This window comes from Microtus pennsylvanicus, chromosome 6 (genome assembly GCF_037038515.1).
Source record: "Microtus pennsylvanicus isolate mMicPen1 chromosome 6, mMicPen1.hap1, whole genome shotgun sequence".
Taxonomy (NCBI): Eukaryota; Metazoa; Chordata; class Mammalia; order Rodentia; family Cricetidae; genus Microtus; species Microtus pennsylvanicus.
In genome coordinates this window covers 10,806,281-10,929,774 of record NC_134584.1, presented here as the reverse complement: position 1 = coordinate 10,929,774, position 123,494 = coordinate 10,806,281, and the positions used below count along the sequence as shown (strand labels likewise).

The 123,494-nt window shown below is 45.8% G+C and overlaps 3 protein-coding genes across 13 annotated transcripts; 2 read left to right on the top strand and 1 right to left on the bottom strand.

The window, feature by feature from the left end:
* The first annotated feature begins 5,704 nt into the window (after window positions 1-5,704).
* Window positions 5,705-22,041, top strand: Cmbl (carboxymethylenebutenolidase homolog). 3 transcript variants are annotated; one of them, XM_075975779.1, is made up of 7 exons: window positions 5,718-5,814; window positions 7,656-7,750; window positions 13,764-13,996; window positions 16,314-16,421; window positions 17,582-17,724; window positions 20,301-20,392; window positions 21,234-22,041. In XM_075975779.1, exons 3-7 carry the CDS (start codon window positions 13,782-13,784, stop codon window positions 21,411-21,413), a joined length of 738 nt encoding a protein of 245 aa, XP_075831894.1. In that variant the 5' UTR covers window positions 5,718-5,814; window positions 7,656-7,750; window positions 13,764-13,781; the 3' UTR covers window positions 21,414-22,041. The 3 variants fall into 3 exon arrangements, with proteins under 3 accessions (XP_075831897.1, XP_075831894.1, XP_075831896.1); XM_075975782.1 differs by lacking the exon at window positions 7,656-7,750 and having other exon boundaries at window positions 5,705-5,814; XM_075975781.1 differs by lacking the exons at window positions 5,718-5,814; window positions 7,656-7,750 and adding an exon at window positions 13,190-13,243.
* Window positions 22,042-22,848: 807 nt separating this feature from the next.
* Cct5 (chaperonin containing TCP1 subunit 5) lies at window positions 22,849-34,428 on the bottom strand. Its single transcript, XM_075975778.1, has 11 exons — window positions 34,239-34,428; window positions 30,690-30,750; window positions 30,069-30,233; window positions 28,572-28,770; window positions 27,041-27,233; window positions 26,817-26,966; window positions 26,216-26,335; window positions 25,491-25,676; window positions 25,258-25,395; window positions 24,881-25,061; window positions 22,849-23,087 (listed from the first exon to the last, which is right to left on the bottom strand). The coding sequence occupies exons 1-11, from the start codon at window positions 34,341-34,343 to the stop codon at window positions 22,960-22,962; spliced, it is 1,626 nt and encodes a 541-aa protein (XP_075831893.1). The 5' UTR covers window positions 34,344-34,428; the 3' UTR covers window positions 22,849-22,959.
* A 296-nt stretch (window positions 34,429-34,724) lies between these two features.
* Atpsckmt (ATP synthase c subunit lysine N-methyltransferase) lies at window positions 34,725-56,715 on the top strand. Of its 9 annotated transcripts, none has more exons than XR_012910868.1 (7): window positions 34,803-35,722; window positions 36,116-36,265; window positions 41,171-41,451; window positions 44,049-44,186; window positions 47,092-47,142; window positions 49,499-49,698; window positions 56,293-56,715. XR_012910868.1 is itself a non-coding variant. In XM_075975785.1 (7 exons), exons 4-7 carry the CDS (start codon window positions 41,173-41,175, stop codon window positions 56,461-56,463), a joined length of 639 nt encoding a protein of 212 aa, XP_075831900.1. In that variant the 5' UTR covers window positions 34,808-35,722; window positions 36,116-36,265; window positions 38,691-38,814; window positions 41,171-41,172; the 3' UTR covers window positions 56,464-56,715. The 9 variants fall into 9 exon arrangements, 7 of the variants coding, with proteins under 7 accessions (XP_075831898.1, XP_075831900.1, XP_075831901.1 ...); XM_075975785.1 differs by lacking the exon at window positions 49,499-49,698 and adding an exon at window positions 38,691-38,814 and having other exon boundaries at window positions 34,808-35,722; XR_012910867.1 differs by lacking the exons at window positions 34,803-35,722; window positions 36,116-36,265 and adding an exon at window positions 34,725-34,792.
* The last annotated feature ends 66,779 nt before the right edge of the window (window positions 56,716-123,494 follow it).

Genomic DNA, 123,494 nt, shown 5'->3' with positions numbered 1-123,494 from the left:
GCTTCTGGGAGAGGGAGGCCTGGCTGTGTGACACGGCCTCTGCGTCTCACAGGTGTGAGCAGGAGTTGCAATCAGACCCATGCTATGTCATATAAGTCCACAGGGCCACACCAAGAAAGCATGGCAGCTATTTCCCTAAAATAGAAATGTGACAAGTGAGGGAGGGAGGGAGGGAGGGAGGGAGGGAGGGAGGGAGGGAGGGAGGGAGCGAGGGAGGAGGAGGGAGGGATGGAGAGAGAGAGAGAGAGAGAGAGAGAGAGAGAGAGAGAGAGAGAGAGAGAGAGAGAGAAATAAGCAACCCCCCATGCCTGTCCTGCACGTGGGGGTGGCACTTCCTACTCGCCTCTCTTCAGCTGCAGCCTGTAAGTGGGAACAGATGAGGTGGGGGTGCTCTCCTCAGGTACTTTCCCCAGATACCCTGAAGGTGTTTCCAATTTGTTTCCGTTTTCTTTGGAGGGTGGTTCAGAAGGAATTCTTTTTCTAACCTTGTGATCAAGGGCAGCGATCTTCGTGGGGGCTGGTGCAGTCAGCAGTTTTGTTTAACTTTGCCCTTGTTTCTTTGTTAACTCAGCTTGGACTCATCGGTCCCTGGAATTTGGTTCCTTATTTTCTAATGAAAAACCAAAACAACATTGCAAGAGTAACTTGCAGCAACTGCGGAGTTGGACCCTGAAGCTTGGTGCTCACTCAGCTGGGAGAACTCATCCGGGAACCCGCACTGACTTTAATTAACTATTCGCTGTGGGATGGGTTTCCAGTGGAGCTTGACAGGAAGCAGCTGATGCCAGAAAGCCGCCACTTCCGGTGTTACTGCCCCTACCTGGAACCCCAGCTGGCCCCAGAAAAAAATTCATGACTATGACCGGTCCTCAATTCATTCTAGGTGGTAACACCTTGGTGGCTTCTTTTCGTTATTCAGCTGTTTAAAAGTAAGACATTGGGTTTGGAGAGATGGCCAGTGGTTAAAAGCATTCGCCCCTCCTCTTCTGGAGGACTTGTGTTCTATTCCCAGGACCCACTCTGGTGATTCCCGACTGCCTGTAAGTCCACCTCCCGGAAATCCAATGCTCTTCTCTGTGGGCATCCACACATACATGACACACACGCACACAAACACTCAGATACGTAAATAAAAATAAATCTTTTGCCTGGCGGTGGTGGTGCACACCTTTAATCCCAGCATTCGGGAGGCAGAGGCAGGCGGATCTCTGTGAGTTCGAGGCCAGCTTCGTCTACAAAGTGAGTTCCAGGCCAACCAGGGCTACCGAGTGAGACCCTGTCTCAAAAACACAAAGAAAACAAACAAAACAAAACGAGCAACAAAAAATAGCAACAAACAAAACAAACCCTAAAATATACCTATTGTCTATTTCAGTCAAGTCTCAAGGCAGTATGTAATTCCACTACAGACACATCAGACTAGCACATGAAGGGTTCTGTTTGCAGGTGAACCAGCTGTATGGGAGAGCATTGGGCATGCCGGATCTGTCTCCAGGCATAGAGTCAGACAGTTAGAACAAAACCGTTCTAAATAGAGTGAGTTACACAACAGACATCCCTCAGGCAGCCGTGAGCCTGAGATAAAGTAGTATAGTAGGGATATCACCACCTTATTTCTGGTTCTGTACTCTGGTTCCTTCTTCTGGGCACTAACATTATTCTGAGCTCCTTCCGGAGGCCCCCTAATCCCCCACCGGGAGAGTTAGAATCAGCATCTGAACGCGACATGTAGAGGTCCGCTAAGGCATCCACCATGGTGCGGCGGTCCTAGAATCCCTTTGCTGTGTTCCCAGGTTGGGTGAGATGGGAGGAATGTGCTCTCTAGAGTGGTGGAGCGAGGAAGGCTGAAGCCTTTCTGTAGCGCTCCCTGTGGCACTGCTCTGCCGCCTGACGCGCGGCAGCAGGACCAACAATCTAGCTTTCGCCTAGTGTGCCGCCTCTCTGCCCAACTGTATGGGTTAAGTTTCACGAAGAACAGCTCTCCGTTTTTGCAAGGCCCCCTCATCATCCCAGCAAGAAGCAGGCAGGACGAGCACCGGCTCTTGTTCATTGGGTGTCGCTGACTCACGATCTTTTCTTACCATCTCTCCGCCTTACGTGTCACCTTTGGCCTTTAACATTAGATACGGTTACCTAGCAACACTTCACAGCCAACTTGTGTAAATAAGCCGAACCCTTGCAAGGACTGAGTGAGGTGTGAGCTTCTGTGTCAGGCTCGAGGGGCTCAGTGTCTGAGGTTCATCTGGACCCCCGGATGGGAAGCTCTGTGGTCAGAGTTTAGCCTTTCAGTGTAGCCAGCCGCCCCTGGAAAGAGTAGAAAGGCCAAACCCAGTGTGATCCCCTGACTTTGCAGTTAAAGGGGCAAATGCAAAGAGCAGAGGCGATTCTTTGGGTCATTGGTGGTGGTGGTGGTGGTGGGGAGAACTGTTAGTGACGACTTATTGCATGAATAATACAAACCCAGAGGCAGACGTTGGGGTTCAAGCTGAAGATCAGAAAAGCAAAGCAGCCAACCACTAGAGACCTTTCACCTCTGCCAAATCTTCAGACCGAAAAGGGCAAGATCCTGTTTCCACGAATCCTCAGACTCCTCACTCCAGTGAGTTCCTGTCTCTTCCCCTTTACGTTCCGTTCTCTGTTCAGCCATATTGCTCCTGTCTCCACCTCCCTAGTGCTGGGATTAAAAGTGTGTGACTCCCAAACACTAGGATTAAAGATGTGCGCTACTACCACCTGGATTTGTTTCTAGCTGGATCCTGTGTAGTCCAGGGTAACCTTGAACTCTGTCTCCTAAATCCTGGGATTAAAGGTTTGTTACACCATTCCATGGCCTCTAGTGGTTTAGCTTTGCATTCTGATCTTCAAGCAGACTTTATTTACTAAAATACAAACAAAGTATCACTAGAATGACTCTTGTGAAGAGCAGGCTTTCCTCGACCTGAAGATGGTCTTTGAGGCACAGGATCCAGCTTCTCTCCATCACCATGTTCTTCCAGCCCCTCACGCCGGGCTCTTCACAGGCTGGCAAACTGTGGAAAGGCAGAGTCCTTAGAATATAAAATCCCATCTATTAATAACAGTGTTATTAAGTTAGAGACTAGAACTGATGCTGGGGGAGCTAAATTTAGCAAACAGAGAAAAATGATATGTAATTAGTCATATCTATTATTTCAAAGACGTGAAACGATACTTGAAAACGGTTTTGGTTGTTTGTTTTAATGCTCCAGTATCTCCTGGAGCCCAGGCTGTCCTCAAATCCGCCATGTAGCCAAGGAAGACTTGGAATTTTTTTTTGACCTCCACCCCTGAGTGCGAGGATCAAGGCAATATACCAATGCTCCTGATTTTATTATGTAGTGCTAGGAAATCCAAGCCAGGCTGTGTCTGTCAGGCAAATGCTCGGCCAACTGAGCTGAGCTACAGTCCCAGCCCTTGAAAACACTCTTACAGTTTTTTAGTTCATTATGGTCCACAAATACTAGTCCACTCCCATTTGTAGGAGTGCTTTCCTCTTTTTTTTGTATTTATTTACTTACTTACTTGGAGACAGGGACACACTATATAGCTATGTTGCTCTAGCTGACCTAGAACTTACTATGTAGACCAGGCTGGCCTCGAATTTACAGAGATCCACCTGCCTCTGCCTCCCAAATGCTGGCATTAAAGACCTGCGCCTCCACATCTGGCCTGCTTTCCTCTTCTTCACATACTGTCTCTACTTCTCTTTCTTAAGAAAGAAAAGCGAAGAGCCAGAAGGCGGCTCAGTAGGTATATGCTGCTCTTCCGGAGGACCCAGGTTTGGCTCCCCACACCCAGAGTAGCTCACAGCTCGAGTCTAAGTGCAGTTCTAGGGATCCATGTCCTCTTTGAGGCTTGAAGGCTATCAGGCAACCACATGGTGCACATGCATACACATACATACATACATACATACATGTACATGTGTCAGGTCCCCAAGAAACTAGGGACAAATGGCCAACTGTGGTACCTATTAGCATATCAAAGCCCACACAGGCCTCCAGGCTCACTCAGTACCCATGATGCCTCTCAGCTTTTCTTTTTATCATGCCCAGGGACTTGACTTTCTCTGCCTTCTCATCCCCTCCTCTTCCATCCCCTCTCCTCCCCTTCCCTCCCATCTCCTCCCTTTCCCTCCCTTGTCTAACTTCTCTTTCCTATAGAACCCTCCCATTTCAGCAACATTCTCTCTCTGGATTCTGTTGGTTCTTTCCTTTCTTGGCCCCTTCTCCTTTGCTCCTCCTCTCTTCTCTCCATTCTTATGTCACCACCCTTCTTTCTCCTCTCATGGCCCGGTCTGTTCTGCTCACTGTATCCAATCTGGACTTTTCCAAGAGCCTCCGGATGTACTCTCCCTCTTATCTGCAATAAAAACCTTCTCAACCATACCACGGAGTGGTCGTGTCCTTATTTCATTCATCATGCAGGCAACACACACACACACACACACACACACACACACACACAGAGAGAGAGAGAGAGAGAGAGAGAGAGAGAGAGAGAGAGAGAGAGAGAGAGATTTTAAAGAAAAGAGAAGAGGGAAAAGTCATATAGTTTGTGTGGTAACACACACACCACGGTCCAGCACTTGGGAGGCCTCCACAGGAATATCAAGAGTTCAAGGCCAGAAAAGGCTACAGGGCAAATTCAAGGCCAACCTGGGAGACTGTCTCAGAAACAAAAAAACAGAGGCTGGAAAGGTGGCTCAGCAGTCAAGAGCCCTTGTGGTTCTCCCAGAGAACACAGGCTTGGTTCTGAGCACTCACACAGGGCTCCCAACTGTCTGTTACTCCAGTCCCGGTGGTCCACTGCACTCTTCTGGCCTCTAGGGGCACCAGGCACACAGACACACGTGCAGGCAAAATATCCACACACAAAGTTAGAAAATGAAAACAAAACAAACAAACCCAAGTAAATCTCCCTCTCATACACACACACACTTTCTGAGGAGAAAAAAATTTGATTTAGTGGAAAACTGAGGAAGGGCACCCTTCCCTCCATTGTGCTGGCTTTTGACAGTTCATAACAGAGGAACAATCCTGTCCCACCTGAGGTGTTGAACGGAGCTCAGGGGTCTCTGCTGAGTCATCTCTCTTAGCACAGACACACCTGCTCTCGGGGCTCTTTTTGTTGGTCTAGCTTGTCTTAAAGACGGGGCTGCCCAGAGCAAGGTCACGAATCTGCGGGCCGCCTCACCACCGCACAGGAAAATTAACATAGTTTCATTGCCTTTGCTTGGGGATGTTGAGGGAAGGTTGGGGCAACAGGAAGCCGCTACCCACGCCATCTTCTTTTCTCGGGGTTTTCTTTCACTACTTTCCTTCCTCCTTAGACAGTGACCCGAGTCACATGAAGAGAACGTGGACGTGGGGGTTAAGTACACAAATATAGTAGCTTATTCCTTGACATAGCCTGATTGTGATTGACAACCGAGAAGCACAGGTCCCAGCAGACAGGCACCGGGCAGCATCCCAGGCTCCCCTCCCTGTCTCCTCAGGCCCTTGCTTTCCTCCTATCACCTCTTTTCCCACCCCGCCCTCTTGCCTCCATCCCAGAGCAAGCCCCTTTCGCGGTCCCTGCAGACCCCCCGATTTCAGGTCTCCTCTTCCTCTTCCTCCTCCCCATCTCCCTTGGCTCGGACTTTCCCCCGGAATACAGGTCACCGGGCCGCCCGTCACCGCGTCCACTTCCCGTGCTGGACGAGGCTCCTCCCTCCCTCTGCATGTCCCTCCCCTCGCAATTAGCTCCAGAGTGTCTGTCTCCCGCTGCCTGCCTCTTTCTTCACCACCAGACAAGGTAGGTGCAGGTCGCTGGGGACCAACAAGCCTGCTGGACCTTGTGCGTGGGTATGCATTAAAGCAAAGGGCTTTTGCTGGTGTAGAGGTGAGGCACTTTCCAAGTCCGCTTTCCAAAGTGAACTCTCATGACAGTATATTTGTCCTTGCAAAAAGGCAGGGACCACACCCTGATTCAGACCTAGGCAGCCACTCTTTACTTCTGAGTATACTTTCATGTAGGTGTTCAGATGTTAGCTTTTAAAACAGCTGAGAGCCTGTAGACCAACTTGTGTTCCCAAGGAAACTTTCTCCCTCCCCTTAAATACTATTTTTAGGCTGGGTCTTTTGATTGTATGGTTTTTGTGAATATGGAACCATGAACAAACAGCACCTTTGCATCAAAATCAGTACCCACGTCTGGAAGATCTTCTGTGCTGCAAAGAGGTGCTGTCATATGAGAATCCGACATCCTAGATGGCGGGTCAGTCTTGCCAGGACAGACAGTGCGGTTTACACTGCATGGCCACTGGGTCTGGCCCAGGCTGCAGAGACTGGCTGATGCAGTTTATATCCACTTGTTGATAGAAAAGGCCACCTGTTGTTTTCAGAGCCCATTTAAAACAGGAGAGTCAGAAAGGAGCCCCGTGCACACGTCCACGCTCCGGACAGCCTGCTGGGCCTGCAGCAGTCAGAGAACAGGCCAAAGGCAGGGCTGTGATTGGCATGTTTAAAGAGGTTGCTACGTGCCTCTTACCTTAGCTTTCTATCTACTGCCATCCAAACAGTAGACCTTTTGCAAACCTCTGGCACGGTCAGGAAAGCTAAGTACTTGGAGGAGGGACAGCGGAATCACCTAAGGTTAAGAGTTGGCTCTGCCTTCCCTAGGGCAGGACTCAAAATCAAGATCAGTGGAGTTTCTACATTTGACCTGGCAAACTGCCAAGGCCTCCTTGTTAAACAGCAACTTTCTACAAAATCAAATGCATTCTGAGCCCGGTCTTGTCGACATTGCTTTTGCAATCCTGTTTGTGCCTTCAGTTTGCTGAACTTTTTTTTTTCCATTTCTTTTGGACAACTTCGTTGTGTGATCTGACTTCGGATCTACACACATCCTTAAATATTATGAAGTCAGGAAGCTCACATTCTGACATGGTTTACTGACCTGTCTGACTCCAGGGGGGACGTGATCCTGAGTTCGGCTGCTAAAAGACTGTTTCCCACAAAAGGTTTCTCCAGGCAGGTGTAGAAATAAACATGTTTTGTGTTTGTCATGACAGAGGAGACAGATGTCCTAGTTGGCTCAACAAAGTCAGAACGTGCAGACGTAATCTAGTAAAGGAAGACCCCAGAGAGGGGCCTGTGAGAAACGAGACATGGGAAGCCCTTGGAGGGGCTGATGGAGCTCTTGGAGGAATGAGGGAGCCCTTGGAGGGATGAGGGAGCCCTTGGAGGGATGAGGGATTTAGGGATGAGCTCTTGGGTGGGCTGAAGAAGCCCTTGAAATTTGCATATCACACCTACAAAAAACAGAGAGTTTTTTTCCTCTCTCTCTCTCTCTCTCTCTCTCTCTCTCTCTCTCTCTCTCTCTCACACACACACACACACACACACACACACTTTTCAAGACAGAGTTTCTCTGTATAGCCCTGGCTGTCCTGTAACTCACTCTGTAGAGTAGGCTGGCCTCAGACTCACAGAGATCTGCCTGCCCCTGCCTCCAGAATGCTGGTATTAAAGGTGTGTGCCACAACTGCCCAGCTAAACGAGTAGCCCAGGCTGGCCTCAAACTCCTGTCTTTGCCTCCTTCAGCAAATCCCACTGGCATTCGAAATCACAAGTGACTTGTTTTTATTTTTAAAGACAGGGTCACTAGCCTAGGCTGGCCTCAAGTTCCCGAAGTAGCAAAGGACAACCCCGAACTTCTCGCTCTCCATCCCGAAGTGCTCAGATTACAGGTTTGTGCCACCATACTATATTTTGGGAGATCTGGGGATTGGAGCCAGGGCTCTGTGCTTGCCAGACAAGCACCCCACCAGCTGAGCGATACACCCAGCCCACCTTGTCTTTTGGCTGGTAATTTACAGAGGAATTTGCCTGTGAGAGGCAGGCTTGCAGGGGCAACAAATGTCCTGCTGCAAGAGATTTATATGATTGCAGTGCCTTCCGTGAATGTTTACGGGGAAGCCAGCACTTTGTGCTGCTAGCCACTGTAGCTATAGCTAGAGAATGTCCTCCATAAGGAATGTCCTAATATTTTCTGGTGTCACCAAGAGCTCCCTGAGTTCTGGAGGCTCTGCCAGTGGCAACTACGGGCCTGATCTAAGGGTGTGTCCTCAAACACACAGTCAGTGAGCCTATCCCTATACGGGGGGTACAGGAACCCTCCCGCTCCCGTGCAGAAGAGGCCTTGCTTCAGTGCAAAATGTCCTTCCTCTTTGGCTCACTCTCTGGCTCTTTGGAGTCCAGCCCTATTCTGTGTATCTGAGTCATTTTGCAATTCTAGGTCATGGGTAACTGGTAGACTGATAAATTTCTAACTTACGTCCTGCTTGTTACACAATTAATCTCCTTCCTCCCTTCCTTGGGAAGAAAGCTTGTATCCATGTGAGCTTCATCCCACCTTCATGGGGGGCATGCATTCCAGACAGTTAGAGCATCCCCCACTTTCCCGTCACCCCAGGTGAGAACTTACTGTGTACTATGGATGGGGCAGAGTGCAGAATGTTCTTCACACACGGTGGCCTTCTAGAAAAAAGAAGTGAATGTAGCCGAAAGCAAGGACGTGAAGGAATGCCCTGGCACTCCACAGTATCTCTGTGGTAAAGGCAAAGGTGTGGGGGGAATATTCCTGGCTCTTTTCACCACAGGACCACAGGTGATAAGGTGTAGCGCCCGGTGCATTATCTTGCTTAAGCTGACTGTAAAGGTCACCTTGTGTTTTTCTCACTTTAGTAATAAAACTGAGAAGTATGTCGGGCTGCCCTTGAGCTCAGAAGCCTGGAGTCCTGTGGTTTGTCCCCACGCAAATCCTTTGATTCTTGAGACTAGCAAGTCTCACTGGCCCTGAGTGAGTCTAGTTTTTATGTCTGTATGGGATTGAGGCCTTTACTTTATCCTGAACTCGGTCTTTTAGAAAATGTGTCATCGGATAAAGCAAAACTCCTGCAGACAGACCCAGAAAACATGGGCTGCCGAGGGTCAGGCACACCTTCCCGATTCTTAGCCTGGACCCCAACAGGCCAGACCGGGTAGAAGCTGCCTGCTCTGTCCAGAGTACTCTTGGCTCCTGCCTCACAGGCTGGGCTCGGGAGCTGAGACCATGTGAAAGAGGCGGGCAGGACTCCAGCCTTCCACACATGGCATTCTTGGGCCTATGTTGGCTCTACCGCATTCTGTGGGGAAAAAAAAAAAACTTGGCACTCCTGGATGTAAAAATTCCTTTTGTAATTGGAGCTCAAGTCAAAAGAGCCCGTTACCAGTGGCCTTGGAGAGGCTAGACTCTCCTGGGTCCTCACAGCCGAGCACAGGTCAGAAAGCAGCTTCTGGAACCAGTTCCTTCCTTCCTTCTTTTTCTTCTTTTGTTTTGAGATAGGGTCTCTCACCCAGGCTGGCTTGCTTGCTTACTTCTGTCTTGTTTGGAAGATTCCTCCTCTGCCCAGAGCAGTGTATAGGGTGGTCCTTTCCTGACTCATTAGGATGGTTGAGAACCACAGATATAGGCCAGTATTACCTCCCCACAACTCTATTATGCATCTGTGTTTTTTGAAACAGGGTCTCATTATGTAGCTCTGCTTGTCCTAGAACTCAGCATGTAGACCAGGCTGGCCTCGAACTCACTGAGATCTGCCCTATGAGTTCAAGGCCAGCCTAGTCTACAAAGCAAGTTCCCAGGACAGCCAGAGCTTTTACACAGAGAAACCCTGTCTGAAAAATCAACAACAACGAAAACAATGTTGCTTCTTCACTAATGTGTGGTAGGTAGTGTGTGCACACTCCCTGTGACTTTCTCTAGGACACAGGACACACATCTAGTCTATGTTGTTTCATGTCCTTGTATGAAATATCTGGCTTTTTATGGAGTCTTTTAATAGTTTTTTTGTTGTTTTCGAGACAGGGTTTCTCTGTGTAACAGCCCCAGCTGTCCTGGAACTAGTAACTAGTTCTTGTAGACCAGGCTAGCCTTGAACTCACAGAGATCCGCTTGCCTCTACCTCCTGAGTATTGGGATTAAAGGTGTGCACCACCACTGCTCAGCACCTTTACATATATATATATATGTGTGTGTGTGTGTGTGTGTGTGTGTGTGTGTGCATGTGTGTGTGTGTATATGGCCTCATGCTCAAGAGCACTGATCATTTGTATCTCCTGAGTGCTGGGATTAAAGGTATGCATCACCACACCCTTTGCCTTTTAATCTTGTCATTCATCCTAATTAATTCTTAGTAACTTTATTGTCTTCTCTATAGTGAACATTTGGAAACTTGTACTATCTAAGTAGAGAGACTAGGGCAACCTTGAACTCACAACTCACTGAAGATTCTGATGAAACAGAGGCCATTTCCCCTCCTAACCCACCCCACAGGGAAACAAGTCCCAGGTAGCTTCATCTGTCTCTGAAAGATAGGATCTTGCCCTGCTGCCACAGTACCCTCCCTCACCCAGCATAGCCCCAGTCATTCACATCTTTACATATCTACTTAATGTTCAGTTTTCTGTAGTTTTATTTATTTTTTTATTTTTGTTTTGTTGTTTTGTTTTTGAGATGTTTCTCTATATGTAGCCCTGACTGGGAACTCACTCTATAGACCAGGCTGGCCTCAGATTAACAGAGATCTGTCTGCCTCTGCCTTCCAAGTGCTGGGGTTAAGTGTCCCTGGCTTGGTTTTATTCCTTAAAAAATGATTCACTATCTCTGTGTGTGTGTGCCTGCGTAAGTTTATGTGCACTGTGTGAATATTGATGTCCCGAGGGTCAGAGGGCCTCAGATCTCCTGGAATTGGAGTTCCAGGTCACCTAACCTGAATCCTAGGAACTGAACGCAGGTCCTCTGCAAGAACAGTCAGGGCTTTTAGGCACTGAATCATCTCTACAGTCTGTTGACCAAGGTTTCTGTCCCATAAGGCCCCATAGCTATTTAGTACCAAAATAAACACACAGAGGTCTACATTAATTATAAACTGATTGGCCCAGTAGCTCGGGGTTCTTATTAACTCTTATAACTTATATTAGCCCATAACACTTGTCTGTGTTAGCCACATGGCTTGGTACCTTTTTCAGTGAGGCAGTCACATCTTGCTTGCTCTGTGTCTGGGTGATGACTGCAGACTGAAACTTCCCTCTTTAAGAATTCTCATTGCCCCACCTCTACTTCCTAACTGGTTGGCCCGCCTTTACTTCCTGCCTGACTACTGGCCAATCAGTGTTTATTTAAAATACAAGTGACAGGGTACAGACCATTGTACAGCACCAGTCCCACTTTTTTTTAAAAATCCTTAGCAGTTAGTTAAAGTAAACTGAAATTTGCTAATCTTTTTCCTTGATGATAGTATGATTTTGAGGTCTCATTTAAGAAATCAGGCCTTAGTCCAATGTTAGGAAAGATGTCCCCTGCATGTGCATGGGAGAGGCTAATTCTGCATCCTCTGCCTGGATTCCGAGTCTTGGGATGTGCTCTGTGCTGTGCAGTGAGGGGTCCCTGTGACTTGTTTTCTCAGCTGTGTCTTGTTGGCCTCTGGGTTGACCCTACAGAACCCCACTGTGCATTTCTGTGCACCTGACACCTTAGTGGACAACCAAGGCTTGGGGTGTCTAGAATAGTCCTGTTGTCCTCCCCACCCTGTTCTCACCTCTCTGTAGTTCTGTGAGCAAATGAAGCAACTCTGCTCTCCCACAGTTGACCTTGGGACACAGTCCCCTCCTGTGTGTTTTACCCCTCCTTGGTTCCCTGGAATATCACCACTAATTCCAGATGGTTTATGTTTTATTTCTTTGTGCATGTGTGTGTGTTTGGATGTACAGGTGTATATGAGTATACATGCATGGAGAGCCCCAAGACAACCTTGGGAACATTCTTCAGGTGTGAACACCTTTTACATTGTATTTTTTAGATTTGTTTTGGACTTCCTTTCCACTGCTCCTCTGAGCATCACCCATGCTTCCGTCCATGCTTATTCCTCTGTCTCCCTCTTTCCCCTTCTCTCTCTCTTCCTCTCCCCCTCTCTCTTTTTCTATCACTCACATCTTGGCTGTGTATGAGCCTGGTTTAGAACTTTTTAAAGATTCAGGATTTAATGTTCTCAGTTTTTTCTGTTGTTTATCTCTTAGAAAAATTTGTTAGATCTGAATGTACGTGTGCTTCCAAAGTAACTACACAGAAATGTAATCCTGAAGACGGCTTTATCAGGAGGTGGAGCCTGTGGGAGAGGAGAAGGTCACAGGGGCCCAGCTCCTCTTAGGATTTTATGAGCACTCTCGTAAGAGACTCCAGAGAACTGTTTGTCCGCTCCTACCATGTGAGGACACAGGAGGGAACTGATGTCTGTGGTCAGAAAGAGTGCCTGCTACAGACAACAGAGTGACTGTCACTTTTACCATGGGCTTCTCGTCCCTCAGTCTTCAGGACCATGCCATTGCTTTTTTTTTTTTTTTGAATTTTTCGAGACAGGGTTTCTCCGTAGCTTTTTGGTTCCTGTCCTGGAACTAGCTCTTGTAGTCCAGGCTGGCCGCGAACTCACAGAGATCCTCCTGCCTCTGCCTCCCGAGTGCTGGGATTAAAGGTGTGCGCCACTACCGCCCGGCATGCCATTGGTTTTGAACTGTTGTATTTTGTGACAGCAGCCTAAGGGGCCTCATTTCGTGTGTCTCATTGGGGCCGAACTCATTTTCACTCTGTCCCCCTGAATACTTGCAGTGCGGACTGGACAGTTCTCTACAGTGCAGTGGACTGACTTACTGGCCTAAGTATGTACGGCTTCCATTGTAGCTGATTTCTAAACCCTTTGAGTTTTTATTATGCTCTTGTTATATTTAGCGAATTAGCTTTGAGACATGGTCTCTCTCGCATGGTCTGCCATGTAGCTGAGGATAACCTTAAGCTTCTCATCCTTCCGCCACTACCTCCTAAATGCTGGTCCAGTTACCAGCCAGGGTAACTGCTCAGGGTCTGGACCAGGCATGTTCAGGCTGTCTGTCCTAAGTGGTTATTCCCCGTGCTTGCCTGACTTTGCTGGTTTCCAGGTGTGCACCTGGTTTATGATAGGGATCTAACTGTGGGTTCCATGCACTCTAGATGGTGCTATAGGAAATCCTACAGCCAGTAGCCTTTAAGTTACCTGCCCACTTGGGCGTGGCCTCTTATGCTATTTATGCCAATGTAAAGTGCATCTGGGCTCTTTTTCCGGCTGCGGGATTCAGTTGCTGTTTTCCGTTCCAGCAGAGGATATTGATTTGTGAGTCTACCCCTAAATAAATAACCCTCTATTATTGTCAGTTCTGAGTTAGTGTGGGATTTCTTCTAAGCTTCCTTCTTCAGCTGAGTGCTTTAGCAAGTGAGTTATGTTTCCAGTTTTGTCTTTCATCACACTTGTAACATTTACATCAAATATTTGTGGAGATTTATACCAAAGTTATTATAGGGGAAGTTTGTTCATATCTGTTTGAAAAGACTGTCCTGGCCAATGCTTCATGAAGGCATCACCTGTGTATGTCCTGATACAAAGCCATCAAGGGACCAATCTGTCCTAATACCATGATCTAATTGTCTCTGGAGATAGCAGGTTCACTAAACCCCTAGGTGTCTCTTAATCCAGTCAAATTCACAGTCAACATCAGCCAACACACCACCAAGTTATTTCAGAATAATGTCACACAGGATGTTTTCCTAGTAATTTTGATGATAATTTATCTAGCACAGATTATCTTTAGATCTGTACCAGTCAGCATGTGATGCATATTTTGTTTCCTCTGTAGCCTGACATCAAGACCCCAATGGCTAACGAAGCTAACCCCTGTCCGTGTGACATTGGTCACAAGCTAGAGTATGGTGGCATGGGCCAGGAAGTTCAGGTCGAGCACATCAAGGCATACATCACCAAGTCCCCCGAGGATACAGGAAAAGCTGTGATTGTTGTCCAGGATATATATGGCTGGCAGCTGCCCAACACCCGGTATATGGCCGACATGATTGCTGGAAATGGATACACGTACGTATGAAGTTCTGTTCTTTGCTTCAATTCATGTAAATCTCTGTGGTCTGCTTTGTTCCCTTCAGAAAGACAAACCCAAAAGCCAAACACAGCCTGAGCTGTATTCTCATTTACATTATCTGTTTCCTTATCTCAGTCATGGGAACTGGGAACTATCCTTTGAAATTTAACACTGACCTGATGGAGCCAAGTCTTCTGAACAGAATCCCTGGGCATCAGGTCCTCAGTGGTACCTGACCCTACAGACATGCTGTACGGAGGGTTCCCACAAAGGGTTCCACCCACCCAGGCACAGGCCAGCACACCTGTGCACACTCAAGCACCTCAGCCTCAGGGTGGGTTTCACAGGTCTCCTTGGAAGGTGACTCAGAACAAAAGAAAGTCACAGGTCAAGGCACTTCTAAAGTACACGTGTGGAAATATCAGGTAGGTGAGTTCTAGCAAAGCCTGCTCCTGTGGTGTTACGTGATAGCTGAGGATGCGCTTAGCTCTTGTGTTGGTGGATGCTACTGCCCTGTGACACATTCCAAGGTGGTTTAGCTGACAGTCACAGGGGTGTTAGGTCCGACCAGGATGGTGATGAGTAGGTGAGGAGGGCTGAAGACACCCAGGGGTCCTGGACTCTGGACCTGCAGCACCCCAGTTTCCTCACAGTGGCGAAGCTCCAGTCAGTTTACTACTTTAGCACCTCCTTTTGCACAGGTGAGGTGGCTTCTTTTCTGGGAACTTGAGTTCATAGTCCCCAGAAAGTTGGAAGTCCAGGGTGAGCCGGTCTTCTTACCCCCACTAAGCTTCGATACAAACCAACCTAGGGATGAAGAGACGACCTTGAGGAGAGTGGGCAGCTTCCAGGGGGAAGCCTCTAAATAAACCTCCAAAGCCCACGTGGACAGGGACCCTAACCCTTGCAGCCGTCCTGGGTAGGAGGGAGGGATAGCACCTTCCCCATCTTGCAGACTGGGAAGTCCAGTCACGAAGACAGAGGCTCTTAGTTGCTCTGGGTGAATTGTAAGCAGCTGATTGAATGGGATTAGGGTTTACAAAGTCCTGACCCTCTTACTTACTCACCCTCAAGCAATCTGGGGCTGGGCAGTGCTCATTTCTGTCTGTTTGGTCAAGAATGTGAGGCTAGGGACTGGAGAGATGGCTCAGTGGTTAAAAGTCCTTGATGACTTGATAGAAAACTCAGGTTTGGTTCTGAGGACACACACGGCAGCTCACAAGTGTCTGTAACTATCACAGGGGATCTGACACCTTCTTCTGGCCTCTGCGGGCAGCAGGCATGTACATAACACACACAAAGAAGCATTCCTGCACACACAAATAAATCATAAAGAATGTGAGGGCAGAAAGTGGTCAGTGATTTGCCAAGGTCTCACTATAGGACAGGCGGTACTGAGCTGGGAACCTGACCTTTCTGGCCCAGGCCCTGGTGCTCTGCCCACCTGTGCAGCAGAGGGGCTGGTCCCTTGAATCACAGCCACAGCTAACTCTTTACTTTGGGAGACTGTGGCCCCGGCTCCACCCATCCTGAGTTGGCTTCTAGGAGAATGGCTCAGACTCCAATGTGCAATCCCAATATCCCTGGTTTCCAAACTGTGCCCGTTACGTGCCGAGTCCTTAGTCATTTGATCCTCTCTGTGATTTGTGCATGTGTACGATGAATATATGTGTATACGAGTGAGCTTTGTGCTTATCACAGCGCGTAGATAGAGGGCAGAGGGCAACCTCTGTTAGTCTTCCCTTTGCTTGTTTACTTATTCTCTGGCCTGTTCTAGAACCTGCTGTGGACCTTATTCTTGGGGCAGGAAACTGGTAGCCTGTGCCAAGGCCGGGGTGGGGGTGGGGCACATTACTTGATCATGGTGACTAGTCCTATTTCTCAGGGATGACCTTTGGCCCAAGCCAGTGTTCAAGGCCAGGACAGTCCTGGGCTGTCTGAGAAGAACAGCTAACTACATGGAGGAAGGAAGGCTGTCTGAGGGTACATACCCTTGCCCACCAGTCCAGGTCTCCTTCTGTACCCGAATACCTCTTGAGAAGTGTCCCCGATGGTGGCTGGCTCACTTGCTAGGGCAGGATCACACCCAAGCTGCTGGAAGCCTGAGTACCTGCGGCTGTGGAGTCTGAGGCAACCTGACCTGGCTCCAGATGACCTTTGATGTACTTAAGGGCGGCCTTCATGGCCGAGGTCTTTTCTTCCCTCTGCCTGGGATTGGCAGCCTACCAGGGCACTAATTAAGGCTACCTTAATAAGCCTGGACAAACATTGAGTCGACGTGATCAAAGGCTTATTCATGTCTGTATTTTACAGAACCATTGTCCCAGACTTCTTTGTGGGGCGAGAACCATGGGACCCAGCTGCTGACTGGTCCACCTTCCCTGAGTGGATAAAATCAAGAAATGCCAGAGAAGTCAATCGGTATGTTATCAACAGGCTTGAGGAGGAGCTGGGCTTCACCAGACTTCCTCCCTCCCTCCCTGTGGGATAGGTCGTCTTTGGCCCTTGACAAGTCCTTCCAACAGCACAACAAAAGAGTTGGGCTCCGGGACTCAATGAGCTGTGGATGGAGGCTGATACGCACTCCCGGCCCCACTGCCCCAGCAAGCATAGCTGCTCACCAACCTTACAAGGGATGAGTTCAAAGTTGGGCGTCCACATGGGTGCTTGTTTGCAGATATCAGGACACTCATCCCAAGTGGATCAGCAGCTCAAGAACGATTGTTTATAGAAAACCAAGGAAATCAGCTCGGGGCTAAAGTAGCAATTGGCCCATAGCTTAAAGGTATCTTCCCTGGCTGTTCAGCCTCACTTCCTGTGTGCTGGCTTCACCCTTAAGGTCTCACCTCAGAGGCAGCCCAGTCTTCCATAGCCTCTCTCCCAGCAACCCAGAGAGCACCACGTCCTGTCCCATCCCCGCCCCCCTCCCCCCAGGTCATGACTGGTTCTGCATCCTGCAAACCCATCATCCGGACCAGGAGACTGCTCTTCTCTGGTTGGTCAAGTATAAGCCACAGACTACTTGCAACCAGAGATTTGGTTTACTCCAATTTTCATTTTACTAAGGAAGCAGCGACATTAAGGTTTTATAGTAACAGAACAAATTTAAGTTCTAAATCAAGACACTTTCCAAATACATTGGTGGAAATAAAGACATCTCAGCTGTAGGACCCAGATGCCATCTTACAGTACTCTTAGCTCTTTGATTGGTGGAGAACAGGGTTTTATTGAGTTGATACATTCCAAAGGTTTTTTAATCTGTTTATCAGTATGCTAGGCTCAGCTTTATCTGCTAATTACAGGCCTTAGAGCCAGCAGAGGTGGGCAAGAAATCAGGACAGGTTGTAATTAGGCTCTAGGCCTGTGACCTTCCACTCTCCACAGCTGCTTCCGCTCTTATTTTAAGCAGGCTGTCAGCTTCTTTCTAGGAATTCTCGTTCTCACCACTAAACAAGTAAAACAAAACAAAACAAACAAACAAACGAACAAAAAACCCCCAAACTTCAGGTAATCCGGTCACCAAAACCCTGAAGGTTCCTAAATCAGCCCTCTCTTTCCAATGCCTTTTCTTTCTGTTCTAGAGAGGTAGAGGCTGTCCTGAGGTATCTGAAACAAAAGTGTCACGCCCAGAAGATTGGCATTGTAGGCTTCTGCTGGGGGGGTGCCGTTGTGCACCATGTGATGCTGAGATACCCGGAAGTCAGGGCTGGGGTGTCTGTTTATGGTAAGTGCCCAGTGCATTTTACTCTGTGAAAGGAGGGAGGCTGAGTGACAGGCCTTTCCCATGTGCTGCAGTACAAAGCACAATGGTGTGAGGTAAACCAGCTTAGCGTGGCTTTCTGGATCTGAAAACAGAATTGGGTAGGTGGCCCAGTCCGTATAGTTCTTGTCCTGCAAAAGAGTTCCTGAATTTGGTCTCCAGAACCTATGTTAAGGAGGCAGAGACAGGTGATATTTTTGCTTACTGGGCACTTTGCCTAGCCTACTTGGTAAGTCCTAGATCCTGTCTTGAAAATCTAGTTGGAAAGGCTTCCCAGGAACACATCCAGGGTTCCTCTGACTCCCACAGACACGTGCACCTATGCACCCCAGCAACAGCAAATGCAAGTACATGCAAATGTGTGTACTCGCGCACACACTCACAACCAAAAGCAAAGTCCACTTTAAAGTACAAACTGCAACTTTCACCCACCTTCTTTTTTTCTTTTGGTTTTCTGAGGCAGGGTTTCTCTGTAGCTTTGGACCCTGTCCTGGAACTAGCTCTTGTAGACCAGGCTGGCGTCAAACTCACAGAGATTCACCTGCCTCTGCCTCCTGAGTGCTGGGATTAAAGGTGTGTGCCACCACTCCCCGGCTTCACTTTTTTTAAAATTAGCAAATTAAAAAATTTTGTATTGGCATGTTACATACATGTCTGTGCACCATGTTTGTGCCGGGTACCCACGGAGGTCAGAAGGTTGTCTGATCACCTCTATAGTTACAGATGGTTGTGAGTCACCATGGGGTACTAGGAATTGAATCTGGGGTCCTCTGGAGGAGCAGCCAGTAACTGCTGAGCCATTTCTCCCACTCCAAATTTTACATTTTAGCCAAAAGAAAACAAGTTATTCTAACCATGATATAAAAACTCTGTTGGCAGAAGCAGCAGCGAACGCACAATTTAAAAGCATCCAGACTGAAATATGTCAAAAATAATGGAAGATGACTGCTATTTCGAAGTTACACATGCACAGACAGTTCCTATAGAGCAAACGAGCTCCTCGACTTGGCACTTCATCCACTACTAGCACCAAACACTAAATATTTCCTTACACAGAAGCAACTCTAGTCAGGCATCGGCACACACACTTGTAATCCAGTATTTGGGAAACTGAAGCAGGATTGGAAATTTCTGCCCAGTATGAGCTATATAGTGAGAGCCATTCTCAACCAACAAAACAAATTCAATAAGTCACCAGTTGGCCTCACACACCAGGCCAAAAGTGTATGGGTGGATCGAAAGGTTGCTTCTGGGTGCATGTCTCTCTGGCGCCACCTGCTGATTGCTGTTGTGTGAGTGGAAGGTTATGGCAGGAATTGGGCACGAGACATCCACTAATGTCCAGACCCATGATGTGGCTTAGCCCAAGTTGGGCAGGGAGCTTGGCCAGCCTCCTGTGGCTTGCTGCCTTCTGGAGAGGAGTGATGGGGAAGAGAGACGCTGTGTGCTGCTTAGCTTTGCTGTCACCCTGGCAGGAAGCAGGAAGTTGTTTCTCTCACACCTTTTAAAATCATGATCATGTTTGTGTGCAGTGTTTTGGGTCCTGCATGCAACGCCTTTGTGGAAGCCAGACAACTTTATGCGGGTTCTGGGATCAAACTCAGGCCTTAGGCTGTGTGGCCAGCGAGTCCTCCGACTAGCCACTTCCTGCCCAGTCTTCCAGCAGTCCATGGACGTGCTTTTATCCCCAAGCAAACACACCTGGGGGCTGCCTGGGCCTGGCAGTCAATACTTTGCACTTAACCTTTAAAGAGCTGAGACACGGATAAGCACTGAATGCCAATGACCTGAGGAGCATTGGGGTCTTGTTGGATTAATATCCTGCTCCAAGGCTGTTGTCCTTATGAATAAAACTGTCTAGTTCATTGAAACCAGAACAAGTGGGGCCTGTATCGAAACTTCTAGGGCAATGGTTTGAAAATTATGACCGATTGTAACAGCCACCTCGAGAGGGGACACCTCTCAGATTGCTGTCCTCGGATACCAAGCAGCCCACAGCAGTTTGGTTCCTGATGAACAAGGTGCAGAGTACGAACAGTACCAAGGTTTGGCTAGTCAGCTGTACTTTCCCAGTTCATAGGTCAGGCTCCTGTGGAAATAAACCAAGGGCTGGGGAGATGGTTAAGGCCGGGAGTACTGACTGCATAGCCATAAACACCCAAGTCCAGATCCCTGGCAGCTGCATAAAAATCTGCTGGGGGATGGTCCCTCACCCCCACCACTGGTCTAGAGAAACCTTTGAGCTCTAGGTCAATGAGACCCCGTAGCAAAAAGTAGGGTGGAGAGCGACACCGCATACACACGTGCACAAGACCCATGTGGACATGCACAGAACACACACACATGTCCACCTCCCCCACCGCAAGGAAATAGATGTATTTTTAAAGACAGGGCTTCTTTGTGTTCTGACACTTGCTCTGTAGACCAGGCGGCCTCAAACTCAGAGATCCGCCTACCTCTGCTGGGATTAAAGGCAATGTGCCACCACACCAAATCGAGGCAGCTTTCTGTGGCAGTCAATCTCCCTCAACTCTTTTCAGGCATCATCAAAGACAGTGAAGATGTTTATAATTTGAAGAACCCGACGTTGTTCATTTTTGCGGAAAATGATGCCGTGATCCCACTTGAGCAGGTGAGTGGGCAGCCTTCATAGTGTATCCTGACACTTAAAAGTTCCAAAGAACGCATTTATCATTGTAACTGTTTCCAATGACGAAAACTTACTAAAGACTGGAACTTGAGCCCAGACTGGGTCTGTTCAGAGCAAGAGCTGAAGGAAATGTTCCTGACACAACCTATTCACTGAGAAAGAACAGTCCCCACAGTAGCCCACTGGTTACCATACGAGATAGATAACAAGATTAAGCCCAGGAGGTTGATAAGGAAAGTCTAAGTTAAAGCAGTAATTTGTAAACCACTCCTTTCAACAGTCCTCAGCTTCAGATCAGTTGGTTTAATTTTACTCTAGTGTGAAAGTTAACACATGGAAGGCCAGCTTTGGTTCTTTTCCTGGCTGAGGCTACTCCTGTATAAGGTCTCATGATGTTGATAACTGGGACAAAGAACATCTTCCCAACAACCCCATGGTCACTATGGAAACCAGCAATAGTCTCACTGTGCTTTGCTATGCTAGACTGTCAGTAGGGCAGTTGTACTGAATGCCTGCCCTGATGCTGTAGGAGACAGCACCCAGCAGGCTTCATACATGCATCCATCCTTTTTAGACTAAGGTCTCACGACAGAGACCCGACCGGCCTCAGGCAGAGATCTGCTGCCCCTGCCTCTCTGCTAGGGATAAGAATGTCCACCATCAAGCCCAGTTTTGATTTGTTGGGTCTTCTGTTAACTGGTGTGCCACCAGCCTTACCCTGCTCTGCAACTCCTCTGACAGAGGCTAGGAACTGTTTACTGTGCAAAGCGTGTCAGCTCAGGGTTAAAGTCACATCATCTCACCTTTTTTTTTTGTGCACTAGGTCTCCGTGCTGACTCAGAAACTGAAAAAACACTGCATAGTTAATTACCAAGTTAAAACATTTTCTGGGCAAACTCATGGCTTTGTGCATCGGAAGAGAGAAGACTGTTCCCCTGCCGACAAGCCCTACATTGAGGAGGCGAGGAGGAACCTCATCGAGTGGTTCAACAAGTTCATGTAACAGTACTCAAGCACAAGGCAGCTGTCATTTAGATTTTCCTGGGAATAATTAGCCATCTGGTTTCTTACTTTACATAAAATATAGGGATCTTCAAATTCTTCTGAAACACAAATACAAAAGAAACTAAAAAATATTTAATATGCAATAGAAAATTTTTTTCTTTTGGTTTTTCGAGACAGGGTTTCTCTGTGTAGCTTTGGAGCCTTTCCTTATCTTGTAGACCAGGCTGGCCTCGAACTCACGGAGGTCTGCCAGCCTCTGCCTCCCGATTGCTTGGACTAAAAGTGTGCACCACCACTGCCAGACACAATAGAAATTTTCAATAAATGCTCAGTACCTGAAGAACTCAAATGATGGTGTAACTGTAGTTATTAGGGGGAATCTGGGTCCACTCAAGGAGCAGCTACGTTTTCAGACATGGCCTTATGTTGTTAATTGGAACTCTGTTAAAACAATTCATGTGCAAAGCCAGAAAGATGATGAGTTACCAACTAGGTGGGTTAACCCTCCCTGATGCTATGGGCTTTGGGGAAGCTCAATGCCTCCCATATGCACAGTGTGAGCAGCGTGGATTCCGTTCCCAGAGGCCCAATTATTCAACCTAATAAACTGATGTTTTTAAACTTTACGAATTTTTAGCTTCACTTTTAAACAAACACTTGTGTATAAGCGCCATTACGTGCAGAGGTCAGAGGATAATGCACGGCAGCCTTCCCACCACATGGATCCAAGGCAGCAACTTTTAGCCTGAACCATCTTGCAGGCCTTTTTGACAGAAAATGGTAAGACTAACTAGCATCCTGTTGTGTCATATACTTTCCTCAAGCACTGGTATTTTATGTCCCAGACTGGGCTGCAAGTGTCCATTAAATAGGTGGAGGTAGAGGGCAGAGTTCATAGTCTAAGTCTGCAAGGAACAAGGCTCCAGATGTCAACAATGTTCTGTTTTTCATGGGATCCACTGAAACAGTGAATGCCAGGTTACCCGGTCTGGCCTTGACCTTCCAAGCTTAAGCATTATGCTACAGCAGCCAAAAATGTCTCGTGTCTCAGTTGCCCTCAAAGCATATACTAGAGGCACAACACTGCCCATGCCAATTCTGACTGGCACCTGAGCTAACTGTGGCCACTGTCCAGCACACTAGGGGCCATGTGAAAAGTATCCAGCACTGGTTTCTTCAATCCTACAGTGCTTGTGCAACCCAAATACTCTCATGTCAGGACTGCTCCCCTCTGCTTCCCGATGGGTACCTCATCTCCTCATCAACTGTGAAACAAAACCCTGACAAGAGGAAAGCTAAGCTGCTAAAACAGCATCTGTAGTGTGTTTCTGCTTCCTTACATGGTTAACTCTGCGGATGAAGATGCTTTAAGACACCCGATGAACACAGAAGCTGTGAGTGTATCCTGCACTGAGCTCTGAACAAGAGGGCAGTTACCAAACAGCAGCTTTTATTTCAGCATCTACAGGCTGTGAGAGGACCAGTGATAACTGTGGACGCAGCACGACACCCCTTTATTTAGTCACAGTGGTGAACGGTACATTTTATTCTTCAGATTCTCCAGGCTTACGAATGTCATCAATCTTCAGAATCATTCTAACCATCTGTGTGGCAAGAGAGATCTGCTGCTTTTTGCCAATCAAGGTTTCTATGACATGCTGATGCTGCATATCTGAAAAACAAACACAGCAATCAGTGGTCCCCAGAGCACACACATTTACTATCAACAAGCAGCTTCAATTTATGTAGTCACAACAGAGCGTAAGAAACGTTAGCAGGCTGCAATGTGCATGTCTGTGTTCCTAACTACAGAGGAGGCTGAGGTTCAAGGTCAGCCTGCCTGGACAATATAGTAAAATTCCATTTCAAAAACAAAAACAGTTTAAGACTGTGCCATTTGTCAGTTCACAGACAGAGAGAGGCGCTCTATGCTAAACTATCGGCTCTTGGTGGACTTTGGGTGATCTTTGCCTTCAGTTGCGCCCATGGGTGAGCCCACCAGATTCCAATGGACAGTTTTACAAACTGTCTAAGAGATTGTCCTGGTTAAACGCAAATAGAACAAAAGGCAGGAATGTGGGAAAGGGACTTAAGGGAGGAAACAGGGTGTGGGGCGAGAGTACTCAGAATACATCATATCTATATCTATATCCATCTATCTATAGCAATATCAAAGCGCCAAACAATGAAGTAAAGAAATAGGTAAAAGGGGCTGGAGATGGCTCAGTGATTAAGTGCATCAAGTGGATTTCTATTCCTAACATAGCATGCTTACACCCATCCAATTAACTCCTGGTCCAGGGATCCAATGCCCTTTTTTGGTCCTCAAGAGTACCAAAGACACAGATACACACACACAGTACACTTAAATGCATGCGGGCAAAATACTCATGCACGTAGAAATTCTGTCTCCAAAAGTTTTCTTTATGTGTAGACCTGGCTGTCTTGGAACTCGCTCTGTAGACGAGGCTGGCCTCAAACTCAAGAGATCTGACTGCTTCTGCCTCTGGAGTGCTGGGATTAAAAGTGTGCACCACCACTGCATGGCTAAAAAAATCTTAACAGATAAATAAACCCCCAAACGAAAAATCCCAAAGCTGTAGTGGTCAACTGGCTACAAATTTCCCCATGTCATTTTCAGAACTGCCAGCGCTCACGACAAGGAAGCTAGTCAGTGACACGACAGCTCAGAGTACCCAGAGGGACTGCAATGAAATCCAGTCTTTGCAACGCTGAGCCAGTAGACCCTTCATGTCAGAATAAGAGCTGCTATTTTGTTTTGGATGCAGGTGTAGACTGAATCCTGGTCTCCTGCTGGATGCTGGAGCTGCTACTGTCAAAATACTTTCATAATACTGTCAAGTTCTGTGGTTGGACTCATTGCAGGAATGCAGGCATGGTCTATTATTAAAGAAATGTAGCGAAGGGGGCTGGAGAGATGGCTCAGAGGTTAAGAGCATTGCCTGCTCTACCAAAGGTCCTGAGTTCAATTCCCAGCAACCACATGGTGGCTCACAACCATCTGTAATGGGGTCTAGTGCCCTCTTCTGGCCTGCAGACATACACACAGACAGAATATTGTATACATAATAAATAAATATTTTAAAAAATTAAAAAAAAATGTAGTGAAGTTAGCAAGCTAAATGTATGCCACCTATCCAACAGCTGCCCTGCCAGGCTGCTACAGAGAATTCAGTGTACCAAACACTCCACAGCCACAGCCATCCAGGAGCTATGCTGTGAAGGGGACAACTGAGTAAGGAACGTGAGACATCGGTGTGAAGGAAGACAGTGTTGCACTGCAATCAAATGAGTGTCACCAAGATAGGTCCTACAGCAGTCTAACAACTAAAACCAAGAACTCACAAGGGGCAGCCTCGTGACACGACTACTCGGCACAGCCAGAGCACATCATTTAAGTCAGTGGAAACTGGGCTCACTCACAGACCCCGACAAGCAGCTCACCATTTGTGCCCTTATGCAGACAGTCAATGCCAAGGGCAGGGTTGGACTCCTTCACTTGTTTGGCTCGGACTTCAGTCATGGTCTGGATGGGATTCATGCCACTGTTTTCTGAAAGGGCCATGGGGATGACCTCCAAGGCGTCCGCGAAAGCTCTCATGGCATACTGCTCCAAAGTTGGGCACTGGAAGGCACAAGGGCAGTGAGTGCACTAGGCAAGAGCCACCCGACCCAACAACAGTTCAACAACAGTACCTACATAAACACCAGAAAAGTTACTCAGGCAAGCTTAATAAACCACAGTGACTTTATCTACAGGATGAAGGTGGCAGGATAGAAACCACAGACACAGCAGCTCCCACTGTGATTCTGCCCGTTACCTTATCTGCTTCTTTGCTGACTGCCAGGGCGCAGGATATTTCAGCAGCCCCTCCTCCATACACAACTCGATTGTCGCGGATGAGATTCCGGATGACACACAAGGCATCGTGGAGGGATCGTTTTGCTTCTTCAATGATCTGGGGAGAAGAGCATGCCTCAGTGCCTCATGCAGGCAGAATAAGACCCTGGAGCCACTGAGCCACCTCCCAGTCCAACAACGGATTATTCTCACCATCTTGTTGCCTCCTCTGATGAAAATGGTCACAGCTCTAGAGTTCTTACACTTCTCAATGACCAGCATTTTGTCTTTTGTAGTGCCAAATGAGATCTCACGCACCACACCGGCGAAGCCTAGCTTCTCAGACGTAAGCTCTGAGAACCTTGGGACGATTCGTCCTCCTGTTGCAATGGCGATCAGCTATTAGAGGACACAGAGATGTGGTCAATGCTAGTGAACTTCCAAAGCTGGACCACAGTGAGCTACATCTAACCTAGGACCACCTTGTTCACCAGACGGGCAAAGCGTCTTGTTAGACCAACAGGCTCTGGGGGCTGGTGTACCCAGTTCTATTGTCAACTCCCAACTCAAAGTCTCTTACAGTCTGGGTGGCCCTGTCTGTGAACCCAGCTCACATGTCCCCCACAGCACAGCAAGCGCAGAAGGAAAAGGGAAGCAAGGCTTGTCCTGATCAGGGCTTAAGAGAGCTGTTCTGCTACCACAGAAGGTACAGTACCAGGCTTTCCTGCCCCCAAGAGTCAGAGAAGCCCAGAGAGTTGACTATGCAGCACCAGGAATACAAAGCAGCATTATTCAATAAAGATGATTCTCTAGCATTCTTCCAGTTGTTGCTTTTTATGTGTGGTGGTGGTTTTAGGCAAGTGCTGCCCAAGTGGCACCAAATACCAGCATGCACTTCAGGTTCACCCACACCCAGCAAAGGCTGAGTGATAGCCTACCTCAATCTCAGGTCCTCCTACCCAGCGAACGGCAGGGAGGGCGTTCTGAAGAAGTAAATGATTTGCTTCATCATCAAAGCCCCACTGGCAAATAGCCAGGTTAGCACCAGTTCCTTTAATCTGGGAAAGAAATGCCACAAGTCTCATCAATAACAAGTAGTTATTTGTTCCTTGTTACAGGATCTGAAAACAAGGGAGATGCACAGCAGTGTGGAGCCAGTGCACTGAGAGGAACCACGGGAAAGCACACCCCGAGAAGGAACATACACGTGTGTGTCTTTACTGGATCCTTCTAACGCTAATACCTGCCAATGGAAACTATGCTTTCATTCCTGTTCCTTCACAGCTCTCGCCTGCTCCACTCAAGCCCAGGGGAGCTGGTACGAAAGGCACAGCTAGGACGCCAAGCTCACAAGGCAGTCCAGGACAACCAACCTCTTTCCTAATATGCCATTCGACTTTTCTTACTGTACTTATTTGTTTCAGGCTGACACCGAACACAGGCAACACTGCAGGCTATTTGTAACCATGTGACAAAGACCCCAGATAGTAGTTGAGTTAATTCCCGTGGAGTCGGTTCAGGGAGCACCACAGGACTCACCTGCTGAATCATCTCCTCGAATTTTTCCTTTTCGTATTTCTGCAGGGCTTTGTAGTCCTCCACAGATGTCACATCCAGCTTGTGCTTTGTCTTTGGCTTAGGTGGCTCAAACGGACACGTGAGAATCGCAATCCTAGCATCTTGCACTTCCTGTGGGGAAGAAAGAAGCCCTCAGTGGTGGTCGTAGTCAGAAGCAGTGTCCAAGGGTAAGAGCACTGACTTACTTTAGGCATCTGCGGGTGGCTGAAGTCCTTATCCACGATCACACCCTTTATAAGTTTGGTGTCCTCCAGCCTCCCGCCCACTTTGCCTTCCACTTTGATGAGCTCAAAGTCAACGTCTCTCCGCTCCATATCTGCCACTGTGAGGACGGCATTCACAGCAATCTCAGCCATTTGTCGATGACAGCTGTTAACCCTGATGAAAACAAACAACTTTCACATTCCTCAAACCATCACCGCATGCAACTCAACAAAACTCCCAGGAAAATTAGTGCTGCTTTCCAAGTTCAGAGCCAACTCGGCCTACGCAAAGCAGTAAACAAGAGCTGTGTGAACCCTTCAATGATCTGAACCGATTCTACTCACAAGTCTTGAGACCCAAGTGACCGTCCTCTAAAATGCATGAATCATCTGGCCAGGATCCTTGGTGATCTACTCGGATACTAACTACATTATGTTAGCTTCATTTCTGTTCTGGACGTCTGGCCCTTCACTGTAGGTGCTCAGCTTTCCCGTGTTTTCTCAGAAAGAATGAGCGGTCCTTAGACGTTTCACAGCTCAGATTTATCGCAGCTGCCTTTGTGCTGGGACCATTCATTCCCTCTGCTCAAACCACCAGGTACACAGAAACTCCAACAGCTCCGCCATTAAACACCGTTTATTAAGTGACGCAACAGAGGGTTACGAGAATGGAGAGAGGGCTCAGGGGTCAGAGCACTTGCTCCCCAGCCTGCTGACCCACCCACCCGGTAGGAGAGAGCAGACCCATAGGCTGTACATGCACACAAAATGAATGTAATTAGAGTACTAAGTGGGAAATCAGAGGGCAAAGAGGAGGGAATAAAGACACCACCAAATCCTCTCCCACACGAAGAATATTTACATTAAAAAAAAAATGGTCCCAGCACTCGGGAGGCAGAGGCAGGCGGATCTCTGAGTTCGAGACCAGCCTGGTCTACAAGAGCTAGTTCCAGGACAGGCTCCAAAACCACAGAGAAACTCTGTCTCGAAGAAAAAAAAAGTGGTATCAAGCAGGAGGTGACAAACAGGCGCAAAGTCAAGGAAGCACTCATGAAACGTTCCGGTGAAGGCTACTATGAGCGACTAAAGAGTCATGTGTAGTTATGCTTTTGCTGGGTTTATATGTCACGTAATAGCAGCAGACAGGAGTTTCTGCCACTGCAGACAGGAATACCCCTAGGCTGAGACCACTTAAGTCCTTAGAGCAGATGCTAGGAAACATTGACAGAAATTATAAGATGGGAAGGTCAATTTTAAAACCACCCTAATTACACCTTTAGAGCAGTACATAAAAAAAGTGCTTCCCCAGAATGACTTCCTAGTGAAGAGGTGATGGAAGGAAGTGTCAGAAGAACTTAACAGTCAGGGTGATTTACTAACTTAGCCAGCAAATCCAGCCTCCAATGAGAACACAGGAAAACAAGCAAACCACACTGCTGCCTTTTAGAACAGGCGAACAGTCCTCCAAAGGGCAGGCTTGCAAACCATACCGCTTTACTAACAGGACACGTACACTTTGGAGCCCAGCGTGGTTTTTGCAGTCTGAATCAGGGGTTCAGGGTTCTTTATGTCAACAAGGACACTATCACTGATCTTGTCCAGGTGATCTATAGCAATTCGGGCAGCCTGTTCATAACCGTCAGCGATTCTGATTGGGTGGATGCCTCGGTCCAGCAGCTGCTCGGCTTCTTCCAACAAGGCACCAGCCAGGACTGCAACCAACAACAGACAACTAGTTTAAGTTACAAAATTTACGTTACAGCCTTATGTGCTACACCCAAACTAATTCTAGAATTGGGCTGAATGTAATCTTAGAAGTTAGGGTTATGACTGAAAGGGAGGAGGTCATTTCTCTTAGTTTTGATCTTAGTAAAAATTCCATAGGCTGCCCTTTAAAGATGAATTTGATACAAAAACTTAGGCAGTAGTGGCAGTGAGACGGATCTGTGGTTTAAGGCATCTCCTGCCATATCGACAGTACCGGAATTCCCACAGTAGAACTGAGTCCCAAAGTTGTCTTCTGTTCTTCATGTGACCCTCCCCACAATAAGCATACACAAAATGTAGGCCACATGCAAGAACAACAGTTTAATCGAAAAGCAGAACATTTTGTTTCTGTGACCAGGGACTTCTGCTCAGTGAGGGCATCCTGGCTTGTGGATGCCTGCCAAGCGCCGGCTCCCTAACCAACCTGGCTCCCTTCTGCTCTTGTGTACAGAAATGAATTTGGTTCTGCTAATGTGTAACTTGCTGCATTCCAAGTAAGTGGACAAGAAAGCTATGGCAATTCCAACAGTGTTGACTTAAATTAGCCACAGATGTGTTTTCATCTCCTTTGGTTTGCACATCTGCACAAGCATGCGCGGGTGTGGAGCTGAGGGGATGACCAGCTGGAGTCAGCTCTCTCCTTTTACAATGTGGACCCCAAGGGTCAAGCTTGGGTGTTTAGGCTTTGCTGGTGAGCAAGTGGCTAGCTGAACCATCTTACTGGCCCTCAAACTCTGGATCATTCTGAAGATTTCAAATCTCAGAGGAAAAAAAATGCTAAGAACAGTAAAACAACAACAACAACAAAAAAGAACGAAACGTGATAACCCATGTTTTCTCCTCCAATTAACTCTTTGAGAATTAGTTGCAGGAATCAAGGCATGTCACTGTCCTTCTGTATTCTGGTATGAGAACCATACCACGACGTATAACCGTGATGTAGCTCAAGGACAAGGGACATTAATACAATAACCTACAACCCAGAAATTTGCCTCTTGCACATTTATCTCAACAACTTTTGCAGCTTAAAAGGACACATTACAAGTTGTCCTGTCTCTCTACGAACTCTGCCTGCCTGCTTTCAGCTCTTTCCCAACACTCACTTTCCAAAGTCTGGCTCATGTGTGCTATGTGTTCCCCAACTTCAGCCTGTCCCACTGTCCTCATGTGGGATACAGAAACACTGGCTCTTGTGATGCCTTTGAAAAACCTCTTAAGTTAGGAAGGTCGTTTCTTTTCTTACCAACCACTCCTGTGGTTCCATCTCCAATTTCATCATCTTGGGATTTGGACAGTTCAACCATTAGCTTGGCAATCTGATGATCAACATCCATCATGCTGAGAATGGTGGCACCATCGTTTGTTACGGTGACATCGCCATCCTTATCTACCATCATCTTGTCCAGCCCTGAAAGACAAAAGTTCAGAAGGAAGTTGGGGAAAATGATATGTAACCAAGGGCTAGAGAGAGCATCTCAAACAATTCTTACTGTGACATTCATTAGAAACAAACAGTCCGACACACAAAAGACATCCACCAAAGAAAGCCTTCTACTAGCTAATCCAAACTCTACATTGGAAACAGACTAAGTGTCTCAAACCAAAGAAATGCGACCAACCACCACATACAGAACACTACTGAATACAGCATTAGCTCAGGACATAGGTGTGCTCTGGAACATGCTAATGCAGGGAAGAAAAGCCCATCTCAAGCCGTGAGCACACTAAACTGCGAGGAGCCCGGACATTCAGAGCTTCTTGGCTGAACGGAGCTGCAGGACTGCTCCACTGCATTTCTGAAGGTGCTACTACTGACTGTACCATGAAGTCAAACCTTTATTAATGATATCAATGGTTCTCTCACCGTTTGGTCCCAGTGACGTTCTCAGTGTGTTTGCCACAGCTTTTGCAGCCATGATGTGAGACTAAATGAAACAGAAAAGGCAAATATAAGCAAGTTACAGGTCATTTCAACAATTAAAGGCACAAAGCTGATGTTTACAGAAAGAAAGACTTGATGTAATTTCTAAAAAAAAAGAAAATCTAGAAATTTCCACACTAAGAGAGAGGTCTGACTTAAGCAGGAACTTTCACAACTATAAGCTTTAGAGTCAAGTGCTTTGTGTTTTACATTCTCAGCATGGGAGGAGGCAGGCCATCACCATTACTGACCTGGAGAACAGAAAGGCCAACTGTAAACATAATACCTTCTGTTTTCACCAAAGCTCACCATAGTAGAGAACACTGCATTAACCCCACAGGAGAGCCAGCCTTGCTAACATTCTTAACAAAACTATTTTCAAAAGGAAAGTTCTGAATGATGGCTAAGAATTTAGTACCAATGACCCTGTGGGGACAGGACCCGGAGACTGCTGTTTTAAACTGCTCTACAATTCATCTTCCACCTGAAATCCTTGTACAGATGACAGACCAAACTTAACTGTGAGAGATACTAGTGTAAGGTTGGAAGGTCAGCTCACTGACAGAGTGGCTCAGATAGTGGTCAAGAGCACTTGCTCTTGCAGAAGACCCAGGTTCAGTTCCCAGCTCCCAATGGCCTGTACTCCAGTTCCAGGTGATCAGATGCCCTCTTCTGGCCACCACAAGCACCAGAGTGCACACACATACATGAAAGTACTCACACATACATATAAATAAACCTAACATAAAAAAATACACAGTACAGACATCTTGTTATTATACAAATCTGCCACGTGCTTAATATAAAAAGTGAAGTTACATACATAACAAACATTGTTTAAAAGCAGTGTTGTTTTATGATTTAGTCTCAGTAAAAGTTTGATCTGTATACCTATTTTACATACATCTATACTTGGGTTATGTAGAACTTCACAGGAAAAAGATGTAAAAAGCCCTATCCATATAAGTATTATGGTCATGTGACCTTCACCCATGGCAAGCAGATGGTCATCTTGGATGACCCTCAGTGCATCAGAAATTCTATATTAAGGGCCAACTAAATGTCCCTAAACAGAAGAACCTGAATATTCAAAGCGGCTGCCCCAGAACACCCAATTCCTAATACTCATATTACCATCCTCATGGGCCCGAGATCTTGATCCCTACACTCTAGGAACGCGAGCCACAGCTCCACTGCAACATCTGGCCTGGTTGGTTTGTTTTCACTGCTACTCTTGTAACTCAGGAGTTAATTATAACAATCTCCCCACACCAGAATTTATATCAATGTTATTAAAATATTCATGGTACAAGCCTGAAAGGACCCTTCCCTGTCCCCACACACACCTGGCTCTCATTTCCTTCAATGTCATCTTCTTTTATTCTTGCCACCACCAATTCAGGTTAATATCATCCTACAGAATTCCAAGACTATATATATCCCCTCCTCTTCCTATTCACTAATCAACATATTTTCTAACAAGCCCTTTGACAATTCCAAAGGCAGACAAGGACTCTTGGCGACTGAGTACTAAAGCTGGAAAGCAAAGCACTCTGGAGCAGTCCTGGGTCTCTTAACTCATCTTCTCACCCCGGAGGGGCAGGTGGATGCACACTTCTCTAACCACAGAAATCTTGGGTGTTTTCAGAGCTGTGCAAGCATACATGTTCATTAACATCTCTCCTCACTCCCAATGGCAGACTAGAAAACACGAAGTTCATTTTGTCTTTGCAAACTCTGGGGACTCTTAAAATGCACTTTGCAAGTATGTATTCCTAAGAGGCTTTTTAAATAACTATCACTGATTAATATTTCTCTGGGTGCCCAAGGATACTGGGCACCTGAGCTTATTTTTGGTTGACTACCTGGGTATGTATTATTGAGCCGAGGTCAACACCGCACACAGAACAAGCCTCTACTACAAATAATCTGGCCCCAATGCCAAGGCTAAACTCACTGCTCTGCACCACTAGCTTTGACTTGGAGGTAGACTGACGTCATGGCCCTTCTCTAGCACAGCAGCTGGGACATCTTTGGCGATTTCCCTGTCCCTAAGCGCCTAATTCTGTAAGCAGACCTGCCCTGAGCGAGGACCACAGCAACAGTCCACGTAGTTAGCACAAACGGCTGACACAACTGTCAACATTAATTACATCGGTAAAATCCCTCCCACCCTGAGGTGGGGACAAAAAAATGGAACTGAACACATAATACATTCAACCTGAAAAAAAAATCCCCCTAGAAAGCAAACAGAACCAAACATCTATAGTTGCTCTGGCCACTTCTTTGGCTACCCCAATACACCTGTCAAGTCCTTGGCTTGACAGGCACACGTGAAACCCAAGAAGGGGCTCCGTGGCAACACCTCTCAGTGACATTGATTTTTTTTTAAATATTTATTTATTATGTATACAATATTCTGTCTGCATGCCTGAAGAGGGCACCAGACCTTATCACAGATAGTTGTGAGCCACCATGAATTGAACTCAGGACCTCTGGAAGAGCAGGCAATGCGCAGGCAATGCTCTTAACCGCTGAGCCATCCGTTTTTGTTTTTTAAGGGTTTAATTAACTTTATCTTATGTGCATTGGTGTAAAGGTGTCAGATCCCCTGCAACTGGATCTTTAGACAGTTGTGAGCTGCCATCGGGGTGCTGGGAATTGAACCCGGGTTCTCTGGAAGAGCAGTGAGTGTTCTTAACCACTGAGCCATCTCTCCAGCCCCGTGATATTGTTTCTTATCTGGGATCTGGTCTTTTTTTTTTTTTATTCCTTTCTTTCTACAGGACATTCCTTTCTACTCAACAATTCGGCTCCGCCTTTCCTCAGGGTAACGTCTTTGTTCCCCTATGATGGGGCTCAAGAGCTCCAATTTTGGGTAAATTATCATAATTTGCAGCCAACCGTGTGTGCTCCATTGAAACTGTCTCCTTCCACTTCAAAATTATGTGTTTTCTGGCCCAAGAGAATTTACCATTACCTCTGAACGAACGCAAGGCTCTGGCCCAAACACGTTGTGTGTCGGGCAGTTTCTTCTCTCAAAAGTTGGAAAAGCTCCCTCCACTGTCATTTGTCAGCCTCCAAGTAGCCATTCGGAAAGCACACGGCATGTCGCGCGAGCGCCCCTTTTCTACGCTTCTAAGTTTCTCCCTCTACGGGACGGAACCGTGTCTAAGGCACATGCCATCTAAAACCGCAACGCCAGCGACTCCACCTTCCGTCTGGGGGTCCGCGGGCCGGCTCCCCAGGTGAGCTGCTGCGTGCGGCCCCACCCGGCTCGGAAGGGCCACCCCACCTTCGGGCTGAGGCCTCTACGACCTCTCCCGCCCAGAGGGTGGGTGTGCACACAGAACCCACAAAGGCTCCACGGAACCGGGGATTCTCGACCTTTCGGGCCAGCACATGGCTGAACAGCTCCCACGCCAGCGCAGGCGCAGAAGAGCGCTCCGGCCGCCTCCCTTCATCCCGCTGCCTGGCGTCGCGGGCCGTTACCTTGAGGGCCTCAAGCCCCATGAGACGGGACTTGCGGTCCTGATCCTTGATGATGAGGAAGGGGCGCCCATACTCATCGAAGGCGAGGGTCCCCACGGACGCCATGGTGGGCGAACTAGAAGAACAGGCACTTCCCAACAACCGGCAAGGGACCACTCCGGAATAGAGAAGGCACCTTCCTCTCGCGAGACGACGCAAAAAATCGCGCGCGCGTGCGTAGTACAGACCGCGCGCGATTTTTTTTTTCCAAGTGTGACTTTTTTAACACCACAGAGTGCTTTCTGGAATCCGCCGCTCTTGGAAACTTCTATCATACAGGAAGCTAGGGGGGTTATTCCAAAACTAGGAAGGCAACTTATAGAACCCAAATACTAATACTAGACCCAGTTCAGTCACTTATTCAAGGTTGTGATTTACGAGACTTTTTTGAAGACAGGCTCGCAATGCGCAGCTAATTTCCTTAAGACATTTTCTCCGTTCTTTCCACCTCGGCTCTGGGAAGATGGTAGGTCCCACTTCCGGTCTCCCCGGAAGTTTCGCGATGGAGAGAGGAGGTGAGGTTTGGCCGGCATGGCGGCGGGTTTCTCGGTTGATTGCGGTGCAGACGGGCTTGGGGGTGGGTGCACGGCTGTCAGCCGGTGTGGTCGCGGACGCGCGTGGGTGCCGCGCTCTCCTCCTGCACCGTCCTCCACGCCCCTGCCGGTCTTCTCTTAGCTGGGTCGCGGCGACCGCAGTGCTTGCCGGGGACTGGTTTCTCGCTTCCGTGCACACGAATTATGCCTCAGTCCGATCTTACGACTCAGGGGCTGCTGAAATCAAAGCCCTGTCGTGGACTAGCTGCTGCTTGGGTGTTACCGAACTTGCGGTTTTATTTTCTTGTCTTAAAAAAATGGCAGTAATAATATTGCCTACTTGACAGGGTTCCTGGAAGTGTTCAGGGAGAACAGTGCCTGGTCTCTTGCTGTATTTGTTCTTAACGCCCCACGCTGCACAGATCCTGTGACTTGCCCAGGGTACACTGCTAGAAGGAGACGATGTAGCACGGTCTTGGGCTCAGAGTCTCTTAACCCCAGCGTTTTGGTGCTAGAAAGATACCGTAACGCTAATTGTACTGTCCATCGGCCCGAAATCACGATCCGTTTTATAAACTTGAATTTATTACGGATTTCCACTCTCTTTAACCGTACTGTCCCTGCTGTATCATCAGGTTTTATTAGGCACTCAAAACTAGAATGCATGTAGCCGCACAGACCTGAAAGTCAGCCTGCTGTCGTGTTAATGTTGCCTAATGCCTTAGCCCTCTGTCTTCTAGTCAGTGATGGTTCCAGTGTCTTTTGTATTTTATAGTAGTCTTATTTCCCTTCAATTTTGATGAGTTGGTGTTTTAAAAAATTCAAACGGTGGATTCTGCAAATCCATTTTGCTGTTGATTTTACCTTATTTTCTGTCGGAACGCTGTCGGGATGACTCCTAGTATCAGCAGGGTATGTATAGCAAAGGACACAGATTACCTTAGGTCAGTATAAGAAAGATTTTTTTTTAAAAAGAAAAACATACAAAATGAGGTTTCATTATAAGTTTTCATATATCTAATTATGTCACGGCACCTTCCTTTAAGCACCCTTCACTGTCCCCTCTCCCAATTTCCCCACTTGCTGATCCTTGTTGTTCCTCAAGTAGTTATTTATCACATATAATACATCATTAAATCTAGGGTCCACATGCAGTATTTTGTTTTTCTTGTTGCCCTCTTATTTCCTTCCTCTCCCCCCATTTAAGATTTTACATCAGAGAGAAAGCATTAGATATTTGCCTTTCTGAAACATTTTATTTTACAACTGAATAAAACTCCATTGTGTGTATATATCCAACTCCAGCCATTCATCTGCTGGTGGACATCAAGGCTGGTTTCTCGAAAGACTTCAAGGGTGTCTTTGCTGCCAAGCCCGACAACCAGTGCTGGGTCTCCATCCCATGTTGTGAAGAAGAACACGGATGACCACTTGTATTCAGAGACTTGCCTTCCTGTAGGTTCCTACTCTGTCCTGCCTCCATGCCTTGGGCCCAATGCTTGCTGCTTTTGCCCTCAGTTCAGATTTTCTATTTATATTTTCCCTCCCTTGTTCCTTTTTTCAGTATAACATTTCTTGCATCCTTTGCTTGCCTCAATTAGTCCCAGCTACTTACCCAGGCCAGCTGGGAGACCCTGGAGACCAGGCCCTTGTTATTGTATACATTGCTGTTTTTATGAAAGGATACATGAGGTGAGGTAGAATTTGGGCCACCTAATATGTCTTTAATTATTGCTCAAATTGATAAATAGTGTGGTCTGTCTATATGATAGAGTTATGTTTAGCTTTAAAAAAGCAATCAAGTACTGAAAAGGAATAGCGTGGATGACTCTTGAGCACATCATTTTAAATGCCAGAGTTGATTAGAAGACCACATACTACATGTATGTGTGGGTGCAGAAGTTGATGAGAAGACCACATACTACATGTGTGTGTGGGTGCAGAAGTTGATGAGAAGACCACATACTACATGTGTGTGTGGGTACAGAAGTTGATGAGAAGACCACATACTACATGTGTGTGTGGGTGCGGAAGTTCTACATGTGTACCCGCATAGGGCAGAGTTTGACTCAAGGTATTTTTGTTGTACTCCACTTCATTTTTTTTGAGACAAGGTTGCCCACTGAACCTGGAATTCACCTGTTTTGACTAGGCTGGCTGCCTAGTCAATCCTGGGATCTGTCTCTACTTTCCAGTGCTGTGGTTGTGCTTGGCTTTTGCATGGGTGCTCGGAGTCTGAACTTAGGTCTTCATGTTTGAACAACAAGCACTGTACCCACTGAGCCATCTCCCTGGCCTTTGCAAGATACTTATATAAGTCCAAAGTAGAGGAGATAAAGACTAAAAGTCCTGGCTACTTAGGGCAGGTGGCAGAGGGTGGGTGGGGAGACGACAGCTAAAGGGCCATGGAAATGCTCTAAAACTGAAGAAGGTTACATACATCTATACTGGAACCTGTTAAATTGTGCACATTCAATGGGCAAGCTATTAATTGTGTCCCAGTAAAGCCTAAAAAGCTGGGTTTCTAAGCTGAGTGTGGTGCTGGATGCCTGTAATCCTAGAAGTTGGCAGGCTGAGGCAAGAGAGTTCAAGGCCAGCATGGCCTTCATAGCAAGACTGTCTCAAAAAGAAAAAAACAATGGATCCTCCACTCCTCCAAATGGTAGTCTTCAAGGATGGCAGTTAACAGTTGCTGCACAGTCTTTTGGTTTATACTTTGTACGTGTTCATTTAAACGTGGTAATCAGAGAAGGGTAGTTGTATTATCAAACCCTTTCTTAAGTTTTGAGTTGTGCAGCAAAAAACCCGAAAAATTTTCTGGTTAGCAAGCCATACTATAGCAGCAGCTTATCAGGTGTTAAACAGCTGGCGTAGGTTCTGAGACACCAAGACTGGTCTTAAATGTGTTTACAGACTATGCTGTGTTCCATTGGGATGATCCTAGAGGACACTGCATGGAAACAAGGCAATGAGCCTTGACGTCTCTCAGATAAGCAAGTGTGCAATGATTGTAGCATATTCTTCCACACAGTGTCAAAATTATAACTGCAATTGCTGAAGGCTTCTGCTATCAAACACCTAAAGGTAACTATACATCTTGATGGCAGCATTAGCAGCAGCCCCCCCATCGCAGCATCAGCAGCAGACCCCCCCCCCCATCGCAGCATCAGCAGCAGACTCCCATCACAGCATCAGCAACAGATTCGCACTCCCACCCCCATGATCACAACATCAGCAGTAGAATTACTTCCCTTCCTCATGATCACAGCATCAGTGACAGCCTTACTTCTCCTCACGTTGGCTCTCTACTATAAAAGCAGCTCTAAAACTCATTTGAAGGGGGAGTCAGAAGCAGAGGAAGCTGAGTGTTGAGAGCTGTCTTGGACTGTGACCTGTTGTCCTGTGTTTAGAGTTTTAACTCAGCAGAATAGATTGTTACCACTCTGCGGGTGTAGTGTGTAGAATATCAACCCCCTCCCCCAATATATGCATTCTGACTGATGTAGCCTGTGCAAATGTGATTGAAGATCTTGGATCAGAAATTACCTTGCACTAACAAGGTGTGCACACTTTTGTCGCAAAGAAGGGCAGGAATGGGAGAAAGCTATCAGGATGGAAGAAGGGGTTGGAGTGCTGTGGGGTTGAAATCAAAGCATGTAGATTTTGAAAGCTGGAAAATGCAGAGGAACTAATCTTAAAAGGCATTAGGAGTACTGCAGCCTGAAGCACAAATAATAAAATCCTGGAGTCAGCTATTGGGGTTCAACCCAAAAACCAGAAAAGCAAAGCAGCCAAGCTCTAGAGAAGTGTTACCTCTACCAAGGCTGGGCGACCACATACTTAACAGACAGCCTCTCTCTCTCTTTTATATCTCCTCTAGTGCTGGGATTAAGGGAGTATGACTCCCTAGCACTGGAATTCAAGGTGTAGGCCACCACCATCTGGATTCGTTTCTGCATTGATCTTTGTATAGCCCGGAGTGACCTTGAACCCTAGGATTAAAGGTGTGTGTCACCATTGCCTGTCTCCTAGTGGCTTTTGCTTTGCCTCTGGTCTTCAGGCAAGATTTGTTTATTAAAACACAAATAATATGCCACTACTGCAGTCTTGTCTATTGGGGACCTCCGAGTGCCAGCCTCAGTGTCCCCTTCAGGGTTCAGAAGAAGACTTACAGCAAACACAGGATTTAGATTTGAGGGCAAAATGAATTCTTCATTATGTACTTTTCTGCATCAGTTTCTTTATTCCCACTGTGCTGTTAGAGGCTGCTTGTTCCCGGCTGCTCAGCCCCAAAATAATCACACAGAAACCATATTATTTGCAATACTGTTTGGCCAATAGCTTAAGCATATTTCTGACTAACTCATCTTAAATTAACCCATCTCTATTAATCTGTGTATCGCCACAAGGCTGTGGCTTACTGGGTAAAGTTCTGTCATCTGTCTCTGGCCGGGCCACATGGCTTCTCACTGACTCCGCCTTCTTTCTCCCAGCAGTCAGTTTAGTTTTCCCCAACTACCTAAGTTCTGCCTTGTGCAGGCCTAAGACAGTTTCTTTGTTAACCAATAGTATACACAGCATACAGAGGGAACTCCCACATCACCATTGGAATTCCCAGAGAGTGGGGGTGGTGGTGGTCCAGTATACCAGTACATGGGAAAGAATTGTGCCCAATAATCCATACTCTGCTGAATCTTGAACAAGGGGAGTGCTTATGGTTTCACAAGAGGTCCACTGTCAGTATGCAAAAGAAGGTAGACCAGCACCTTGTGAACTGGGTTTCTCTCCATCAGAACGCATTCATTCTGGTGGGTCAGCCTCCTGTCTTACCAGCTGAGATCTCACTGCACTTGTCAGCCCACTGCAGACGTCTGACCTCCACTGGATGGTGAGAAATAAGGCTGTGGTCCCTTCTTACAGCAGCTTGAAGTAAACCCTGCTGGCCTTTTGAATGACTTTCTGATATCTGGGACCAGCCATATATGAACAGCAAGCATCTGCTGTCCCTCCTCTGACGGTTTCCTGCTTCCTGTGGGTTCATACATTGTCAGTCTTAACCCACAGCAGCGATCTGTTTGCTGTGGGGTTCCACGTTGTTCTAGTAATGAGTAAACAGTTGACACTGGGTGTCCCTGCTTCCTGTGTGCCTTACCTGCACCTGCTCAGTCACTGTCCCAGCTGTTCTCAGGCCCACAGGTGAGGAGGTGGATCATCAGGAGGACTGAGGTCACATGGCTACACTGCCACAGAGCTGGCACCTTGTCTGGCTTTTAGCTGTGCTTTGCTTGTCCTTAATCAACTTCCCCTCCCTTTAGTTTTGCATCCCACGAGGTTGCATTTTAAGTGCCAACTCAGGACGAGGAATAGTACAGTGACATTCATTCCTCCGCAGCCAGATTAGAGCTTGTCGGGTTTCTTCTGTGCTGAGAGTATTGAAATGACCCCCCTGCCATGGGCTTTCAATTTTTTTTTTTTATTAAACACTTTGGCAAAATCTGATTTTCATCTCTGGTCACCTCAAATTTGTAGCTGTACAACTAGATTGTAGATGCTAGCACGGTTTTGGTGTGTAATGCCATCAGTGTCTTTTAAATGGGCAATAACTAGACATTTTAATGCTTGTTTTTCCTTGACTTTCTTTGTTTAGACTATAAAAATGTGAAGTTTATGATTAAAACATGCAATAATGGATTTTGACATAACACATGAATTACTAGAGTCCTAGATATGTAACCAGTACAATGGAAAGAAAAGATTTTAGTATTAAAGAATTTCCCAGGCCAGGCAGTGGTGGCACACGCCTTTAATCTCAGCACTCAGGAGGCAGAGGCAGGCGGATCTCTGTGAGTTCGAGGTCAGCCTGGTCTACAAGAGCTAGTTCCAGGACAGGCTCTAAAGCTATAGAGAAACCCTGTCTCTAAAAACCAAAAAAAAAAAGGAATTTCCCCCAAATGTCTTTAATTTTGTTGGTGGGGTTTAGAAGTCATTGCAGAATTTTTATCTTGTAAATTAGATTATACCCAGTGATTGTATCCTTTAAAAAGATGAGTTAGACTGGAGAGGTTGCTCTGTGGTTAGGAGCACTTGTTGCTCTTGCAGAGGACCCAAGCTCACTTCCCATCACCTGTGCCAGGCAGCCACAACCACCTGTAACTGCAGCTTCAGGGACTGACATCTCTGCTGGTCTCTGTGGGCATCTGCACACACACACACACACACACACACACACACACACACACACGTACACAAGTAAACATAAACAAGAAACGTGTGTCAGAAGAGTTGTCGGGACGATGAAGCCTTGCCTTTGTAATGTGTGCTCTGTGCTTCTGCTCTCTTTCAACAACGGCTCGTACCTAGAAATGCCTGAGGAAGAAAGGCAGTCTGGCCGTCATGTTCTGCCTACCAGTTTGGAATCCGACAGTTTGAAGAAGAGCAATTGGGGGTTCTTGTTTACTGGGATCATTGGTGGGGCACTGGTGACAGTGTACGCTGTGGCCACCCCATTTATCACACCAGCCCTGCGGAAAGTTTGCTTGCCGTTTGTGCCTGCCACTTCGAAGCAGATTGAAAATGTCGTGAAGATGTTGCAGCACAGAAGAGGCTCCCTGGTGGACATCGGCAGTGGCGACGGACGCATTGTGAGTCACGTAAAAACTTCTACAGGGTTCGAGCCACAACTGTTAGGATTTCTGTTTTACGTTTCTTAGGAGGCTTCTGCAAAGATTTGCCAAATGCAACGGTTTGAAAAGTGTGTGTTTGGCTAAACTGTTGGACCACCAGCATGTGTTTAGAGTTCATTTTTCTCTGATTGATTTTTTTTTCTTCTGGAGGAAAGTACTCTGTAAACATGTCAGATAGAAAGAATGAGTTAATTGCTAATTACCAAATGTCTATTAGAATTTTTGGTCTAGTAAATGTGGCATGATTACAAGAAACATGTGGAGTTGGGGAGTTAAATTACCTTTACTCTTTTGCAGTGTAGATGCTTGCTTTATGTTTCTCTGTAGCGATACCTGAGTAAGTAATGATTCCCAGGAGCTGATAGAAAGTTAAAAATAAGAAAGGCCGTTGGTGAAGCCCAGCTTGACTAAAGATAGGAATTCAGGGTGGGTATAGTTACATGTAGCTAAAATCCCAGTATATGGGAGGTGGAGGCAGGAGGATCATGGCTTCAAGGCTAGCCTCGTCTAGGTACAGAATTTGGGCTACATGAGGATCAGATTTTTAGTGACTGTAACGTGTTGTGTGATCCTGGCTTGAATCTCTGAGTGAAGAAAAAGTCACTGGCCGGCAGGTGAGTGATCCTTAGCGAGGAAGGTGGCCACATCCTTAGGCCTCGTCCTTATGGTGACAGGAGTAGAGTGAGCATGGGGATGTGTCCTGGCATCATGTGGTGTGCAGACCAGCAGGGCTGCAGCATGCTCACTCATCCTGTGGACCCTGGCTTTGTGATTGAGACCTGCCTGTAGTCACGCTAGAGACCCTGAGAAGTAACTCAGGCTCTCTAGACGTTTCTTACAGTGTGACAAAATATTACAAACTAATCATAACCATTTTTATTCTGTGATGTGAAGTCATTCCTGTTGTTGGGTTGTCACCATTGCCCACCGCTGAGTGCTGTCATTTGCCGGGGGTGGGCCTGGGAGCTCCTCTCCTCCTTCCACCACTGCCCACCGCTGAGTGCTGTCATTTGCCGGGGGTGGGCCTGGGAGCTCCTCTCCTCCTTCCAAGCTAGGTTGACTGGCTTGATCTCGTACAGGTCCCATGCCGGCGACCACGGCTGCCGTGAGTTCCTGGGTGCTGCAGCTTTTGGACAGGTCATTTTCATTGCGCATGATCCTTGATTTGCTTTCATTTTCCCTTCCGCTCTGCCAGCCACTGCTGGAGAGAGGTGCATATTTTCAGCCATGGTTTCCTGCCACTAGGGTTAGCTGAGCCAGAACCAGGGATGCATTTGTCCAACACAAGCCTGAGTGTCTCCTGATACTCAAGGCAAGATCTTTGACAAAACACAGAAAACTTTGGGTTAGTCGGGTCTTGTCCATGAACTATAGAACTTTAGATACAACATTTTTACATGGGATCTTCATCGGAAGGAATAGTAGTCTTTTTAAATATTATATTAATTATATGAAATAATGGGTTTCATTGTGAAATTTTGTCCGTGTACATAATGCACTCTGGTCCTGCCCATTCCCCTTTTATCTCTTAGCTCCTGTCTTAGTTACTTTTCTATTGCTGTGGTAAGACATCATAACCAAGGCAGTTTATAGAAGAAAGAGTGTTGGGCTTACAGGGTTAGAGCCCATCCCCATCACAGTGGGATCACGGCTGCAGGCAGGGTGCTGGAATAGTAGCTGAGAGCTCCTGTCTGACCTGTAGGCAGAAGACAGAAAGCCAGCTAGGAATGGCATGGGCTTTTGAGACCTCAGAGCCCACTCCCGGTGACATATCTCCTTGAACAAAGCCTCTCTTTTTTGTTCTTTTGAGACAGGGTTTCTCTGTGTAGCTCCGGCTGTCTTGGAACCCTCTCTGTAGATCTGTAGATCTCAAACTCAGAGATCTGCCTTCCAAGTGCTGGCATGTGTCACCGCCATTGGCAAGGCTACTCGTATACTAATCCTTTCCAGATAGTTTCACCAACTGGGGACCAAGTATTCAACTATATGAGCTTATGGGACCATTCTCTTTAAAACTACCGTATTTCCCCTCTCCCCAATCCCTTCCTCTTTCCCAATAGCTCTGAAGAAGTACCTTTCGCCTGGCGGTGGTGGCGCACGCCCTTAATTCCAGCACTCAGGAGGCAGAGGCAGGCAAATCTCTGTGAGTTTGAGGCCAGCCTGGTCTACAAGAACTAGTTCCAGGGCTGGAGAGGTGGCTCAGTGGTTAAGAGCATTGCCTGCTCTTCCAAAGGTCCTGAGTTCAATTCCCAGCAACCACATGGTGGCTCACAACCATCTGTAAAGAGGTCTGGCGCCCTCTTCTGGCCTTCAGGCATACAGACAGAATATTGTATAATAAACAAACAAACAAACAAATAAATATTTTGAAAAAAAAAAGGAACTAGTTCCAGGACAGGCTCTAAAAAAACTACAGCGAAACCCTGTCTCAACCCCCCCCCCCAAAAAAGGAAAAAGAAGTACATTTTAGTGGAATATTTTAGGGCTATAAACCTTAAGTAGGGAACTCTTATGCAAGATGACAATTTTCTTTTGCTGGCCCCCACTCTGTCCAGGTGATTGCAGCTGCAAAGGAAGGATTCCCAGCTGTCGGCTATGAGCTGAACCCTTGGCTGGTCTGGTACTCCAGATACCGTGCCTGGAGAGAAGGGGTGCACGGCTCTGCCAAGTTTTACATCTCAGATCTGTGGAAGGTATGTAACGCCAAGGGCCATGCTGGAGAAGCCAGTGGACCTTCTTTATTCATGTTAGTGCATGGCTCTGCCACGTTCTACATCTCATATCTGTGGAAGGTGTGGAACATGGGGGATGGTGCTAGTAAATCTCACAGGCCTTCTCTAGTCATTAGTGTGACAGGCAAGAAAGTGGGTTGGAAAAAAAAGTTCAAAGGAATATTTTGGTGTAATAAAGTGTAAATGCATTTTTAACCTGATAGATTTATAGGAGGCTGTACTTTAGTGTAGAAGCTTCAAGTTTTGATAAAAGTCATATGAATGCTGAGAATTTATTGACTAAATTAAAGCATTTTCATTTCTTCTTTTTGTGAAATAATGAGATATTTCATTTCACTTGGAAATCAGATTCTTGATAAATGTTGGTTTTTCTTTGTGTGTGCTCACGTGTTAAGAGGGAGACAGAGATGGATGAGGGAAGGAAGAGCGTGGCCCGCGCTGTGGTGCTGTGGTGGCTCCTTGTAATCATAAAATAAAAACATTTTAAATATGTTTGTACTCTTTATTTTTATATATTTTTAAATTTATTTTTATTCTTTTCTCATCTATTATATCCCGACTGCAGTCGCCCCCCCCCCCCCGCCTTTTACCCCACCTTCCCTCTCTCTCAGATCCTTCCTCCCTCCATCTCCCTCAGAAAAGAGCAGGCCTTTTAGGAATATCAGCCAAACATGGCATCATATGTTACTATGAGACCAAGCACATACTATCAGATCAAGGCTGGATGAGGCAACCCAGTAGGAGGAAAGGGGTCCAATATAGACAAAAGAGTCAGGTACTGCCTGCGCTCCTGCTGTTAGGAGTCCCACAAGAACACCAGGCTACTCAGGCATAAAATACAGAGGACCTAGGTCAGACCTTACAGGCTCCCTGATTGCTGAGAGCCCCGTGAGTCAGCTGATGCTGTGGGCTGTGTTCTCATGTTGTCTTGTCCCCTTTGGTTCCTCTGATCCATCCTCCCTCTCCTCTGCAGGACTCCCCGAGCTTGGCCTAATGTTTGACTGTGGGTTTCTGCATCTGCTCCCGTCACTTGCTCGATGAAGTCTCTGGTCTCTTTGTTGAGTCTGCTAGGCTGTGGTCCTAGAACACTCTGCAGGTAGTGGAAGCTGTAGGTTTGTAGCTGGGTTGGGGTCCCAACTCTTCCACTTGAGGCCTTGTTTGGTTCCAGAAGCTGGCCGGCTGGTTCAGCTCCATGTCCCCCATTACTAGGGGTCTTTGCTAGGGTCACCCTCTTAATGTCCTTTGTATTAGGTATTACATCACCCCTGAAATGGGCGTGGTTTGAAGCATGATTTCCTTAATTTACAGTTGGTATCTGGTTACAAGTACATACCATGTTTGTCTTTCTGGGTCTGGTTACCTCACTCGGGAGGATTTTTCAAGTTCCAGCTATTTGCCTGCAAATTTCATGATGTCATTGTTTTTTTTTTTTTGTTTTGTTTTTTGTACTACTGAGTAATACTCTATTGTGTAAATGCACCACATTTTCCTTATCCATTCTTCAGTTGAGGGACATCTAGGTTGTTTCCAGGTTCAGGTTAGTATAAATAAAGCCGCTATGAACATAGTTGAGCAAGTGTCCTTGTGATAGGATGGAGCATCCTTTGGGTATATGCCTAGGAGTGGCATAGCTGAGTCTTGAGGTGGACTGATTCCCAATTTTCTGAGAAACTCATATTGATTTCCGAAGTGGCTGAGCAGGTTTGCACTTGCACCAGCCGTGGAGGAGGCTCCCCTTGCTCTGCACCCTCTGCAGCATGAGATGTCACTTGTGCTTTTGATCTTAGCCCTTCTGACAGGTGTGAGTGGAATCTCAAAGTTGTTTTGATTTACATTTCCTGATGGCTAAGGATGTTGAACATTTCTTTAATTGTTTCTCAGCCATTTGAGTTTCCTCTGTTGAGAATTCTGTTTAAATCTGTACCCTATTTTTTAATTGGATTATTTTTTTCTTGATGGCTTCCTTCTTTATTCTTCCTTCTTTCATGTTCTTTCTTTGTTCTTTCTACTGTATACTTTTTTTTCTATAGAATGTATACTCCAGCAAAGTCTTTCAGGTAATATAAGGATTACAATGTGGTTACATTATGTTTTTCAAGTGAATGAATATAATGAATACAAAACAAACAGTAATTGGATTATGTAGTTTGTTGGTGTCTAGTTTTTTGACTTCTTTATATATTTTGGATATTAGCCGTCTGTCAGATGTGGAGTTGCTGATGATCTTTTCCCATTCTGTGACTGCCTTTTTTTCCTATCGATGCTGCCCTTTGCCTTACAGAAACTTTTTAGTTTCATGAGGTCCCATTTATTAATTGTTGATTTTAGTGCCTGTGTTATTGGTGTTTTAAAAAAGCAAAAGAAACAAAAAAGCTCGTGACTCATGTTACAAAGTACTTTTCCTTACATGACAATTCCCGCTGTGGCACTGTCCTCAGCAGCTGATGAAAACGCACTTGGATTCTGCCCGCATAGTTTTCAGGCTGTGTATAACTAAACGGTCTCACAGAGTAAATACGACTTTTATTGGGCAATAAGAATTCTGACTGGCAAAGCACTTTTACCCCGTTTTTCAACTGCTGCAAACACTATTTTATTGATCTTTTAGTGCACTGTTTAGGGAAGAGGAAGATCAGGGGTCTGAAGACATACGTGTGGAGCCGTGGCTCTAGGTGAACTGACCGGCAGCAGGCACAGTCCTGCTTGATGGAGTCCCTGTGAGGACAGGAGCTGAGGCCCAGGATGCGTTAGGAGGCTATTTGGGACTGTGGGAACCTGCCTCCTGGCCTTGTGGGCTCCAGAGAGACAGGTTGGTTGTAATGCATGACGTTTTAGGATTAATACACCTGTTCTCCACCTTGTTTAGGTCACCTTTGCACAGTACTCCAATGTCGTCGTTTTTGGTGTGCCCCAGATGGTGAGTATGCACCCCGTTCTCCGTCGCTCTCACGAGGCAGTGATGGCTTCTCAAAGCTTAGAGGGAACCCTGGTTTATTTTTTTTAATTTATTTATTTATTAAAGATTTCTGCCTCCTCCCCGCCACTGCCTGCCATTTCCCTCCCCCTCCCCCAATCAAGTCCCCCTCCCTCATCAGCCCAAAGAGCAATCAGGGTTCTCTGCCCTGTGGGAAGTCCAAGGACCGCCCACCTTCATCCAGGTCTAGTAAGGTGAGCATCTAAACTGCCTAGGCTCCCACAAAGCCAGTACGTGCAGTAGGATCAAAAACCCATTGCCGTTGTTCTTGAGTTCTCAGTAGTCCTCATTGACCGCTATGTTCAGAGAGTCCGGTTTTATCCCAGGCTTTTTCAGATCCAGGCCAGCTGGCCTTGGTGAGTTCCCAGTAGAACATCCCCATTGTCTCAGTGTGTGGGTGCACCCCTTGCGGTCCTGAGTTCCTTGCTCGTGCTCTCTCTCCTTCTGCTCCTGATTTGGACCTTGAGATTTCTGTCCGGTGCTCCAATGTGGGTCTCTGTCTCCTTTCATCGCCTGATGAAGGTTAATATTCAGGAGGATGCCTATATGTTTTTCTTTGGGTTCTCCTTATTTAGCTTCTCTAGGATCACTAATTATAGGCTCAATGTCCTTTGTTTATGGCTAGAAACCAAATATGAGTGAGTACATCCCATGGGGAACCCTGGTTTAATGAACTACTGAGGACTTTACAGGTGTAGTCATTACAGATTCAGCCGCATGTTAAAATTTTAGTTTCAGAGAAAAAATTCTCAGTGATCCACCAAAGCCTTACCAATCCCAGGTTGAAAACTGCTTTACGAGGCCCCAGCATTGAGTGAAGTTGGTGATTTTCACGGCTGCTCGCTTACACCCGCTGCAATCACTTGGGGAAGTTAATGGAATGTTCCCTTTGAATTGATCATTCTTCAGTTTTGCTGGAAGATAATTTTAAGGGTGGATGAGCATTGACTGGTTTCAATTTCCTCCCATTCACAGATTTGCTAAAGAGCTGAGTATTGAACTTTGATTATGTACTTTCAAAGTGAAAATGCCACATTATTGTACTGAAAATGGGCCTCTCTCGCCCTTGCAGTGATGCTCAGGGTAGGATGCTTCACTGCCATTGCTGGTTTGGAGTCAGACAAATCAATCCCCTTTACTTCTCAAAGTCTGTAATTGTAGTCATAATAGTCTTGGCAGGATCGGATGTTTGCTGAAATGGCACTGGATAACTGACAGGGTTTTTAATTTAAAATAAAAAGGAAATTTTATTTTTGTTCTTTTGTTTTCTTATTTATGCCTTGGATTTTTGCTGTTCTTTGAGCTGGAGTATCACTGTGTGTGTAGCCCTGGCTGGCACTCAGGCTGGCTGTCAACCTGCAGCCTCCAATTCCCAAGAGTCTGGGTTATGGACACGTGCCGCCATGCCCAGCTCTGCCTGGGACTTTTATACACGGTGTATATAAAACTGCAGAGAAACTGACCCCCACACTGGAGCTTTCAGAGTAATGGCACATTCTTTTTACAAACCAGAAGTGACTGTATTCCATATGTCTGCGATGGGACCCGTATTGACTGTGTATTTGTTCTGAAAGTGAAGGCAGGTGTGAGGTCTTGGTCCCTGATCACTTAAAGCTTGCTCGGGTCAGGCCTGGGCTCACACCTGTACTCCCAGCACTCTGGAGGCCAAGGGAGGAGGATTATTGTCAGTTTTGAGGCCAGCCTGGGTTACAGAATAAGGCCCTGTTTCAATTCTCCCCACCCCACAAATAAAAATAATTTGGGATCATAGACTAGACAGGGAATTTTGATGGTGGCTTACTACTTAAGATGTGTGGGCTTTTCCTTCTAAGATGTAATAATTAGCATATTGGGGACAAGTAACTTTAATGTAGAAAGTAGAAAAGTGTATTCACTGGGAATTCTACGCTGTCTGGAGAGAGGAAGTTAAGCTGAGAGGCGGGTTCTGAGCTTCTGCTTCCGAGTCCCAGCTGGGGGCAGCAGTGGTCTTTGTAATGCGGAGTAGGGGCTGCTCTGCCGCCAGGCAGGCTTGGTTTGCACTGTTTTGGGGCTGTTTCCTCAGGGGCAGTATGGGTCTTGTTATTTCGAAAAACATATTTGCAATTATTGCTTATTCTCCTGAACACAGACAAATGTTAACCAAGGAATCCCAGCATTTCAGTGTTTGCAGGGGAAAGAGGAGCAGTGGGAATCCATAGAGCATTCTTGTTCCTTAAAAAGATCCTCATGCAGTGGGTTGGCGGGAGCTCATTTGGCATCTGTTAAGCTGGAGTGTCACGTGTTGGATTCCCACTTTCAGCCGGCATCAAATTCTGATCAACTGGAAGTAGCTGACTGGGAAGATGGAGACCACCAGTTTTGTCCTCTGATAGATGTGTGGCCCTGGGAAAGCCCTGAACCTGACTGTGTAAAGGATGCTATTGAACTGCACACCATTCAGTACTCCTGACATGGGCTGATGGCCTTCCAGAACCAACATATCACGAGAAGCGTCTCAAGGTAGCTAATGCACAAGGGGCTCCTGGAGAGCCAGGAGGAGCCTTAGGGCAGTGTGGAGGAGGACAGCCAGCATTGGAACTCCTCAGCCCTGCTTTTGATACCACCTGGATTATTTCAGATAGCACAGTGCAGTTGTAAGTGGAAATTAGAGCTAACACTTCAATATAAAGTACGTGTCAAGTACGGCGAGGAGTCCCATGTGGACCTGGTGAACACTATGAAAGTGCCAAATGCCCTATTTATCGTGAATTTATGCACCAAGAGGCGCTTTTCAAAATGTGAAAAAGAGCAGATTAATTTGGTCTTTGTTTAAAACTCTCTGTGAGGCTGCAGACGTAGCTCAGGTGGGAAGAGTGTTTGTCTACGTGCATGAGGCCCTGGGTTCGATCCCCAGCACTCCTGAACCAGATGTGCTGGTGCATGCTGTAGTCCTTGCACTTGGGAGGCAGAGGCACAGCATCAGGAGTTCAAGGTTATCCATGGCTGTGCAGCCTGTTCGAGGTCAGCCTGGATTACAGGAGATCTTGCTCAAACAAGCATCCCAAAACCCAGAACATCAAACACTTAACCCTCTGTGACTTCTTGCTAACTTAGGGAAAAGGTCCAAGCATGCCATAGGACCCAGACTGGTCTGGAGTGACCCTTACCCACTTGTGACCTTGTCTTAGTCCTTTTTGTTTTTTTTTGTTTCTTTTTTCAGTTTTCTGTACATCCATTCTTGTTGACATCAGGCCCACTCTGCACTGGACTTAGTGAACACCTACCCTTTCCTCTGTGAAGCTGTCCTCAGTGGTCCTATGAAGTGGGTCTTAATGCTCCCTACCTTCCACTCTGTGGCATTCAGTAAATACCGTATGCTGTGAACTTCTGTGCCTGCAGGCTTTGCTCATGCAGTCGGTATGGCTGCTGCACAGGAGATAGGTCTCTTTATCTCTTAACTACATAAGTGAGCAACAAAACGTGAATATTGTGTGGTACCTCATCTTCGCTCTAGAGGTGGTGGGACCTGGGAGAAGGCAGACTAAAGTCGCATGCAATAGCTAACTCTATTCAGAGTCTCAGACAATTTATGCTTTGAGGGTTAAGAAAGCTCACAGGAATAAAGTTGCACACAAGCTGTCTACAAGCCACGTGTGGCAAAACCACGTTTTCCATAGAGTCATAAAAAGGATAGTTTAAAGGTGTAATTCAATAACTGCAAGCAATAATGAGTAATCTGAAGTAGACTCCCTCCTCCCCACTACACCTGGGAGCAGCACAAACACAGTCTGAGAACAGTTCCGTGTTTCAAAGGAACTGAGGTCACATGACCCTTGTCTTGTTTTCTTGGAGTGTTCTCACAAAAGCACTCCAAGTTCTTCTCACACGACTCCATTCTTGGACTGTGTTCTGACAGTGGAAAGATTATATGTTAAATGAGACATCTACAGAGAAGATGTCGTAGCCTAGAGGAGAATACTGTCTGCGTCTGCGGGGTTATCCAGGACAGGGAAGGAGCGGGGCTGGGTCAGTATCCCTGGAAGGATACCCTCCATGGGCAGTGCTCTCCTGTTGGCTGGAGAGCACTAAGCAAGTGCAGGTGATGAGGGTGATGTCAGTTTGAGAGGAGTCAGGGGATAGGACTAGCACATGAAGGATGCTGGTCTTTCCAAGGGAAGGAGCTGTTGAGGGTAAGCAGAGAGCATAGAGACTGGTTAGGCAGACAGAGACCACCACTGCATGGAGATCAGACCCAGACATTAGAGATCGGGAGACATGCTCTATTGGGTGTCCAGGTGACAGACTGAGGTGCAGTCTAGTGTGGGTTAGCTGGTGAGAAGGCATCTAATTCTAGCTGCACTACAGAGAGAAACTCAGCAGGGGTAGTGGGCATCTCCAGCAGTGGCGAGAGACAGAGGAGTCCAGGCCAGCTGCTTCTTGTCTTCTGCTCTTGGATGTTTGGGTTGCCAGGAGCTGAGCCATCTATGGCAGCTATGTGGGTGCTCCTGAAGTCACACTGACAGTCTTGGGTAAGGAAGAGTCTGGAGCTCAGGTGCACTTCCTGACTGCACAACCATGGGCAGGTCCAGGAAGCAGGCAGGTCTCAGGGAGGATCTGCCCAAAGCCTGAGCTTTATCTGGGAAGTGAGACATAATCAGCCAAAGCTTCGGGAGATCCTCAGTAAGGATGTTACCACCCTGGGAACCAAGTGGAGGAGGAAGGAGGCTTCTGGGTCGTGGGTCAGCGTTGTCAGCCACAGGTCTGTCTTATGCCGTTAGCTGATTCAAGGTGTGCCTCAAATTCTGAAGATGTGATTAGAATATGATGAGTTTGTGTCACTTTGAAACCCATAATGATATGAATAATTTTGAATTCTATTAGACAGGCATGACACTACTCTTCGTGTGTGATATCAGAACAGATTTGATGCATATTTATGTGTCATTTAGTCAGTTAATTTCTTAGGATTGAAATAGCTTCTTTCATTTTTAGGTTTATCTTGACTTAGCATATGACAGTCACTCTGAAATAAAAGACACTATAAGAGAGAAAAGAGTAGGAATGTGAATATATTTACAATTATCTTTTTATGAACAAAATTACCATAAGAAACCTGATATTTTGAAAAATGCTTGTTGTCTTATTTTTTGCTTATTTAATTCTTCCCTCAAGGAATAATTTATTTCCATTTTTTTTTGTAATTCTTGACTAGCCATTAGAAGAATAGACATCTTTTCTCCTTAATGGAATTTATTCTCCATTATCAATTCTATTGATGCATTAAATTTTTGGCTTATCCCATCCATATCATGTTTTTTTTTTCTAAGTCATTTTTGTAAGATGCTAGTCAAGAATAAAACCTTCACAAGAGCCCTGCTGGTTTCTCTATCTTGCTGTAGTTACTTTTAGAGGGAGTAGTTTTTGCTTAGATCTTCATTTCTAAGTATCATTTTTCACTACAGGGAACTAGGAATCCTTGAGAATAGCTGACCTAGGGTTATAGGAGGGAAGGTACAAAAGATTGGAACATTTTATCGAGCCAAAACATGAGGAAGTACTCAAAATATTTAACGGGAGTATGTCCAAAGGATGGAGCAGCCAGATGCAAGAGGTGCTCCATGGCCAAATTAGTACAGTTTGAACATTAGCATAAGCAAGGCCAACATTGAATTGTGATCCACTGAATGAAATTAGAATATGATATGTATATTTGCAGTAGATAGATGTTGCAGGCAGAGAGGCAGAGGAACAAGGAAGGGAAAGCTCTCCCTTGCAACATAATGCTAACTGATGCTAACTGTTCATCTAGAGCAGTGGTTCTCAACTTTCTTAATGCTGTGATCTCCCCCCCCACACTATAAAATTATTTTTCTTGCTACTTCATTATTAGGCACACGCACAGAGGTCCTTGTACTCACAGAGAAGCTCTAAGAGAACTAGGAATTTAATCATGCACTGGAGGAGATAAAAATCAAATGCCTGCATCCCATCCAGAAAGTTGAGAGTGGATTTTGTTAAGGACCTGGTGAGGCAGACCTCACCCACCTTCTATAGAGGGAGACCTCACCCCAATTCCCCAGACTCTTCCCTCCCTAGACCATTATCCACAAGTATTCTATGGCCTGCTGACCTCTATGCTGTATTGGTTAGAGACCACACTAGATTCTAGGCCCTTAGCTTTAGAACCCATTCTTGTGGTCACATGTAACTTTGTGGAAGAGTCTTTGTAGTCACACCTTAAGTTATTGTGCACCTGATTGAACTGGTCGGACCGATTGTTGCCTAGAAACCTTTTCTCAAGTTGTTCTGTGTTTTAAATATGCTGACAGTGAGCCACTGTTCTCCGATGTCTGATCCAGGCTAATGAGGTCACTATGCTGGGTTTTCATCCTTACCTCTTTGCAGATCACTGTCTGCATTGACACCTGCCGGGACCTCCACACGTCATAGGTGTAATTTTGCTATTCTTATGAATCATAGTGTAAATATCAGTGTTTTCTGGTGGTCTTAGGGGATTCCTATGAAAGTGTTGCTACGTTGCAACCTTTATAGTAAAAATTGGCTGCAGTTACAATCCTCAATGTCTGCTATTCTAGGCAGAGATGGTCTGAGGAAAGATGCTTACAGTTTCTTTCAACGTCACTAAGGGAAAGGGAAGATAGTAATACATTACAGAGATTCCAGATTCACCTGAGCAAGTGGTTGATGTCACCACCAGGAGCAGGAGGGCCTTCTGGGCTTCTGGAGTTCTGAGAAGTTAAAAGGCATTGCCAAAGACCCATTGAGCCATCAGGAGCAAATGGCAGAGGAGCCTGAGGTGAGGGTAATTGGTTCATTGGTCCATTGTCATGAAAGACAAGAAAGATAGGAAGTGTCCCAGGTCAGAAAAGACCGAGTGGGGTATAGCTGTAAGTGAAGCCCTGGGTCAGCATGCATAAGGCTGATCATCCCCTACTACTACAAAACAAAACATAAAAACAGACAAAAACCTAAAACTAGGAGACCAAAGAAACCGTACTCCTGTAGGACAATGGTCTTTTATCCTGTCACTTGTACTATTTTTAATAAAATGCTGGTTGGCCAGTAGCCAGGCAGAAAGTACGGAGAGGTGACCAGGTAGGAAGTAGAGGCAGGTAATGAGAACAGGAGAATTCTGGGAAGAGGAAAGATTCAGTCTGCAGTTGTCACCCAGACACAGAGGAAGATGAGAATGCCTCACTGATAAAAGTGCCAAGCCTTCCTTGTGGCTAACACAGACAAGAATTATGGGCTAAGATGTAAGAATTAATTAAGATGAAGCCTGAGCTAATAGGCCAACCAGTTTATGATTAATGTAGACCTCTGTGTGTTTCTTTGGGACCGAACGGTTGTGGGACTGAGTGGGACAGAAACCTCGGTTACAACCGTGTGGCTAAACACAGAATCCCTTCCTGAGTGGCACAGGATACCACTGGGAGAAAAAGACTGAATTGTTCTGGGGTTACTGTGGGCAGAATAAGTTCCTGGGTGTGAGCCTCACGTGGAGTGTGTAAGAAACAGAGTGTCGTATGCAGCCTCCTCTCAGAGGTTTAGAGACAGTTCATGGGGGAAGAGGACCATAGTGAGCAGGAGGCGGCAGCGCTGGAACTCTGCAGGGGTGGACTGCAAACGGGTCCTTTGTTCAGTTCTTGGGAAGAGGACGGTAGTGAGCAGGAGGCAGTGAGCAGGAAGAACTCGGGTGGACTGCATATGGGTCCTTTGTTCAGTTCTTGGGAAGAGGATGGTAGTGAGCAGGAGGGGGCAGTGCTGGAACTCCACTGGGGTGGACTGCATGGGTCCTTTGTTCAGTTCAAGCAAATGGACACCGTCTCAAAATCAGTTAAAAGTAAGATGAGACATATTTTTAGAATATGAGGGTGCTCATACATTTTTACAAACTGCAGATAATTTAAAATGTTTGTTGATTATAGTTAAAATGTTAATACTTTCAGTAAATATTATTACTTTTTTTGGTAGATAGGGTAATAAAATTATATGAGATTGATATAATCTCTATTGTTTAGAAATTCATGGGTTTGCTGCAGATGTAGCTTAGTGGGAGAGGGGTGTCTAGTGTGTGAGGTCCTGGCTGCACTTCATAGAACTGAGTACCACTAAGGAAGGACATGTATTATCAGGACATTATACACATGTTAAAGCCTATTTCATGCTTATTCTTTTGGTTTTTCGAGACAGGGTTTCTCTGTAGCCCTGGCTCTCCTGGGACTCATGTAGACCAAGCTGGCCTAGAACTCACTGAGATCTGCCTGCCTGCCGAGTGCTGGGATCAAAGGCATGCCACCATCACCTGGCTTAAAATTATTTCTAAATGGTAGAATGTGTCTTTTCATGGTCTGACTAGACAGTATTTTACCAATCTTAAGTGTTGATTCCGCAGTGTATTGATATTATCGAGAAAAAATAACAGTGATTGTAATTCAGTTGTTTGATGTGTTCCAATTCAGAGATGTTAAAAGTATAGAAAAATATGTCTTAAATACATGAAATACATGCTATATTGAAGTACTTAAGTAGGTAAATCATGTAAAATAATTAGTATTTTGATTATTGCCATATCATGATTTTTGTCTGAAAACCAGGAATTCATGATCTACATCTGCTGAAATAGGTTATTTTATAATTGGTCCTGGAAGATGTCCTTGTAACTGCTGTTACAGTATCATCTTGTGTTGTTGAGACCATTTAGAGTCCTGGCCTCCAGCTGCTCTTCCCTGCTAGAGATCTTTACTTTCCTTCTGATTTGAGTTACTGAAAGCTGTGTCAAAGTTGTTTACCAGCTCTGCTTCACGAGCACGTGTTGCCTTGGCCTTGAGGATCAGAGGATAAGGTTTTCACCTGTTGGCCCACTTGACTGTTGGGTATATAAGCCTCCAGGGTGCTACTGAAGAGGGGGCTTCTTACCAGTGACTAGAGGTCCGTGTCTCTGTCTGTGTGTGTTTGTGTATTTCAACCTCTAGCCCCTTGCCCCAAGCTCGTGAACCTTATGCGCAGACAGGCGTTGTGTGCTGCATTGCGTTAGTAATGTGGTTGTATTGCCGGGGACTGTGACGTCATCTCCTCTGCTGTTCTTCACAGATGCTGCAGCTGGAGAGGAAGCTGGAGCTTGAACTTGAGGATGGTGCTAGAGTTATCGCCTGCCGCTTCCCTTTCCCACACTGGACTCCAGACCACACTGCTGGAGAGGGGATGGACACCGTGTGGGCGTACGACGTGGACAGTTTCAGAGGACGGGAAAAGAGGTCTTGAACACGAGCACCGTGGGGGCCATCCAGTCCACCTTCCCTGAGGCCACAGCAAACTGCCCTTGACACGGGATGAGAAGTCATGCTGCTGTCCTTACCTTTTGGAGAAAATGAACAGGAGCTCAGAAAAACATTTAGGTGTAAAGGCAATTTCACGTAGCCTGGGTTGGCCTTGAATTTTCTGCGTAGCTTAGAATGGCTTGAACTTCTGATCCTTCCTCCTCTACCTTCCCAGTAAAATTTGCTCTTAGTGGAATATTTTGAATGGGTCTACTACCTTTTCATACCGTAGGATGCTGGAAGATACAATAACTGAGCTGTGTTTGTGGGCCAGAAGGTTGTCATCTCGCAGCAGTGTGGTTTGATGCCACAGAAGAGAAAGGGGGCAGTCATGCAGACATCTGCAGTTTCCTGTAGATTTGTCTCCCTTCTGTAGTTTGTAGCTAAATTAATTTTCTAAAAGGCTCAGAGAGTGACATTTTTATTTTATAATATTTATAAGTACTATTTTGCCCTAATGCCTTCTGTACTTTGTTGATTGAATCTGTACATGTCCGCCTGTGTGTAAACAGACGGTGTAATATGCCACATGTTTTAAACTGGGGGAATTGTGACAGATTGTACATGGCTTTAATTGGCGGTGTGGTCCATTTGCTGTCACCGTGTTACTGTGAATGGCATCTTGGATTTGACGAGGCATTTAGAGAAGCTCCCTGGCCCAGGGAGAAGTTAGTAAGAGCTTTGCAGTGACTGCTTGAGCTTTGCAGTGTGACTTCCTGTCTCTCAGCCTTGGTGTCTGCTACCAGGACAGTCCTGGTAAGATCCGTTTTTAAAATGCGCTGCACAGTCTTTGGTCTGTAAGTGATACTCACATTTTAGAGCTGAGGGAAAGCTCATACAGGGAGGTGCAGATTATTTCTGTTAGTCCCTTCTCTTATTTTATGAGAACAGCTATTTATTTAGCATTTCCCACGTATGAGAAAAGACTTGACTGATTTAGATAGCAGGCAAGTTAGGAAAAACCTTTGATTGTGAGTAGTAGACAGGCTTCATAGAAGTCCACGCCCAGTCAGCATGTTCTCCACGGAGTCACCTGACGTTAGGCTTGCCCTGGATCCTGAAGTTCCTTCTGTAATCGGAAAGCAGAAGCTGGACAGCCACTTGGTGGGGATGTTGCAGAAACAATGTTTGCAGCATGCTTGAGTCACAGATGAACCAAAGCGACGATTTATTTTCCACTTTCTGTAGGGCCTGTTGAATCATTTGAACAGACCTCTAACGTCAGTATAATAAGGTGGAGCATAATTCTGTATTTCTCACAGAACTTCCCATCCCTACAAATGTAAGTTGCTCATTACTGTTTTTCACTATAGCTCTGTAGAAAAGATGGTCCACGTGTCATAGTCCCAGCTGGGAGAAGTCAGGCCACAGGGCCAGAGACCCTTGGGAACAGAGCCCAATCTGCCTTTATTTGCTCTGAGGGAGTAAACTGCTCTTGGAAGGATTCTATTTATAAAATAGGTATTAAGCACAGGGAACTTACTATCCTTAAAGACAGCATGGACCATATACTTAAACAGAAGGCAGATATTTGTCTAAATAAAAGGGAGCTGCATCTGAATAACACAGTAATGTCTCTCAGCCTGGAAACCTCCAGTGGCTTGAGAGTCCTCTTAGGCAGAACACCTTCCTTTAGATTGAGGTGCTCTGTAATAATGACATATTACGATTCTCTTGGAAGCAGCACACTTGTGACTCAATGAACTGATGCAAATTGAACATGAACAAAAGGACCATATAACTTTTATAGGTGGGGAAATTAGATGTCTTATTTTTCTAATTTAATATTATGGTGTGAACATTATCCAGGAAGGACTGATCAAACAATGGCTCATTGATCTCCGGGTTTAGTCCAAGGGTGGAAGGGAGACATTGAGTTAGTTTTCGTCTCTGTCATATTGCAATAGAAAATAAGTGTCAAGTCCAAGTCCTTATGAAAACACAAGCTCCAGAAAAGTCTCAGAACTGCACACATCTCTGCAATTTGGTGGGTATGTTTAGGTAGTGAGGCCTTCCAGGGTTTGTTGTAAACTCAACTCCGTGTGTGTGTGTGTGTGTGTGTGTGTGTGTGTGTGTGTGTGTGTGTGTGTGTGTGTGTGTGTGCGTGCGCGTGCGTGCGCGTGTACGTGTGTGTGCGCGCGTGCACAGAATGACAGTGTGGCAGAACTAAATCCCTGAGTGTAAGTATCAGTTGTGCCCACCACAACTGGTCCCTGGTGTATTACAGATCATTTTATCACATGGCCTTTTGTTCACATGGCCACTGTTGTTTGATTTAAGCTGTGGATTATTTACTGTTCTCTTCAAAGGTATTCACATTTTGTCAAAGACTCTCCTTAATGTAAGTTTGATTTTGGTAAGACTTAAGAAAGCTAATTTGTAATGGGGAAATGTCAGGTTCACTTCTGCAGTTCCTGCTCACCGTGCTGTATCCTGTGGCAGCTCAGAAAGACAAAGCTGGCCCACCATGAGTTTTCTCTTTCTGACACGTTAGTGAATAGAAGTCTACAGCTGAGAGACTATGATGATGGCTGCCATTGTATGTTAACTGTCTACCACAGGCCTTAGGCACAGGAGGATTCATGGATATGTTGGTATATAGCCGTAATTCCACACTCGGGAGATGGAGGCAGAAGGTCATACATACTCAGATACACAGTAAATTCAAGGGCAACCTAGATTATATGAAACCTTATTTCAAAAAAAGAGGGGAAAGAAAATTATCATGTGAGCTCTGCAAAGTAGACATGACATTTCTCTGTTGGATAAATTAAGGCATGTAGTCATGACACATTTGGCAAGGCACATGCAGTGCTTAAATCTCCTAATGCTGGCTGACAGTAAAGACACACACGTGTTTTCCTTATTCCATGCATCTTGGCCAGGGCATGGGGAAGGCACTGCTGCTATGAGCCAATCCTTTTGACTGCATGAGCTCATTATTAGCAGCATCTGTGTAGCTCCAAGGCTTGGGTTCTGAGCCTCTTTGAATCTGGCTTCCTTTGGTAGGCAAAGGGCGATCCTTGATTGAAGGCATATGCTGGAGGATGAAGCTGCGGATCTTCTACTCGCTTTAAAGAAGGTTTGCAAAGCAGTATCTTCTAAGAACAGAACTGCTTTACCGTTTCCTCACACACACTGGGGCAAACATATCACCCATATTAGAAAATCAACATGACATGCACATGTATGTCTCTATTAGCTGGAGCTGCCATGACGAACACAGACTGGGAGTTAAACCACAGAAATGGATTCCTCATCTCTGGAGACTGGAGTCTAAAGTGCCACTACTGATGGGGTTGGTTTCTCTGGAGGCTTCTCTCCTAGGCTTGTGGATAGCTGCCTTCTTGCTGTGTCTTCACATAGATTTTCCTGTGTCCATGTCCCTGATGTCACACTATGTGCCTAGTCTGCTCTCCTAGTATGGAAACCAGGCAGATTAGATTAGGGCTCACTCTAATGACCCATTTAAACTCCCTTGTGTGTTGAGGCATACATGCCTATGTGCTGGTATGTGCATGCTTCTGTGGGAGTCAGAGGTTCTTGTCTTCCTCTGTGGTTTTCACCTTATTTTTTGAGACAAGGTTTCTCATTGAACCTAAGTTATGGATTTGGCTAAACTTGGTAGCAAGTCCCCAGTGTCCTCCCCACCCTCCCAGTACTAGTGTAATAGACGTCCACTGTCATGTCTAGTCTACATGTATGCGGGGGTCCAAACTCACGTCCTCATGCCTGCCCAGCAAACACTCGTTGAGTCATCTCCCCAGTCCTTACCTCTTTACCCTGTTTCCAAACAGTGTCATGCTATGTGACACCGGGTGATAAAAGATCAGCATGCGAATTTGGGACTATGATGGCTAAACCCCATTGTCAGCTTGATAGGACTTAGTGTCGCTAGAGAAAGACACTTTAGATATATTCGTGAGGATATTTCCAGAGAGTTTTAATTGAGGAAGACCCATCCTGAATGTAAGCAGAACTGTTACATGATGTGAGGTCCTGGCCTGAGTAAAGAGTGGACAGCGTTCACTTCTCTGTGCGTGCTAACTGCAGGTGTGATGTGACCAGCTGCTCCAAGCCCCTGCTGCCCCATGCTCTGCACCCTCAAACTGTGACCCAGAATAAATCCTTGCCTTAAATTGCTTTTGTGATGTATTTTGTCACAGTAGAGAAAAAAGTAGTCAATACAGAAAATTGTTATCCGAAGTGGGATAATTGCTGTGCTAAAACCTTACATGATTTAGATATTTTTGTTTTTGTTTTTGTTTTTTTTTTTGAGACAGGGTTTCTCTGTAGCTTTGGAGCCTGTCCTGGAACTAGCTGTTGTAGACCAGGCTGACCTTGATTGAACTCACAGAGATCCACCCGCCTCTGCCTCGCAAGTGCTCAGATTAAAGGCGTGCGCCACCACCGCCTGCCCGGCTGTGATTTAGATCTTGGAAACTAGGCTATGGGATGGATGTAGAAGAACTTGGAGCTTTGGCCTAATAAAGACATAGAATGCTGCACATAGAGCTTAACGGGACATTCTGGGGAGAGTCTGGAAGATCAGAATGTGGAGAGACGCAGACTGTAAAGACTCAGCTTCTGAGGTTTCATGGGGGAATAAGGACTCTACCACAAATGAGTGACCTGCCATTTGTCTTATATTCCAATAAAGAATCTGGCTACATCCGGCCTGTGTTTCAAGAAATAGACTGAGGCTAAATTAAAAAATTAATGGACTAATTTATTTACTAGAAGAATCTTGACAGGCTAGCACTCAGATTTTGGAGTGGCTATTGCTCATTTCCTTATCCAGGTTTACAGAGAGGGAGCAACAACTGGAGAAGAAAGATGGAAGATGTGTAGTTTGAGGAAGGGAGTTTGAGTGGGGTTACAGTTGTGAACAAGCTAAATAGGGAATGTAACAGCTGTTGTTGAAGAATTTAGCCCTGTGTTGGTTTGAATGAGAATGTCTCCATACTATTGGACATTTGAACATTTGATCACCACTTGGTGACCCTGTTAGGTTTACAGGGTGTGGCCTAGATAGTGGAACTGTATCACTGGGGTGAAGACTTTGAGAATTCCTACTTTGTCTCTGCTTCCTGCTAGCCGTTCAAGATGTGAGTTCTCAGAGTGCTGCTGCAGCTTCCATTCCTGCCCCTCTTCACCATGATGAGCTCCCACCCTTCTGGATCCACAAAGTCCCAGTGTTTTCTCACAGCCATGGAAAGACGGTGGATGTAAGCACCACTAAGGAGAGACCACTTTGCACCACTTTGCACCGGGCCACTACGAGAAATGTCCTGAAGGCAAGACTCTACCCACCAAAGGCTTTAACTTGTGAAAATGCAAATTCATTTGAACGGAGAGAGCCTGAACCTAGAGTGGCGCTCCGTAGAGGATCCCTGCTCAAAAATAACTGCCCAGGGCAGTGCTTCCCAACGGCAGTCCTTGAGCTCAGGAGGCCAGGGTGTGTCTCAGGCTGGCCACAGGACTTGGGAGCCTTAGCCACATGAAACTCCTCTTTTTGTCAGACATGATAAATGCATGATTGAGGAGGTCATGGAGACGAACTAAGGGTCCAGGAAATGTGAGGTGTTACCTGCTGAGGCCAGTGTGATGGAATGCATCTCAAGGAGCAGTTATCTGATAGGCCACTGCGGAAAGCGGTGAAGGTGAAGTCCAAGTTACAGTGGAGACTACAGCTGTTGAGATGCCAGGGTCATGGCTATCTACTAAGAAAAACTGCAGGCATAGAGTAGCCAAAGAGAGATCACATGTGCTGTGAATGACAACTGGAGGGCCGAGTCTACTAAGGCTGTTGGAGCCCGGATAATTTTATTCACCTGCTACAAGTGGAGTTGGAGGTGTTCGCCTGTTGGGCACTGGTGTAACCTTTCAAAGGTGTGGACTAGCTGAAGGAAGTCAGGTCACTGGTGACATTCCCTGGAACGGAATTTGGGAGAATCAGCCTCTTCCTGTTTCTCTTTGACTTCCTGGCCACCCTGGGATGAGTGACTTCTACCATGTGTTTCTCCTCTTCCCTATTTGATGTTAGGCTTTGCGCAGGCTGAGAACTATGGGTCTAAGCTACCATAGACTTAAAGTCTGCAAAACCATGATCGAAAACAAATGTTTTCTCTTTGTAAGTCAGATACTGTGGCATAACAATATAAAACTACCTAGCAAGTTGACTTTTTGTTAAAGGATAAACACTTATGTTTATAATCCAAGAACTGGATAATAGTGCATGTGCTTGCACACTTGGAGCTTGGCTGGTGATACCGCGTCTGCTTACATGCTTGTCCCTTCACGGCAGGCAGCGGCTGCGCTGTCCCTCTGGGGGTTAAAAATCCCTAGTTGGAATACATTTTGCTCTTTGTTTGGCTTTCTAATTTTTTTACTTTTTTTTTTTTAACTTTTTATGACTATGGAGTTCTAGCAGTGTTATTTTCTTCCTGGGTTATTGGATTCAAATTAGGAAATGATAATTTTTAAATTGCATTAGTTTATTCATTGTGTATGTGATGCACACAGCAGCATGTGGAGGTCGGAGGATGACTTACGGGAGTTGCTTTTCTCCTGTCGTGTGGATCCTGGAGGTCAAACTCAGGCTGGCGGGTTTGGCAGGAAGCATCTTTGACTGGTAATTCTGATGGTCTGAAATTTATAATTTTTAATAAAAAATTTTTGTATAACAAACAATTAGCTAGGAGAGTATTCTTTCTACTGGCCATTTTTCCTTGCTGTGTTAATTAAAATATGTACTTTGAGGTAGTAGAGTCCAGAAGTATGAATTTCATGTTTGCCATGCTCCTGATTTTATTGCATGTAACTAATCTTTCCTCTAGACAGTTTTGCGTCTGGTGGAAAGTTAAGCTGCCGTTAACTTTCTCTCTCTGACATTCAGCTTGGTGTTACTTTGCTGTGTCTTAGACCTTGGATCCTTCATGCCCCAGTTTGTGCCATACGCTTTTTCTGTCCTCGGTGGAGGCTTTTTCCTTCCACAATTTATTTTTTCAGAATTTAGAACTTTAGATTCCAAGATTCAGGCCCCAGCGAGACCTCCTTGCTTTGCTCACCATTTGCTAGGTGGTATCCTGTTTTCAGTGTGTGCTGTGTTGGGCCCTGTCTGCTGATACAGCATCTCTGTGGTTTTCAGTAAATGAACGGCAAACATTTCCACCCATTAGTGCTGAGAAGCAAAGAAGAGGAGCCACCCGGGCGCTCAGCACAGATCGGGATGAGATAAGTGGGCTGTAGATTTATGTTTTACTCAGCTTGGTCAAGTGACTCACCTGCAGGGATTTGTGTTTTCAGTTGTTTAGTGATGATTTCTTCAGGTTTTTAATTTTTTTAAATTTGGTGCCATTTAAGACATGAATTTGATCCTGTACAGGGAAAATTTCTAGAAATAGAGATGGTTCTGCTTTTTATTTTGAGCAGAAAGAATCCCTATAGATTATATTTAGATTGCTATCAATAAATGAACATTTCAGATTGTCCATGTGACTACTGGCCAGATCCGACAAACTGCTAACAAGCTTGAAACAACGCAGATGAATTTTGATAAAACCTCTCCCCAAAGCAAACGAACAGTCACCAGAACATGAGCCAAAAGGAAGGGTTTCTGCTCGGCTTGTAGCTGAAGGGAAACGAAGGGCCATGATTTGCAATTTTGGGCATTCCTGCTCTCACAGCAGGAGGAGCTTCAAAGCTAGCTGGATATTTTCTGTCCATCTTCAGTCCTCTGTTCCGAAAAGCTAACAGTCTGTGCTAAGAAACCGGAACTGTCTTCTGTGCCTAGGCTGATGATGACGACATATACTAACACTACAGAAATGTAACCTCAGAGTCAGAGGTGTTCGTGATAAATTATAAACGCCTTCCACTTTTACCTTTAAGCTATAATTTGCATGGAAAACCCCACATCCTTTAGTTCCCAGTGCTGTGAGTTTTGACAGCTCAGAATCACGTGATTATCACCACAATTAAGACATAGAATGAACCCATTATTCACAAAATTCCCTTGTGGCCTTCTGAAGATGGCTCCTGTCCCCATCTCCTGCCTGGCGACCACGGGTCCATTTTCTGTGCCTGGACTTTGTGTTGTCCAGGATGTTGGATGAGTGACACCAAGGAGACAGTTCTTTGAACTCCTTACTTGGGCTCATGCATTTGAGATTCCTTCGTGTTACGGAGTAGGGTCCATTGTGTGGATGTACCCCACTTTCAGCAGAAGGTTCGCTTTCTTTTCTTTTTGATGGTTACAGATGAAACAGCAGGAGGAGGATTGCTCAGGACATGCCACCTTTATAGCAAAGTGCCAGACTGAGCCTGGCAGCTTGTGACAGTAGCGGGTGCCCCCACCTCAGTCCCCGACCCCTTCTTCCTGCTGTATTCTACTGGTTTCTGTGCTGTACACTGTGGGGCATCTCACATGCTTTTGCTACCTTGACTGAGGTGTCTGTGTGAAACTTCTGTCTCTTCTGGAATTTAGATTATTTGTTTATTTCACATTGAACCTTGATAAGTCTTTAGTTATAATAGAAAGTTTTTTTAAAAAAAGATTTATTTTATTATATATACAGTGTTTTCTCTGCATATTTGCCTGCACTCCAGAAGAGGGCATCAGATCTCATTATACATGGTTGTAAGCCACCCTGTGGTTACAAGAATTGAACACAGGACCTCTTGAATGCTCTTAACCTCTGAGCCATCTCTCCTGCTCCCATACAATAGAAATTCTTCATCAGGTTTGATTTCCAATATTTTTCCCAGTCTGTGGTGTTTCTTTTTATCACTTCACAATATCCTTTGCAGGGCAGGAGTTTTGAATTTTGATACAGTCAATATAATTAAGTTTTTTAAATAATTGAATTATGTTTTGGTGGGTGCTCCCTTAGACTTCCCACAGGTCAGGGAACCCTGATTGCTCTTTGGGCTGATGAGGGAGGGGGACTTGATTGGGGGAGGGGGGACTTGATGGGGAGAGGGGGAGGGAAATGGGAGGCAGTGGCGGGGAGGAGGCAGAAATCTTTAATAAATAAATACATTAAAAAAAGAAAAAAATCTTTATCAAGGGCATAGGGCTTTTCCAGGTACATTTAATTGGAGAAGTTTTATACCCTTTGTTTTGCATTTAGGTCTCTGGTTCACGTTGAGTTAATATTTGTTTAAAGAGTGACGTGTGGATTAAAGGGTATGCCTTTGCTGCTGGCTTCTTTCTCACCTGAGTTATTGTGATTTTACCTGTGTTGAAAACCAGCTGGTGAGGTCAGGTGTGCTGGTGCATGCTGTAATCCCAGTATGTGGGAGGCTGAGGCGGGAGGATTGTCACAAGTTTAGGCTAGCCAAAATTGTCCTTGTTGTTTTATGGTTTCAGGAGACAAATCTTGCACATATCAGATATGATTATTTATGGAGCTCTCAGGATTTCCTTAGGCGTAGGGGACACTTCCCGTTTCCAGCAGCAAATGCACTCTTAGCTGTGGGCTTTGAACACCGTGTTTATCCAGGTCAGGAAGCTTCTCCTCTCATCCTCGTTCATGAAATGGTGTCAGATGCTGTCAAATGCTGTGTGTGTGGGTGTGTGTCCCTCCTGTCACTATGTTGTATTACTTTGGTAGAGTTTCATGTATTGAGTCAGTCTTGTGCTCCTAGGATAGATCCCACTCAGTGATGGTAAGGCATTTTTGCATGTTCCTGCAGTTTTTGCATGCTCTAGTGCTTAGCTGAGGACTTGGGGCTGTAGTCATAAATGATGTTGCTATGTAGCTTTCTTTTCTCATGATGACTTTGTCTGCTTTTGGGATTAGGGTGACTCAGATGTGCTTGGAAAGGTTCCTTCTTCCTTGATATACTTTTGTTATGTTTAATGAAACAGGGTTTTACTCCTCAACCCTGTGTCCCTGGAACTCTGTCTGGAGTTTGAATTGCCTTGAATTTCCAGTGGTTCTGCTGTCTTCACTTCCTAAGGACTGGGATTAAAGGCATCAGCCACCACACCTCCCCCTTTGATGTTTTTGATGTTGTTTTGTGGAATTTTTAAGGCACTGAAAATATTAAGGCATTATTTTTTAGACATTTTGTAAAATTCACTAGTGAAGCCATTTACACGTGCTTTCCAAGGCCTTGAAATATGCATCATGTTAACGATTGTGTTTTAGTGTGCTCCACACTTTAATACTTTGCTTACTTACATCTCCTTAGAAACAGCTCAGATCCTGAAAGGCAAACTTGTTAACAATTGACTGCCTGCAGAACTTTGAGCTTTGTCAGACCCCGGAGTTATTTTGGATGGGCTCAGTTCTTTCGATCTGATTAAATTCAGTAATTGAACAAACCCACTCGTTTGGCAGGCATTTATTGTGCACCCATCATGGGTTAGATTTAGAAGGGAGATTTTGACATGAGGTGATGTTCTCATTTGTTGCTCCTAGAGACATGTTAGCTGAAGTATCTTTTTTATCATCCACCCATCTGTCCATTCATCTATCTACCTGTCTGTCTGTCTGTCTGTCTATTTGCATGCCTAGTTATATGCTGATAAAATAAATGTTTCTAATCATTAAAAATATTTATTTGCTCAATGATGATTTATTTGATAGATATGATTTTAATTTGTTCAACTCTTATTCTTGTAATCTGGTGTTTGATAGTCTCATTGTTTGATAATATCCAAGAAATTATGTAAATTTTCTGTTCTCTTAGAGCTTGTTACAGCTGACATTTATTCTTTCGATATTAATTAATATTAATTAAATTGTGACTTAGTAAAGAGGAATTGACCCCAGTATTCTAATTAGTAGGTATTTATTCTTGGGAGAATTATTATCACCATGGAGCGAGGAAAATTAGCAGGAAAATAAGATGCAAAGAAACTCTGGTTATTGATGACATGGTAATTTCTTTCCATACGTATTATTGTCCCCATCCGTTAAACAAGCACCAAGGAGATTTTTCTTAGGTAGATAAAAGGATCCCTTTCATATGTTAAAAGCAATTTAGCTCATGCCTAAACAATTCATCGTACCGTTCCCCACTTCAGAGAATTCAGAAGTACTTAGTCTGAATGAAGTTCTTTAGGTGGAGAGAGAGACATTCTGCCGCTGCAGAGCTGCGAGAAACCTGCCGCAGGATGAATCGTTAATCAGCCTTCAAGGTCCAGTTCTTCTTATTGGATTTCCTTCTTTTGGCCCACTGACACATCCAGTAAAGGATCATGATTCTATACAATTAATTCCATGACGATAAGGACTGAGAGAAGAGAGGTTATTAATACTCAGGAGGCTCCTGCGCTCCAGTAAAACCATTAAGAAGGAACTAATGTGATAATAAAGTGAAAAGCAATTCAAAACTTATCAGCCTAATAAAGAGTATAACCAAATATCTTACAGCAATAAAAATCTCTGGAAATGGAACAGGGGGGAAAAAAAGACTTTCCTGCTCAGACTAACAGTGTTACGATGGGTTTGTCCTTCGTTAAAACAGCACGGTATCCTGAAGAGGATATTTGATTATCAGGTGACTTGTAACCATATTCAACAGAGAGTTATGGGTGGGGGCCAGTGTTTGGATGTCTGCACTACACATACAAAGTCCAGCCACAGCACTGTCTCCGGCCTTTTCTGTGGCTCAGTTAGAAGCAATTCGTCCCACAGCATGGGAGTGAGTTATACGTGCGCATTGAAATAACACCATTCTGCCAAGAAGCACAGAGTATTTCATCTATATGAAGGGAGTTGGATGTCAAGAAATGCTTTGTGGCAGATGGCAATATGCACAGGCTTCTCATCTTCCATTTTTACAACCCTGAGGGGAAGAGAGAAGTAGGTGATCGGCTTTCCTTGAAGTGACTGGTGTCCATTCTGTCTCCAGCCTCTGCAGGAGTTACAGGGTATGCGGACCTTCTAAGTCACAGCCACCAGAAGCCATTAAGGGGCGGTCAGGCGTGATCAGAGTCACAGCAAAGCTGGGCAGGCTCCTGCTGTGACTTCCTCCTCTTAAACTCGAGGGGTTCCTCTTTGGCATCTCTTTATTTCTTCTATTTCTCCTCTTTTCTCCTCTTCTTTTTACTTTGCTTTTGTGAGACAGGGTCTGACTATATAGCCCGGGCTGTTCTAGAACTTTTTATGTAGACTAGGCTAGCCTTAAATTCACAAAGCTCTGTCTGCCCCGTGCCCCCAGAATGCTGGGATTAGAGGCTTGCACCACCATGGCCCTGTTTGAGCTTTTGTTCCTTTCTCCGACATCTCCTTTGTCAGGTCGTTTGTCCTTCCACAACTCGCCTTTGTCTCTTCTGGATCCCAGTATCTCATGACACTGGGGTGCCCTCTCTGACCAAAACAATGCTGATAAGAGGTGAATTTTTTCATCTCTATATCCAAGAATTACAGATTGGAATGAGTTTTAAGAAAATTCGATCCAATTTCTTCATGTTAAATAATAGGCAACGGAAAAAGTGGTGTGTTCAAGGTCATAGAACATTGTTGTGTTCCTTCACATCTGCTTGGCTGGTTCCAGCCGATGCCAGCTCATGGTCAAGCCTCCCAAATTGCTTGGTGGAGGCATAGAAAGCCAGAGAATGAAAGTCATGGCCCATTTCCCTAAAGCATCACCTGGAACTGCCGTGGGGCGGAAAGGATGTGTGGCAGCCAATCAGTTGTTGCCTCTCTTCTTCCCTCCTTCCCACCCGCCGCTGCTCGGGTTGATTCCGCCCACTCTGAGACTGCAAACACATTGCTGTTCTGCCAGCTGCTTCCCAATCCTGCCAAAATGTGTGCTGGATAGAGGCGGCAAGCCTCAAGGTGTGTGCTGCCTGGATAGAGGTGGCAAACCTGGTGTGGGAAGACCTACCTTCTTGTTTCCTCTCGCTGGCCCCGGAGTCCGCTGCCTCCTGGAGTCATCTTTTGGAAGCAATGCTTACTTTCATGTTGCAGTTTCTCCACACATCTGGAATTGCATTGGCTCCTCACCTCCCAGAAATGCCAGCAGAGGCCTCCTTCTCAGCTCTTGGGGCCTCCCTCCTCTCAGTTTTGGCTATTTTATAAGCCTAAACTCTGCTTTAGCTGCCCAGGTCTGATGTCTTAGTTACTCTCTGCTTTTTAAAGGCTATCAATATTTGTCATCTCCTCATGTTAAATTCTTAGTCAGACAGTGGGCACACTTTGTTTCTGATCTGAGTGGCATGTGACCCTAGTGATAGAAACACCAATCAGTATCCTCTGCCTTTTTAGAATAATCCTGATTATTTGCAGAGTCTGCACAAAATGTATTACGTATGAAAGAGAACAAGAACAAGAAGGAGCTGCAGATATCTTTGGCAGAGCGTCCTGCCTCCCTATGGACACTGCCAGTGGCCCCTGTTAGGGGCACTGCAGTGGGAAGATTTGAGAGGACAGGCTCAAGGCTTCTTCTGGGAGGGATATGAGGCAAGGCAGGGAACGGTCTGGGCCTTTGTTTCAGGAGATGGGGAAAGTACTTTGGCTGGGAGGATAATTATTTAATTAAAAATTTATTACATTTTATTTAGTGTGTGCATGTGTGTGTTCGTATGTGTAGGAGAGGCCCTGAGTGCCACAGTGTGCTTGTGGATGCCAGAGAACTTGTGGGAGTGTTTTTTTTTTTCCTGCCACCATATGGGTCCCAGGAATTGAAGTGAGGTCATGCAGGTTTGTGGGCTACCCACTGAGCCATGTCCCTGGCCAGGGAGGATTATTTAAAAAATTGTCTTCTTGATTCTAGAGAATTTCATCCATGCATACAATGGAACATGATCATATCTACCTCTGTTTCCCCACTACAGCTCCTCCCATATTCCCTTCAACATTCCTTTCCCCAACTATTAATTCTTTTATTTATGTATTTTATGTCTGAGTGTTCTGTCTGCATGTATGTCTGCATGCCAGAAGAGGGCATTGGGCCCCACTATGGATGGTCATGAGCTGCCATGTGGTTGCTGGGAATTGCTCAGCTCTCCTGGAAGAGCAGCCGGTGCTCTTAACTGCTGAGTCATCTCTCCAGCCCCAATTCCCAACTAATTTTTTTTAAATGTTAGTTTTTATAAACCGCTAAGTTCAGTTAGTGCTTCTCATAAATGCATGGATGTGAGGCCATCTTCTGGGGCACAAGAAGCCAACGAGTGGCCACATTCTCAAAAATAAATAAAAGAAGGGATTCTTCCTTCCCCCAAACTATCAGTTGCCAGTATCTGCTCCGGAGGGGATGAGGCCTGGAGATCATCTACCCCACCCATGCTAGGCTCCTTGGCAGGTTTGATCTTGTGTAGGCAACTCTACTGTTGTGAGTTCAGAATGGGACAGCTACGTTATGTCCAGGAGACAGCATTCGTCCCGTCTTTCTGCTCCACCTTCTTCCTGCTGCCTCTCCTGAGATGTTACCCTACCTTTGGTGTGTATGAGAATTAACCCAGAGCTCTTAGCCCTTTGACCAGCCATGCCCTCTCTCCCTATTGCCTGCTGCTCCTGCAAAAGAAAGCCTCCAGGCAGGGCTGGGAGTAGCCCAGGTCTGTAAGTCTTCAGAAGCCTCTGCAGGCAGGGCTGGGAGTAGCCCAGGTCTGTGTATAAGTCTTCAGAAGCCTCTGCAAGGCAGGGCTGGGAGGAGCCCAGGTCTGTGTATAAGTCTTCAGAAGCCTCTGCAAGGCAGGGCTGGGAGGAGCCCAGGTCTGTGGTCTACATGCAAGTCTTTAGAAGGCACTCTGACAGCATGATCATTTAGCAAAATAACAATATTAGGTTCTGTCCTAAGGCCTGTGACTGGAAGGGTAATTTTTAACAGCTCTAACTTCTACTGTGAATAAGTCAGATTGTATTTTGGAAGATTAAAAAAAATACGTGTGAGAAGTCCAAGGACCACCCACCTGATTGCTCTTCGAGCTGATGAGGGAGGGGGACTTGATCGGGGAAGGGGGAGGGAAATGGGAGGCGGTGGCGGGGAGGAGGCAGAAATCTTTAATAAATAAATAAATTAATTTAAAAAAAAAACCAAAATACGTGACTTCAAACAGAGCTGCTAACTCATCATTAGAACATGGTTATGGATTGGTAGCAGAAACCTGTTTTCTTGGACTTGATAAAATGTGAATAGAAAGCCCTAGACCTCGCCGAGATGCTACCCCATATGGCCCGAGTGGCTCATGCATGAATCAGAGCTTTAACCAGCCCTTGGAGATGGCACAAGTCACAAATTGTGAGGTGAGCCAGAACTAAGCTAGCAGCTGCGGTTCATTCTGTTCACTGAGCAGTGCAGCTTCTGTCTCGCATTGGAATACCCATATGCATGCGCTTGCTCGGCAGGCTGGCTGAGTCTCGTTTGCAACTCCCGGAGAAGACATAACCATGGAGCGTTATGCTTCGTGAGTGTGTGCCCAATGTTTTTGAAGTAAATAAGGCAAGAGCACAGAGAGGAACGTTGTTCTTGACAATATAACAAGTTCTTGGTTTTCATAATGCACTTAGCAACAGAGCTGAGATGGTCTTGTGCCTCTTAGGTCCTGAACGCTATATTAACTCAGGTACAAGTGCATACAGGGCTTTCTATACTCCACAGGGAAAACCGGAACACAGTATTTACACCAAGAAGGGCTCTAGTAATGGTGGATAGCAATATAGTACCAACAATTGAGTGCAGTCAAGATAGGCTCCACTGGTTGAGTTTGGGCCACACCCCGGGTGATAAGGAATGTAGGTGTGACGTTCTGTTGGTAAATGAGTAAAATCACCTCCATGCAGACTACAAAGGGGATATTTGGGAGAAAAGATTTTTTGAAAACCTTCAGCGTTGTGCTGAAGAGAAAAAGACCAACTGCCCATCGCTGACTGATGGAAGCCAAGCGGGAACTGAAGAGAGTCTATGGCGGGATAATTATCTACATGAAAACACCTGCCATCTTTGTACCAGCAGAAAACTGCCTCCCTTCACCAGGGAAACACAGAATGGGTTCTTTGACATGCCGAAGCAGAGCGGACCTCTCCAAATACTGATAATTCCATATCTTCCAAGATAACCAAAGCGATATTATTTCCTGAGCCAACAAAACCTAGAACGGATTCATTTACCAAAGTGTAGTTTTAAAGATAAAAGCCATGATTTCCCACACATACAAGGCTAGGTCCATGAGACGTTCCTGAGTGGATCTGTAGTGAAGAAAACTGTCCTCTTTCATACACATCTTTGTCAACATTGTCACAACACATTTATTTTTTCACGTAGCATCTCCTAAAATCCAGTGTTGAAATTTGAGTGTTGAGACCATGCTGGGAAATGGTCTGAGATTCTCATGCATATAGAAGCATAGATGAAGCTAGGTATGCCCTTTTAGATCTAGACTTGTGGTAAGTTTGTTTGGAGCTTATCCCAAAGCACCCTGGTTTAACACAAGCCACCAAAAAGAATGCTAGACACACAGACTGCTTATTCCTATCCCGATATTGTAATTTCCAGGGACAAGGTAAGGCTGGGTTTCCCCATCACAATTAGACATGGTCATGTGACTTGAGTTGGTCAATAAAGTGTCATCAGAAGTCTGGAAGATCTAATATACCAATTACAGTCACATTTTCTGACCATAACAGTTCCGATGGTGGGGGCTTTGTTAGATGGACATGGAGCCATCTGCTCCTTCCCACCTCCAGCTAATTCATAATGAGGATGTCACTTGAGAAAGAAATCATTATTTATTTTTCCAGAATTTGCTTCTGTTCTGACCAGTTCATACATTGTTAGCGGAAGCAGGGTAGCAACATCATTAGAGAAGCATAATTTGTCATTGGTCTGAAGGACAAGTTCCAGGCTGTGGAGAGAGCATTGCAAAGTCTTGGAGGATGACAGGTGACCCAGCAGCAAGAGTCTTGGTTAAACTGCTGCCCCCGGTGGCTCAGAAGGCAGATTCTATATGAATTGATAGCTATAGGGAATGAGAAGGGAAATGCAATTGTAGTAATGTATTTTGGTTTCTATTGGTTGACTTTGACAAGGCATTTGGAAGGAACAAGGTCACAAAAGAATTAGCTGGGTTCCAAGCAGGAATTAATGGAAAATGTGAAGCATCACAGTGTCAGAAAGGCTAACTGATTTCAGGTGCCAAGCAGTAGAGGCTGAAACTGGGAGAGCCTCTTGGTGAGAAAAATATATGAAAGCCCAGCCTTGCAGCAAAGGGCGTGACCTGTACATCTACCTTCAAAAACCACTCACCTGATTATATTTCATTTGCCATCTCATCATTATCAAAGCCTGCGAAGGGACTAAAGTGTAGCAGAGTGAAGGCCAAGGAAGTCTTTGAAGAAAATTGTAGGTGTGGTTGTTAGCACATGAACTGTCATCAGGCAGGTACAAAGCAGATGGGGGTCACTGCGAGAGGTGTCCTACAAAGGGCCCATCAGATAGAAGGAAAGAAGTGTAAGAGACTTGAAATGATCTAAGGACCAGAAACAATTTGGAGCAGGATGTGAAATGAGAGAGTTGGGCATCCTTTAATTTAAGGGTGTTCTCAGTCTTGGTATGGCTCATCTGGACAAAGCAATGTGGGGGAGAGGTGATGGATGCTTCTTCTGCAGAGAATTCTTTTGTTTAATTTTGTGTTGAGATGGGTCTCATGTAGACCAGGATAGACTTGAACTCCTGATTTTCCTCCTGTCTCTGGCTCCCAAGTGCTGGGATTACAGGTATCTGCTGCCAGCAGATGGACTGTCTGATCTGCGGAGGCATCATTTGCTGCTTTCACCCCCCTCATAACTGCAATCTGTGATATCCAGATGGCAGAGTGTCTGTCGGCCCGTGTTTCCAGCCAGCCCTCAGTAGTCACAGGTATAGGAGAGATGCAATATTTAAAGCCACTCAAGTTGTAAGGATTGTTTACTACAGTGGCACAAACAAATCTGTCTTGACTGATCAAATCAATAAAGAAGGTAGAGAAAATTTCCAAGATTCTCATAGAATTTGACTGTATATGATCAAGTAATTCAATTTATTAGAGTTTGTTCTTTGTTAATTGGATAAACAGCACTAACCTCAGAGGATGCCCGCCTTAACACACAGTCTGTGATGTTACAATAGAGAGTTAAGACTAGCTGGAAATATTTTAAAGGTTTGGACAGTTGGTAGCCTTTGTAGTCCAGAAAACAGACTCTCAAGGAAAGAATCAAGAGAACCAGGGAGGGAAACGGCCTCAAGGGGACTCCTGGGAAAGACTGCATGTGAGGGAGAGGGTAGAACTGAAAGTCAGATCAAAGCATTGCCCTTCCTTCTGGAAGCTTCCAGATGTCTTCTGCCACGTCTACTCGAGGAGCCATTTTGTAAATCATGAGCTCCCGCTGTGTCCCCTCGTCTTCATCTCTGGTGGTGAAAAGGCTAATGTCCTGGCCCGAGGAGCCAGTTTGGGTAAGTTCTCCATAGGTTGTCATAGCCCATCTTTCTGCAAACCCTTCTCTAACCTTTCTGCACTCGCAGACCGTAACGGCCCACAGATCATAATTAAAGCAACACAGCCATTACCGAGAGAAGAACGAAGCATGTGGCAGGACATTTGTCCCAAATTAGAGCTTGCTTATCGTCTGAGAGGCCGTAAGCTTGTGCCCTGGGGCAGGTGCTTGGTGTCTTGTATTGAGTGCCTGTCCTCAGACTGCCTCTGGTCCTGTCACCTTCTGTGTCTGTGTGACATCTCACGCTGTTCTTTTATATACTTCTGCAGTGCAGTATCATTCTTTTGTAATAATTTTTTAAAATAAATATTTTATGTGGGTGACTATTTGTCTCAATGTAGGTGGTCTTCAGAGGCCAGAGGAAGACATACAATCCCCTGAAACTGGAGTTACAGATAGTTGTGAACCTCCACATGGGTGCAGGGAACTGGACCTGGGTCCTCTGTAAGAACAGCCAACACACTTAGCCAGCGAGCCATGTTTCCACCCAAATTGTGGTTTATTGTGTAGCCATTTTCTCAGAACTGAAATGTCCCCTTCTTGAGGGAGGAGAGAGGCACCAATGACACAGGAAGCTCAGAAGGTGGCAGGACTCACAAACCCTTTCTTTTTTTTTTTTTCACAAACCCATTCTAACAATTATGTAACAGTGACCTGTTGCTTCGGGGAGGACTCTTCTGTGGAAATGCCTACAAATTGGTGGGGAAGCTCTGGGGTCATTACCTAGGATTTAGTTTTGTTATATGTGATGGCTATTCTAGATTGTCAGCCTGACTACTTCTGGAATAATTAAAACCCAAATGGCTGGCCACACTGGCGAGGGAATTTTTTTTCTTAGTTAAACCATCTGTAGTGGAAAGACCCACTTGTAATCTGGATCTTTGAGGTGGGAAGGTACAATTTTAATCCAGATCTTTTGAGGCGGGAAGATCCACATCTTCTGCTGGTAGCCTCTCTAAAGGAAGTGGAGGAAGGAAGCTTGCTCTCTCTTTTTGCCTGCTTGTTCTCCTTCACTGGTGTGTACTGAGACCAGCTGAGACATCCAGCCTCATGGACTGAACGGATGACTGCTGGATTCTTGAACCTCCCACTGGTAGACAGCCATGGCTGGGCTAGCTGGACCACAGCCTGGAAGCATCCCCTCCTTTCTATTTATAGATCCATGCTATAAGTTCTGTTCCCTAAAGCACCCTGACCAATACATCGTATGACCATTACAGTTCTCATATGTAAGCCTCCCCCTTACCACAGCTTTAAAAGGCTCTTACATATTCATAAGATCAGAAAAGATGCCTCTCTCAACCCACAGTGGGGCTTCATCTCAATAGGCTCCCTATGAGTTCAAAATAGTGTTTGCTCTCCCTAACCTACCGATCATTGGCTGAGTCACTGGGTGGGGCGGCTAGAATGTGCTGCTTCCTCTCTTGATGGTGTGCAGCTGGCCGGGAGCTAATGCTCCCACCACAAGAGACCATCATACCGGATATTACTAGCCCAGGAAAACAGCCAAAAATTTGGAAGCAAAGTTTCTACTATTTTTGCACCATTGCTCACATTTCCCAAGTAACCCAGTCAGGCCTGAAACATGTAATCCTCCTGCCTCAGCCTCCTAAGTGTGGGACCGGGGCTATGTACTATCATGCCCTGTCTTCACTACTCCTTTCTTTTACTTTATCATTGCTTACTTTTGTCCAGCGCCAAGGATTGCACCTAGGGACTCGTGCAGGCAAGGCAAGAACTAAACTGAGTCCTTTTTGCACTTTTTGCTTTCAAACAGGGTCTCACTAAATTGCTCAGGTTTAAACCTGCTCTGTAGCAGGACTTGAACTTGAAATCTTCCAGTTGAACTTCTCGCTTGGATTATCAGCCAGGACCCCTGGACTCAGTTCATCATCTGTTTCTGGTAGGTGCATGGAATTTTTGCACCACCATAAAACGGAAATATCATTAATTCCGAACAGGGCGAATCACAGATTATCCACTCTGTGTTTCTGAGGATAAAAGAATGTTTCAGATGCATTTGTGAACCAGATGTTTCAAAAGTATGTTTCAGATGCATTTTGTGAATCAGATGTGGGCCGTACACCTAAGAGGCAGAGCCTTGTGGGATGTTTTAGATTCTGGTTAAGAGGTCAAGTGGAGAAAAAACTGTCCCCAAGGAGAGAGAAGATGAACACCTCATTCATTCCTGGAGACAAAGCAAGGAGTTAGTGGCCTGCTGGGACAGCCTTTCTCATTTACCCAGTGAACCACAGGGAAGAGATTTCTGTGCCTAGGACACGGGGTCACTAAGGACTTCTGGAAGTACAGTGAGATTCCGTGACATGGGAACACCTGTGACTGAACCAAAGTGGGGGACGGTAGGCTGCTCACCTCCATGCAGCAGTAAGGTTCTCCTCCCTTGGCCACTCCTTCTTGTTGATCTGGAGGAACTGGAAGCCCTGTTTTAGGAAGGAAGAGAGACAACACAGAGAGAAGGGGCCAGTTGCCTCTTCCCAGCAGCCGGGATTCCTGCTTGCAGCAGCCTGATGAGGGCGGAGGAAAAAGACTCAACTTGAGTTAACAGCTCACAATTTGATGTTCACTAGATGTTTTAGAATGTGAAATTATTTTGGGATTTATATATTTACATTTTAAAACTTGATGGTGACTAGAAAAGTTATCATGTTGAGTTTTTAATCCAGCAGTAGGCGTGGCCCGTTTAAAGGGAAAATAGAGTCTCTGAGGGGAGCATGCTCAGTCTGGCTTGCCGTTACCCTTCCAACCTACGAGCTTCATGTTAAGCCTTTTCTTGCTGAAAGCCTTTCATGGATGCATAGCAGCTTGATGTAAAACAGAATTGCTGTAACTCGCAAAACCAAACACTCGCTCCCATTGTCTGATTGTCTACAAAGACTTTGGCGGACCCGCTATTCCCAAAGGGCACAAACATCTGTAGCAGGTCTTGAGCGCCAGAGTCCCGCGGCAGGTGATAGAGGAGCAGGGTCAGCTCCCCCAGGACCTTCCTTCTGGCTTCTAGCATTATCAGCACTCTGCAGTGTCGTCAACAAACTGTAGAGTGGAGAGCGCTGTGGAGACCTGTTTCTGGGCACCACGGGATGCCTGGGCAGAGGCCTCCCATCATGGTGCTCCTGGAAGGGCCATCATTGTCCAGGCAACCATTAAAGCAGCCATCCCTTCCAAACAGCATTGAAGCCAGCTAATGTCTGGAAGAGCCGAGTTGCTGGAGCCCAGCGAAGACTCTTGAGCTGGTCGGAGCAGGACTGCTGGATGTACTGTAGTGAGAGCCGTGGGACCGTTCTGAGCTGAGTCAGCTTCAGAAGTCGGTGCAGCCAAGTTCTAAAACTGCTTCGCTTTTAACCCTCTGAGTGGGTGGAGGCGACTCGGGGTTATGAAGCTCCTAGGGGCAGTGGTATGCTGGGGTGATAAATGATGGCGTCCAAGGATAGTCGGACCAGCAGCGCTTCCTTGCCAAGCCTGCTAGGCCGTGCCGATTTGTCGCATCTACTGCTGGAGCTTCTGGGCCGTTCTTTGTCCCTCTGTGAACCACCACAAGTTACTACTTTGGGGATAAGCAAACCTCGGTGGCGTAGTGCTTTGCCTTGCTAGGTGTCTGTACCACGGCTCTTGGTGTAAACTTTGTAAATGCACATCTTTGGCTCAGACTGTCAGGTGCCTGTGATACCCAGGACTCTTCAGTCTGTACAAGCAATGTGAGCATGGTGTGGCTGTCATTTTCAGTGCATTCTTGGATGCATTGATCTGTTGGTTATCATTCATTATACCATCAGCCAGCTTCCTCCTGTGTCCCCATTCCTGTCACAGTCAGCAGGTTTCATTTATACAGCATGAGGCATCCCTGGGATGACTGCCATGGTCTGAAGAGATGCTGTGTGGGGTACAAAATGTAACAGAATCTCACCTTGTGCTCTGGAGGTGCTGTCCTAGTTTTATTTCTGTGGTTTTAATAAAACGCCCTGACCAAAAGCAACATAGGGAAGGAAGGGTTTATTTGGATTGCACTTCCAGGTTACAGTCCATTACTGAGGGGAAGCCAAACAGCTGGTGGTAGTAATAAAAACCCAGAGGCAGATATTGGGGTTCAACCTAAAGATCAGAAAAGCAAAGCAGCCAAGCCTCTAGAGAGCTCTTACTTTGAAATCTTCAGATTGAAAGAGAGCCAGTTCCTGTCTCACACTGCCTTATAATCTTCTCAAGTGTGGGGTGTAGAGGCATTTATCGCCACCACCTGGTCTCTGTGGCTGACTAGTGTGACTTCTTTGCACTGACTTTCAGGCAAGCTTTATTTATTAAAACACAAATAATATACCCCTATACCTGGTCACATCATACCCACAGACAAGAGCAGAGAGAGCCTGTGCATGCTAGGTGGCAAGGCCCAGCCCATGCAATGATGTCACCAAATTCAGGCTGGATCTTCCCACCTCGACTAACAATCAAGACAGTCCCCTGTAGACATACACAAGCCAACTTTATGTGTGTTGGGAGATACTTTTGAGCTCAGCTTTGTATTCTGTTTTCTTTTGTGCTTTTGTCTTGCAGTGAGGGGACTGTTTTCTGCATCAGAGGCTTTAAAATGGAAGCAATCAGTTAATGAACTTTCTTCCTGTTATGCAGCTTCTAGGTGGTGGCGTAGACAGTTCTGGAGCTGCTGTTCTCAGGGCAGTTTCTATTGGTAGTTCTTGCTTACCAAGGTTGGTCTTCCTTCTTTCCTTCGTTCGTTCGTTCGTTCCTTCCTTCCTTCCTTTGTTCCTTCCTTCCCTCCCTCCCTCCCTCCCTCCCTCCCTCCCTCCCTCCCTCCCTTCCTCCCTCCCTCCCTCCTTCCCTCCTTTCCTTCCTTTCTTTTTTCTTGTGTGGTACTGAGATCAAACTCATGTTCTTGTCCATGGTAGACAAACTCTCTCATGGGTTACACTCTTTGCCATCCGTGTCAAGGCTGTGTGTGTAGCTGGGGACCTCATGCATGCTAGGTGTCAAGGCTGTGTGTGTAGCTGGGGACCTCATGCATGCTAGGTGTCAAGGCTGTGTGTGTGTAGCTGGGGACCTCATACACGCTAGGTGTATCCTCTACCACTGAGCAACACCCCTCACCTCTGCTGAGGCTGATTTTAATTTTAGTAAACATTTTATTTTTCTCCTTGGTGTTTTCCTCAGAGTCCCCGCCCTGTTTCTGGCTTTTCTAGATGTCCCTCCCTCAGCTCTCCCTCTTGCAGCCTTCCCTCAGAGGCTGTGCCATGGCTGCCTTGATGCCAGTGCCATTTCATGCTCCACACTCTCCCTCCCTGCGCTTGCTCAATGTCTTACAGTTTCCATTTTATGACGATTCGCTTCTTCAAGCTGCCCTTTATTGCTGAGAGTTCCACACTGTAATTTAAGAAGTAGGACACTAAAATATCCATTCTGAGTCATCTGCTAACTACCGGGCTGTAATTGTATCCGAGATTGATATTTAGCTAAAACTTTTAACTATTTTATCCAACTTGAGAGGTGTTTTTCTACCTAATTATTTCCACTCATGACTTTGCTTAGAGCTTTTATTTTACAGTTATAGATATATTTTATTCAGCATTCGATGTTTTCCCATCTATTTTCAGGAATCTAGATAAAAGTGTTAACAAAGACATAAAAGTCGTATGTTAAACCAGGACCATAGACCGCGTCCTCTTGCTTTTATTCCCCTTGAGATTTATCATCGTGGAAGAGATTCCACCCAAGAATAATGTCTACCACAATTCTCAAACACCTAACATTATGAAACTAAAGCCTCTTTTATATGCTTACCCAGAGTGAAAGGGAAATGATGTTCAGACGAACTACCTACGACAGGAAGAGGAATGCCAGGAATGCAGTGAGCCGTCTAGCTGTGTGCATTCACTTGGTGTTGTTTTAGCGTGACCGTGTTTCAGTGCGACCTTGTCTTCACTTTGGTTCTTATTCCTTTAGTGATTTTCAGTTATACACTTTCCCTGAAGGAGGTAATGGGAAGAAGACAAAGACTCTTGCATTGAAGAACAGAGGCGTCCTACCTGGGACTCAAGAGGCCCTAGAGGCTCATAGAAAACTTGTTACTATGATGGGTTAAAAAGCCTGGAAGCTACAGGTCTTAATTTTTCAGGGTTCTGGAGGTTGAACCCTCCACCAAAATCAAGATAGCAACAGGGTTGGTATGTGGTGAGGTGGCCTTGCGCTGTCTCCTAAGCTACCCCAGAAGATTCTCATTATCTAGAGAAATTTTTTGAGATGGTCCTTGGATCATCACATGCACACCTCAAGTCTGTATTTTTTTTTGAGTGTGTGTCTATGTGGTGTGTATTTGTGTGCATGTTGGGGCCAGAGGGATATCTGTGTTGGTTCTTATGGGCCGCCTTGTCTGAGACAGCATCTCTGTGGTGACTTCTCCTTGGCTGTACAGGCACTGGGGCGACAGACCTGGCCTACCACACCTGACTTTGAGGGTGTCTAGGGATTTTAACCAAGGTCCTCATGTTTGCAGCTCATCCTCCACCCACTGAGCCTCCCTCCGAGTCACTCCCTGTAGCTTCAACAGGGGAAGGAGACACTGCCCACAGCGCCTGTGTCTTGGGACCGCCCTTACCCCAGGCCGATCCATTTGCTCATTGGAACTGTGAGGCCCTACCTTTATTATTACTGAGCTTGAAACCCAGATAGACCGAGTCTGCTGGGGTGGTGGGTAGTCTCCTGAGATGGAAGGGCTCTTGGCCATCACTGGAGGTGGATGTAGCTGTTTTCAGAGGAGGAAATTGGGGATAGCCAATGTCTAGCCAGTGGGGACAAAGACTTGATTGACATCTGGGTCCCTTTTTATGAGGCATCCACAATGCAAGGGCATCCCAGTGTGCTGAGGGCATGGAAGGTAAGCCTGGAGAGTGGACTGTCCCCATGGAGTCGTGCTGCCCAGTCTCCACATAGATTCTGACAGTGACCGATTAGGTCCAGGACATCCTGCTGCCTCTTGTTCCTCTAATCTCATAATAAAGAGTCACCGCTTAGAAAACCTGGGGCTGACTTTTCTCTTCTCCCATGGTGACCTTGTTGTTGATGCCCTCGGAGCTGCCCCATTCATTTGTCCATCTGTCTAGCAGTGATCAGGGCTGAGAATTGACTTCTCCAGTGGTAACAGTGGTGGTCAGTAGGCATAGAAAAGGCGTTCCAGCCAGGTCAACAAAGGGGAAGATGAAAATTGCTTGCCAGTGGGGGTAGCTAGCTTGCCTTCTGCAATAGATTCTATCTTGCTGCATTAGCAGTTGCTGCCTGAACCCCTAAAGGCAGAGTACCCTGGAAGGCACATGGAGGGTCAACAAGTGAAGGTTGTTCCCACACAAAAGCCACAGGGCTGTGTTTTGGGGTGACTCTGAGCCTCTATCATGGACATTATCAGGGTCCTGGAGGCAGGAGCTGATACAGGGCCCATGAAGGGGCGCTGCTTACTACTGGCTTGCTCCTCATGTCTTACTCAGCCTGCTTTCTTATAGAACTTAGGACCACCAACTCAGAGATGGCCCCACCCACCAGGGGCTAGATCCTCCCCCATCAACCACTAATTAAGGAAATTCTCTCCAGCTGAATCTTATGGAGGCATTTTCTCAAGTGAGGGTCCCTCCTTCCAGATGACTCCAGCTTGTGTCAGGTTGACATAAGCCAGCCAGGACCGTCACTGATATTTTACAGGTTGTATGCCTCCTGTGGAGGATGTTGGCAGATATTAGCATTTTCACTTCTTTACAGTCCTTTTCTTTGAAACGGAAGGTGTCAATTCTGGATTTCCTTTCCTCACAGCTGGGAAAAATTCTGGAGGTCTTTGCTCCATGGGTGTAACATTGTGTGGGTCACTGGTGATTTTTTAAGCATCTTATTCTGAGTCACGCTCAGTTGTAGGCTGAGGATACAAGATGGGACAGTTCAAGCCAGCTAGGGTACGCTAGTTGCTGCAACAAAGGGACAGGGCAGAGCTGCTGAATACATCAGAGGGTTTGTCACAGTTCTGAGAGGTTAGTGGGTGGCTTTGCTCTGTCTGGTCATTCAAGGATGTGGCTCAGCAATTTCCAACACACCACGGTTACCCAGGCATCAGGAGGGAGAGAAAGGATGTGCTCTATTGGGAGGGGATTCCTTCAGGTTCTAGGAACCCAGCCTGGAGGTGGTATGCCTCTTACTCTTCTTTTCTTGGGTGCTGCTGCACTTTCTTCTCAGCATCTGCTGGGCTTGACAGGAGGAGCAGCGTATGAACAACTGGCAGAGAGGAACTGGTTTTCAACCTCAGCTTGTGCATCACACTATAGCAAGAAGAGCTGATCCAGAGACAAGACTAACACAGTCTCCTGAAAACACAGAACGCATCATATTCAAATATCACTTGCCTCATGTAACTATCTAGTTCAGTATTCCTGGTTACTAGTGATGTTAAATATATTCACTTTTTTGCATTCCTGACCATTCTTAGCATTATTGAAGTGTACTGAAGAACTACAATGTTCCAGGTTTACACTTCTGCTCCTCTTCTGAAATTAACTATCACACATGCATGTATAGTGATATTGCTATTTTATTCCATAGGAAAGGACACTGAGGCTCAGAAAGCTTAGGGCTCTTCATTAAGATTGCGTGCCAGTCAACACAGCCAGCTTATAAAACCAGCCTGGCTGCTTATCAATAAATGAATGGATAAAGGAAATGAATTTGTGTGCACAATGGAGTATCATGCCATAATAAGGAATGAATTATACCATTGGCAGGAAAATGGGTAGAGCTGGAAATCACACTGTTAAGCAAAACAAATCAGACTCAGAAGGATAATTTCATGTTTCCTCTCATATATGGACCCTAGATTATAGGATGAATATGTAGATGAATGACATGAAATATAAGGGGGCTCTTGGGGGAACGAGAGAGTAATTAGGGTGCTGGTGAATCTGGTCGAAGCACGTAACAGTGCCGAGCAATTTCATGCCAGCTTGACATAAGACAGGGTCATTTGGGAGGAGGGATGCTCAATTGAGAACATGTCCCCACAAGATTGGTGCATTTTCTTGATTGATGATTGATGTGGAAGAGCTCAGCTCACAGCGGGTGGTGCCGGCTTTAGGGTGGTGGTCCCGGGTTCTATAAGAAGGTCGTCTGAAGAAGCCATGAGGACCAAGCCAATGGGCAGTGCTCCTCTTGATCAGTGGCTCTCGACCTTCCTAATGCAGCAACCCTTTAATTCAGTACCTCGTGCTGTGGTTGCTACTTTATAACTGCAATTTTGATACTGTTATGAATCATCATGTAGATATCTGATCTGCAGGATACATGATTGTAAACCCAAAGGGGTTGCAACCCAAATGTTGAGAGCTACTGGTCTATGGCTTCTGCTTCAGTTCCTGCCTCTAAGTCCCTGCTTTGAGTTCCGGCCCTGACTTCTCTGGATGGTCGGCTACAAGTTTTAAGTTGAAATAAACCCTTTTCTTCCCAAGTTACTTTTAAGCATGGTGTTTTAGCAAAGCAGAAACCCAGTGAAGACAATGATTTACTTGCATGGGAATGTCTTCATGAAACTCAACACTGTACAGCGAATACACACTAATAAAAGGAGCCTTGTGCATTTATCACAGTGCAGAAGGCCATAAAAATGCAAAGACTGCCACATGCTAATGCACAGGTCAGTAATGGACGGGAATTTAGAGCAACGAGAAGCTGATTTGGGGCTGGAGGCTCCCAGGGACAAAGCAGGGTGTTAGGTCTTGTTAGCTGCTGTGTTAAGCATGGCTATCAGGCATAGACATGCTGATATGTCTACGAGGGACATGTCCAGTTGGAATTGCTCTAGCTGGCTTCTGATGCTGGGTCACTTCTGTCTTGTGGACCAGGAAACCTCCAGCATCCAGATGCGTTTTGGACCTGGCCATTCCATTTCCATTAGTTTGGAGTCCCATCCTTCTTTATGTATAAGCTGCTGCAGACCTTCTTGCCTGTATTGATCCCTCTATTTTTGCGAATCCTTGGTGCACTGGGACATTAAACAGTATTAGGAAAAAATAGTGCTTATGAACGTTGGTGTGGGACCTTTGGTTCCCAATTTTCTACTTCAAAGAAGTAGCAGAGAAGCAGCCTATTTTCAACTCTAGTTGAAGCACTAGACTTCTATTTTCCTTTAGCCTTTTTGTTTTCAGTAAAACTGCAATTCCTGACAGCATCTTCTTTGCTGTACCTCTCCCCTGCTCCCTTTCCTCCTCCAGAGCTGGCGTCTGCAGGTGTTTTGACAGATGCCTGGCTCCAACCAGCGCCCATAGCGAGCACGGATGTTCCCGGCAGTTCGTGTTCCTGCTCAGGCTATTAACAGCTCCTTAAATGGGCTCACCAAGACTCAGTTCAGCCCCAACTGGCCTTTTCAAGTTTGTCGGCCTGGGGTGGGGATGTTGCTGGCACTTTTAGAAGCTCTTGGAACTGTTTTCTGCATTTAGCTGCTTATCATAAAAATTCCACCCTGGTTAGGAAAGAAAGCCAACCTGACCCTAGAATCAAGACAATGAAAAGAAACTTTTATAGTTTATCATTACTGATCCTTTTTTAGTGAGCCCCTTTGGAACCCAAGAGAAGAGAATGCAAATTGAAAAGCAGGGCAAGAGGACTGAAGCAGAGGGTGGATATAATCCCACTGTGTGCTAAATGGAGAGGGTGCATATAACCCCACTGTGTGCTGAATGCAGAGGGTGGATATAACCACACTGTGTGCTAAATGGAGAGGGTGCATATAACCCCACTGTGTGCTAAATGGAGAGGGTGCATATAACCCCACTGTGTGCTAAATGGAGAGGGTGGATATAACCCCACTGTGTGCTAAGTAGAGAGGGTGCATATAACCCCACTGTGTGCTGAATGCAGAGGGTGGATATAACCCCACTGTGTGCTAAATGGAGAGGGTGCATATAATCCCACTGTGTGCTAAATGGAGAGGGTAGATATAACCCCACTGTGTGCTAAGTAGAGAGGGTGCATATAACCCCACTGTGTGCTGAATGCAGAGGGTAGATTGATGTGGGAGTGATTTCTTATTAATAAAGAAACTGCCTAGACCCATTTGATAGGCCAACCCTTAGGTAGGCGGAGTAAACAGAATGGAATGCTGGGAGAAAGAAGCTGAGTCAAGGAGTTGCCATGGTTCTCCCACTCCAGACAGACGCAGGTTAAGATCATTCCTGGTAAGCCAGCTTGTGGGCTACACAGATTAATAGAAATGGGTTAGATCAATATGTAAAAGCTAGCCAATAAGAAACTGAAACTAATGGGTCAGGCAGTGTTTAAAAGAATACAGTTTCCGTGTAATTATTTCGGGTAAAGCTAGCCGTTCAGGCGGCCGGGTGCGGGGACTCAGCCCGCCGCTCCTACTACTACAGAGTGGCACCCAACGTGCTAATGAACTCCACGTAAAACCTGAGAGGGCTTAAAAAGGAGAGAGAGAGAGAGAGAGAGAGAGAGAGAGAGAGAGAGAGAGAGAGAGAGAGAGAATTTAAGACAGCTTTTTGCTGTTTGTGGGTTGAGCGCCGCAAAGAAATTGTCCTGACTCAGCAGCAGGAAAAAACTGGCTGTTTTAAAATGCCGGCTTTCTGGGCTGTGCCGCCATTGCGATCTCTGTCTGGCCCCTGTGGGAGACAGAGCTTTTGAATGGAGCATTTGGAGTAAAGCTCTACGGCTTGGTTGATGGCAATGTGGACTGCTGTGTGCCTGGAACTGTGTGTGGCTCAGGGGCACCAAATGGCTCTGAGGCAGGAGCAGCTCAGCTCCGCCATGCTGAACTGTGCTGGTCTCAGGTAGGAACTACCGTAATTACCATAAAAACAGCGCAGTTAAGGTTTAGACTGGGCAGGAAACAGGCTGTACCTTATTACCGTATTACCTGTACATGGTGCAACTTAAGTTTTTAAGAACTGCTTAACATTTTAAGAAATGCTCCTGGATAGTAAAAAAATGTTACAGATTCACAATAAAACAGATTCAGACATAAAAGACCATACTGTTGGATGAATGTACGTAGGCTTGAGAGAGAGAAGAAAAAGAATATAGAAAATAAAGTTAATGGTTTAAAAAAAAAAGGTAAAGTCTTTAAAGAGACAGAGTACAGATAGTTAAGAGATTAAAAGAAATAAAGAAAAATAAGCCACGTAAAAATGGAAAATTCACAGAGAGTCTGGATTATGTACATTGTGCTTTCTTTAAAATTTTTGACTCTAAAGGAGCTAAGTACAGAGAGACATTTCATTACATGGGCTGCCAAGCTAAACCAGAATGGATATAAGGGTATTACGATTTCAAAATTTGGGTCTAAGAATATGATGCTTTGGAGAGGGTCTTCTTTTGTTTTCACAGAGGACCAGACCCTGTGGATTTCTTCTATTACAATTTGGTATGATAGACCACGCCCTCCTGAAAGGTTGTTGTGACATCTTCAAAAAATTGCTTCGCTCAACTGCCAACTGAGATGAAACTAGCACACAGGTTATACCATGAAAGACCTAATTAACGACGCCCCCATTCAGCAGGAAGCAGTTTGGAGAGAAAAAACTGCACCCATATTCCCAAAAATTGTTTATAAATGTTCTTTTACATTTAAAGGGGGATATGATATAGGTATGAATAATTTGCATTGGTATGGATTTTAAGGTCAATTTTGTTATATGTATATGTATTTTTGATCTTGAATAAGGTGTGATTGTGTAGTTCATTTTTAAAATGTAATGTATAATTAGGAAATATAGGTTGTTGATGGATAATCATAAATAATAGTCAAGTTTGTAGTCATGTTACTTAGATTTTCTAGATATATAGAGATATATTTCAGATAGGCATTCTTCATATCTCTCAAAGGCTACAGAATATGGCATTTAAAATATTTTAATAACTTAGGACTTTTCATGACAATGAGACATGTCTGCTCCTGGCGGCACCAATCTACTTCGAGAGGAAGATGGGCATCGAAGAGGATCCTTATGGAGTTTGATAGCCATTTGGGCAAGAAACTGCTCTTGCCTGGACTGTTGCATAAAATGGACACAGAGAACCCGCAGAGAGAGGACTGCTGAACTTGCCTAAAGGTGAGATGGTCTTTTGGGGTTCATGACTCATGAAAGAGTCTGCAAGACATTCTGCAGGACACAGCAGATAGTGACTGAACTGTCTTTGAAATTGCCTGCTTCATGGAAATGTCTGCTGGATACTATGGGCCTGAAGGCTGAAGATGGATGCCCCAACGGTACAGAGGAACTTTGGGTGACTGTACAGGCAGCGAGATGTCTCTGTCATTTTCTTGTTTACTTAGGTAATATTATATCCTTCTGGAGTCTTTGATGGAGTTGAAGAATGGATAGGTAGTTATAGTTTTCCATTGTTATGATAAAAGATAAAATAGATATAAATATTGTAACTGTGATTCTTGCTTAATAACTGTTTTGCTATATGTAATTTTATTATGTTAAAGTTAAAGCCTTTCTTTTTTGTTTAAACAGAAAAAGGGGAAATGATGTGGGAGTGATTTCTTATTAATAAAGAAACTGCCTAGACCCATTTGATAGGCCAACCCTTAGGTAGGCGGAGTAAACAGAATGGAATGCTGGGAGAAAGAAGCTGAGTCAAGGAGTCGCCATGGTTCTCCCACTCCAGACAGACGCAGGTTAAGATCATTCCTGGTAAGCCAGCTTGTGGGCTACACAGATTAATAGAAATGGGTTAGATCAATATGTAAAAGCTAGCCAATAAGAAACTGAAACTAATGGGTCAGGCAGTGTTTAAAAGAATACAGTTTCCGTGTAATTATTTCGGGTAAAGCTAGCCATTCAGGCGGCCGGGTGCGGGGACTCAGCCCGCCGCTCCTACTACTACAGTAGATATAACCCCACTGTGTGCTGAATGCAGAGGATGGATATAACCCCACTGTGTGCTGAATGCAGAGGGCAGGTATAACCTCACTGTGGACTAAATAGAAAGGGTGTCTATAACCCCACTGTGTGCCGAGTAATTTGCAGTGAATTACCTACCTCTAAAAACTTGACCATGGCCATACTAGTTTCTCAGCCACTTGCTTCTAAGATGTGTACCATCTCAATGGGCACAGCTGCTATTGTGTTTTCTAGAACCCCAGAGGGAATGCTGTGCCCACCAGTGCCCTCTACACATCCGGGTGGCTATTTGACTGACTGCATCAGGAACCGTATCATGGGGGCTGTGGCCACAGCATTCTTAAAACTGGGGTCAAGCGAATTTGCTGTGGAGCTCAGGAATGACTCAGAGGCTGGCTGCTTCCTGTCTGGTGACAGCCTGGGAGGGCTTATCCTCCTCGCCCCCCCTCCCCCACTGCACAAGCGGAGCCACTAGGTGGCTGATGGGATGGGAGCAGAAGACACTTGATTACATGGCCTGTGTGGCAAGCTGAGCTTAACCTCTCAGCGTTGCGTCTCATTTTGTGGCAAATGCATTTTAAAATCATGGCAATTATTGAGTTTCCTTGATTCTAAGATGTTACTGATTGTAAAACATGTTATCTTTTTAATGACAGTAGGGAGGGGCAGGGGAGAGAAAGAAATACTGCTTAAAATATGCAATTTGACTACAAAGCACACTTCAAATTTTCAAAATGATAAACGTGGTAAATGGGAAAATGTTTCAGCTGAGCAATTGCGTTAGCAGAGAAGATTTACTGCTCCCGTTTAGAGCGCAGCCAGCTTCTCGGGCAGCAGGAGAGGCATTTTTTTTCTTCTGCAGGTTAGTTATCCCTTTTCCTGGCAGTGGTTTTGGGTCTGCAATTATCGGAGTGGGCAGAGGCCAGCAGCTCCCACTGCTCCTGAGGGGCGATTTGTGGCTGTAATTTCTTGCCGTTGTCTGTTCTGCCGCCCACCTAGCTAGTGCTGAAACCCCACTGGTGGGCCAGCGTCCCCGGGAGAGTGAATTTGCAGGAAGATAAATTCCCTGTTCCCTGCCTACATTTGAATGCTATTGTGAGCCAGAATAGAATACAGATCACTCCCAAATTGAATTCTGTGTACCTGCTCTGCTAAGTAGAAAATTGCATATCAGATAGCAGTTCCTCAACTCGCCTCCGTCTAGAACTTGCTTACCTTTTTCAACGTTCTCTGTCGTACAGGCACACGAACCCTCTGGCACCCTCACCTCAGAACCTTGGGCACTTTCTTTTGGAACTATTTTCACTGCCAGCTTCCTCGCGCCCCCTGCAGTGCTCTCGAAAACACTGTGTATCAGTCACAGCACTGTGCATTTTGTGCTGGAGAGACAGGATTGTGCGCGCCGGGTCTCTCACTCATGGTGTTCAACATTAAGGCCACTGAACAGCAGGTGACCAACAAATGTATGTTGAAATCAGGACTTCGTGAATGCAGGGAGAACTGGCAGGCAGAAGAACTCCTAAAGCCTTTTCATCGTGTAGCCTTTGGCCTGGAGGGGAGCCGGAGGCCCCTGCTTTTATTCGTATGATGTGTGCTCAATGTGCTAATTAGCGTGTGATTGGCATTTCTCCAGGACATAATTCCTCATTAGACCTCTTGTCTCTTTCTTCTTTAACTACTTAAATGTGGCCGAGGGACGCCTGGGGTGACTGTCTGAGCCAGTGCAGCTGTGGCAGTCCCCTCTAGTCTCCAGACAGCTGCAGGATCCAGCAGAGGGATATGACAAACACAGAGTGAAGAAACACGGACACCAGCTCTGCGCCTAGGAGCAGTGCCAGGAGTGGGCAGCGGGGTGTGTCCGGGTACCAGAGCACTCGACTGTCAACAGGAGACCCGGCAGGTCCTTCAGATCTCCAAAAGTGCTTTGGTCTTTAGCATTAGTGCCCCGTTCCTTTGATCCTGAAGCTTCTATTCTGAGTCGTAAGTAAAATACAGTTTCACAGCTATGCATAGCGATGCACACCTTTAGTTCTGGCACCGGAAGGCAGAGGCAGGCGGATCTCTGTGAGTTTGAGGTACCTGGTCTACACAGTGAGTTTAAGATAGCTAGAGCTATAACAGTAAGACCCTGTCTCAAAACAAACAAACAAAACAGAACAAAACAAAACTAAAATTTGTTGATCTCTAGCAGGAAGAGTGAGGGTGGAGGAGATGAAGTGTGTACCAAAGAAATTAAAACTCAAACCTAGATTCTGTTTGGAGATGGTTTGCCAGGAGCTATGTTCTGGACTGAATATGACAAGACGCAATAATGTGATATGGTAGAAATCTCCCTCAGCAGAGGTCTGCTTGATGGACAGGGGCATTGCAAAAGAATTGCTTCATCCACCGATGCTCTTAGCCTCTCTGAGGTTCATGGTTTAGTTGGGAAACTCTCTCCTCCCCACAGGACGCTGTTCTTTAAGGTGCTGTGTGAGGACAGTGGCAAAAAGACAAACTCTGCTAGTTCTCCGTGAACCTAGGTCAGGATTATTATAGCCTACACTGTGAGAGGCTGATCCATCTTCCCTCCTGCCTTTGTGGCTTCGGTGTTCGTGAAGATTCTAAGGATAGTGGCCACCTCTGGGCACTGTTTTCTATTCTGCAGTGCTGTGTTCCTTGGTCATCTCAGCCGAGAGACGTACGTGTTTTCTTCCCCTCTTTGATGTGCCAAGTGTTCACTGTTTCTAAAGTTATGCTGCGGTAGGTTGTGTGTGTACCATCCCCACCACTTCTGACCACTGTCGCCATTTTGAGTGTGCACTTCAGTAGTGTTTAGCATATTTCTTTGCTTTAAGCAGCCCTGTAGAATGCCGTCATCGTGTGTGTGTGTGTGTGTGTGTGTGAGAACTCTGCACCCACATACTCCCTGGCCTCCACCATCCTACTTTCTATGAGTCTGACTGTTCTGTACACTTACATGGGAGGATTTCAATAGTCACTGTATTTCTGTGTTCGAGAGAATGTCCTTAAGTTCCTCCAGGTTGTACCGCCACACAGGATTTCCTGTCTGGTAAAGACTGAGTCATATTGCAGTCCGCACATGCATCTCATTTTGTTTATTCGTTGGTTTGTCAGTGAGTGTTCAGCTGCTTCCATCCCTTGGCTGTGTGAACCGCTAATGCGACTATGCAAATATGTCATTGAAATACTGCCTCGAATTCTTCTGACTGCATACCCAGAAAGAGGATTACTGGATCATATGGCTGTTCTGTTTTACGTTTTTTGAAGATGGAACAGATACCTATGCTAGCCGTAATGGTGGCATCATCGTCATTTCCACCCACGGCAGTTCCAGTTTGTCCGCGTTCTTTTTGCCAACACTTGTTATTTTCTGCATCTTTGATAGTAGCTACCCTAGTGGGTGTTATTTTGGTTACATTTTAAATGAATTACATTTCAAGACACAGTAAAGGGGTAGTGTGTTATACAAGGGGGCACTGAGCTTAAAAATGGAAGAACAACTCTTCTAGTGTCTCTCTCCATAGTTTAAGGAAGTTATGTCAAAATATTATTTTCATAGCTCTTTGGGAAACAATTTAGCCCTCTCCAGTGAGGACACTCCCCACGCAACTCATACCTCAGTGTGATTTTCACAGGCATCTTTTGTTCTCTGTGAAAGTAAGTATATTTTTTTTCTCATCTGCATGGGTGGTGAGTAATCTTTCTATTGAGTGGCAGGACAGAACACCTGTTTTGGCATGTAATTTACATGTAGTAGGTACTAGTAGGTAGGATTTCATGCTTGAACAGAGTGGATTTCCTGGTGGACACTTGTCTTGAGGACACAAAGAAGAAACCTTCATCCCTTGAGCCTTGGTTGCCCTCCAGATGCTTTGTTGGTGTGGACCTATGGGCTTTAGAGACTGCTAACAGTCTACCATCTTCCTTAAAGTGTGTACAACAGTGGTATGTACTAATATGTTAAAGAGGCAGGGCATTTGGTTTAGAGCCTTGTGGGTAGTGATGTGGGCTATTGCACACAGAAATAATCTTGTTTGGCCTGTCTGCCCCAGTACTTCCGACTTGGGGTACATCCACTAAAGCCCATCTGCATCAACATGGGGTTCACCTAGGATTTCCACAGTCCTCACCTCTGGATGTCTTCTCTGATCAGGGGACTGGGAATATGGCTCAATTCGTAGACTCCTTTCCTTGCTTGCATTAAGTCCTGGCATTGCATAAACTGGACACGGTGGCATCACCTGGCATTCTAGGATGGTGGGGGCAAGAGGATCAAGACTTCAAGGCCCCCCTCATTGCTGATACAGCAAATTTGAGGCCAGCTTGGGCTACATGAGACCAGAAAGCAACAGAATACAACAGAATACCCCAAAGAAGCTAACCTTGGATGCATTTTGTTGTTGATCTTTTCTTAGTAACCTTAGGTCTCAGTCTCGCAAATAAAATTTTCTTTAGTGTGTCAGCGATCAAAAGATGTAGATGAAAAAAAATTATTACAATTTCTCACTTGAAATGGTGCAGATGATGCCAAGAGTCTTCTTCCCTTTTTTAGTGTCGGTATTTGTGGCTGTTCAATTAAACAGCCACCCAACAGTAGCGAGCCCACCACTATTTCTAAATGTTCCATCTTGGTGTTTGTACCTCTCCATATGTTTGAAGTATGACATAATCCTTATGGAACACATTCAAGTTGTTGCTTCCCAACTTCAATAGAGGCAGTTCAGTCTGTCTCCTCTTAGACAAATGGTTAATGAAAAGGTAGCTGAACAATCATTTTCTTGTAATATGCAATTTTGTCTCCTTAAATACAGGAGCCTGACAGAGCCACTCAGCAGTTAGTACTTTCTCTCTACAACTGAACTCTCTCTGACCCCCAGAAACTAACAACTGGAGAAAAAAGAGAGGGAAAGGGGGAAAGTCAGCTAAAAATAAATGCTCACCTATAATGCATATTACCCTGGGAACTGAATGGAAGGTGTATTTTACTTGATTTTTTTCAGATAGTGTATGAATAACTGCCTTCTGTTGCCAAATGTATTTTTAAGGGTTTCGAAGCATTTCGTGATGTTGATGCAGTGTTTGGAAACTGGTGGGATTATCTGAAGGATTCAGAATTTAGAGTCCCCAACTTTCTCTCTGTCACCCTGTGCCAGCGTGTTGGGCTGTGGCCCAGATGCACAATGGCACCTTCTGCCTGCACCTGAGGAGGAGAAAACAGAAAGTTTGTTCATCCATCCCAAGACAGCGTGAAATTTAATTTTATACATAGTTTTCAATATCTTCAAGAGTTTCTCGAATAGAACCAAGCAAAGTCAGCCTTATCTCCCACCCAGTGGCATCGTCAGGGTGTGGCCTAGAGTAGTGATTGGTAGATCTTGTCTGCTCCATGCCAGTCCTGGATCTAGGCCAGCTGTGCACATCTGGATGGACAATGTCAATCACTTCTGTTTGATAGATGGAGAGAAGTGGGTCAGAGAAGTTAATGAACTCTGTGGCAGAGCCAGTGTTTACACTTGATCTCGTACCCATGAAGCCGTCATCCAAGTGGGCGGCAGCAGATGGCTCTCCAGTGTTCCTGGTGACTGCCGGGCTCCTTGTTCATACTGCACTCCGTGCCCAGTTGTCCCAGCTGACTTGAGCTGCTGGAGCTGGGACTTGCATGCAACGTTAGATGTGTTGGCGTCTGGTGTTGTCCGAGGTTCAGAGCCGTCGTTAGTGAATGTGTGAGCGTGGAGAAAGGAGGAGCCGTGTTAAGGCTTGGGTAACAGCACTGTGGATGGTGACATGCAGACATCTAAAGAACTACCGCCTCTAGCGAGCCCTTGTGGCTCAGACCTTGTGGTAGACTTCTACGTGCCATAGAACTTGGCCCTGTTGCCAACAATTTCTAGAAAAGCCCCAGCCCTAATGCTTAAAACACATTGCTGTAATTCCACTCTCCATAAAGCGATCTTTAAATTGTGTTTCGAGGCTGGGAAGTGCGCATCGGTGACATGCTTAACTGTATAGCCTCCGCAAAACAGGAATCTAGACCCATCTGTATGCAAATACGATGCTTCAAGTTCATTATTGTTATTAGGAAATGGAAATACAGCCAGAGCAGAAATCACAGTGTGTTTCCCTCCGTCTAGGCGGTGCTTTCATAGATGGAGCTCCCGAAGGACTTCGTGCATTTAGTAACCCATTACAATGAATGATTTTATATCCTAATGTAAAATCAAAGGAATTCAAGGATCTGCCTAGAAGATACACTTGCTTAAACCTCTACCAGTGTCTCTGCTGGCACTGCTAGCTAGGCTAGTGGAGGATTATGGGACAAGAAAATGTCCAGGCCATATGAACACTTTCTAAATTCCGGTGTGTTTATTTTTTGAGCAGGTACTGAGCTGAGTTTCTTGCCTTTCGTATGACACATAAGACTCAGAGACAATGGTCAAACCACCCTTAGAGGTGAGCACCGTCAATGCCTTGTTTTTTCAACTTCCTCTTTTCTCGATTTTCCTTTCTGATGAGTGTTCCTGGCTTCTGGCTCTCATGTCTGTCTCAGTTACAGTTTCTATTGCTGCGAAGAGACACCATGACCATGACAACTCTTAGACAGGAAAACATTTAACTGAAGCTGGCTTACAGTTTAGAGGCTTAGTCTATTGTCATGGCAGGAAGCATGACAGCATGCGGGCAGACATGGAGCTGGAGAGGTAGCTGAGATCATCAGGCAGCAGGAAGAGAAAGACACTGGGCCTGAACTGAGTTTCTGAGACCTCAAAGCCCACCCTCCAGTGACATATTTCTTCCAGCAAGGCTGTGTCTCCTTATAGTGCCGCTCCTATGAGCCTACAGGAACCATTTCCATTCAAATACCAGTGTCTATCAGTTTCCTGTCTATGGCCCCATCAGGCAGGATTTATTGTGCCCACCAAGGCATCCCCCAGGTTGTCTGGTATCCTATGCAAATATCCTTTCATGTGCTCTTGTCCATGTGAACTCTTCAGCTCTAGAACATGTTACTGAGGAAATGAGGTGTGACCTTTAGCCTTGTCCCATGGATGCTCAAGCATGGAAGACTTAGAAAATAGCGAAAGGAGAGATATTTGCTTAAAATTCATTATTTTATTTAAATAATATTTTATCTAATATTCATACTTGCAGATTGTATGTTTGGATCAAATCCACCATCCATTCCCTCCCCATCATTCCTCCCCCATCTTCTACTATTTTTCCCTCTCAACTTCATGTGCTTGCTGTCTCTATTGCTTTCTCTCTAAGTACCCAGAATCCACTTAGCGCTGCCTATATGTGCAAGGGTGTAGAACCATCTATTGGAGCAAAGGTGGCCTCTTAGAGCCCTCATCGATGGGGGGATACATCACTCTCGCATGCTATCTTCCAGAGAAAACCCTTTTTGAGACCATTAGGCTTGTAAATAAGGCCGGGGAAAGCCTGCGTCCCTGCCTCTCCCTGAAATTCTTTTCTCCATCATGAGGTACATGCTGAGGCCCCCTCCCCCCAACATTTGGAACCTGTTTTGCCTCTGCTGCTCAACCCATCTCACCACCAGCACTCAGCGCTGTGCTGTACGGTTTCCGTGTTGTGCCCACATGGTGCCTACTCCAGGTACGTGCCTGTGAGAACCGCTGCAGAGTTGTGTATTTCACTCTTCCAGTAGGTGGCAGTAAACGGACTGCTTCCAACTAAGGTCAGGCTTTGGACAGAGGGATGACTTGCAGGAAAGGGCTGTGTGGGTTAGGGAGGCCTTGGAGTACCCCGACCACAGCGCTGCACCGTCCCTGCTCTTCATTTTGGGAAGCACCTCCATTCCTTCCTAGCTGGCTCCATTTACTCTTTCAAAAGTGTTTTGAACGGCTGTAATGCGCTGGAATCCATAGAATTTTTAGGGTCTCATAAAATATCTCTACTTCTGTTAGAGGCTGTCTAATGAAAACTTCTGGGGCTCTTCCCACTCTGTCTGGCATCCCAACCCCTTTGCATCCCAGGCCACAGAGTATGAAGAGGAAGTACAGTGTTGTCTCCGTGGTGAGCACTGAGTCCCACTGGGGCTCCCTCAGTCCGGAGAGGAGGGGGTGCTTTTTGTGGAGCTGTAATAGTTGATGCTGTGTAGCTAATGGTCCTTCTCTGGCGCTTGGCTTTGGGAGTGGTCTGCTATTGAGTAATCTTGATTAACGTGGTAGATATAAGCATGACTTGCCCTATAATAGACCTGAGTTCAAGCTCCAGTGTGGTCCCTTATTAGCCTAGTGACCTTAACTTAACAGCTCAATTTCTTGTCCTGTAAAGCGTGACATAAGATAGTTGTGGCCATCTCTCCTGCTGGGCATGAGGCTGCAGGACATGCACAGAGTGAGCAAGCCATGCTGGACACACACAGTACTTGGTGACCCTTGTGTTACTCCCAGGACCCTGTGGCTGTGCAGGGAGCACAGCTGTGGGCTAGAGAATAGGCTGCCCGATCCCATCTCTGTGAGCTGTGTGATCCTCTGGACATTATGGACGTTCTTCTTGGGAAGTGTTTTCCTCATTTCTTACATGGGGACAACAGTCTCTTCCTTACAGGAGTGTTGTAAGGATGAGATTAAAGGCAGGATCTGCAGAATAGATGCTCAGAGCAGTTACCAAATGGTGGCCTCCAGAAAGATGTCTGTACGCTTAGCCCTGGAACTTGAGAAGGTCATCTTATGTGGGGAAAGGGTCCGTGTGGCTATAATCAGGATAAAGATGTTGAGACCATCCCATCTTGGGGTTTTCCAGCTGGATTCCTAATCCAGGGACAGGCACCCTTGGGATGGAGGACAGAGACACGTGGGGACGATGCAGATCTAGAGGGATGTAGCCAGAGATGGGAAATGTTTGGAGCCCGTGTGCTACAAGAGACAGGGAACAAGCCCACAGAGCTTTTGGAGGGTTGCAGCCCTGCCTAGCCCTCCATCCAGGCTTTTAGTCTCCAGAGCTGAGGGAGAATGTGTGTTCTCTGAAGCCACCGTTTGCTGTGGTTTGCCTCAGGGAACTGCGGCTCAGGGTTGTTACAGATGTAATCCTCACTGTTGCTGGAGGGCAGAGGAGGTAGGCAGACACGCTCCTGAGAGGGTAGAGAGGCTGGGGTGAACAGTCAGGTCCCCTAGTGGCCTGGGGTGGGTTGATAAACATTTCAGTAAAGGTCAGTAAGCTAATTATTTTCTGTCTTTTTTGGTTTGGTTTTTGGGATAGGGTAGATAACATAGCTCAGGCTGACCTCAGACTCTCGGTGTAGCAACATGGTCTGTGTGTCTGGCCTTCCTGCCTCTACTGCCCACATGCTGAGGTTATAGGTGTTTGCCCCCACACTGGGTTTGCTAATGATTCTCTTTACCATATCACAGCATTCTATCATAAGTGCAGCTCCCAGCAATGGGACAATGGATTTGTTCTGTCTGGGAGCAGTTACTGGCTTTTGCCCTAGGTGGTATTTGCAGAGGGTGGATGTGAGCTGGGCCAGTTCCAGGATGGTTTGTCACTTTCTGCCACGTAGTTTACAGAATGCAGAGTGATGAGAAACCACAGCTAGAATAATTTTACAGCTGTCACAACTAGTGATAAAATGTATAGATGTCTCCTTTGCAGCATGGCTTCCCACTTCACTCTTCTAGTGACTTTTGATTATTAATTTTTCACAAATGTGTCAGTCTATGGCCAATTAGACATCAAGTCCTGGTCTTTACTCACAGGTAGTTTGAGAAGATTTCAGATGGATTCGTTATCCTAGAAGAAGGTTGCTATGGAAGCAAGTTTAGCTTCCTTGTCTCTCTTGCCTGCCTTTTGTATTATGAGTCTGCTGAAAGGCCTGCATCTGAACCCTGACCACACCGGCGTCATGGCTGGGGACTTCATAGTCTCTACACCCGCTCTAGTAAGTTACCCACCGTGTGGCTTTTTCTTATAATAACAGGAAGTAGACTACAGCATGCCATTGTAGGGATCATTAGGAAGATGCCCAAGGCTTTACTGGACCCTGGAAGGATGGGACATACATGTGGAGCAATCTTGGATTTGTAACTGCAAATAAAACCAAGATGTCAGTTTAGTCAAGGAGAAGGTGGCCTGGCCAGAGATCCTCCAGACCCGGAGGATGCACCAGTGCAGTACAGTGAAAGAGAATGGCATCGGATGGGTCCCTGCAATGAGAACTGTTTCTCTACGTGATCTTCTAGTGATGAGATTCTTGGGATTAACTATGACTATGAACCAAATAAAACTTTATGTGTCAATTGATTGACTCTATAGAAGTTGACTTCTCTCTCAAGTCAAAGCTGCATAAGGATGCTTCCGGTTGGTAACTTAGGGATCCAGGCTCCTTCCTCAGAGAAGGGGGTACACCTATGCATTAAAACTGGGATCCCAGGACCAGAGTGGTGAAGGTGATGGCTTAGCCCCATTATTTGTATTCCCATGTGGCTGGTGAGAACAGATCGTTGCCTTTCACCCATTTCATCAGAGCAATTGAGAGGCTTCAGTGTTTTCTATTGCATCAAGATGTAATTTGCACCGGGAATGAGGTGGGGGCTGGGTGATTCCTTAGGAAGATGCCAGGTTCTGTTAGGGAGGAGCTTGGACACTCAGCTCAAAGATATGTCTAGCCCAGGCCAGGACAAAAGGGTCCTCGTGGAGGGTAGGCGGTGCTGAATCCAGGTATGAGCACACAAATGGCTTTTCGTAGAAGGCAGAACCATAGGTATACCATTGGGGATTTTGTGCTGCCAGGGCACACACCAGAATAGATATGGGGACAGGTTCATCTCGCCTGGAATCTTGGTGGTGTGTGTGTGCCAGCAGGACTGTGTGGAGCACACTGCTGGTATGGAACCCAGCAGCCAGAACCCTGCTCTCCCGAGAAGACAGATGCCAGTGACCTCTTGCCCAGTCTCTCACTGACAGTTGCTGAAAGGCAGTGAGTCTGAAGGACAGTCCATTTTGAGATACACGTGACCCATTTTTTCAGTGTGGATAATGGGTGCCAAATCTGGGCCTCGCACTGACTCTAAGAAAGGGAGCCAGGATAGGTGCGGACCGGAGCTCGTTCTTGTCTCTCAGGGAAGCTTCTTTTTGCTCTTGTCCCTTAGTCATCTTCTGTTTCACTGAATTCGGAGAGTCCCACATCTGGGGGATGCTGTGTTTTTACCCATGCCCTCTACACTCAGTATGGGTAATCGCCAACAGGTTTTCCCTCTCCGCATCTCTGAATTCACCAGTGCCCTGTCACCTACACGTGAGAGTGGAAACGGAGGCATGGGATGATGTAAACCCCAAACTGGGGTAAGTTCCAGAGCGTGCAGGGCCAGGAGTCTTCTGGCATACGCCTTCCCTCTGGAGCGGCACTGCCAGGGCGTGCAGGGCCAGGAGTCTCCGGGCATACGTCTTCCCTCTGGAGTGGCACTGCCAGGGCGTGCAGGGCCAGGAGTCTTCTGGCATACGCCTTCCCTCTGGAGCGGCACTGCCAGGGCGTGCAGGGCCAGGAGTCTCCGGGCATACGTCTTCCCTCTGGAGTGGCACTGCCTCTGCCCTCCACCTGGCTGCGGAGTCACGATGCCGTTCATTAGGGGCAGGTGCGGGAAGCCAGGCCGAATTCTATGAGAGCAGGAGGATTTCTGCTTGTCTGATCCAGCAGTCGTAAGCAAGCCTCTGGTAAATAAATAGTTGGATTCCCAGTGAAATTGCCTATGCTGGAATCTGTGCCTTTAGAAGAGCTATGAGTAATGACCAGGACAGAACATCCTTTTATTCGAACCCAGATAATCTCAACCACGATTGTAGCGATATGAGAAAGGCCCAGCTAAGTGTGTTCTCTGGGTCATAAATTCCTTTTCTCCCTGATGTCCCGGCCTTATCTGGAGACACTTGGCTGCATGCTCTCTTTTCACTTCTGTCTTCCTCATTCACCGAGCTCCTTTCTCTCATTTCCCTTGCTCAGCAGCTGCGGCTGAACGGAGCCAAGAATGCTCGGTTAGGGAGGCCAAGAAAGACACAGGCTGGGTCTGCCTCGCTTTACCTCCCTGGCCAGTTCTCTCTCAGCACACTGGTCCCCTTATGTAACTCTGGCCCTTTCAGAGCCAACTTGGTCACAGCTGGGTTTAAGAAAAAGTCAGTGGATGACAACTTCAGATGACAGGGCCCCAGTTGGCTTTCATTTGCTGCTTTTAAAACCAAGTATTTTGCACGACTTTCACCCTAGCGTGTCCTTCAGCTGCGTCTGCGGAATACTCCAAACTGTACCATGATGATGATGATGATGATGATGGTGATTATTTAACAAGGAACAGGGTGATCAGATGCATTTTAACGTAGTGAGTTCACTGCATCTGTCTTCTTGAGCAAGGGATTTTGCTCCTGGGGCGGTGGAGGGAAAGCGGGTATAACTGGTCTCTCGCTAGCCTCAGATCTCATGCTGTGTGCTAGCTGGGGAGGGCGCTGCCTTCTTCACATAACTGAACCTGTCCTGGACACTTTGATTGAACCTGAAGACACCCGAGGCTACAGAATTAGCTGTTCAGAGGAGCAAAGAGAAGCCAGGCTTAGGGAAGACCAAGGGCAGGCAGAGCAAAGCCAGGTAAAGAGGAAGGAAATGCCATGATGGTAGAATTAAGTCCAAATGTATCGTCAGGACAACATGAAAGTGAAACCAGGCTGAAGAAGATGCACAGAAAGTCGAAAATTTAACAAAAGAATGTAGCAATATTCATACATTCAGATGCATTATAACTCAAGGTGAAAAGTATTAAGGGTAAGCCCGGCAGTTCATGCTCACGAGTGAAGATGTGCCCAGAAGGGATAGTGCTTTCCAGACTGTTGTCACCTCCTCCCCTCCTCCCCAGACAGGGATGACTGACAGGTTAGAAGGACTTGGACATGTCCTTTCTCAGTAAGATAAATAGTAACCATGGACATATTTATACACCTTCATTCTTGAGATCCCTTAATCTTCTCTAAATATTATGTTTGGGAAAATAGGTAACTACAGATGTGATTAATTTACGAATCCTGAAATGAGATCATCCAGGTGGGTTCTCAGTGCTATTGCAAGGATCCCTGTAGGAGAGGGGCCAGGGAAAAGTGGGTTCACAGAAGGGGAGACAAGACTAGACAAAGATGGAAGTAGAGGGGGGCCGTGTAGCCGTAAGTCAAAGAATACCAAGGGAGGTGGGCAGCCACCTAGAACCTGAGAGGTCATAGGACAAATTCTTTCCCAGAATCTCCCATAGGCACGGTCAGCCTGTGAGAGATAGCTATAAATGTGTCCTACAACTAAACTGTAAAGTTATTAAAACATGCTTCCCCTCCCCTGAAATTTTCGCTGTAAGTCAGTTGTGTGGTTTTGAGAAAGACCGCTGTAGATGACAATGGGAAGTCCCAAAGGAATGACATGCTCACGAGAGCTGAGGCTTGCTGACATGTTGTTATGGATTTCTGACCCAGTGCATGCATTTGTGGTCATTTGTCATGGTAGCCATGGGAAATGAATATCATTACAAAAACCTAACTTACAGGCGCTGGAGCTATGACTCACTTGCTGATCTTCCAGAGGACCTGAGTTTGTTCTCAACACCCACACCAAGCAGCTCACAACTGCTTGTAACTTTAGCTCTAGATCTGAAACCCTCTTCTGCCTTCCTCACCTGCCTGCACAAACATGGGACACACATAGAGACATACACATAAAAAATTTACAAAAAGGGTAAGGCAACTGTTGGTATGTAAAATGAAAAAAAAACTTTTAAATAAAAACTAAAAAAACCCAATACAAACAACCAATCAATCAAACAAATAAAAAGATTTTAAAAATGTAACTTTATAGCCAGTGTAGTTTTCTCATTCTTTTAAAATATGTAAATATATTTATTAAAAATTAATCATGTATGCACTTGACAGTGAAGACAATCCTGGATGTTTTAAAGTCTTCTTTCTAACAGAGCAAAGCAAAGAAAAAAAAACAATGCTATATGACAGAATATCCCACTTAGAAAGAGAAAGTTAAAAACAACCCTTGTAAATTGCAAATGTCTTAGAATCAAAACAAGTGCCACAGTATTTAACACCAGAGGACCATAGAAGGTTAACATGTCTAAGGCTACAGAGTCAGATACCCAGAGAAGAATGGGGAGCCAGAAATAGGAATCAGAAAACAAGAAAGAGTGGAAGAAATTACCTAAGATTTTAAACAAGAAATCAGTGAAAAGAACACCAAAATCCAAAGAAAGTGGAATAAAGGGAAGAAATTAAAGCAGAAATTAATAAAATAGCTGGGAAATCTAGGGGAGTTAATTAATAAATGAAGTAAATATTCTGAAGTCATTAATATGGTAGACAAGGTTTCAGCAGTTACAATGAATAAAAAGATAAATATGGGGAAGCATGAGCAGGTCTGCAGATGTGGATTTAATCAATCTTTAAATTTATGAATTGATCTATCTATCATCTTTGTATCTTTGATCTATGTATCTGTGTATGTATGTATCTATCATATATGTATCTATGTACCTATGTATGTATGTATCTATCTAATCTATCATCTATGTATCTATCTATGTAATCTGTGTACCTATGTATGTGTCTATCCATCTATCTATCTATCTGATCTACCATCTATGTATCTATGTACCCATGTATGTATGTGTTTATGTATATATGTATCTATCTAATCTGTCATCTATGTGTCTTTCTACGTATGTACGTATGTACATATCTATCTATCTATCTATCTATCTATCTATCTATCTATCTATCTTCCATTCATCCATCTATATAGTGATGTCAGAGGTTCAGCCTAGTTCTTGGGCATACTTGGCACATACTTTACCATTGAGCTATATCTCCAACCCCAAGAGTTGAATATATTTTTATTGAACACTACTAGTAGCTGATAATGAGAGTTTCCTCAGATATCACACACAATCACAATTTACCGAAGTCCAGGAATTTGAGTAGAGAGGTAGCCACAAACTAAATGAACATGAATGACAAAGAGTGAGAACCAGAGTCGCTAACCCTGCCCCGGCTTAACAGGTGAGTTCTAGAAGCTATCCAAGGACCTGGAAGCTCAGGTATGGCGGAACTGTTGTAGAGTTGAGAAGATGAAAAGCTAACCAAGCATTTTATAAAGTGAATGGAAATTCATTACCCGAATCAAGCAAAGCAGCATGAGAAAATCCCAAAGGCTCCTGTGTAGGCAGATTTTTTTTTCTGTCCTTCCAGCCAGCACCCAAATAAACGACATGGAGACTTATTAATTATGAAAGCTCGGCCGATAGTTTAGACTTGTTTCTAACTAGCTCTTACAACGTAAATTAGCCCATTTCTATTCATTTACTTGCTGCCACGTGACGTATGACTTGCCACCTCATCTTCTACATGTCACTCTTCCTCTGTGTCTCCTCATGATTCTGCCCTTCTTCCCAGTGTCCTGAAAATCCTGCCTAGTCATTGGTTGTTCAGCTTTTTATTAACTCAATCAGAATGACACATCTTCACAGTGCACAAAAAAATTATTCCACAAAACTTCTGGAAAATGGTAAAGGAAAATATTAATAAGTTGAATCCCACAGTTTTATAATAATATGTTTTAAAGCACTATAATAGTTGGTTCAACAAGGAATATCTAGCTGTGTATTCAACTACTACTCTAGTTAATCAGATGGAGAAGTTTCATAATTATCTCAGTAAATGTTGCCTTTTGAGTCCCTTCGCAGTAAGCATTCATTCACAACAGAAACACCTAGAAAACTAAGGAAAAGGAAATTCATTGAATTGACAAACAGGAAAAACTATAGACTCCATCAGAGCTAATTGTGTGACAAAATTAAAGTCAAGTAAATTCTCCAAAATTATGTCATAACCAAAATCCAATAACAGAAATAAGAACTGGAAAGGAACGAACACAATTATTATTATTTTCAGATGCTATAATTATTCAATTTGAAAAATCCAAAGTCTCACTTGGCAAATGATTAGAATCAATAAACTACTCTAGCAAGAGCATAGTGTGAGTCGACTGTGTAAAGATCAGTAATTTTTCTTCTGCTGGAATAGGCAAGCAGAAACTGTAGTTGAAAGAACATTGTGGTCATAGAAATAACAGAATTATTTATTAGGTACCTGAAATAGACCTGTACCCATCAGCCATGGACCTAGACACTCTCTTCTCTCTCTCTCTCTCTCTCTCTCTCTCTCTCTCTCTCTCTCTCTCTCTCTCTCTTTCAACCATCACATTAGGATGCCCACCTGATTGCCTAAAATTGATTCTTTCCCAGCATCCTCTGCAGCTACATCTGGTCATGGTATCGAGTTGCTGAAACATGGGAAAAGGCATTTCTCACCTGATGAGAAGATGGTGCCTACAAGAAGGTGGCTTTGGCTTTTCTGTCTTCTTGAGCATAGACGAGACATGAGGAGGTGCTTTTTATGATCACATTGTGAAAACTTTCTGATGGGGATGGTGGGGCCAAGACCAGGGACTCTCCACTCCAAGTGATCTCCTGAAACAAGTCATTGGCCCTGGACACCTTAACTCAGACTTCTTTTTTAAAACTTCTTTTTTTTTTTTGAGCTATACATTTCTCTCCTCTCCCCTCCCTTTTCCTCCCCTCCCCTTCTCCCCTCTCTCATGGTCTCCATGCTCCCAGTTTACTCAGGAAACTCGGACTTCTTGCTGAGAGATATGGAATAAAGGGAGGGAGGAGGGGCCTCAGTCATTGAAGCCACTGACAATTAGTCTCTTTCATTCATGATATAACCATAAATTAAATAAAAACTTGCAAAAAAGTGTAAAAACCAAATGACAGTCACATATCTATGCATAGTCCCAATCTGGAACATGACAATGTCAAATTCTGTCAAGGGTGTGGATAAACAGGAATGCTCTTTCATTGCTGGTCGGAATAGGCAGTGGTTCAGACACCTTGGGAGGCAGTTCTGCAGATTCCTATAAAACTGCTCTTACCAGATGCCCGTCTGCTGTGCTCCCTGGTGTTGACTCACTGGGTGAAGACATCTACAGAAAACCCCAGGGAGTGATATCTACATCAGCATTGGTTACTTCCATAACATCCTCCAGTGGGTGCGTGGATAGATGAGTTGTGGCAACTCTCAGTTCTATTCACACTAAAAATGAGCTGGCAATAGAAAACGAGATAATTTGAATGCTTGCGATTTAGTGAATGAAGTCGAGATCTCTGACGTGGTCTGCACCTGTGGTTTCATACAGGTGAGATCCTAGGAGATGTAAAATGATGAGGCCATGGAGGGGCCTGTGATTGGCAGTGACTGGGGAGGAAGAGTGCACAGGCAGAACATGGAAGATGCTTGGGACTCTGAAGCTCTGATATTGTAACTGGGTGCTTTTTACACATTTGCCCAAACTCACAGTGTGTGGACACTGAGAGGGAATCCCTGTGTAGACAGTGGATGAGTGATGCTGTTGTGTAGACCAATGAGGGTTCCAGGAGTTTGAGAAATACTCCATCCTGGTATGGGGTGTCAGCGGTGGGCAAGGCTGTGCATGTGTGGACGAGGATATGCGGGAAGGTTGTGCCTCCCTCTCATTTCGCTGTGCACCCTGGACTATTGAAATGGGTCCAGGAACCTGCTGCCAAGCCTGGTGACCCGAGTTTGATTCCTCAGACCCCTGTGGTGGAAGGAGAGAGCTGACTCCTAAAAGTTGTCCTTTGCCATGGCATATATGCTGGCGAATACACACACACACACACACACACACACACACACACACACACACGGACATGTGCGCGCGCGCACACATACACGCAAAATAAGTAAAAATGTAATACAAACGATCACTATAATGGGAAGAATTGGTAATAGGGCATAAAAAGGCTTAGGTGCACAGAGAAGCACATTGAATCTACAGATGGGAAGAGTCCCCGTGCTACAAAGGTTTCATTGCTCTTAAACTAACACAGTTTAAAGTGGCTTCTTTTATTGTTTTATTAATAAAAAATGCTCAGGAGTGAGATATTGGGGTAAAACCTGATAGATCCGCAGAGCGAGGGAGAAAACGATCAATGACTTCTACTCTCCACGCTTCTCCACGCACGAAAGGCCACACATCTCCTCTGGCCCCTCCTTATTCCTCTTAGGTGCCAGTTTATCTCCTCTGAGTCAGCTAGAAAACTCTGCGGTCCTCTCTGGCCAGCTGAACGTGGACCCCGCCCTCTGATCCAAGGCTTGATTCCTTTGGCAGTCTCGGAGCAACAACACAAACAAATCTCCCGCAATGCATTTCTGATGAAAACCGCTTAGAGACGATTCTCGGAATTCCAGAATTTATATGAAAGAAGAACACAGAAGGAAGCTGAGACTACCAGACCCCGGAGAAAGGATGAAGGCAGTCTCAGGACAGAGAAAAAGCATGAGCAGTGAGCGCATGTGGCTCAGTAGGGGAAAGGACCCACTTACCTGCCTGTCCAGGGGTAAGTATTGGCGACAAGGAGAGGAGAAAGGACAGCCTGTGGCAGGAAGAATGTTCCCTGTAGAGGACACAATGGCCAGGCCCTGTCCACCACTGTGGAGGCCATGCCTTCTGTCTGGGAGACAGTAGGTTCCTCTCACGGGCACCTTTGGCTGAAGGTGACTCCAAAGCCTCTGCCAAACGTCCCTCTGGCTCCTCTGTTCAGCCCAGTCTAGCTTTCGTAGAATATTGCCGTTCTCCCAGCCTTCTCTGCTTCCTACCCAGGTTCCCAAAAAGGAGTTTCTCCCAATAAAATCATCCACAATAACCCATAATTACCCCATCTGGGAAGCTACATCTCCCAGAATACGGATAAACACAGATAAAAAGAATCCCTTAAGTTCAGTTCTCAAAGATGGGAACCAAATCCATAGGAATTAAAGACTTAAGCATGAAGCCAAATCTTTAATATCACTTGAAAAAAAACCAAGACTCCCCACTCACCCCTTGGGTAACATACTAATTTCAATTTCCCACACTGCACAGTCTCACTGTCCTCAGACAAACAATATGAATATTCTCTTATAGTTGTTCAGGGCGGAAGTGTGCAGTCATGGTGCCGTTGGCCCCGCTTGCTCTGGAGGCTCTAGGCAGAGCGAGTGCTGTGCTTCCAGCTTCGGGACGTCTACGTCGCTGCAGCATTTGTTGGCTGGAGGTCACATCACTTTAGCCACCGCCTCATCTTCACATGGCCCTCTCCGTGTGAGGCTGAGACCTCGGTGCCTCCCTCCATCCTGAGGCTACTGAGATCCACCCAGGGGATCCAGGATGATTGTGTGCCAAGATCCTGGAATTTATCCCCCTCACGAAGAACCCCCCTCTTTTAATTGTACAAGATAACAGGCTTCATCTTGGCATTTTTAATGTATGTATGTAATGAGCTCCCATTACCCTCTCTTCCCCCACCCCATGTCCTTTTTCTTCCTAAATGGTTCTCACCTCCACACATAAAGTCTAGGTTCTGCAAATGAAAAATAAACCTATGTAATTTTTGTAAAAAGATCTGCTTTCAGATAAAGAAACAGGTTTTGAAGATTAGAAAATGATGCATATTTTGGCATTCATTTTAGCTTATCACAAACAGATGTGGTCTTACTGCACATAACATAAAGGAAATTTTGGTAAATTTGGTTATGTAAAAAATTCAAACTATGGTGTAATAAAAACTATGCTGCATGACCCAAGAACTCAAGATGATTTTAGACCTTTAATGATTATCAAAGATTGGCATGAGACAGAGGCTCCAAGTTTGCTGCCTTATGTCTGTGTAAATTAAAGACAGACTCTCATAGGAGTATGTGAAGTGGAAGGAGGCTTAAGTAAGAATTAGTGGAATAAAAGCAAGGTTGAGGATGTGACAGAAACCCCAGAGGGAGGGAGGGGTTCCCAAGAGAGGAAAAGCCATCAAATTTCTTTTCACAGAGGTATCTGTAGGGTTATGGTAGGCACTGGACAAAGACTGAGGTAATTTCTATTGAGACTGGTGAATTCTCTGGGCTATCAATGTCAGAGCCAATGGCATGTGATGTGGGGTTCTCCTCTGTATGCTGTGAATATGTTTATTACCTTTGGATAATAAAGAAGCTGTTTCAGCCAATGGCTTAGCAGATTAAAGCCAGGCAGGAAATCTAAACAGAGATATATAGAGCGAGTAGGCAGAGTCAAAAATATGCCATGTAGCTGCTGAAGGAGACAGATGCTGGAACCTTACCAGATAAGCCCCAGCCTTGTGCTGATACACAGAATACTAGAAATGGGTTAATTTAAGATGTAAGAGCTAACTAGGAATATGTCTAAACTATTGGCCAAACAGTGCTGTAATTAATATAGTTTCTGTGTGATTATTTGGATCTGGGTGGCTGAGAAATGAACAAGCAGTCTCGGTCAACAGGGGTGTCCACATGCTCTATGCCTGTCCCCTGTCCCCAGCAGGGAAGGGATCACATGCTGTTCAGTTAGGGGTGGTTGAAGCCCTTCTTTTTCCTTCTGGCTCTAGTTTTGACCTTGACTATCAACTAGCTGCTAGTCACTCAACCCCTGTCACTACTTTCTAACAACATTGCAGGCGTCTTAAGGGATGTTATTGATATCAAGGTTTCTGTTTTTTCATTGACAAGATCAGCTTGTAGCTTTATCACACAGAGTATGAGCTCCCTGCCAGCTACAAAGATTCGGCTTGGTCTTTCTTGGTTATCTCATGATTAGGTCTGTGTATATAGGTGGTGAACTGGTCTCCTAGGGAGAAGCTTCTTGTTAGAAACCACTCTAGCTTACAGTTTAGTCTGCTGCAGTCAGCTGCATTGGGAAAGATGATCGTTTCTAACATATGTCCCTCAAGGGCTTTGTGAGTGGGTGTGGGTGGAACAGCTGCCCTTCCATCCCTGGCTCCGAGCCTGGCTCTCATCACTCTAGCTTGGTTATCTCATAGACAACTACACGTCCTCTTACTCTCCTTCCTCACTGTTCCTTATCTTGGCATGTGAACCTCCAGTTTTCCTTTTTGCCCCAGGTTCTGTTCTCACTGTAACATCTTCAAACAGTTTGTACTTTTCAGGATGGACCACTTGCCCTGGCTATCTACAGGGAGCAGCTCCTGCAGCAACCCCATGCAAATGTGTAGAGCAATGCTTATGTCCAAGTGCAAAATGTCATCATTTTACTGATAATCAAACATGGTTGTATTAATTCATACACCAAAACACCACATAGCATAGCAGCCTGAGGTAGCAGCAGAGCTCGTTGTGCAGGTGTTGGTGGTTTCAGCACTCTTGATGAACACAGAAGGCAGATTAAAGGATGCCACATGGAGCCAACAACCTCCACCAGAGCAGGCCTGAACCAGCAGTCTCCATGGGAGCAGGCATGAGGCAGCGCCCACCACAGGAGCAGGTATTCACTCCATAGGGAGTCACTGCTGAGGGAGCAGGCATGAGCCCAGAGACCTCTGTAAGACAGGGCTCGAATCAGCAACCTCTGAGGTAGAGGCCTGAGCCAGCAACCTCTGGTGGAGCAGGCTCAAGGTAGCAACCTCAGCAGAAACAGCCCCAAGCAAGCAACCTCTGTGAGAGCAGGCCCGAATGACCCATGATATTTTAGAGCAACCCCAAGGCATGCTAAGTGACCTCCAGGAACACCAAGTGACTTCCAGGGTAACTGGAACCGTGACCCTGACTGTACCATGAGGAGTGACCATCTGAGCCTCGGATCCACTGGCACCTGGAAGATTGATCACCAGAGACAGAGACTGCTACAACTCTACCAATCAGAGGAAAAGATAGGTGGACAAGGTAAGAACACATTCAACGTGACAAAGAGCAACACGACACCAATAAAAACTAGTGGCCCTACAATAGCAAGACTTGAACAATCAAAAATAGATGAAGCAGAAGAAAACGACCTAATGTTTGAGGCCCTTAAAGAGGAAATGAAAAATTCCCTCAAAGAAATGAAGGAAAAGACAAAAAAAAAATGGAAGAAATCAACAAATCACTTAAAGAAAACCAAGAAAAAGTAATCAAATAGGTGAAACGATTAAAGACTTGAAAACCGAAATAGAGACAATAAAGAAAACACAGACCAACGGAATTATAGAAACAGAAACTATGAAAAAATGATCAGAAGCCACAAATGCAAGTATCAACAGCAGAATAAAAGAGATGGAAGAGAGAATCTCAAGTGCTGAAGATACAAGAGAGGAAATAGATTCATTGGTTAAAGAAAACATTAACAAAAGCTTAACACAAAATGTCTAGGAAATATGGGGCGCCATAAAAAGACCAAACCTAAGAATATTCCTAATAAGGATAAAAGAAGGAGAACTCCAGCTCAAAGGCACAGAAAATATATTTAACAAAATCATAGACAAAAACTTTCCCAACCTAAAGAAAGATATACATAAGAAGATACAAGAAGCTTATAGAACACCAAATAGACTGGATCAAAAAAAAAAGTCCCCTAACCACATAATAATCAAAACACTAAACATACAGAATAAAAAAGAATACTAAGAGCTGCAAAGGTAAAAGGCCAAGTAATATATAAAAGCAGACTTATCAGAATTACACTGACTTCTCAATAAAAACAATAAAAGCCAGAAAGTTCTGGTTAAGTGTTATGCAGACATTAAGAGACCACAAATGCCAGCCCAGACTACTATATCCAGCAAAACTTTCAATCACCATAGAAGGACAAAACAAGATATTCCACAACATAACCAGATTCATACTGGGCTGGAAAATATAATTGACTTTGTCTCAGTCATGTGTAAAGTCTCTTTTCCCAAATAAGACCACGTTGGTAAATGTGGGTATTAGGACTTAAGGTGTGTTTTGATTTTTTTATTTTTTGAGTCAGGGTGTGAACACAAACTCACAGCAGGAAGTGTGTTTAGATGGAAAGTTACTTTTGGCTTGGTTCACTGCAGCCAGCGCTGTGGTGCTCTGCCATCATGGCGGCAGCTTGTTGGCTGTTGCTCTGCTGGCCTAGGAGTTCTGTGTGCCCCTTTCCTCTAGAACGAACGATGGTTCCATTCTGAGTTGCAGGCCATGAGGTTTGCTGCCATCTGCACAAGGGACCATTCCAAATTAGGCTTGAAATACAATGATGTTGCTGCCAGCTCCGTTCTCTGACATGGTGAAGTTGTATTGCTGATAAGGAGTCATACAAGTGAGGGAAGAGAGATTTATTCAGTTGGAGTGGCAGTAAAAGGTTTCCTGTTTTGTGGTGTGTGTGTGTGTGTGTGTGTGTGTGTGTGTAGTATGTGTCTGCTCATGCACACGGAAGCCAGATGACAACCATGGCTGTCATCCCTCAGGCGTCTTTCATCTTACTGTTTTGAGGTAGGGTCTCTCACTCTCTGAACCTTGCCAAGCAGGCCAGGCCTATTGGCCATGGCCTTGGCCATCATGCCCCAGGGGCCTGCCTGTTTTGGCCTGTCGACCTGCAGCTGCCTCCTAGCCCTGGGATACTGAATCCATCCTGCCATGCCTGGCTTTTATTGAATGTGGGTTCTGGGAAATCAAACCGAGGTCCCTATGCTTGCGAGGCAAGTAATTTTACCAGCTGAGCTCTTGCTCCAGTCCAAGACTCCTATTGTTTATGAACCACTGGGACCAAGCTTGTGATGGATAACAGATTTGCTTCAAAAGGCAATTGCCAGTTTATCTAACAGGGATTCTTGAAAGTTTTGTAAAAGTCACTCCAAGCTGGGAGCAACATTCAGGTATGTGTGAGGAGGCGATTTGAGGTGAAGAAGTGATTCTTTTGACAGAACAAAGAGAAGACAGTGGATGGAGTGAAACAAGAACGCCCCCAGTGAGCATTCTTCCCAGGCTCTGGCCTCTTAATGCTGGAAGAGCCCCAGGCACGGGTCCTAGCGGGCCCATTAAAAGGAAGTCAGACACTAAAGGAGGCTGGATAACTAAAATACATTTCACTTTGACAGCACGTCAGGGGTTGAGAGTCCGCACCAGGCCTGGTTGTGGGCTGTAGGTGGAGTGTCTGGGTTGCTGGAGTGGCTGATCAATAGGAGGGAGGTTATGACAGGGTGAAGTGGGAGACGGACATTAGGGCAGTGGTTCTCCTGGCTTCTCTGCAGTTTCCATGGACCATTTGGTGACTTGTTCACTGTGAGAATTTCGGGGTTGATGAGACACAGTCATTGTCCAGAGAGTTCTGCCTTTTGAGCTCCAATACGTGTAATTCAGGGTGATGAGCAGAACAGAGAACACTATTCAGAAACGCTGGCCCGGAACAGGGGATGATCTGGGAGGACTTCCCAGAGCTGGGGACATCTCCACAGGTTTGCAGGAGAGTAAACAGAGGCTGTGGGAGGGAAGGGTCTCCCCAGCGGTGCTTTGGAGAGTAATAGAAAGGCAAGAAGCCCAACACTTCCCACTGTGAGGTGTCTTGTTTGGAACATCAAGGACATACAGTGAAGAAAATTCCTGTTTGTTTCAGAAACAGCCGAGAGTCACCCTTCTCTCCTGGACTAATTAAGATGTTTTACGTTTAGAGCACAGATGGAGTGTGTTGTTTTTTTCAAAAATATTTCTAGAGTAGTTGAATAGCTGTTTCTTTTCTTTTCTTTTTGAGTTGAACCAATTTGGAAAATATGCATTTCAAGTGCAAACAGAATGTAGCTAGTGGGTTGGTGTTGGGCAACACGCCTTGGCAGGCGTGTCTCTGTGAGGTGGCAGAAGGTATCTGTGGTTCCTCGTTCCATTTCACACTGCTACTTAAAAGAATACGGTCTATACTGTTTCCTGACTGGTCAGGTGAAATTCCCAGTTCAGCCCAGATCCTGAGGACAAACCTCTCAATGAGAGATCAGCACCCTGCTCCTAGTGAGGTCCCAGCCCAGGGCCTCAGGTGACAGCATAGCCATTCATTCTCTTGTTAGGGGGGACAAGGGGGGCTCAACATTTATTTGCATTTTAGACATTGCCTGTGGAGTCCTAAGGAAGCTCTTCATTCTTTGGCCTTGGCTTCTTTGAGAAGTGGGGACACTCTTCTAGCTGGATGGTCTGCTAAATGGGTGAGGAGTCCATGGGCAATGAGACCACTGGTGAAGTAAATACCTCTCACATGCTGGGTTTTCACTACAGTGTAGAGACAGGAGACTGTGGTGGGCTCAATCCGAGGCAGCAAGGGGACCAGAGTGAACAGAGCAGGCACACTCGGCTCTAGGGTAGGAGTGAGGGGGCTTTGGTTCTTGGAGTACATTGCCCTTTGTGCATCTCTGCAGTGTGAGCCTGATACAAGGCATGGGTCCCGTGGAATGAGAACTTCCTTGTGGCAGACACAGAGCCAGTGAGGGAATTTTTGTAGACACTGCAGGCTTGTTAGCAATGGGGAGAATGCCTTGAGCAGGGAAGGGCTGCTGGATGGGAGAAGGAAGTTAGAGGGTCTGCCTGTCATCAGAGATCGGAACACTCAGAGGTCCTCAGGAGACCCCTCTTCTTATCCTTTTGCAATATTTTTGGACCTCAGACACTTGGGCAGGTTTCAGCCCTTCTGTGCCCACAAGTAAGGAAGTAATTGTCCTTCCTCCAGTCTTTTCTTGGGCTGACTGGCCCTTTGGCTGTGTCCTTGGCTTGTCTGTTTTGTCCAGAGCAGTTTAGCAGACTTGGAGGGGAATGCTGAATGATTGTCTTTAAATTATTAATGACTCCAGCCTTTTGTAATTAAAATGCTCATTTTCTCCATGAATTTTAAGCATTCATATATCACAAATACAGATAGAATGTATTTTAATGAATAACATTAAAACACTCAATTCCAAGTAATGAGGTTATCTCCTTGTCTGGGCTGATAGTCCATATTTGAGTCACTCATTTATTTATCCATCCTCTTACTAAATATTTTTGCCCCCTACCATGGGTAAAAGTATTAATACAGTTTTGCAGATGTAGCTTCAATAAATTATGATGAAACAAATCTTGCATGCCTGAATAGCTCATAATTAGTCTTGTGGAAGATACTCATCCGACTAGGCATTTCATGGTAATTTCCAGATTTCAGCACCAGAAAACACTTGGGTGGGAGAGGAGAGATTTCTGAGGTTGTAGTCAGGAGGACAAAGGGAGCAAGGAGTTGAGTCGCGTAGTAAAGTTAGCTGGATACTGAGTAGGCTGAGAGACTGAGGAGGATGGAGAATAGGAAAGGTGGTGGACAATGTGGAGCTCATAACATGAGACTTAATGGTGGCACCTATTCAGTAGGGTCTTCTGTCAAGAGCTGGAGTCTGTGACCTCTTTGTCTAGACTCCTGGGTAAGCATTTTTGGTCCGAGGAGTGATCTGGGAAGTCCTTCTGTATATGTGTTGCTTTTATTGGTTAATGAATAAAGAAACTGTCTCAGTCTGTAATAGGGCAAAAGAGTAAGAGGTAGGTGGGGAAAACTAAACTGAATGCTGGGAGAAAGAAGGCAGAGTCAAAGAGACGCCATGTAGCCACTGGAGGGGAAGATGCAAGCTGCCAGCTGGAACCTTGCCAGTAGGCCGTGAACCTTGTGGTAAAATATAAACTAGTGGAATGGGTTAATTCTTGATGTAAGAGCTAGCTAGCAATACACTTAAGCTATTGGCCAAGCAGTGATTCAAATACTATAGTTTCTGTGTGATTATTTCGGGGGTCTGGCAACTGGGAAATGAACATGCAGCCTCACACCACAGTGGAGCCCAGCAGAAGTGTCATCATGAAAGTTTAAAAGGCCTGGTAACAGTGCCAAGCACTTCTCCCATGCTCTCCCATGACACTTGTGCTTAGCACTGGTGGCCTTGTTATGAAGCGGCCTCAATGAGCCCAGATGAAGTCCTCAGGGAGAGGCCTTGTGTGTAGGCATGCTATCTTCACAGTCTTCCAACACCGTACTTGGCTAATTTTATGCCAACTTGACACAAGCTAGAGTCATTTGGGAAGAGGGACCTTCAATGGAGAAAATGGCCCTACCATATTGGCTTGTGAGCTAGGCTCTGAGCCATCTCTCCAGCCCCACAGGTGTCTTTTCAGATGGGAATTGGTATCTGTAGATTGTATTTATTTTTTTTAATCAAATATATCATCTCCCCCCCCCCTTCCCCACTCCATCCTCTCAAGTCATCTGCCCTGCTCCCTTTCAGGTTCATGGCCTCTTGCTCTTTAATTATTCTTGTTCCATATGTATGTGACTAAACACACCAATGCTGCCTGCTGAGTCTGTCTAGTGTTGCTTCTGTGTGTATGCTTTCCCTTCTCTCAGCGATTTTTCATTGTCTGTAGTTCCTGGTCTAGGGATGGGCCTTGTGAGATCTCCCCCATTCCTGTTGGCTTGGCAACCACTGCCGTCTTTGTGCAACTCTTCTTTAAGTGGCCATTTTGTTGAGATTTCCTGGGCATTGCTTCTCTAGCAACTAGAAGACACAGTCTTGATGAGACTTCCTGGTTCTCTGGCTCTTATAATTTTTCTGGCTGCTCTTCTGTGATGCTCCCTGAGCCGTAGGTGTAGGGGTTCAGTCGTAGAATGTTTTCTTCTGTGTGTGGAGGAAGGGAGCGGCTGGTCGTAGTCTGCCATGGATCACTGTGTGGAGCTCTGAGGGAAACTTGGTGCATGGGATCCCAGCAAAGACTCCTCCCCTTCCTCAGTTCTGCCTGCCAGGCTGGATGATTTCTCAGAAACAGCTCAGTGTGCTGACTTCAGGAGGCATGGTTGGATACAGGAGCCTGTGGCTCTGCAGAGTACCTGAGACTAGCTCACAACAACAGTTCCATAGCACACTCAGCTTCATGAATGGCAGTGAGACCTTGTTGCTTAGCTCTGCAGTAATTGCTGGTGGTGGTTTCTGTTCCAGGTCCTCAGCTCAGGGAACTCCTGACTTTTGGACCAATCCCATGCCCACCTCCAGAACCTGCATCCTTTTGCCTAGGCCCTTAGACAGCCCAGGGGAGCCAGTGGAAGCTGCCCATGGGGATAGCCTGTTCATGAACAAGCTCTTCACTGGCTTCCACTTCTGTTACTTCCTCCTCATCTGTCTTGTTCTGAGTGGACAGGAGTCTTATAAAGCCCTTTCCTTTCCCCTGTGCTCTGTCAGAGAGTTTTGGCTTTATTTTATTCTTCTTAGGATGTCTAGAGGCAGGAGGAGGAAGAGGAGGGGATGAAGGATGAAGGGGAAGAGGAGAAAGAGGAGGAGGAAGAAGGGAGGAGGAGAGGGAGAAGGAGTAAGAGGAGGAAGCGGAGGAAGCCTTTGTCTTTCTGTTGAACTATCTTGTTTCTATGATGGAATCTCCTTGGAAAGCATGTCATCCCGGCAGAGGCCAGGGCCTTCCTGTGCTCCCCACCATACCACTTCATCTCTCTGTCCTCCCTTTGTGGCAGGCAGGACCCATGATGATCTCTGAAGCATTCTACCTAGCAGTGGAGGGTAGCACTACAGGGTGCCTGTGGGCTGGGGCTGGTGTAGCCTGAGAAGGAACAGTGACCTGTTGGGGAACATTCCTGCAGCAACACTTCCCTTTTCCTTCCTGCCTAGGTCTTTCCTTCCTTCTTTCCCTCCCCTTTCTCCTCCCTCTTCCCTGGTTCCCTTCCCTTTCCATTCCTTTCTTCCTTCCCCTGTAAAAGTAACATGTTTACCGTCTGGGGTTAGAGGACCAAACAGTACAGAGGACACACAACGCAGCTCACCTGTGCTTTGCTCCACCCCCTCCTCGGCCTGGTTCATCTCCAGCAAAGCTGCCCTTAACAGTCTGTCTTTAATCACCTGGCAGTTACCTCCACATCTCTAAACGATTGCTCTTGCAGCTCTCTTGATTTATCAACACTAAACACCATCTATCTGCTTCCTGCTGGAACAGATGAGGCTCTGCCTTCAGCCCTCCTGCCTTCCTCTTCCTGAAAGCTGTACCACCTATTAAGTTCTACTTTTAATTGGGTAACTCTAAACAATGCATCTAAGCATTTAATTCCTGCTACATCCACGGGAGAAGCCCTCCCTTCTTCCCCACCCCCAAGATGTTTCATTACCTGGATTGGAAGGTTATGATGCTCTACCCTTAGAGCTGGCTCTTCATTAAAGCTTGTGTCAAGTCCCCTCTGTCCCCTGAGATTTATAGTGGAGGGCCTACTGGCCATCGGCTCTCATGGGCAGACAGCACACGTGGAGCTTTGGGCCTTTGAATAAGGAGACTCCCGGCTTCCCAGAGCAGCCTGATTTTGTAGTGCGTGTCCTCTGAGCATGACTTCTGGAAATGGATGGTTGGTACCCGCCTCGGCTGTGCTCTGCATACTGCTCTTGGGTTGTGTGAGCCACTTAGCTGGGCTTCTCTTGTCTACTGTCCTACTGTTAAAATGGAGACATTAGTTCCTAGTCTAGCACAGCTTGGTTGTAGAAACCTGGCTGAAGATGAAAGAAGGACAGACAGACACATGTACAGAAAAGCAGGGATTAGGTGGGCCATGCCTGCTCTGACACAACTCAGATGAGCATCTTTATTATGTGCAGCAGGAGAAGGCTACCCTGGCGAGCCTTGGCGGAGGTCTCTGGAGGGAACAGTCTAGGGTTCCAGTCATCCAGGAGGAGGAAGCTGCAGCGGCTAACTTTTTCATATGCTGGTTGATCTTTCATAATACTCTTAGACCAGAGGAAGGCTTTTCTATGACTCTGGGAGTCACTCTGGGAGCCTCACTGGGACGAAGGTTTTGGGTCTGAGGCATTGGTCCGTATCAGTCATACACGTTAACTCAGAACTGACTGCACCTTCCCCACAACCCCATCCTCCCTTCCCACCCCTTACTCATTTACTTATCCTTTTCACTAGAGCATAGAAAGAAAAATTTGTCACTTTCTGTGCTCATTTTCTTTAGTTCTCATACAGTATGCTACACGTGACACCCATTTCCTAGCTTGCAAACTGAGCACCTCTCCGCCCCTGCCAGGACTGAGGTTCCATTGGCTTATTATAGGTCAGCAGGGGCTTAAACCTCCAGAGGCTGGTCCCCTCCCTCTCTCTGCCCCTGACCTTTCCCCATCTTCAGGGCTAGTACAGCCAGGGCTGGCTATTTCCATCTTACTGAGCTTCTTTCTGCCTTTCCATCTTGGCTGCCCTCCATCCATGATAGTCCATTGCCTCTAGGGACCTTGTGAGCAGGTGGGAGACTCCCTGGGTTACCTGCTCATCCCAGACACTGTAAAACCACAGACCAAGTCTCCTTTGCCACATTAGATGTATAGTCACAGGCTCTGAGTGTTGAACACGGCTGTTTTCGTGGGCCGCTATCCTGCTTATGCAATACCTGCATCTGGAACACAGAATTTCCACGAATCATAGGCTGGCTGTGTACTTCTAAACTGGACATCTTTTCCTCTGTGTTGCAGGCTGTGATGGTGTGAAGGGTCAGGAAGTTTGGGAGGTGCTTTTGTCATCAGGCAGAACTATGCCAATGGGATGAGGACCATTATAAGGGGACTCAGAGAGATCCCTCAACTGTTCCAGCATTTGTGAGGATACAAGGAGAGGTCCCACACCTCAGGCAAGTGCTGGACATAGAATCTGTCCTGATCCTGAACTTCCCAGCTTCTAGAACTGTGGGAAATGCATCTCTGTTGTGTGAGATCCTCCCAGTGTCTGCTAAGCTCACAGACAAAGACTGATACAAGGCCTAAACCCGCAAAGCCACAGCGATAAGCCTGGGAAGCAGGCTTCTCTAGTGTGCTATGTGATATACTAGCCACAGGGGCCCTTTTATTTCTACCGTTGTTTCCTGGGTCCAAGCTCCTGCCGGAGAGATCGATGATGCTGTAGGCTAACCATTGGTTTGATTCTTAGACTTTAGGGTGCCACTTTTTCTTATTACCTCCTAGATTGTCCCCCTACCCTGGGCTTTTAGAAGACCATTCCTTTCATTTTTCTGCGAAGTGAATTGATTCTGAAGGCTAGCAAGTGGCAAGCCTGGGGGGTTCTACGTGTGCAAGACCATTGTATCATATCCTTTATTACAACTACCACACAAGGACAAATCAGGCAATGCTTCAGCTAGGTGATAAAAGCTAGTCTGCCAGCGAGGGCTGAGTGGACATCACGTAGCCTTAGCTGGAAGGACAGAGCATCACTCTGGAGTTTTCATTCAGGAATGGTATAACCTTAATCCAGCCACAAGGAGGCACAGAACACGCAGCCATGAGTGTTCTGTTAGAAACCGATTGTATCCCTCAACAGCATCAGGCCCTAAGAGACCAGGAAAGAGTGTGGAAATGTTCCAGGATAAATGGGACCCAGGAGTCATGAAAACTAAAGGCAACCTAAGTATTTTGTAGAAGAGTAAAAAAAAAAAATCTAAAGGACATTTTGGGGTCAGCTGGTAAAATGGAATATGGAAAGCAGCTTGAATAAAGCCGTTTTCATGCAAAATTTGCTTAAGCTGAAAAAGATACCACGGCTATTGGACACAGAATCCTTAGGAATGCTCTCTAAGGGTGAGGATAAGGGGCTCTCAGGTCAGAGTCTTTGTTCCTGTGATTAAGGGACAACGGAGGATGGTGATGAGAATGGAATAATTTGTTAACTCAGAGTCCAGGCAAATGGCTTGTGAGCATGTGATGGACTGTTTTCATCCTTGCAGAGTTTTGTAAATGTAAATTATTTTCAAATAAAAAGTAAAAAAAAAAAAAATGTGAGCAACAGAACAGCCCTGCGGCAAACAACCTTACATCTCAGGACAGTTACATTACTTGAGGGGAATTCTTAGCATTATTCTAAATAGAACTGCTCCATCTAACGTCTGCCATGCTAAAGTGCTTGGTTGGTGCTGCTGAATTGCCAGGCAGCTTTTGGCTCCAGATCTCAAGACTATTGTGAAGGAATCACGTGACCGAAGAGGCCTTAAAGCTGGTGTGGGTCTGGACCCTGCCTTTACTGACTGTGATGGCTAGTGCTGACGGCCAACATAACAGGAGACAAGCCTCTGGGCCTGGCTGTGACGGATTGTCTAGACTAGACAATGGAGAACCCACTTCACCGTGGAAGGCTGGGGACCTGGACTGTGAAGAGGAGCGCGTGAACGGAGCTCCAGCTCACCCAATCGACTTCCTTAGTGCAGAAGCGGTGTGATGGATGTCCGAGCGCTGGCTGCGTAGCCTCCCTGCCATAATGGACCGGACCCTAGAACTGTGAGTGCAACTGCAGGCTTTTCCGGTTAAGCTGGTTTCGTCAGAGCAGCAGAGGAAGTCAGAAAGACGCCATCCTTGTGCCCCCAATAGAAGTCAGTTGCTCTGTCACCGCAGTGACAAAATCCTGGATAAAAGTGACTTAAGGAAGGACAGGTTTGCTCTGGGTCCCAGTTCAAGGGTGAGGTCCATTATACAAGGGAACATGGCAGCGGGAGCCAGAGGCAGCGGGTGACATTGTGTCTGTGGTCAGGAAGCCAAGCCAGGTGAACGCTGATGCTCAGCTCTCAGCTCTCTGTATCCCATATCCTCAACCCAGGCCCTGTCTGTGGAATGCTGCCCCCTATGATGAGGGAGGGTCTCTCTGACTAGCTTTCATCTCCTCCGTACTGACTCCCATCTGTCTTTGTCCAGCTTCCTTTTTCTTCCGGATCCGTTCACACGGGCACTTCATCTTGGAGATTCTCCCATCGTCTTCAGCCAGGCTTTGTCTGCTGATCTTTGCCTCCTTGAGTCACTGGTGAGGACATCGGATTCTGAGGAGCTGGACGCTCCCAGCACACTGGTTTGTCCTTGTCCAGAGATGAAGCCTTGACTCCAGCGTGCAATCAACAAATGATGAACTTCTTTTTTTATAATTCAAATACAATCCTAAGGACACATCATAGTCCCCTCCCGGCTCATTGTACCTGACTCACTAGTCTTGCTGGAACTAGGCTCTCAGAATGTGGTGCTGAGAAGAACTCAGACCAGGGTCCGTGGGATACAAAATGGATCAGACTCAGGACAAATACAGAAAAAAATGACAACTAGGGGTCAGATCTTCTTGTTGGTATAGCGTCATGTGAGTGGGGGGACAGATGTTCATGAAGCACAGCATCCTGTGGGCAGAGGCAGATGTTCACACAAACTCATGGGTAAGGGAGGAATGTGCTCCACAGAGAAGATGTGGTAGGTTATCTTGGGACATGATGGTTAAAATCAAGTGTGTGGGTTCCATAGTCAGTCTGGGCTGGGCTCGCATAGCCGAAGCTCACACCATAAACCAGGCTGGTGAGGTCTGTAGTTTGGGTTCGTCTCTCTCCATTTAGTGTGGAATTTGCTCATGAAAATGAGCCGAGCTGAATCAGCAGGTTGGAGCATGAATAGAAGGTCTTCTACTCTTGGAGCCCCGTATTTTATATTGAAATTCTGATTTAAACTCCTACACATAACTACAGCTCCCTGGGGTGCCTATACCGCTTTGACCAGAGGTCTTTAACTGGTGTGTCTGTACACAGACTCCCCCTGCTGCCGTCAGAGGGCTCTGAGTGCCCTTTAATGCTGATCATGCCGGTGCTATCCTGTGGGCATTGCTGTATCCAAATATTCCCTTTCAAATTGAAAATCCCAGTAGCTCAAAATCATCAGAATGGAATGAAGCAGATGAAAGTCTGATTTAATATCCTTTCAGCAAATTTTGCAAGCAGGTGAGGAAAGCAGGGGCCCAGGGACTTCTTCAGGACAGAGAGAGCAGCTGGAGGCAGGAGGCAGCCACACCGTCGTGGGCCACGGAGAGATGGAGAGACAAGCCAACATGGCAATTGAGATGCAGGGAGCCTCCTTGGGAGTGACTAAGGAATGAGACTCAGACACTGGAGTCATCTTTCTTACTTAACTTTTGTCCTTTTTTTGAGACAGGGTTTCATGTTTCTCATGCTGGCCTTGAACTTGCTGTGTAGTCAGGAATGACCTTGATTTTTTGATCCTTCTGCCTCCATCCCCTGAGTGCTGGGATACCAGACCAACTTATAAAAAAATGGCAATACAACCCAGGGTTTCGTGCGTGCTAGGCAAGCACTTTGCCGACTGAGTTCTATCCTTGCTCCGTATCTTGCTTTCTACCCCCTCCTTAGCCTCTTTACTGGACTGAAGAGTCCCCTTTCCTCTGTCCCTCAGAAGCCATGTCCATCTGGAGCCTCAGAAGGTGACTTTGCTTAGAAACGGACTGTTGGCATTTGTAATGACTAAGTGAGGTTGTGCTGGCTCAGGGTGGTGGGCGAGAGTGGATGATTGACATCCAGAGGGGCAGGGCTGACAGATACAGTGATGATGAAGAAGGTCTGTGATGATGGAGGCGACGGTGTGACATACCCAAAGTCAAAAACTGTTGAAGATGGAAGAAACAAGGGCCAGTTTTCCCTGAAGTCCCAGGTCCTGGGTGGCCCTGTTGATGCGTGTGTTCCTGGTATGGTCCAGCTGATGCCTGTATTTTTCATTGATTACAATGACCTTCAAAGGGGGCAGCTATTTCAGGGCAGCTTGAAAAAGCAAAGCTTGTCTGTATTTTCAGGTGGCCAAGTGATAATTTGACATGGCCCATCTGTGCTTCCACTGTGACCTGCGTTGCTGAAATCATGTTGGTGTTGGGAGTGGAGCTCTGAGATACGGCTTATTTCAGAGTGGATGCTATTTGATTTGCTACCAAGGCAGGCAGAGGCTCCACAGATTTCT

Bases quoted from the DNA above. Each gene is read 5' to 3' on its own strand.
- Cmbl (XM_075975782.1), top strand. From the start codon at position 13,782: ATGGCTAACGAAGCTAACCCCTGTCCGTGTGACATTGGTCACAAGCTA. The intron at 13,997-16,313 runs GTACGTATGAAG...TGTATTTTACAG, and splicing joins ATTGCTGGAAATGGATACAC to AACCATTGTCCCAGACTTCT. The intron at 16,422-17,581 runs GTATGTTATCAA...TTTCTGTTCTAG, and splicing joins AATGCCAGAGAAGTCAATCG to AGAGGTAGAGGCTGTCCTGA.
- Cct5 (XM_075975778.1), bottom strand. From the start codon at position 34,343: ATGGCGTCCGTGGGGACCCTCGCCTTCGATGAGTATGGGCGCCCCTTC. The intron at 30,234-30,689 runs GTGAGAGAACCA...TTTGTCTTTCAG, and splicing joins AACGTCACTGGGACCAAACG to GGCTGGACAAGATGATGGTA. The intron at 28,771-30,068 runs GTAAGAAAAGAA...TGTTGGTTGCAG, and splicing joins TGGAACCACAGGAGTGGTTG to TCCTGGCTGGTGCCTTGTTG.
- Atpsckmt (XM_075975783.1), top strand. From the start codon at position 34,741: ATGGTAGGTCCCACTTCCGGTCTCCCCGGAAGTTTCGCGATGGAGAGA. The intron at 34,793-41,170 runs GTGAGGTTTGGC...GCTCGTACCTAG, and splicing joins TTTCGCGATGGAGAGAGGAG to AAATGCCTGAGGAAGAAAGG. The intron at 47,143-56,292 runs GTGAGTATGCAC...TGTTCTTCACAG, and splicing joins TTTTTGGTGTGCCCCAGATG to ATGCTGCAGCTGGAGAGGAA.